This window comes from Leptidea sinapis, chromosome 34 (genome assembly GCF_905404315.1).
Source record: "Leptidea sinapis chromosome 34, ilLepSina1.1, whole genome shotgun sequence".
Classification (NCBI taxonomy): domain Eukaryota; kingdom Metazoa; phylum Arthropoda; class Insecta; order Lepidoptera; family Pieridae; genus Leptidea; species Leptidea sinapis.
Genome location: NC_066298.1, coordinates 1,537,880 through 1,660,461, shown reverse-complemented (window position 1 = coordinate 1,660,461; position 122,582 = coordinate 1,537,880). Strand labels below are relative to the sequence as shown.

Genomic DNA, 122,582 nt, shown 5'->3' with positions numbered 1-122,582 from the left:
TAGCTCCCAACTCCCAAGGGAGTTCCAGAGATTCCCATAAAATTCCAAATCATAGGATCTTTTTATATTAACTGTAGTCATTCTTCTTGTCGACCAGAGTGAACTCATCCAAATATTGCGTTAAAACAAAATATTTATTATAATTAAGTAACTTCGATATTTTAGTAAAATCTTCCTTTTTATTTCAATAAGAAACATTAATCAGTCTTTAACAATAACTTATTTGGGACAACTATTCTTACGATGCCAACTAACGTCATGCATACATGAACGCTCACATACATCTTCAGCTCAGCTTACATGACGCTGCAAACTAGATCAAGTCGGCAGAAAGAAATTCTATAGTCGCTTCAAGTAGACTTGTCATCCAAACACCGTCAAGGTTACTGGATCAAGTCAAAAGTTACACAAGTAGTCAATTACGTGATAATCTCTTTAAGCCCATGATATATTATATACATAGATTGTTGATTTTTCTATGTAATGATATTAGAAAAATATTTCACAATACGTACCTATTAACATAACGCCGACCCATAATTATTTTGTTATGGGTCGGCAATTTTACTTTTATTGATTAATGTGCCAACCCAAGTATCTAACAATTAAGTCAGTAATGCCCATGTTAGGTTAGAAACCTACCTAACGTTTTAAAAGAACAAGTTATCCATTCTGCAGCAGCTCCGATTTTTGTTCTATTCGGTTCAGTAATCAGTATACAGCCGGACCTTTTTTGAGTCCCATCGGGTAATTCTCTGATACTGTGAGCAGTCTTATAAATTTTGTTTCCCTTGAGTGTGAAATATATTATGTTTTTTGCGGCATAAGCGGTCTTTTCTTTTTTTACGATGACTTAGAACTTTGATTTTTTTTTCACACCTTCAAGAGCCTGCAGCAGTAGGTATATTGTTTTAATTTAACTCGATACCTCCACGCGTTCCCGAGGTACAGGGTCTTGAGAGACAGGCAGATACAACGGACGGACGCACAACAAAGTGATCCTATAAGGGTTACGTTTTTTCCTTGTAAGGTACAGACATAAAACCTATTCAAAACCAAAAGAGTATAGGTACTTAACAAATAAAAAAATTATCTGTTCTTAAAACAATTTAATTACATTTTTTAGTGTTTTACAATAATATCAAAAATACATGCTTAAATATAGTTGGTTCTTGATAATCTAACACCAGATAAATCGTAATGCTGTTGACACAATAATAATGTAAATCACAAGACTAAAATAAAAGATTCATAGCATTTTACAGAATACCTATCCCTGTTACTTGTGTACAATAATTATTGCTTTGCTCATACAAATATGGTCTTGCTGCAGGTCTGCACACATGTCGCACATAATAGCAACATTAACAGTACAGGAAACTATTTCATCTGCAGTCCCGCTGAAAACGAAATCTGGAAAGGTCTTTACATGTTGGGTTAACTAAAATAATATTAAAAAATTTAACTTACGCAAAATATAAAACAGTTACAATGACACACATTTTAATCCATTAAAAAGTGTTTTATTTAAAGGAAACTATTATATTATTTTTTAAATTAAAGTTTAAAGTAAGTTAACAACTATTGCACATCGGACTGTATCATGAGTGATCTCATACCTGCAGAGATTTGTATTGTTCAGAGAAACTTTTATGTTTCGCAAAAATTTAAACCACATGAGGATAAAACATGCCAGGTTGCCCCAGAAATTAAAAGTTGTTGTTATTGTCCTAGACTAATTAATCTACTGTGCATAACTGTCTTTTAGGCTTTTGGGAGAGCTAAAAATTTGATTAGACAGCTTAGCAACTATTGTGGGGTATATACAGTTATAGGAAAATCATATCCTTCTTTAGGTAATTCTAAAAAAATATAGTATAGACAGAGACCATGCTTTTATAGTTTCAAATTCAATGGCAAAGTTGGAATAAACTGATTAAAAAAAATAGGAGCTTCTCTTTAGAATAAAGCTATCAATATTTGTTTCTTATTTTATAAGTAGCAGCTTGATAGTTTTTAATATCAAAAAATATTTGTAAGATTAAATTATATAGGTGTTACTAAATTAAAAATACCTATCCATTATCCATCTTGTTTTTGTATTCTTTCTATACATTTTCAGTTTACCAGAGGTATATTTATTAATTGTATCAGTTTTGCTTTGCGAATGCCATTCATTTTTGTGAGTTGTATAAGGTTGCACTGGTCCAATTCTACTCCCCATTTTTGGCTAGATTCATGGGTTTAGCTTCTTTGCCTAGCAAATAGCACAATAAATATAGGTACCTAATTAATATTTTCTGTGCATTTGGACTATGTATTTGTTTTAAAATATTAGGCTTTTTCAAATCCAAATATATACAAATCTCACACTGGTGTTAAGATTATCAAGATAATCCTACAATCATATTGTATAATTCTGTTTTCAACAAAATATAACTCATTTAAGGACATTAATGATAACCCCCCCTCTCTCTGGTTCATCATCATGAACCTCTTTATCACTTCCTTCAGGATCCGAGTCTGTTTCTGAATCATCACTCACAAACCTCTCAATAGTTCTATATTCTCCAAATATAGCAGTATCTTTTGGTAGCTCTGGCATTTTAAGTCCAACTTTTTCCAGCAATTTCTCAGCAGCATGTTTGGTTTCAATTTCTTTCAAGTGTATATTATGGTTCTTTTGTAAATTTAAGGACTCATTTATGCTTAAAATCTTTGCAGGTCCATGGACAATTGGAGGGGGTGTTGCAGCTGTAATTTCCCAATGTTTATTCTTCTTTCTTAACATTTCTTTGTCAGGATCATGTGCATTAGATTTGGTTGTCTTGTATGGCTTAAAATTTTCTTTGGCCTTAATATTGCTTTCAGTTTTTTGAACTATATATCTAACATGTGGAATTTCATCAATATTTAAAAGATCTTCAGGAGTTATTGACGATTTTTCAGGTTTAATGATCTTGACTTTCTTCTTATCATCGGTGTGTTGAGTTAATATTTGTAGCACATCTTCAGGGTCACTATCATCATCAGAATCAAGACATGTGTGTTTATGATACTCAATTTTACCTTTCCATTCCATGTCTTCTACAGATTCCTTATCCAGGGGCGTTAAGTTCATATTGCTGAAAAGTTTACTAGTAATTTCTTCTTCTTGTTTTGATTTTATTTCAAGTTCAATTTTATCATAAAGAGCCTGAATTTTGGCTCCTTTATCAGGTAATTTACTTATGAAATTTCTATTATTTAATAATTTCCTTTGCCGATCCCGGAGCTCTATAAGCTCGGGTATCATTTTAGAACCTAAATCAGAAAGTTTGCCATCAATTTCACTCTTTGGAGGTGGTGGCAATAGACCTGGAACTTTTTTATTTATTCTCCTTGTTTCCTTGACAGCCATTTCACATATTTATCGAAAATCGTAAATAATACCTATTACCTACATTACATACAATGTTTGTGAGTAAACAGAATTAACAGATCAAACAGATGGTAAACATTCTTTTTTTTTTTGGGATTTTCTGATCTGGTAACTGGTAAACATTCATGACAGGGCCAGAGACTAGAGTATAAATTATTTTTGACAGGGCCTATGATCTAAGACGAGAAAGATCAAAGACCAAAGAGTATTTTTTTATTTCGCCCATTATGGGCAAGCCTATAGACCATAAAAGTCTATAGATCATACCGCCTAGTCTTTCGTTTAACTAAACCAATGAGTAAAATAATACTTACCAAAATAACAAAGAGGATGTAAATACAGAAACACATTCTGATAGTTTATGCCAATTCCTTTCTTCCTACTGTAGCTGGTATGGAAGGTATACCACAATCGATCAAAGTAGACATGCAAGCTTAGATTTTAATGGTTGTGATCTGTGCTACAGATTGAAACAAGATGTTTTTATTATTTTTAAATCACCTGATTCCTGCCGCCGAATTCCACCTTCGCACGACACGCCATAAATTAGAATATCATCCCCACCATCTGCATGTGTGGCGGTCCCCCACAGTGCGGTTTTCAAGGAACTTTACTTATCACTTAACAACAGGTGACCCGTACGCGCTTTTGTCCTCTTATTCCATAAAAAACAAAAACTTTCTTCCACGTACTACAAAGCTGTGGAATGAGCTTCCTTGTGCGGTGTTTCCGGGACAATAGGACATGGGTACCTTCAAAAAAAGCACTTACACTTTCTTCATGGGCCGGAAGCGCTCCTGTGATTCCTCTGGTGTGGCAAGAAGCAAGTTCTAAGTAAATTGTTGTGTTGCGTAAATTGGCTAACTATAATAGGTTGGAGTTGCCAAAATCCAATAACTTATATGGCAAAAGAAAATGGAACTATATATTGCCAAAAATCATAAATATTTCATCATAAATAAATAAAAAAAGATAATGTGGGAGGCGGTGATCACTTAACACCAGGTATGCTCCTCTTTGGGGGCGTCCATAAATTACGTGAAGTGTTTTTTTGAATTTGCTGTGAATTTGAATTAGGGCTCTCTTAAGTTGGAAATTAATTTTAATATTAATATTTTTGGCTAATTCAATTGTTCCTTAACTGTTCCTCAATGTTTGATCAAAATTTTTTTTTGTTCGTTTTTGTTTTAATTTTCAAAAATTAAATTTCAAGTTAGCGCCAACTATATGTTTTTTATTGTTTTTTTTTTTTATTTTTTTATACTTTGAAACTATCTCTTATAAATAAAAAAAAACATCTGTTCAGCCTTAATTACCATTTAATTTAATTATAAACTTTTTTTATCCCACGATAATAAAATTTTCCGCGCATGCGCAGTTATCTTCGCCATAAGTCTTGTCTACCACAAGACTCCATCAATATTAAGAATCATCAATATTATTATATACGTATTGAGAGAATTTGTTTTGCGTCAACACCAACAGAACACATGTGTATGTAAGGTGGCGTTTTAACTGATATCCTTTGTAGGAAATTAATTCAGCTTTCAATTATAACTGAATGATGTAAATTCTGTACATGATCGCGTCTAAGGTTTGAAGAATATAAGATCAGGGAAAACCGGTGATTAATACAAAAGTTAGTTGCTTTAATTATTTAGTTACATAAGAAAAAAATCAAATTGATACTTTTGATATATATTGATTTTTCAACGCAAACCTAAGTTTAAATTTAATGTAATTGGGCCTTATGAGAAAGAGTTCGTGTAAACAAACTTTTTTAATTGTCCTTTAATCACAAGTCTTGTGGTGGACAAGTCTTATGGCGAAGATTAAGATTATTGATTAGACTTAAGAGAGCCTTATATTAGTGGTTAATTCTCTTTGATTACATAGGTGAAGACTAAAGAATATTCCAAAGAGTATAACAATATATAGGAAATAGAGAGAGCTCAAGAAAGTTAGCCCCCCAGATATTTTTTTTATTTTTTAATTTTTTTTTATTACATCGTTAGTTCGCCATTTGTTCTTGATTGTTCTCTATAAACATTTGTTTGTTCTCGATTTATTTATTTAAAAAAAATTGCAATTCATTAAAATTGTAGAACAAATAGTAGGCGGGGGCTAACTTAAGGGTATGTTTTTAATTAATTGTTTTTAAATAAACAACAAAAGAACAAACAATTATTTATAGCGAACAATTAAGAACAAACTACGAACTGACGATATGCGATATTGAAAATTCAAAAATAGAAAAAAAATTTTGTTTTGGGGGGCTATGTTTGATGAGCCAACAGAGAGCTCTCTCTACGCATTATGAGCTGTCTATTTGAAAACTAGCGCCATCTGGAGATTGGCCCCGAAAATAACTATATATAAACTCGAAATTATACAATTAATTTTTAATGTTGTGACGCAATTAAATAACTAACTACTTTTTCATGTTGGTATTGCAATTTTTTACCATGTTGAAATTGTGCGTAGAGTTAGTTATTTAATTTTGTCACAACATAGAACTTAGAGGATAGATTTAGTAGTGTAAATATGCAAAATGGAACACGAGAGCTTTAAATATACGCAAACGCTAGGAGTAGCCGCCATTTTATGACCAGTGGGCATGACGCAAAAAGCTTTCATTTTCGGGCCAACTAACAGATGGCACTACAGTCTTCTGAAAACGTCACTCTAAGGCGTCTGGAATTATTAACTTATGATCTAAGCTCATGACCCAAGACTTAGATTGGCTGAATGCGCATACAGTGCAGTGCCAATAAAAAGACTTACGTTAACTCAAGAATATTCTCTTTGCTCTGCTCAAGAAGTATACTGATGGAAGTAAAGGGAGTGATTATGTACATTCTACTCTATACGATCCACAAACTAAATTTTGTAAAAATTTGGTTCTACACCAATCATGCTCAATTTTTACAGCAGAATCATATGCAGTCTATCAGGCATTAAAAAGAATACGCGAAATTCACAACTCTAAGAACTTTTTAATAGTAACAGATTTTTTAAGCTTAATAAAAGGTTTAACTAATCTTACAGTTAATTTTAAATCTAACTATATCCTCTTTTTTATAGAAGAAATAATATATAAATACCACCTTGAGCATATTCAAGTGGCCTTCTATGGGTGCCATCACATAATGGCTGATAAGACTGCATATGAAGGTATAAATTTAGTTGATGTTAAAAATGTTATAAAGATTCCTATGACTGATTGTCTCCAATATATTGACCAAGAAATTCAAAAGTTATGGTTAGACATGTGGAAGAAAGACCAAGATAATAAAGGAAAATGGTATGGTACCTGTCAGACCCTGGTACAATCAATTGAAGGTTTGTAAGAGAGATTTTACTACCACGATAAATAGATTGCGTTTTGGCCATAATACTGCACCGTCACACCTTGCAAGATTGGGTATAGTTGAGAATAAAATTTGCCCACATTGCAATTCAAATGGAGGAACAATGGACCACCTTATTTTTGACTGCCAAACATTTCTGATTGACAGACTCGTGCTGGCTAGTGAAATCAGTGACTCCAAAATTTTATGTGATTCTTCATCCCGCCCGCCTCCACTTGATCAATTATTAAGAGACAAAAGAAGTTATAAACCATTATATAAATATATTAACTATACAATTCTAACAATATAAAATAAAGTGAAGTGATAAGTGAACTGTGAAATGAAAAGTATACATATTTACCTTTCCGCATCGGCCGTGCCCGCGGGCACTGGTAATTCAAAAAACAATGAGAGCGGCTGTGCCGCGGGGCACTCTTTTACCTCATCCAGTTTTCACCCTTATTAGGTGTACAAGATGGTTTATTTGCCTACGCAGTTATGAACGAGTGAATTCCCAAACACATTTCGATCCGTTACGATTCAAGGCCACCAATATTCGACGTCATAGCTTTACGGACAAAGCACTTATGTGTCCACTTGTTCCCGGCCGGCGCAGCGAGCGGTCGTTATCAAGACTTTACACGAAGATCGTTCTTTGTGGAGATTTAAGCTTTATTTTATAATTAACATATACTATTCATTACAAAAACATAAAAGGAAATAAATAAAACAAGTAATTAACAATAATAACAATATTTATTTTAAAATATACCTATTTCTACACTTTTTTTCGAATGAAAAGTCTGTGTGAAATAAAAAAGAAAGACAATATGAATAATTTATACATGGTCTTATAGCTTGTTTCAATAGCTTTCAGTGACAGTCACTCAAATCACCCTGGTTATAAGCATTTTATAACTACACGTAAAATAATACACACGGGGAAAATGCCGTGAAAATGCCGGAAGCTTGCCGATCTACAGTGTACAGCGAGATCCGGAGCGCGCCGATCCGGAAAGGTTTAGATAATAAAAAAAGACTTGACTTAAAGGTCTTAGTTACCAGGTCATAAAATCCCAAAAAAAAAAAAAATTTTTACATAGTTAGACGGGGGATTTTTAGATAGTTAGGTATTAATAAAATGTAAAAAGCTGATGAATGCTGATTGCTGTATCCTAATTACCTGCTACTTCAAGATAAATTATTAGTTTTACCTTTGACGGGTTTAAAAGGTTTTAGTTTCTATTAAACTACAATAATTAGTAAAATCAGCTTGCAACAATAGGTAGTTTGTGTGTAAAAAATTATTTCTTCTTTCGTGTTGTGCTATTAATATGGACAAAGATACAATGGTAAGTTACTGTAGTTAATAGGTAGATACTTTATTACTAATTAATTAAATGTTAGAATGATTGTAAATATTTAGGTTGCTATTCTGAAATATTCCTACTGTAACATAGGACGTGTGCTCATACTTTTTATCTTAATATAGTGGATCTTGATACACAAACAATTATGAATCAAACAGCATTACGTACATTTATGATAATTCCACAGGGGTTGGTCTCTGTTGGAACAGAGGAGGAACCTAGCTATATTAATTTTAGAATTGCGACATATTTTGTGTGAATGTGTTTTCCTGGACCTGCTATCATTAAGATATCTATCTGGCCCATGTAAAACAGACAGGGGTTAAAAGAATACAAATACTTTTCAGATGCCTTTACACCTAGAGCCACTGCATCCCACTGACCTATGTGAGAAAAGACTGTGGATTGGAAATTTGGACACCAGAGTTAATGAGTATGTGTTTATTAATTTATTGGAATATATTAGTAATTTATACCTTTTTTAAATACCTTGCCAAAATGTTGAATATTTTATAGTCCATACATGTTTGGATATTAAAAGCTTGTTTTAATGAATTATTATTAAAATGTAGGGTTATTTTGCTTTGATCAGAGTTGAAACTATTTGGACCATATGTGTGTTGCCTTGACTATTACTGTCTCACAATTTTATAAATTTAATGTTGGAAATCAACATGCTGAAATCCAATTCTTCAACAACTTGAGATAATATGTCAGCTCATTGCAGAAGATGTAATTAGAATCATGAGAAAATCAATCTTAGCAGTAAGCTAAGTTAACAGTAGCCACCAATCACAATAGATCACATTGGTCATAGTGAAACAGGGCTGCACTGAACTGTACTAAAGCCGCTTTACAAACCATAACCATACACACTGTAATAACTTTGTGTAAGCAAATTTGAATTATTTTTAATTGAGGACAGTATCTACCAAAATGGTTTTCTTAGTCTTGTTAGGCTGTTAAGGTATATAAATAAAGTGATATTTTTGTTAGGGATGCCACATTGTGATCTAAGAGAGAACTGATATGGGCTGTAACACTTGGGGAAGTACATTCTCACCCTCATAACTGATGCGACATAGAGGATAGCCTAAACCTTGCACAGACCAATGGTGACTTCGTCTTAGCATATAGTCTGACAGGACTGGTTACAGTGGCAAGGCAAATAGATTTGCAAGATTATACACCTGTCCTGTGGACCTTAATCTGTAGACCTCACTCCATATTGTGACCTGTTTTGAACACTCCTGGATCACCTGCCCACTCCCTTATCCTGGGCACCATGCTGATCACATGATTAACACAATCTGCTCATTAGATTGCCCCATGTGTGGTACTACGGGTCTGCAGATTGAGCTGAGATTCTGTGCTTTTTGCATCTTATCATGACTAAATATTAAATTGAATTCAACACTGCAAAATATATTTCGCTCAAGTAAAGTTGGAATCACAATGTTTACTGTTCCACCAATCAAATCAAGTAAACTGAATATTTTTGAAAAAATTATAAAGCATCCACTGCTTGTAAACATATAACATAATACATCTGACTTGTCTTTGCGCCTTCTCACCTTTGCAATGTTATTTAATTATGTACTACTGCCATTGTCATAATTATTAAAAAACATATTTTTTTCAATTACCGGTATCAACTACTAAAACTGGTCCGTGTCTATGGTAACATTGAAAAGTTCGACATGTTGTTTCATCGTACTGGACCCAATGCTGGACAACCTCGTGGTTTTGCATTTGTCACCTATAAGATGAGAAAAGATGCAATACAAGCTATGAACTCGCTGAATGGTCAAATGCTGGGATGTAAGAGAATATGTGTTAAATTTGCCAAACAAGTATCGGTAAGTAAAGGGAACCACATGCTCAAGATTATATATATAAGTATGAAATAAAATTTTGGTTGCACTGTAGTGAAACCATGGTTAAATGAATTACTTCAGCACTCTATTTAGGATAGAGGTTGTCTGATTGTTAGTTATTGGCATCCATCACAAGATGTTGCCAGCATTTTATTTAAGTATAAACTTCTTTAGGCGGCTGAGCATTTCATTTTAAAGGTCTTGAATGAGAAATAGCTGTAATGTCAGTGGGAGGCTACTTTACACAGGATGCTGGCTAGATTATGGGTACCATAACGGCACCTATTTCTGCTATGAAGCAGTTATGTGTAAGTATAATTGTGATTCGGCGTATAGGATGCCGTAGCTAGTGAAATTACTGGGCAAATGAGACTTAACATATGTCACAAGCTCATGTATATGTCAACCTCACATTGATAAATTTATCTTGGCACCAATAATTACCGTAAACACTTGTAAATTTGTTAACATTGACCAAATATGTACTCAAAGCTTGGCGGTCTACTTCTGGATAAATTGTGGTGCCCCTTCCATAGAAGCTACACACACACAGGTAGATGTGTAATTATGAAGTTGCTGGTTTGGCTACTTGGTATGGTATGGTATAGGGGCTCCTGTTTCCGCAATTAAACCACTAGCACGGGTCCATTTTGCGTGCAGTAATGGCTAGTTACTCCAACCAGCTCCTTCCAGAAGCTCAGAACAATCCTGGGGTGTTCGCAGACTTCTTGAAGCGACCTCGTATTGGTTAAGGTTTTTGCCCGTTGGTTGGCCACCCCCGCACATTCCAGGATTTCGTGAGCGACTGTTTCGTCCTCGGCCAGACAGCCTCTGCACTTAGGACTGTCCGTTACGCCGATTGTGAAAAGGTGTTTGTTTAGTGATGTGTGACCCGTTAGGGTGCCCACCATTATACGGATGTCATGTCTGAGGCTGATAAGTCTACGTGCCAGTTTGGGCGACAGTGCAGGTCCCGCCTCTTTTGACTGTCTACAGCTTGAGACATTCATCCATCGCGTGTTGTGTAGGTTGTTGGTGAGAAATACTGGTTTGGCTATTTTGGATTACAATAAATTCTTGTCGGGGGGAGAGTCGAGATGCCAGAAATGAAGAGAAAATAAGAGTAAATTCTTCTTTTAATCTTCTATAAGTACAAAACTCAAAAAGTATAAATTCAAGTAATGCAGAAGAACACTCTTATTTGTATTCCAGTTTATGAGGATGTATTATCAATTTTATTTTTGCTTCTAAATAAAAAGTTAATAATGCATCTCTAAAAATTCTTCTTTGTCCAATTTTTGTAATCCCTACACAACTCATATTTCAGGAAGACCAAGACAAACCCAAACCAGAATTAGGTATACCTGCATTAACAGCAGCTAAGCCAGAATTTAAGCTAAGCAAGAAAACTGCAATCCAATCTATAGAAGCTAAACTAAAGATGATGGAGAGTATGAAAGCTGGTGATGACTTCGTTATTAACAAACTTGCAGCTCATGAAACACCTGTGATAACACAGTACCAAACAAAACAACAACTGCACAACAAAACCGTAAGCTCGTTTAGACGCAGGCATCCATATCACAAGAAAAGATAATTTGGATTACATTAGTAATAATTATTAGCCAATAATGAAGGATACATACTGCAATTGGACGTAGTTCCTGAAAACAGTTTCCAAACCACAAACATCACATTTTAAGAAATTCGTGTTTAAAGTTTAATAAATATTGGTGTATTCCATACATGTGGGTTGGGCTATTAAGTCATGATGTAAGAGTGACAGTAGGGCTGCCATTTTTTGTCAGTCTGTTAATATGAATCACATGACCAGTTTTGTGTTCTTAATTCAATTCGACATAATTGTGGTTTGGAACGTTTTTCTGGAATTACATCCAATTGTTTTAATTAGGGTTTTGCTGTTTCAAATCTTAACAGAATAGTTCAATTAAGATTTTAATTAACAGACATTATAATGGGTAATGATGTGTGTCATGCAGTTAGGGGCCACACTTTCTGTCCAACCTACGAGTAGATCGCAGTGTGTGTAAACTAATTTATCAATTTGGTATAAATCCTACGCAGCGTTTGAATCTGCAGAGAATAGACCGACAATAGAAACTTATTATGAAGTCCGCGTCAACCAATTTTGGCAGGGCTATGGGCGTGGCGTCCGTGACGCAATCAAAATTAACCAATCACATGGGTTGTCGCCGAAAGCTGATAGAACTTTATATTATAAACGACTAAGTGCTATGATAATTGTGTTGTGTAATTGCCCAGAAGCAGAATTATACGCAATAACGTACGTTTAGTATTTTCTTTGATTAACGCGAGTGTTACACATTTAAATAAAACACTTTTTTAAGGATTAAAACGCGTGTATTTATAACTGTGCTTTTACACTAGAATTTACCGTCGTTTTTTTCAACTGCATTAACCCTGAAAACGTGATCTGGAAAGGTTTCGAAACGTCGGGTTATCAAAAGCAATAATAAAATGTAACTTTTTCGCAAAATCTAATGTTAATTAATCCTTTAAAAAGGGTTTTATTTGAACGTACGTACGTTATTATATAAACCTTTGTTATTAGAGGTCGCTTGACCGCTGCGCGGTTCATGGAGAAAGTTTAGACGTCAAGTTGTTGTTGGTCTATTATCTATGTATTTGATGTTATGGTTCAAAACGGTTACAAATCTGTCGGTACTATACCTACACTCGAGGTGAAAGAGGTGCTTCGCGATGTCGAGGATGTTAGAGGTGCGTAGTTAATCTGACCTTGTCATAGATTAATATTAAAAAAACTAGATACATAAGTTGCACTAACATCTGAATAGGTTTATGCACTCCCGATTTTATATTTTCCTAATTTATTGTTCTTTTGATCTGATTTAGTTTTATTAAGCAGGTACTTATATTGAATGAGTTTTATTTGCATATTAGTAATAACTAGTAATACAAATAAATAATCGTTGGCTGTCTTATATTTTTAATTATCAATTTAGATATTGTGTTCATTAGATGTTAACATTACACGTTAAGAATGTATCTTTTAATAGTAAAATATTTTAAATGCTTACCTTTGAAATCATAATATCTTAGATTTCAATATTAGTTTTTGCTTTTCAAAAATAACGCTTTAATAAAGATATTGTGTTTCAATTACCTACTTTGTTATATTTTTATGTACTCATTGTAACTTAAGACTTAATATTATGTGTGTAATAAACTCAAATGTTGGATTAACTTTAAATGTTTTTTATTTATCTGGGAATCCATTGGACGGCACAACGGCATATGAATCACTTTTTGTAAATCAAAAACCACCCATTTGTTGCACACACCTGAGAAGTACGGGCGCATGAAACTCTTAATAAAATTTCTTTACAATAAAATTTTTTATTTTAAAAGTATAAAGGCGGTCGCTCCATTCCCAATCTATGGTATCATTAAGATAGGCATTTATGTTATAGGTTATATATACCTTTACCACACAAACTTCTGTTAACAAATTCATAAAATTTTTTTTTGAACATTTTCTGGGATCATGCTCTAAAAGTATATACATCGTCTCGCAAAATACTTTTTTACTGGTCCTAACCGAGTAGTAGGTATAAAAAATAGTAGACTAGAAAATTCACTTTATGTGCCTATGTACATATATAACATTATCAAGAATATATTGAGAGGCAACAGTTAGGTAAAAATAGCGCGAATAGCTTTCTGCAGCACAAATATGCTATTAATATCGGCTGCATTGCCGCATAGCAATATACTAAAAGATAATATAAAAATAAAGTAAACTAGTCGCGCTGTCTCTGTGTCAGATAAATTGTCTAAACTTTTTTAACGCGTATGCTGCAGAACTAGGTCTATTGGCCAATCCTGCAAAATGGGGGCCCCATTGTAATTTGGAATTCAGAATAATGCCAAGAAATATAGCAGATTCAACAGGTTTTTATCCCCTTTCCGTATAACAAAACACTTGCATCTACATTTTTGACATTTGGCACTATTTTATATATTTAGTTTCTTGCTATTTAACATTAGGTAAGTAACGCTAAACCAGTACACGATGTCATATAGAATATCGTTTACCATTATGGCACCCCCGTACTGTGAGGAGTCCCAGGTCTGCCATTCACATCGCAGAGCGCGAGTTCCTTTTATGCCCTAGTGACACAACTTCCTGAGGCCTGATCAGCGTTGAATGGGCAACCCAATTAAATCTGTTAAAATTCTGGATTAGCTCAATAACTACATCTGTTGTTGAACGTCCCCTAGTAAAGCCAAATTGATTCATATGAAGTAACTTTTGTGAGTTAAGGTAGGTAGGTAAGCATTTGGCTTAAAATCCTTTTTTTTTCAGGTCGGCAACACCGACACAGGATGAGTTATTCGTTCGGGTCAGAAGTGCATCCCAACTTAAATATTAGCGTAGAAGGTCAAGAAACGCCATGTTTAAATTATTTATTAAGAAACCATTGCAAGAAATGGTGCTGTGACATTAATTATTGAACTTATTATTTTAATAGAAATGATTTATTTATCAGCAGTTTTCTCATGTGTAGAGATCTAAAAGTTTAAGTTATTTCCACAGGGCTTACAAAACTGAAATTGAAAATTAGTTAAAACATTCTCTTACCTCTTATTTACCAGAAGAAGTAACGCTGGTGGAGGGGACAAGAGTGTTTGTGATAGAAACTGGAATATCATTTAGAAATATCTATTAATAGTCATTTTACGTTAAATTATGAAAAATTACGTATGGCATTGTCATCTATATTAGCAAACACATGACGAATATGGCAAGACTGCTGCGTTTGTGTCACTTTGGAGGTTTACTGGTGCGTAAAATGTACTTAAAATTAAAATGCATACCTAATAGTTGGAACTATGGGCCTTATTTCGAGACGCGTTTTATAACACGGATTAATTAACACATACTCCCATCTTAAAGCCATCAACGCGTTTTTTTACTTCTGGTTTTGCAGATGTCTATGGGCGGTTGTCTCATGACGTAAGTCTCTTGCCCGTTTGCCCCCTCTTATACATAAAAAAAACCCATCTAATGGACTCCCGCGATTGATTTTTTTTAAATAATACGTCTTCGAAATGTTTTTCATACATATCTGTAGTGGGTTGCCAGGATTACATTTCCAACAGTTCTAATAAATTGTAGTTCCCTAAAGAATTAATTAACCCTTTCCAATAAGCTTTCAACTACAGAATACCGTGATTTGAAAGTAAATTCAACAGCTTCATTTTGTTGGTAGGTTTTTATAGAATCTTGGGTACTTTCTTGACAACTAACAAACAAAAACTCCGATGTCTTATGTTTGCAGTTCGAATTTAAAATCCCTTAATTGCTTTGAACAGAAAATTTTGTTAACATAATTATGCAAAGGACTTCTATACACCTTACTCAGTAAAAAAAAATACATATGGATGTGTTCATTTTTATTAAATACTAACGTATCAAATAACAATATTCATCTTCTTATATATAAATCTATGCTTATTTTCAAATAGATAAACAGATAACTACTTAAGTCACTAGTAGTATTAAACTTAAAGTAACTAATATATCCCCGCGCTATAATATGGGGTCAAATCGCCATCTTAGTGACGTCATGGCATACAACAACTGTTAGTTGACGGATCGCAGATGTTTATATTATGACAAGGTTCCGACGCGCGGGTTTATGACACATTCACTGCTAGCTTTGAAAAGTCAAGTGACATAATATAACTCTGTGGTCCGTCAACCCATGATAAAAATCAGCATGTTTTACAATCACTGGTTTTATATAATAAATAATGTATCCTAGAATACTTAACACACAATTTTTGTGTATAACACACTGGGCTTGAAGTAAAAACACATTTTAGTGAAAAATTTGTTTAAAAGAAATTAAATTTAATAAATAGTTTCTATACTTCTCATTCAAATTAGAAACACCATATATAATATAAATAATATATATATTACAGATAAGAAAATAACATAAATTTCTTCTCAATCACTTTAAAATTAATTTTTGTACAAAAACTTTAAATGAATGAAAAAATTGTTTAAATTTAGTTAAGGTACAGTCAAAACCATTCACATGACCAACCATGACAATTATTTGGTTCGTTCCCAATATACTATCTACAGATAGAGATAAATTGCGACCTTCTACTGTCAGTAATTTGCTGTCAATAATCTGAAGCTGTCCCAATATACCCGATAAGTCATTCTTATCGCCTTATATTGGGACACGTGAATTGCAATTTCTGTCTCACCTGATTCCTGCCGCCGAATCCCACCTTCGCACGACACGCCACAAGTTGCGTAGACACGTCGCTTCATTGTGTGTCTTCTACCACATTTATCACGGGGAGTGTTCCGAAGAGCTGTTTAACCTGATTCCTGCCGCTTAATTCCACCTTCGCACGACACGCCACAAGTAAGGATATCATCCCCACCATCTAGATGCGTGGCGGTCCTCCACAGTGCCAGGTTTTGATGGAGCTTTCTTCCACGTACTACAAAGCTGTGGAGTGAACTTCCTGGTGCAGTGTTTCCGGGACGATACGACATGGGTACCTTCAAAATAGCGCGTACACCTTCCTTACAACGCTCCTGTGATTCCTCTGGTGTTGCAAGATAATGTGGGCGGCGGTGATCACTTAACACCAGGTGACGCGGACGCTCTTTTTTCCATAAAAAAAGTGATAGTATTCCTATTGTTTCCTCTTCGGAATATTTGACAATAACATGTTAATTAATAAAATCGTATGTGCATCAAGAATAAAAAACTGCAGCAGGAAAATATAATTATAATCAGTCATATGATTATCACTTTCAGTTTGTTTAACCAATAGTTAATATGTTTGATGCTTTTGTAATAGATTTTGACTGTAATCATTTTAAAATAATGCCACTCAAACAAGACAGAGCTATAACATTTAAAATCTTACATGCTTACGTGTATAAAGTTTGTACAAACGTTAAATAAATATTCCAAGACTCACATATGTGATAGAAGGTAATCTTCTAAAAGAAATAATAAAATAAAATCACAGAAAAGATGAGTTACAAGGCGATAATCCAAGGATATATTATACAGATCAATCTTAGGATAGTATAGTCTCACTAGTTTTAAATCCCGGCATGCTGCAATTGGACAAAGAATTATGGAGCTTCTGTGAGGAATATGTGATTAAGTAGTCATCATCCTCTGCATCCAGTTTCCTTTTCAGACTAGTATACTGGGTCTCATCATCACCTTCCTTCAGCCAGTCTTTATATTCTACACATAGAGGCCATATTGTTTTTCCTGATCTGGAAAATAAAAAATAGTAAATTCACACTATTTTTATAAATAAAAATAATTTTATTGTGACTATAATTTATCTTAAGAGTTTGGCGTTTATTAGGGGCTCCATAGATTTTGTTACTCGTATTTTACTGTTTTTAGCCCCCCTTCCCGCACTTGTCACAGGTGGTCACATTTGTAAAACTCTTCCCCCAAGTGGTGATGTCACATTTGTAAAATTTTATTTTTATAAGTAATTAACTGAATCTAGCTATTAGTAAAATTTTTCTATAGAATGAACAGCTTTGTGTCTTATTAAGCCTAATAAAAAAGGATATGAGTCAGTAATATTTCTTAAAATTTTGCTTTACCTACTATAACTTACGAGTTTAAATATTGTAAATATTAGCATGAGACTTCACAAAGCTTTTCAGCTCTCTGTCCCTTGTCACACAAATCACAATGTCATATTTGTCCCCCCCCCCCTCTATTAAAGTGTGACGTAAGTTCCCATAGGGGAATTAATGTTGCCGAGGATATTTTTACAAATTGTGTAATGTTCCGATTTGAGTACAGAAATGGATACTTCTCAAAAGCTTAAGACAATTCTACAGCTGTATCAGATATTTTTTTGGGAGGCGACGAAATACTTGAATCGCCAATTAACATCCCGACCCTCCTTATCGATATATTCGATACGTGTTTCGCTACTACAAGAGGCCTCGTCAGGGGCTGTTGACTTGCCGAACTCTGAAACGAAAATCTTCTCTCGTTCTAAAGCCCAGCAAGTCAACGGGCGCGTGGTGCATTCTATATATAATATTAATAATAATATTGACACACTTTTTACACAAATTATCTTGCCCAAGTTAAGCACATATAGCCTGTGTTATAGGTTACAAGACAATAATATATTTAATACAATATACTTACTTAAACATACATAAATTCATATAAACATACATAAATACATTTAAACATATATAGACTAACAAAACTTATCAGAGTAGCATGTAACATTTATAACATTTAAATAATTTTATAATGGATTCAATAAAAAGTCTTCACAAAAGCGCGAAAGCCCTTAGAGCGCTTTCGAACTACGTCTGATCAAAGTCCGAACGAACAATTTCTATGGTAGATTACGCACTAGATCCGGCTTCCGTCATCCGATTTCTTTCCGTCAAACGCGAAGTAAAGTTATTCCGAAATTGAAAACTTTTCGTCCTTATCGTCTCTTTGTCACTACAGAATTACATGACAGGGAGAAGTAATTTTAAACTTGGAGTAACTTTTCATTGTGTTTATAATTTTTTTATATTTGTCTGAACTAAGTAAAAGTATGTGTGAAATAAATGCAATTGGAAATACTTACAGTGGCAAGGTGTATGGATCATATGGAAACCACTCGTCATATTCCACAGTGTTTGTTAATGATAACCTCGTGTTCTTCTCTATAATAGCCTGGCAGTACACAACCTGGTGTGATCTTGTTACAGATGAAAAGGCTCTGGTGACTTGTGGAGGACAGGTTCTCAGTGGGTTTAAGGGGCAGCTTACAAGACGTGGCAGGTTCAATGATTCCACAAAATTTAAACCTGGAAATTATTAATATTTCAAATCAAATCAAAATCACTTTTTTCATGTAGGTCACGGAAATGACACTTATATAGTTATATAGTCAAAAAGAATATTATTAAAATATAAAATAAATAAATGAAAATAGAGATCACACTAAAATAATGTTAATAATTTATACACTGAATTTAATTCATAGTTTCCCTACCATAGTTTCATGGTCTAAATATCGACCCCTATTAATTATAACAAAATGATCTCAGGTTGAATGAAACTTTTAAGATGACTAAGACACTGTTTACGTTGTGTTACGTGTACCATCTTATTATAAGAATAACTATAATTTTAGGAGGAAGTATCATTTTTCAATAATGATAAAAAAAACAAGATGATAAGTGTGCTCAAGACGAAAAACTCAGCAGAGATAGGATTTTTAAATTAATTTACCTGTGGGCGTCTTAGGTATCGGTTCAGAAAATAGTTTGGGAATATCTGATTTAAAAGATCTTAATTTTATTTCATTAGGGTTTAAATAAGATTAAGCGGAACAGAGAAGCACCACGGCTTCTAAGAATGTAACGAAATTATTAAGTTTCATCTTAGAATTTTTTTTCAGGCAACTGGGGCTGTATATCAATATGAACATGTGAAATGTTGACTTCCAAATAGTACAACATTCCAAGAATGCCCTCAATAAATTGTCATGTCAATTCAATTCAACCCAGGGACGCAAAATCAGTAATCATGTTTCTGTGGCACTCTCAATTGACGGTAACATTCTGACCGGCATCATCTTTTTTTTTATGGAAGAGCAGAACAAACGAACTTCCTCTGTCAAGGTGGTCACCTGGTGTATAGTGATCACTGCTGCCCACATTCTCTTGCAAAACCAGAAGAATCACAGGAGCGTTGCCGGCCTTTAAGGAATATATACGCGCTTTTTTGAAGGTATGTCGTGTCATCCCGGAAACAAGGAAGCTCATTGCACAACTTTGTGGTATTTAGAAGAAAGATCTTTGATAACCGCTTTCTGCAGAAACACCACAAATCCAGACGGTGGGAATCATATTCTAATTTGTGAGCCTATGACGGGCATAATAGTCACACGGTTTCAGGCTTTACATAAGCTAGATCACTTAAGCCGTGATTTATCTTTAGTATCATCACAGTTCCTAAAATTAAAGTTCACAATAGCTAATCAACTCATTTGGGTTATCAACAGTAAGCTCCACAGTAGCAATAATTTCTGTGTGCATCCACTAGTATGAGTTGTGCGAAATAACATGATACGAAGAACTTACTGTTAACCGTTAAATGGACGTAGCACACAATAAGTTTGGCTAACAGAACCATAATTTTCATAATAAATTTGTTGTTCTGCCATCAGTCCTTTTTGGTAAACCGAACTGATTTATGAATCAACTGTATAATCTATTTCAATGTATAATGCATTGCATTTAAAACATTTTAGGATATTATCTTAATTCAATTTAATTACTTACTACTTTTACTCCTAAAGAGGTGATGATTCTTGAATGCAACAAGATAAAATATTGCATGACATATGGCATGGAAGGCACCATGGACCTTTGTACTGTCATTTGCTGATGTTTCCTGTGTCGCTGTTATGTAACCGTGACACCAGTCAGCCATTGTCTTTAAATAATGCACTAATCTGGTCCTAGTTACTCTGACACATCTCGCTAACAATCCTGCTAAGTGACTGGCTGCTGTCCGTCTTGTTGTCAATGCTCCTGGTCCTATGCCATGCAGTCCTGCTGCGATCATCCACAGATTTTTGAATATCCTATCTGCACATTGCTGGTTTATGGATATAGCATAGAGAAGCAGGAACTGCACATGTCTGTTAAGATAAATTCAAATTTAAATATTTGTTCAACTATAATTTAGTGAGCGGTACTCAAAGAGGAATCAGAAGTGGCACAAAATGGCTTGTTCATCAAATGCTTAAGAAACTTTTTCTTATAGCAGTGAGAGTTGAAATTTTGAATTGAAAACCTCTTTAGCCGCATTGGGCACTTTTTGGTAGGGGAAAATTTTATGGGTTCGCGTCACCGACGTGCTCATGACAGGAGTTTAGTAACGAAAGAACTAAATAATATAAATTTAATTCGGTATATTATATAATTAAAATAAATAATAATAACACTTTTAGGATGTGTGTAATCTCGTGAGTTTGCATCACCGAAATGCTTACAGCAGTATATCTGTAGCTATACAGGTGACATATTAAAATAACTAAATTTAAATGAAATTAAAAATTTAATAGATGATATTTATATATAGATATGATATTTCAAATTTTGTCAAAGATTTACCACTATGGAGAAGTTGAGCTTTTATGAGAAGAAATAGCATCATCATTAACACTCTTTTTAATTTATATTTACACTTCAATGATTCAGTTTAAGGATGACAGTTATTTAAAGCTATTTGATGGGGATAGCAGTAAATATGTTAATAAAAACAAGATTCCATACCTAATTCCATATGTGGGTAGTATGACTCTCTCAAAAACATTACAGAGACTGTATAGGATATGTTCCCTCTCATCTTGCATCCACTGCAGCATCTCAAACATGCAACAATCCAGTATGTGACTGACTTTATCCTTTTCATCCACTTCCATTTTGTATATTGATTCTTGTTCCAACATTTTGTTTCCCTCAACAACATTTACATCCATTTCTATCATTCTGTAATAATAAATGGTAATATTTATAATTTTTAATGAATTACTTTTGGGTAAAGGTTGGGAAAGTATTTTCGATGTTGGAAATGGAAATATTAGCTTATATGACAGATGTTGTTCTGTACATAATAAATAGAATACAGTTTTTTATGAATTCATAAAAAACATTTCATAACATCAAGAATTATTTCGTTGAATATGCTCCGCTCCATCTTATAATGTGTGTGTCAATAAATTCTCTCATAGAAAATATGTCTATACAAAACAAATATTGGATATAAAAATAATTATAGGTCACAAATTGAAATAAAAACTATCCCATCTCTCAAGTGGGACTAAACTGCACTCCATGAATTAATCCCCATTAAAATCCATTCATTAGTTTAAAAGTTCACTCGAAACAAACATCGGGACACTGGATTTATATTAAGAAGATAAATGATGAGTCTTACTTTATAATAATGGTGGTCAAAATCTGTTCCCTTAGTGATGTTATGTATTTACTAATCCATATTAAATTGTACACATATGATCTATTGACTCGTCCAGCTTTATAGTAAGGGAAATTTTCCACAATTGTCTGCATCAGAATGTTACTGCTCCTATAAACAATATATTAATATTAAATTATTTAGATGTCTCTATAAAGCAAACTACCACTAGAGAGGTATATAAAACACTATCAAGACAATAATAAGAGCCCAGGATTTGACCAAATTACCAAAGAAGTCCTAATAGAACTGCCAAAAAAAGGGATAGTCTTTCTTACAATACTCATCAAATGCATTATGAGAGTTGGTTATTATCCAAGCATATGGAAAATTTTACAAATAATAATGATCTACAAAGATGGAAAACCAATCAATGAAGTTGGCTCATATAGACCGATTAGCCTCTAACCTGTAATGTCTAAGCTCTTTGAGAAAATTGTATTGTCAAGGATGATAACAATCTTAAAAGAAAGATCCATAATCCCACATTACCAATTTGGGTTCAGACAAGAGCATGGGACTATCAAGCAAGTACATAGAGTTATTTACCAAATTAGGAAATCATTAGAGAAAAGAGAATACTGCTCGGCAGCCTTTTTAGATATACAGCAGGCATTTCATAAAGTATGGCACAAGGGCTTACTGTATAAAATCAAAACCCTATTGCCATATCCCTTCTTTGGATTGCTTAAAATACATCTCAGAAAGAATATTCCAAGTCAAAGAAGGTATTCTGTAATAATGAGTTTTTCATCATAAAGAGAGGGTGGGAGCCTGCCTTTATACTGATATGTGCAAACATTTTTCAAGATCTTATTGACCTGTAAACACACTGCCTTGCAGTTCATCCCACAGTTAGGTGAAGAGTGCAGGTGCCACAATTACAAAGGCTTAAAGCCTGCAAGTTGACTGAACAGACACCTGTCTCCCACAATTGTATTATTCATTGGTGGTGCAAGTACAACATGGTTACACTGGGGAGGTACACAAGAAGATGCAGATGTTATTTAATTTTACCATGTGGTGTGATTTTGAAATAAAAAAATAAAATTAAAATAGAAGAGACAATGAATGATACCTTTATGGAACAGCAACCATTTTAAGTAGTGTTGTATAGTAAAATGGTTCTAGTTTATATACTGGGGTGCACGAGACCAGAGAAACACTTACACCTTCGCACGACATGCCACAAGTTAGAATATCATCCCCACCACCTGGATGTGTGGCGGTCCTCCACAGTGCGGTTTTCAAGGAGCTTTCTTCCACGTACTACAAAGCTGTGGAATTAGCTTCCTTGTGCGGTGTTTCCGGGACGATACAACATTTATATTGTGGGTGGTGGTGATTACTTAACAACAGGTGACCCGTACGCTCATTTGTCCTCCTATTCCATAAAAAAAGGTCACAAATTAAGACCTGCATGAGCTTAATCAACATCTACAGTCTAACTGGGCTACTTATATGTAAAACACATAAGTTTTATTTTATCAACAACAGTATCATATTATTAAGAACTTTTTATGATTTGTGTAACTACTCACATTGGCATAACTGCAACAATATGTGCAATTAATGAATGAATATTTGACCACCTTGCTACTTGCTCTTTTGAAGGTTGATCATCCCATTCATCACATTCAACTAAAAGAAAAAAAGATTTTAATGTCAAGAACAATAAAATAATTGCAAATGTTATAAATAGCAATAATATAGTAATTAAATTCAATTTCTATGTACAATATTAATATTTATTTCTATTTTTCTATTATAGTAAATGGACATAGTTCCTGAAAAACGTTCCAAGCCACAAACATCACATTTTAAGGAATATTTAAAGTTTAATAAATATTAGTGTATTCCATACATGTGGGTTGGGCTACTAAGTCATGATGTCATTTAAAGAGTGACAGTAGGGCTGCCATTGTTTGTCAGTCTGTTAATATGAATAATGTGACTAGTTTTATGTTCTTAGCTCAATTTTCATCATTGTGGTTTCAAAAGTTTTTCTGGAATTAAGTCCAAATACAGTAAAATATTTTCTCAGTAATTAGTCAGTAGTAACAGTAAATCATATGTTTTATCCCTGGTATCAGGAGAACACATTCTTATACACATAAAAACACCCATGACAAATCCCTACTCATAAATATAACTAAGGTAAAATGTAATAGCAATGGATTATACAGTCTATAGAATATAGCATATAACACTTGTCCCCTCAAAACAAATTTTTACACGCTGCAGCCAGGAAAAAGCCAAGGAGTTAAAGTACTCGTTTGTTTGGATTAGGAATGGAAAAATTTGTGTTAGGAAATCTTCTGACTCAAAATACATTTTGATCAGAAATGAAAAAAGTCTTGAATTAATGAGTTAAAACATCTTATTCCTAATGGTACACTTTTTGCAAACGATTGATGTGGTATAATGCTTTTTTGTGTAATAATTTTGAGTGAAACGTGGTTAAATGTAAATATCAACTCTTCTGAATTGTTCGATGATCGGTATTTTGTAATGCGCAGAGATCGAAGTGAAAATTTCCTTAAACATTTTAAAAAAAAACTTGGTGGAGGTGTACTTATGGCAATATCTAAAAAGGTTGAATATGTCCTGAGATGCGATTGGCAATCCAACTTGGTGGAGGATTTATGGATTCAAATAAAAGTAGATCCTGTTACTACTATCAATTTATGTACAGTATATTTACCGGATTACCTACCCACCATATGTAGAATTTCTTAATAAATGTCAAAATATTATGAGCAGCCATCCAAACCATAAAATCTGCATTATTGCTGACTTTAACTTGGGTAGTATGATGTGGTCGAACCAAACAGGATTTCCTCTAAGCCACGTGTGCGAAAAATCTAGAGCATTGTTTGAGTTTTTCCAGCTGACTTTATCAAAACTTAACTACATTCCTAACCACTTAAATAGAATCTTGGACTTGGCGATAACGGATTCACCTGATACTATCTCACTAAGTCATACCATTGCTGTTTGCCGCTTAGACTCACACCTCCCTTTGAGCTTACCCTACTTAGTAGTCGAGCCCCGTTGCTTGAACTCAACAACTCTATAACTGAGAAACTCTGTTTTCATAAGACCAATTACGAGAGCTGTAATAGGGAAATTCAAGACTTTGATTGGGAGCAGTCGGCTTTGCAACTTGATTGTGATGAGTTCGTTCATTGTTTTTATAACACTTTGTATGAAATAATTGAAAAGTACACACCCAAAACCAAAGTACGCAAAAAATCTTATCCCGTTTGATTTTCTACTGGGCTAGTAAAGTTGCTAAAATCTAAATTTAAATTTCATGTCAAATTTAAAACTTACGGTAATCCAAGAGATTATGATACTTTTGCAATGTTAAGATGTAGAGCTAAGGTAGTTTTTGATCAATGTTTTCGCACATATATAAATCGCATAGAGTCTGATCTGGCTATAAATTTAAAAGCGTTTTGGCGTTACACTAAAGACAGATGAGTTACAATAACCGATACGCTAATGATGGCCCTGGCATTGTGAACTTGTTTGCTGATCATTTCTCGTCGGTTTACTCTATGAACGCTAATAGTAATGTGAACTATATTCCTGACTTTCCTCCTTTGGCTTTTTCAATCTGCCAATTTTCAGTGTCTCTAGAAAATGTTATTCAACAGCTTAAATCCATTGATTTATCCAAAAATTCTGGACCAGATGGTATACCACCCATTTTAATTCGTATGTGCGCTGTGAGTCTTGCCAAACCCCTCGTTCTTATTTACAACATATCACTACAAAATGGAATCTTTCCTGCTTTATGGAAGATTGCTAAAGTAACACCAATATATAAGACTGGGGACAAAACAAATGTCGCAAACTACCGCCCGATAACCATTCTAAGTTGGTTCGCCAAAATCTTTGAAAGTGGTTAAAGACATGTGACATTAAGATGGCTTAAGCTCAAGTCAGCACGGTTTCTTTGCGGGTCGTTCAACTGTTTCTAACTTACTGGTATATACTTCATTCTTATGTGAGACAATTAACATTAAGTTTGATAAACTTTAAAGTTCCAACACGATCTGTGCGTATTCCATGTTTATTTTCGATCAATTCCTCAAATAATAATGTATCACATAACAACCCGATTATGAGAATTTTAGAGAATTTAACGAAGTGTGTGCTGATTTTGATATATTCTTTACAAATGTAGACATTTTTAAAAATACTCTTTATAAAACTTTCTAGTTTACATAAAATAATTTAATGTTTAACTATATTTCGTTATACTGTAATTTACTATTGTGTCCACTTATTAATTTTTTATTTTTTTTTTACTGTATTTGGTGAATGATGTGTACAATTTTAATTGGATCTCGGGATCATAAAAATATGCTATACTTGTTATTAGATGATAGTTTTATCTTGTTATCTGTTATTGTACCTACTTGTAAATAAATATATATACCTCTAAATAGTTTCACCAGCTCTGTCATCACTCTTGGACAGTGATAAGTGTGTGCTGTCAATAGACTTACAATAAATGTACCAAATACATCAACAATTTCTTGATCTCTGGTCACCCATTCAATATTACAAAGTACCTGAATAAAACTTTTTAATTCTCTCTCCATATAAATAACACATGATAGACAATCTTCAAATAACACTTTAAAGTTGCTGTCACTAAGTTGCCCATCATTTAATATTTTAAGCAATTCATTGTAGGATACACTATTTCCATCTTTGATGAAATTCACTAAAATTCGCTCTATTTGTTTACTTTTAAAACATACTTTCATTCGTGTCACAGCTGCTTGGCGATCTAGTGTCTTTCTCATCAATGCAGCTACGCTCTTTTGCGCTGTTACTGCCATGTTTATTGAGTTTTTAAATCTGAAGATAAATTCTTTAGAAAGGCTATAACTTCAGGCTGCCGTAGCAGTTCAGCCTTCTTATGGTTAAGTATTTCTCGTAACACGTTGCTACTGTCTTCTATTGATGGCACTGATAATGGACTTTGCTCGAAACTTGTACTCGGTTTGCAATAAAGAGGACTACCTTCCGTCAGTTCACTGCTTCTCTTATCTTTTAGATACAATTGTAATCTTTCCAAAACCACTTTACTGTCACCTTCTTTCTTCTCGGCAGTATAACCTTCTTTAGACATTTCAATTTATTATTCACATTTTTAACAAGACCAGTTGCAAACCAGTCGACAGATTTACATTCAAAAATTTATTAATACACTAATGACTTGTAACGGAAGCTATTTATGTGAAAAAGTGTTATTTTAATAATAAAAGCACGTGTGTGCAGTACTTACAATTTTTACGCACAATTTCATATAATAATAACCAAAGAGGATGTAAATTCTTAATACTAAGTATAATATTTCAAATTCACATTCAGACCACAGACTCTTATCAAAATCAATGTCATCGGACATGCACAAAAGTCAAAAATATCTATCTATAAAAATATAGATATCGTATCCCACGTTATCGAGGGTTCAGCGCACGGCCACGAAAACGTAGAACATCTTCCCCACTAGCTTTGTATTGTGCAGGTTTAACGCGCGGATGCGAGTAAGTAAGTAGAACAACTACACTCCTAGCGTTGTATCGTGCAGGTTTAGCACGCGGCCGCGAATAAGTAGAACATATTCCCTACTACCGTTATATCGTGCCGGTTTAGCACGTGGCCGCGAGTAAGTAGAACATAATAATAATTATTAACATAGACAAAAAAAAATTGGTTTAGAGAACAGTTTAGGATAATTAATATAAACGAGATTTAAAAATTGGTTTTCCAAAGAAGTTTCACTTCAGACGTGTATTTGTACCCACAACATTTTTTATTTTATTACACATACTTATCATGCTCCTTATTTAATAATCAATTATAGGAAACGTACAAATGTCGTAAATAAATAATTATTGTATGCTAATTTAATAACATTGATAAACTAACACATGATGTTAACTTTTAAGGAATACCTATATCGCACCAAATATGTTTGAAAACAATTTAATCACAAAAATTATATTCGCAACCTAATCGCCAACCGATGACATGACAGTTCTTTGTTTGTTTGTCCCAAAGTAGACATCGAGACAAATAATACAATAGGTTATGAGATACAAGAGCAATAGCTTTGTCCCGATCTATCTCAAACTAAGTTGTTTAATGCTTGTTCTTTCTATAGATATTCTAAGGATCTAACTACATAATAATTATTTTAAATCATTACTAAACCTTTATAATGGCAAAAATAGATAGAGAAAAAGTATTGTATTAAAAGCTGTGACATGTCAGTCTTCAGCAATCACTCAGTCTCACAAAACACGTCTTTCTGTTAGTTGTTTTATACTCTTGGCTTCCGTTTCACTGTTGTCAATATTTAGTTTTGAGTTTTGACTTTAGTGGTTTTATTTTTCTCAATGAGTTTGGGAGGGGTGTATAGTGCGTGTTTTTGTCTTCCTGCATGTTCAAATTTTTTTTTAAAAGGAATTAATGTTGTTTGCTTTTCAATAGTACACTTATAAAATATGTTTACATCATTATCAGATATAAAGTGTATTTCTAGTGTTTTTTATGCGAATTTAATAATTAATTGAATGTGAGTGTCGAGAATCATGCAAAATGGCCAACGATTTCTGGTGTTGTACCTGTTGTTCGGAAGCTTTGACTTGTTGGCTACGCCTCAAGTTGTCCCCAGAGGAGATAGAGCAGAGATATAGAAGTAAGGAGATAGACAGAATACTAGAAAAGGACAAGCAGGCACTTCGTCGGCAAGTTAAACTATTGCTTCTCGGTGCGGGTGAAAGCGGAAAATCAACATTCCTCAAACAGATGAGGATAATACACAAAGTGAAGTTCGAGCCGGAACTTGTGCGCGAGTATCAGCATGTGATATACCAAAACATTGTCAAAGGTATACAAGTGTTAGTGGATGCTAGAGACAAACTTGCTATACCCTGGGAAAACCCAAGGAATCTGGACATTGGTCAGCAAGCATTGCATTTCGATAGTTCAGCATCACTTCATAGCGGATTGTTTATGCATTATGCACCTCATATTCATTCCTTGTGGTTAGATAGGGCCATAAAGAGGGCTTATGACAGGAGGAGGGAATTTCAACTGGTAAGTGTCATGTACTGTTTTAAAAAACGAAAACATTTGATTCTATTGAAGTCTTGTGTGGTGGAAAATAGGTACATTAAGAAATATATTTCAATTTAGCAGTAAAATTTAGTAGATATTATATATATTAATTAGAACTATGCATTACCAAAGATTTTTTGCATTCTGCTGTTGATTAATCAGAAGAACTTCAGCCCTTTTTGTTAGTACAAAAACTATTATTACATTACAAATATTGAAATCCATAAAAATAATTACTTGAAATAGCTTGTAAATATTAAATATTAAGATGATTTCTCACTTCTTCATTATGATGACTACTATTTTATTGTTGGTCCTTATTCTCCTCATAATTAATTAGGTTGGTCGGGAATAAGTTTTCAGTGACACTTACTGTCATTTTTTGCCTGTAAATGATCAAATTAGTCTAAAATTTAATCTCTATTTGTATATTCTAAATAGTTAGTTAAATTGAATTGTCTGTTTGCATTATCAAAGTAACAGCTTTAAAAACAATGCATAAATGAATGTATCAGGAAACTTATTTTCAAATTATTTCTCATTTATATAATAGGTAATAAAAGCCTATCTTTTTTATGTAATAGTTAATATTTTTTTGGATGATATATGGAAAAGGAGGACAAATGAGGACCCCATTCTATGGTGTTAAGTGATCACTGCCACTCACATTATCTTGCAATACCAGAGGAATCACAGGAGCACTACCAGCCTTTAAGGAAACTGCACATTATATTTTTGGATGTACCCATGGCTTATCGTCCCGGAAACACAAGGAAGCTCATTCCAAAGCTTTAGTATAGTATCTGGAAGAAAGCCTCCCTTGAAAACCACACTGTGGAGGACACATCCCAGATGGTGGGGATGATATTCTAATTTGTGGTGTGTCATGCGAAGGTGGAATTGGGAGGTGAATTAATTAATTAGATTTTTAGCCAAAGGTAGGTTTATAGGTATTCATGGGCTATTTTCCATAATATGATACATAAAAGTAAGTTTTGACTTAATTCAATGTTCTGTCTATATGAATGGAAGAAATGACTTAAACTAAATATTAGAAGCTATAACAATTTGGCCGGCAACACTTGTGATTCCTCAGGTGTTGTAAGATAATGTGGGAGGCGGTGATCACTTAACACCAGGTGACCTGTACGCTCTTTTGTCCTCCTATACCATAAAAAAAAACAGCTGTGTTGTATATAATTCAGTATATTGTACAATGCATGAATTAAAACTTAAGTTGGTATATATATTTATGGCATATATATTTTATCTCCCTAATGGCTTAAGCACATTAACCATTAAAGATCTAGTTTTTAGATAACATAAAAAACAATTTGTATGTAATTAATATATTAATTATGAATGTTTTATTTCATAAACATTCAAGGGAAAATTACTTTATTCAATTAACAAAAACTACAAAGCTTTGCATTATTTCCTTTACTTTGGGTTTAAATATACAAATTTAATTTAGACCAAAATATAATACTTTTCTATTCACTTATAATCCAAGTTTAGTATACTAAGCTATATAGTCAAAGTCAAAAGTCAAAAAAATCTTTATTCACTGTAAAACTTTATAACTTATTTAGACCTGACTTGCAGTCAGGATGAAGTACAAAAGTTACAATAGCATTCAAATGAGTATAACAATATTCATTAACAAAATTTAGAACATTAATTCCAACTATCTTTATCATTCAAATAATCTTTCACATTATAATAGGCCTTAGATGTTGATTTATTTTTATCAATACATAATAATAAAATATAACACAATCCACTTTAAAAGATTTAGCAATTTTACGGAGCCTAGTAGATGGAATTGCGAGTTTATGTTTGTTTCGAGTATTACTGCAGATAGCCTGTGTAATCTTAATATTTGCATATGAGAAGTAAACATTAGATGTCACTTTTTCAATAAACTATATGTTATTTTTCCATTGAGTGCAATCTATCACATAAAAGGGTATTAAATATAGAAAAACATCCTATGTAAAGGGTGACTGAAGTAGAAGAAGCTAGGGCAATTGGTTGGAACACCACTAACTCACAAAGTACCCATGTGGGACTCGGGTGTGATAATATCTATAAATGTATTTATTGTGTTCATTGGTTCTAGACTATGTAAGTGTTCTCGTTGTGGCATTTGTGACCACACTTACTACTGAGCTGTCAGTATTTCTTTGGTTGACATCATGATGGTCCTACAACATGATCCCTGAATATGTATAGTGGTCTATCGGATGATATGTTTAAGATATAAGAAATATTTGTACCTGCTCGAAAGGGATTTTATGAATTGATGGAGCCTTGTAAAATGGAGATCCGATATCTATGCTTATGTCTGTGGGGTTTTTTGTTACTTTTGTTTTTTTAATATCACACAGTCTGAGGTCCATATTCCAGATGGCGCCTCAATATGTATTATAAAAATATATGTGCTAAGACCATGTGACAGATGTGAAATCTTAAAGACAAGGTGAATAATATGAAATGCAACAATATTTATTGTTATAAATTCATAAGGTAACATTTACAAGATATCTGACTGACTTTACCCAAGCAGGTGTTACTTAGCTGGTAGTGAGAGCTCAGCCTTATTCAATACCCACAAAATAGATTGCTCAGCGGTGCTAAAGAAGTTTTCATTTCAAAAATAAGACAATAAATTGGTGGCAGGTTATCAGCATGTCAACTAACTTGTTACAAAATCAAATAATATAATATAATAGCTACACAAAACAAACGTAATAATTGTTAATTGAGTTTCTTATCTCATTTGATTAGTCATGGAGATGTGTTGCGTCATGCGTTACGCTCGCCAGCCACCGCGGAACAGATGATTGATGCGCACTTGTTTTGATGAATATTAGAAAGTAATCGCAATCGACTGTGAAAAAACGTGATGGGAATATATGACGCGACAACCGGGAAATTCCGGATCTGAAGCCCAGGCAAATAACCGACTAAAATATACCTAATATATGCCTAGAGATGATAGATGATGTCCAGATAGCCGGAAGACGTCCACTGCTGGATAATGGCCTCCCTCAAAGATTTCCAATAAACCAACTATTAACAAATTAATAACGCAGAGCTTAATATTATTTTTGTAAATTCCGAACCTTATTTTGTTTCGCCTTTGAAAAACTGTACAAATAAAAAATATTAATTGTTAAAAGAAAATTATTACCTTGTTACACAGTAAATGCCTATTCGCGCTTCCTTTAATCGCGTTTATATTTTCGCGCATATAATCGGTAAATATATTTTAATAAAAAGGATTCCAATAGGTATCGCTCCTTTGTAAATGCGTTGTCAAATGGACCAATAAAAAAGTAAAATAGACCTAACTACAACCATTTGAAGGAGCTTTAAAAAGCTGCCAAGCAAGAAACAATCACAACAATCTACAAACCATTTGAAGGAGCTTATCCTGAAGATAATAAGTAACCAGTATGGTCAAAAACTTCAAGTAAATGGATTTTTTATAAGTATTTACGGAACAAATAACACCGCGAATAAAGATATTTATTATACGCTTTATATTAGCTTCACCTGTATGTTTGTATGTATGTTTGCAACCGACTTCTTTGGGCGCGATTTTGACCCACTTTAAACGTCTAGATTTCGTTCAAAGTTTGTAGATTTATCGAGGACCGATGACATTACACTAATTTGACTAAAAAATGAAAAAAAAATAATAGCTAAAAAAAACTAAATAGCACGCTTTATATAAAATTCAACTAAAAAATAGGAAATAAATTTAAATTGAAAATAGTGTAAAAAAATATATTTCATTGTAAAAAAAGCGTGGGGTGCTTTTTAAGATATTATTAAAATAATAATTCTTCTACACCCCACAATTTTTATACAATAAAATATATTTTTTTACACTATTTTCAATTTAAATTTATTTTCTATTATTTAGTTGAATTTTATATAAAGCGTGCTTTTTAGTTTTTTTTACCAATATTTTTTTTTACTGTACATACTGTATATCGTAATTAGTAACAATTAGAAATTTATCAATGAACGTCGATCAGGACCATTATACCAGTAGGAGGCATGTTGGTACAGTACGCCGGCTAGGAAGAGGTTTGACAAAATTGAATTATGACCCACTTTGCTGATAACTCTTTTAAAATTATAAAAAACAGTTAGGTTTATAATTGCATGAAAAAGATTGTATGACAATTGGTGGACCTTCACTGTCTTATAAAGTGATAACAGTTAATTAGTAAATGTATGTTCAAGCTAATTTCGACCTACTTGATTATTATGACTGTAGGAAAAAGACATTAAAGGTGGGTCTCGATTCAATTTTGCCATGTGGCATGATTTATTAAGTATTTTTAAAGTAACCTTTACATTGCAAAGGTATCTAATAATTCTTGTTAATTTTGGAACTAATGTATTTTGTACATTTTCTGTAGAGCATTATTTTGTTCTTACCAACTCATGTAATGTGAGTAGTTATTAATAAGCTTATAATTTGTAGCAGATGTTGTAATTACCACAAATTCTGGATAATTCAAAACGGCTATGTTGCGTCTTAACAACATTGCTATCCATAGTAAGATATAACCACAAACATGTCTGTAATTAATCACAATGTATTATTAAAAAAAACGCCAATTGAGCACATGTTTAATGTTTCGGGGACTGTTTTGCAAATTCCATAGGTAGTACAAACATTAATAAAAATACATAATCCTTATAGCGTGATTGTCTGGGAGAATTGTCTATGAACATGTAAATTGTGGTCCTATTTTTAAGATTTTCTTGCAATTCACTTTAATCTATTTAGAGTGCTGGTTTATGTTTGATAGTAGAGAATTATTAAGTCTAAATATTAAGTAACTACCGCCCTAAAGTAAGAAAAAACATAATATATGATAGTAGAGAATTATTAAGTCTAAATATTAAGTAACTACCGCCCTAAAGTAAGAAAAAACATAATATATGATAGTAGAGAATTATTAAGTCTAAATATTAAGTAACTACCGCCCTAAAGTAAGAAAAAACATAATATATGATAGTAGAGAATTATTAAGTCTAAATATTAAGTAACTACCGCCCTAAAGTAAGAAAAAACATAATATATGATAGTAGAGAATTATTAAGTCTAAATATTAAGTAACTACCGCCCTAAAGTAAGAAAAAACATAATATATGATAGTAGAGAATTATTAAGTCTAAATATTAAGTAACTACCGCCCTAAAGTAAGAAAAAACATAATATATGATAGTAGAGAATTATTAAGTCTAAATATTAAGTAACTACCGCCCTAAAGTAAGAAAAAACATAATATATGATAGTAGAGAATTATTAAGTCTAAATATTAAGTAACTACCGCCCTAAAGTAAGAAAAAACATAATATATGATACTAGAGAATTATTAAGTCTAAATATTAAGTAACTACCGCCCTAAAGTAAGAAAAAACATAATATATGATAGTAGAGAATTATTAAGTCTAAATATTAAGTAACTACCGCCCTAAAGTAAGAAAAAACATAATATATGATAGTAGAGAATTATTAAGTCTAAATATTAAGTAACTACCGCCCTAAAGTAAGAAAAAACATAATATATGATAGTAGAGAATTATTAAGTCTAAATATTAAGTAACTACCGCCCTAAAGTAAGAAAAAACATAATATATGATAGTAGAGAATTATTAAGTCTAAATATTAAGTAACTACCGCCCTAAAGTAAGAAAAAACATAATATATGATAGTAGAGAATTATTAAGTCTAAATATTAAGTAACTACCGCCCTAAAGTAAGAAAAAACATAATATATGATAGTAGAGAATTATTAAGTCTAAATATTAAGTAACTACCGCCCTAAAGTAAGAAAAAACATAATATATGATAGTAGAGAATTATTAAGTCTAAATATTAAGTAACTACCGCCCTAAAGTAAGAAAAAACATAATATATGATAGTAGAGAATTATTAAGTCTAAATATTAAGTAACTACCGCCCTAAAGTAAGAAAAAACATAATATATGCTAGTAGAGAATTATTAAGTCTAAATATTAAGTAACTACCGCCCTAAAGTAAGAAAAAACATAATATATGCTAGTAGAGAATTATTAAGTCTAAATATTCAGTAACTACCGCCCTAAAGTAAGAAAAAACATAATATATGATAGTAGAGAATTATTAAGTCTAAATATTAAGTAACTACCGCCCTAAAGTAAGAAAAAACATAATATATGATAGTAGAGAATTATTAAGTCTAAATATTAAGTAACTACCGCCCTAAAGTAAGAAAAAACATAATATATGATAGTAGAGAATTATTAAGTCTAAATATTAAGTAACTACCGCCCTAAAGTAAGAAAAAACATAATATATGATAGTAGAGAATTATTAAGTCTAAATATTAAGTAACTACCGCCCTAAAGTAAGGAAAAACATAATATATGTATTGAATGTAACAAAGAAAGTATTTTTTACCAGTGGAAGGCTCCTTTGCACAGGATGCCACCTAGATTATGGGTATCACAATGGTGCCTATTTCTGCCGTGAAGCAGTAATGTGTACACATTATTGTGTTTCGGTCTGAAGGGCGACGTAGCTAGTGAAATTAATGGGCCAATGAGATTTAACATCTTATGTCTCAAGGTGACGAGTGCAGTTGTAGTGTCGTTAAGAATTTTTGGATTTCTCAAGAATCCTGTGTGTATCAATTACCATCAGCTGAACGTCCTGCTCGTCTCGTCCCTTACTATCATAAATAAAATCTTTTTGCTTGCCACAAATTGCTTAACCCGGTTAACCTACTTAATATAAATACTATATACAACTAGCTGACCCGACAGACGTTGTTCTGTACATAATAAAATAATTCTTGATGCTATGTAATGTGCTCCCTGTTGTTATAATGAAATTGTTTCACAGCAGAACTATCAAACCGTGCGTCAATAAATTCTCTCATAGAAAATATGTCCATACAAAACAAATATTGGAATTAAAAATAATTATGTGTCTCAAATCGAAATAAAAACTATCCTATCTCTCAAGTTGGACTAAACTGCACTCCATGAAGTAATCCCTATTTAAATCCGTGCATTAGTTTAGCAGTCCATCGTGAACAAACATGTGTCACGTAATTTATATATATTATTAAGATTTTAGGTGGCCTGCGCAGAATCAGACAGGAATATAATCCGCTATATAGTAAACGCTCCTTATTCGCGCTTCCTTTATTCGCGTTTTCACGATTCGCGGATTAAAAAAATGCGACCCTATTTGTATATTCGCGGCCAGAAATTCTTTATTCGCGTATCTAACATATTAATAAAAAGTATTCACATAGGTATTCATCCGAATATGGCCGTATATGTGTCGTCAAATAGACTATGAATAAAGCACAATAGACCATATTTACAACCAGTTGAAGGAGCTGTAAAAACTGCCAAGCAAGTTTAAATTACAAAATTCTTTAATCCATTACCCTGCCCGGGGTTAATAATTAATAAATACGGTAAAAATCTTCAATAAAATAGATTTAGTTTGTCACTTAAGAACGTATCCCTATAATCCTATATAAATTACCATTCCATATTGACGGTTTCTTTATTCGCGGCATATTTACAGAACATATACCCCGCCGATAAAGAGCTTTTACTGTACTAAAGTATGCATGCATATTAAAGCTTCTTTATTCAAGGAATCTTTAATATGGTCCTTGTCTACTGGCACTGGATTGTTGTTTTCATTTTATACTCCCTTCCACAATAGCAGTGATGCAGAGATCTAATCTAAATACTACGCCAGGTTATTACAGTTTAAACCAACACTTCCTGAATGCCACTGAGATCTAGAGATCGGGAGCGTACTAAGACTATGTTAAGACTTTTCTTACAAAAAACTTAGCTGAGTGTAAGCTCAGCATAATCTTTGATTCCGTAGCCAAATGACAAAAAGCGGAATCCTAACAGATTCGTCATGTCTGTCTGTCTGTCCGTCCGTATGTCACAGCCACATTTTTCCAAAACTATAAGAACTATACTATTGAAACTTGGTAAGTAGATGTATTCTGTGAACCGCATTAATATTTTCACATAAAAATAGAAAAGTTATTTCACATAAAACTAAAAAAAATATATGATGTACATTACCATGCAAACTTCCACCGAAAATTGGTTTAAACATCGCTCAAAGTTACAACGAACTACAAGAACTTTGATAGTATGTTACTTGCTGCTACGGAACCCTTCATGGGCGAGTCCGACTTGTACTTGGCCGCTTTTAATAGTTATTTGAAAGCTCAAAATCACGCTTAGTACGCTTTATATATCTCTTTTTTTTTAAACAAAAGGAGGACAAACGAGCGTACGGGTCACCTGGTGTTAAGTGATCACCGCCGCCCACATTCTCTTCCAACACCAGAGGAATCACAAGAGCGTTGCCGGCCTTTAAGGAAGGTGTACGCGCTTTTTTTGAAGGTACCCATGTCGAATCGTCCTGGAAACACCAACAAGGAAGTTCATTCCACAGCTTTGTACTACGTGGAAGAAAGCTACTTGAAAACCGCACTGTGGAGGACCGCCACACATCCAGATGGTGGGGATGTTATCCTAACTTGTGGCGTGTCGTGCGAAGGTGGAATTCGGCGGCAGGAATCAGGTGAAACAGCTCTTCGGAACACTCCCAGTGATAAATGCGATAGACACACAATGAAGCGATGTCAAGGAGTTAGACTTGAAATGGATTAGGAAAGACACGCTTCTATAAAACATTTAGAATCTTCAAGATTAATGCTCAATCATTATCTCTTCGTATTAATTTATTCGACTTTGAAGGCTTTTGAATTAACTGCTAACAATCGCGTACGTGTACCTCGTTAATTGAAGGAATTTAGAATTAATAATACGATACTTGTAGTCGCCACGGACCGGCGTCGACGTAAAAACTAACACGCCGTTCTTATCTGCAGTCATATGGCAAGGTGAGTCTTGCTAGCGTTATAGCGGCCGTCGCTGTTGGAATCTTTCTTGGAATGTTTATCCTTATTGCGAGTTTATCTTCTGTTTTATCAACAAAGCAGTTGTAGTTTGAATAATTGAAAATACAATCAGATCAACAGGTGGATCGCAATCGTGTTGAAAAATAAATTTGGATGAAATTTTTGTTTAGATCAACTGAGAATGATTTGTTAATGAATATTGACTCTTAACACGGATTTGATTGAGTTCTCGTGGCAGGCGTCATCATGCTTGCTTAAATATCACTGCTTGTGGCGTCAGCGTGGGACGGGTCGTTCCCTTCCCTAAAAAATAGCTGAGGTGATGTCGCTCGCCCTTGCGTCATGATCCTGTAACCAGAAAATCCGTTTTATGTTTTTAAAATTAAAGTTATTAAGTTAATCGCGAATAAAATTCTCGCAAAATAGGTACCTTTATTTATTTACGGTGTGTGTGGATTGATACATCTACTGTACTCAATAACTATTGTTTTTACGTATTTACTTGTATATCGTGGCTTTAAATATTTGAAGTTTGAAATATTTTTATTGCATCATTCAGATATATTGTAACTGAAATGGTTTGTAAAAAGATGAAGCTGTAATGTTTGTAATAAGTTTCTTTCCACTACTTCTTATTAAAGCTCAACCCTTTCCGTGGCGGTAAATATAAAAAGAAATCTTTTGGACATAAGTGTCATAGTAATTCCTACCTATATGAATAAAATGATTTTGATTTGATTTGTAGGGGTGTTTATTATTAAAAAGGATTTTTTTTAAATAGAAGCGAAGTTCAGATATATAACTATGTGTGCAGGGTTGAGGTATCCTACGGGTATATATCCTGTAAATGGAATTTTTTGATTTTAACTTGATAGATTTGTAGGCTTTGTATTTTGCACCTTTTCTAAATACTTCCTCCGTACAATTATGCAACTAAACAACCTAATGATCTTAATAAGGATTTTCTTGAGGTTGTAGTTATTCGAACAGTTCAAAAAAGGTATTTGGACGTTGTTAACGTCAGATGAGGCCGTCAGTCTGCAACTAACGGCCTATTGTTATATCAAGTTTTCATGGATCAGTATTTAAATATAGCAATCTTATCTTCCAATAAGAGGCAACAATATTCATACAAATATCTACCAAACTAAAAATTCGCTCCCATAGAAAGATCGGTACAACGATCCATAGGTCGGTTATTGAAATGCTAAAAGCAGAAAATGCATTAATTATTAACTTCATCGTAATAGTAACTTCTTCAATTAAGGCGAAAACATAATGTTTAAAATGAGCACTAACAATTATACGCGTTTTAATCCCTTAAAAAGTATTCTTTTTGAATTTGTAACATTATATCGCACGGAATTCTTGAAAAACCCAATAATTCTGGGCGGCACTACAATAATTGTGCTCGTCACCTTGAGACATAAGGTGTTAAGTCTCATTTGCCCAGTAATTTCACTAGCTACGGCGCCCTTCAGACCGAACAGACACAGACACAGTAATGTTTACACATTACTGCTTAACGGCAGAAATAGGCGCCGTTGTAGTACTTCCTTTCATCTCAAAAAATCATTTCATTTCATTGATATATTAATACCGGATGATTCAAAAATCCAGTAGTTATTATTTAAAATAACAACTAGAATTATAGTTGCAATATAAAATTACAATATCATTAATTATCATCACCGCACTACACTATCCAGGTATATTATTGCATGTGTTTTCAAACGTGGCAGGCGCTTAGTAACTTGCTGCGGTGGAGTATTCAAATCGATACGACATGGATATCTTCAAACAGAGCGCTTAGTGCTTACCCTCCCTCAAAGAAAGGCATTCTCGTGTTTCAAGAAAGGCAACTCATATTATTCTTTTCGAATAAAAATTTCAATCAGAATGTTTGGTGCTTTAGGTAGCTTAGTTTAAATCCGTGGAAATAAATATTATAATAGGAAAATATACGAAAATTTGCCCGCTGAGTTTCTCGCGCCCATTCTTCTCAGGTCTGAGGCAGTCTTTTGAATGGGTGGTAGTTTTCGACGTTCAATAAGTGATTTTGAATCCTATTTTGAAAAGCTGATGTTGTGCTAAACTTTATGCTTTATAATTGGAAGAAAGAGGAAAATAATGATCCCGCGGAATGGGGTGAAGTTTTTAGATTATTTGACGATATATTGACCACACATAAACTTATCATGCCTACTATTCGTCTAAGTCGGGTTAGTAATTATTTTGAGGGCAATGTAGGTATATGCTTTTACAACATGATCCCAGAAAATGTTCAAAACAAATGTATTACGAAATTGTTGATAATTTGGTAAAGGTAACTATAACATAAATGACTTTCATAATGATACCACAGATTGGGAATGGAGTGACCGCCGTCAGGCTATTTAAATAAATTATGATTATATCGAAATTTTATTAAAAGAAAGAATCCCGCTGGGTTTCTTGCGGCCGTTTTTCTCAGATTTGAGGCATTAATTTCCGAATAGGTGGTAATATTTGACTGTTAATAAGTGATTCCATATCCTATTTTGAATTAAAATATTTTAATTTGAATATGCGAATAGTTAAATAAGAAATATTTTTAACCTGTACTGTTCGTAATATCAGGGTCAGATTTAAATTATGAATGTACTCAAACAAAAATTTTATCAACATCCGCTTGCGGTTTAAGAGGAATTTAGTGCTTTTAGCACACATGTTAAAGAATATAATGTTTATTAGTATCATCATCATCATCAGCCGGAAGACGTCTACTGCTGGACAAAGGCCTCCCCCAAAGATTTCCACGACGATCGGTCCTGCGCTGCCCTCATCCAACGTATTCCGGCGATCTTGACCAAATCGTCGGTCCATCTTGTGGGGGCCTACCTACCTACGTGGTCGCCATTCGAGGACTACTGCCCCAACGGCCACCTGTCCGTCGAACTATGTGCCCTGCCCACTGCCACTTCAGTTTCGCAATCGTTTGGACTATGTCGGTAACTTTGGTTCTCCTACGGATCTCCTCATTTTTGATTCAATCTCGAAGGGAAACCCTTAGCTTAGCCCTCTCCATTGCCCTCTGAGCGACCATGAGCTTACTCATAAGACCCATAGTTAGCGACCACGTCTGCGTACCGTGAGTCATCACTAGCAACACACACTGCTTGAAAACCTTCGTTTTCAGACACTGTGGTTACTAATTATGTATTAATGATATAATAATTATTTTTGTTTATTAGTATAAATGTACAATGCTGTATATTATTATAATATAGAGTCGAATAAATCGTTTGCATGATTATCCGCAGCAAACATTATCATAGCGTTGGCAACATTAATGAATGTTGAATCATTACAACAAACAAACGCTGTAGCGAAATAGCTCATAACAGGTCATGCACGGAAAGCCATAATTACACACATAACGTTATAGTTTCCAAGGTCCCCGTGAATACCGTGATTACTGGCCGATATTTCTAAGGCCGTGTCATTTTTGTTTTATTATAAATCGTACTTTCTTGGCTTGAAAGTTGGATACCTTAGTTGATGACTATGATTTTTGCGAGACTCATCGTATTTAGTTTCATCCTCAAAGACTCGAGATACTTTTTAATTATCCTTACATTCTACCTTCAACATGCAGCAGACTCCAATAAGTTTATATGTCTCTCCAATGACCTTAGTTTGAATAGGAGGTGAGTTTTCTTTCGTAAAAATAATATAACAATAAAAATTGGTATTTCCTTTCATTTTTAGTATAACATATCTTTGTAAAGTTTGATCCTTATCAACAACAGATTCTATTGATTCAATAATACACGATGTATTTTTTTTTGAAAATTCATTCGGGTCGTTTTCCCTCAAAAGTTCAAGAAATTTAAAAAAACTAAATATGCAGTTTTTGGTTTCATAAATCGAGAGCATGGCTCCTGCCACGACTTTTCTCTAAGTCTCGTAGTTTCCGACTTGGACATCACCGCCCTTATCAAAAACCACCGTGTAAAACTATTATTTACAATACTATGATTACATTAAAAATACACTATTATTACGGGGAAACGTACTAAGAATACTGGCAGCAGTTCCACGTTGGATAGCTAGGCTGATCTGTTGACCGAAATGGCTGCCAGCGCTTGGGTTGCCAGTCCTGCCCTATTGAGGCGAGACGATAGTACTTTGTACATTCTCCGCGCCTCTGCGCCTCACGGGCCACATTTCACTTTTTTAAAGATACCATATCTATATACTAACTCAACAAGTATGATGAACCTATGAACTGCGGAGTAGGTTATATGTTGTTTTAGCAATCAAAAGTAAATTTACGTGCAAACCAAATTCTGGGAAAATTTTCATATTTCAAGTGTAATATGATTTACCTATGAAATAAAAATATTTTTAATTTGATTTGATTTATTAAACATTGTCATTCTTTTTTCAGTTCTGTACGCTAAAATTTATTCATTTTGAAAATATTTCCTATCTAAAAATACGGGAGCGAAAAAAATTTATTGTCTTTTCACTGCCACTTTTTATATCTGTCTATTAGCAAAATTCGGTTTTGAAAAGCCGAAGTTTCGGTCCGAAACGAATGAACCACGAACTTCGAATTAAATCCTATTACCAAAGTACTTCGGATCCGAATAGTGCGGATGGATTTCGTTTCGGAATCATAAAAAGTAAATATAAAGTGAATTTGGGAATAACATAAACGAAAGACAAAATGTCTAATCGCGAACTTCGTATCGATCTTCGGATCCGAAACACATTCGTAATAGGAAAATGTACGATCCGTCAACAGAAACTACGTATTTCGATTTTAGTAATAAGGCTCCTGTCGCCAATTGGTAATCGTAGTGTATCAAGTCTGAAATACAGTAAGCTTAATATAAGTATGACAAATTGTTACATAAACGGTAATTCTCCATTGCCAAAGAGAAACAAGTCGATAAGTGAATACAGTTAAGTTTTTACTTCCAAATCATCTTCATAAGTCTAGGATATTTTCGTTTCATACAGAAACAGCTCGATTTTTTTTTAATTTTGTTTGAGAACCCTATTCTGAATTTTTACTCTTTGGAACTGTGGCACCGCATTGATTGTTTAATACTTTACTTACTGGAGACATTCTAATAAAAGGCGTAAAAGGCATAAAGTCATTTATTTTCTCAAAATTGATTCCTTTTGGAATTCTTTTTGATGTCATTTCTAATAACTACTAGATACTACTACTACTACCGCTTCGGAAACAAATGGCGCTCTGAGAGAGAAGAAGCGGCGCAAGAAACTCTCCAATACAATACTTAGGTACTAAAGTGGAAAAGTCCAAATCGCACTTTACCTTTTTGTGGTAGTTGGTTCGTTTCCCTCTTCTACACCTGGGCTTATACTCTTTACACATACAAAGCGTAGAAAATAAACTCGCTGCTTAGTAGACAGACCCAAACAAGGCTCCATGCGAAATTTCAAGTTTCTTAACCCCAGATTAGTAGTAGCTCAGTAATTTCATTCACAATGTTTGTATTGTGCAAGTCCGAAAACATTGCCATCTGCAGAACCGTCGAGTGTCTTTGTTTTCGAATCGCGTGAATCATCACGTAATTAACCAATAGTACTAATATAGACACGTAATATTATATATGGAACATTGTCGTCAGTACTATTGCGTTACCTATCCACATTTAACGTGAAGTTATTACAAAATATCGAAATAATATTGCATTTTGTAACACGAAAATTGATGGAACTGCAACTTTCTTGTTTATTATTTTTTGGAATTTTCAAATTGCCATTGTCTAAGCAGCTTTTAGAATTTATACTTCTAATATTTGAACAAAAATTCTACGTTTCCTACAAAATTTAAATGTTTTTAACACTTAGTGGGTCAATTATGAATACCCTATAATTTAATATTTTTTGCATATTTGATCACAGGTCAAAGAACTACAAGAGGGACAGTGTCCGCTGAGTATTTAACCTGGGAAACGATAAAAGTTTCGAAGTACCAAATATTGTATGGCAATTGTTTGTAAATGAATTATTATGTATTCTGTTAAAGTGGCTTTTAAATAAATCAAATAATACAATTATAATTAGGTTTCTTATTAACCTAATTTCCTTCTCTTACTGTACAATTTTAGTTTCCGGTGTAATGCACGACAAAATAGCGTTAAATTGGCAAAATAATTTGGCTTGTTAATTTTTACATTGCGCCAAAATCAGAGTTTTTTTTACAATTATGTAGAATTCGGTACTTTCCGGGAAATTTGTGATCTCTACCATTTTAAAGAATGCATTTATAAGTCGTCTTACGTCTAATTAAAAAAATGTGCCGTCGGATCAAAAGATAACAAGGTTATCCTATTACAGTTTTATCTTCTTCCAGAAATAACAATCCGTCATTATGAGTGTAACACACCTTTAATTTTATTATCAAATCCGTTGTCTTTTTGTAGCAGCTTCTTGAAGCTCAATCTAGATTTTAAATATTTGCTGCATTTAGTAGTTTTATGCCTTATAGCCTTAAAATGTGTCTTTTTTCATTAGAGCAGGTGTGCGTTAGGTCTATAGACTATTATGCCCGATAATGTGTTACTTATAAATACTAAGAAGCTAACTCTCTGCGTGGCTGACTGCTTCCGACTTGTCAATCAGTATCGGTTGCGTATATATAATATAATAATAATAATATTGACACACTTTTTACACAAATTATCTTGCCCCAAGTTAAGCATATATAGCCTGTGTTATGGTGTTACAAGACAATAATATATTTAATACAATATACTTACTTAAACATACATAAATTCATATAAACATACATAAATACATTTAAACATCCATGACTCGGAAACAAACATCCATATTCATCATATAAATGCTTGCACCTACCGGGATTCGAACCCGGGACCTCTAGCTTTGTAGGTAGGATCGCTAACCATTAGGCTATTCAGGTCGTCATATATATCTTACATACTATCTTCCTGTATCTCCGTTAAAAATGGTTTTATCTCTCGCCCGATTTATTCCTCTATAACCTAGTACATTGTAAGTTATGTGTATTCGAGTCCGTTGCATGTTTGTTCTACATTGATTAGTGCACAAGAATCGGTACTATTTGGATCCAATTAACCTTCATTAGCATTATCTTCTGCTTCACTATACTCTTCAGTTTCGTAACAATGACATTGCTTGTGTTTAACCCTTAAATTGTTTTGCAATGCCATTATTGTAGAGGCAGCTAGAATGTATACATTCCCGTATATTATCTGACGTAATCTGAATTGGATTCGCGTTCAGATAATTAGTATGATTATGCGAGTCGATCGGGATACTTAAATTGGGTCCGATGTTTTGTGGGCGTTTATTGTGTTCACCTTGAAACCATTAAACCCATTGATTTGGTGGTTTTATTGGGAATTTAATGAAATAACCACGGCCGTGGGTTGAAACGCCTGTTTCGTTCGAATTGTCAGTTTCACTTGTCTCGCGAATTAAATTGAGTTATTCAATGCTTGGAAGTCAAACAGGAAAGCATTATACACTCGCAGATAAGGCACATGTATTTGAGGTGCTTGACTTTTATCACTTTCCATTCAGTAATAAAGCCTTTGTGTCAGCTCATTTGCAGTATCTTAATTAATACATCGCTCGTTTTATAACCTGTTCGATTTGAATAAAATTACTGATGGGGAGTTGTGTGTGGTTTATTATGTCATGGATTTGTTGAGCGACTGCCAATAATGTGGATGTTGTGTGAATTATAAGTGGTGTGCGCTACAACGCTTTATTTATCCACACATGCATAACAATTTCACAATTGGACCCGATATTTCGCACGATATATCTGTGTTACGTTTGTTGATCGATTCGTCTCAACTTTCTAGAACTTGGTTAAGAGTAATATAGTTTTAAGACTATTAAATTTATTAGTCGTAATTTTTTTTATTCGATAATTTTTCGCTTGTTACGTAGGTGTATTTGTACCTATTTGAAATATTAAGTTTTGTCAAATTTACAGCTTCTTCTCCGCTTACAAAATTTTGTAGCGTAACAACATGAGGTCTTACTTCGTTTCGTTTTTTTTTTAATTGAGTTTTTGAGGTCAACTGTTGCAATTAGTAAGTTATCACCACTTATGAGCCTTTGCACCACATAAAATCTTCAAGATGATTTCTATTATTCATATAATAGTAGCACACGATTTGTAATAATTTCAATATATCTATTTTGTAAGTTCATTGTGCAAATTGCTTTTTATTACACTTTTAACGTGGCAAATTGTACATTTTGATGTATCTTGTATCAAATATTATCTTGACTTAATTTTTAGACAGTCCAGTTATCTGCTACTTTGATACAAAGAGATTCAATTAGAGACTTTTTGCCATGCTCCTCGAGTACAAAGATACCCGGATCAAGAGAGCGAAGCCTAATCTAATTTTGCTGCATCCTGTTCTATTAATATCTTAAAGTTAGTGACGCAAAGATGAATTAAATTTTCTGGTGTTACAGTTGCTATTCTGTTAGCATTGTGATATGAAATGTTTTAAGAGCGCATGCAGAGTTCATAGCACCGTGTCGTATGAGGTTCGGTGTCGGTTTTCATTGTGGGTATACAGTTAAGTTTAATACGGATAGTGGGTGTGAACTCATGCCAACCTCACATATCCTTTATTGCCTTTGATCTCGGCATTCTATTCTATCAACTCGTATGTGTGAATTGATCGCGTTCAGTACTAGGGACGGTTCGCTTAGATTCTGATTTGCTTATGAATCGTGTCAATCAAAGTAAACAGTTAATTATACGGAGGTGAAATTCGCGAAATTTATGTTGCGAGGGTGAACGTTACAAAGAAAACCTTTTAACAATGTTTGGTGTGGAAACACGAAACTCAGAACGATATGACGTCGACGATTTTTATGCGAACATTAAGCTTGTCAGAGTGAAGGATTTGTTAAGAATTTTAATTTGAACCTCATGTAAACTCGACTATCCTGCGACGGATATAAAGATGAGACTCGCATAATATACACCTTATTGATCATTTTATCGCTATGATATGATACGTACGAAAACGTCCTCCTTGCGTTGCTTTCCTCATTACTGAGGGTCGTGACTCCCCCGCTGCATCAGTTTCCCCCGTACGATTTCCCTCCATCTTCTGCGATACTTAGCCTGTGGAAGTTGATGTTCAGAGAAGATCGTATTTGGTCCAACCATTTCGTGGGACTGCATCCTCTGGGACGTTTGCCATCCACCTCGCCTGTCACCATCAGCTGTTCAAGATTATGACCCCCTTTACGAGATATATGTCCGAAGAGTTCCGCATTGTGTTTTCTCGTTAGCTGTAATAATAATTCTTCTTTCTTCCTGGCGACGCACACTTCGTTGATCTGTAGTATACTACAGATCAACGAAGTGTGCGTCGCCTTTTGTATTGAAAAAACTTAAGTCTTAACCCGTCATTTTGTGAGCTTTGCAGGAGCTGATACTCAGGTTTACAATTACACGCCTTTTAATCCTATAAAAAGTATTTTATTTAAATGTGTAACACTCGCGTCATTTAAAGAATATACCTTGTATATTGTAGTCATACTAAGTATACTAGTAATGGCTAGGGATTGTAATCCTGGAATGTGCTGGGGTTGCCAACCAACGGGCAAAAACCTTAGTAAATACAAGGTCGCTCCAGGAAGTCTGGGGTGTTCTGGACTTTTGGAAGGAGCTGGGCTGGTTGGAATGACTGGCCAACCCAACTAAGCGGTCTAATTGCGGAAACAGGAGCCTCTTACCAATACCAAGAGCTAGGGACGTTTACTGTCATAGTATCAATGCACTTTGTGATTAACTATATACATTTAGTATTAGTTGTACACTCCTGTTCCTTTTTTATAAGTTTTATTGAATTAACTAGTGGACCTGAAACCAAATAAATAAATAATAAATTCCATCGTAATCGCATTCATCGGATAAAGGAAACGACAAAATAAACTACAGCAACTATGACATCGTGAACATTAAAGGTGAAAGAGTAATTTTGCATTTTATCAAAATGTCAATAAAGGTCTCCAAAGCAGTAGCCCTTGAGTTTCTGTAGCGATACAATATTATGTTTATAAATCTATATATATAAAAATGAATTGCTGTTCGTTAGTCTCGCTAAAACTCGAGAACGGCTGGACCGATTTGGCTAATTTTGGTCTTGAATTATTTGTGGAAGTCCAGAGAAGGTTTAAAAGGTCAATAAATAATAATAATGTTTTTTCTTTGATGTGTCCCCCGTTGTTCAGAAATCAAATTGAAAGAATTGTTTAAAATGAAAAACATTGTTATTCTAAGATTCTAACTGTAGAATCTTTATATCTTTCTTTCTCAGGAGGTAAGAAATAAACTTACTTTTAGCTAACTATTTAGTTGGTAGATGAACTACAGCTGTTGTTAACAATCTATCAGATTATTTTTATGTAGATGGATAAATCTTAAGTTTTAATTTACAGTCGTCATCTATTTCTCATATACCCGAAAATTTTTAAATATTGTTTTTTTTTCTTATTACTTTATATGGCAATACATCGTTTGCTGGGTCAGCTAGTATTTTATAAATGGCGCGGTTTGCGAGTTGCTTGTGATTGCTGAAGCCTTTGTCTATTCTAGTACCAATGATACGGCTTGTTGCAGCATTTGGTGGCTTTTGCCAGGGATATTGTTGACAGGGTGGTAATTGTAACGGACAACAAGAACATACGTAAAACAGTAAACGCTGTCAGCATTATTTTGTATATAAACCACCAGTCGGAGGCTCCTTTGCACCGGTTTTCGGCTAGATTATGGGTTATTAACGGCGCGTATTTCTGCCGTGGAGCACTAATGTGTAAGCATTACTATGTTTCTGTTTGAAGGGCGCCGTAGCTAGTGAAATTACTGGGCAAATGAGACTTAACATCTTATGTCACAAGCTGACGAGCGCAGTTGTAGTGCCGCTCAGAATTTTTGGGGTTTTTCAATAATCCTGAGCGGCACTGCATTGTAATGGGCAGGACGTATCAATTATTATCAGCCGTCCTGCTCGTCTCTTCCCTTATTTTCATAAAAAACATAGAAGCAATGCAATAATTTAAAATAGTTTTATAATAAGTACAGTAATGTGATGGTTATTGTGTTTTAGTTTGAAGGGCGCCGTAGCCAATGAACTTATTGGGCTAATGAAACTCAAAATTTTATGTCTTAACTAGCTGATACCCGCGACTTCGTCCGCGTACACACTGGCTCAGCACAAGGTGCTTATAAAATCGATGTTTCTTAAATCTTAATATTAAATGAAGATATCTTCAATAATTATTTTTAGATAACGGAATGGAAATGTATGAATTTTGAAAGACTGAATTGAAATCTATTCAGTAGCTTTTCTGAGGTGCGCGCATAAATGAAAACCTCTATCATTTTATTTATATAGAAGTGACGTATATAATGTTAGGTTCAATCAAGAATTCTGGGCAGCGCTGCATTGTAATGGACAGGGTAATGGTAAATACATCTGTTCGGTATCTTTCAATTTAATCGCTTAAAAATTCTATTTCGTAGGCATTATCAGCATGTCAATAAATGACACACCCACAATAAGCGAATTTGGAAAAATAATGAGTTATACAGCTTGAAATGGAACCAATCGCAAACCGAAGCGTTCTTTTAATAAACGCAGTGTAAGTTACACCAAGTTTAAAATTACTTCTCCCTGTCATGTAATTCTGTACTGACAAAGGTAACATAAAGACCCACGGCCTTACAATCTTGTTATAAATTTATACTTGAGTACAAACCAAGAATATACAAAATGTTTACAAATACACATTTTGCTTATCATTGGTTTATTCGGACGTCTAAAGTTTCCCGCGTCAATTTTCAAGGCTGCCTGACATTCGGAAAACTTTAGAATAACATTGTATTGACAGTGTTGTCAGCGATATAGTCAAAATTTTGCATATTCTTGGGCTATTCTCAATCATTATTAAAAAGAGGAAAGATTTGATTGTTTGTTTGCATTGAATAGGCTCCGAAACTAATGAACCGATTTAAAAAATTTTTCACAGTTGGGAAGCTACACTACCCCCGGGTGATATAGGCTATATTCATAGCTATTTATTTCAAAATAATTAGGAATCCTTACTAAAACTCCAATAATGTTACCAGAGGTGTAAAGAAAATACCTAAGATATTCTTTACATCGCGTGCGCTGCGAAAAGTATTGATGATAGAATAAAATAATGTACTACGACTTTGTAGAACACATAATTATTTACACAAAGTGTCGCAACAGCACATGTTATGTTTTTTTATTTAAGAAATTTAATTGTAGAGTCGAGCTACTACGTACACGGTCCTGTGACTCAGTGTACGCGGACGAATTCGCGGGGCATCAGCTAGTTAGTTATTATATGTTATGTTTTTAAAGTGATAACCCTCACTTCTAGGATTAATACACAAATTAAATTTGAAATACAAAATTTTATGAACGATGCGGGACTCGAACCGACGACCTCCGGCGTTCCGTGCCGGTGCTCTAAACAACTGAGCTAACCGTTTGAGTAACGCCTCGTTATAAAACCTTGTTTGCTTTGTTCAAGTCTCAGGTTGTGGCTTCATTGACAGGATCTACTTTACAGTTGATAACCTGCTCAACCCCAATATTTGCATATTAGGAAATTGACTTGAGATGTCGCTTCTTGTAAATCTAAACAATATGTTATGTTTTTGAAGTGATAACCCTCACTTCTAGGATTAATACACAAATAAAATTTGAAAATTCGTGGGTTCGATTCCCGCATCGTTCATAATTTTTTTTTTCAAATTTTATTTGTGTAGTTAGTTATAACTTTATATTAAGTTTATTTGTAAGACCGAAAAAGTTTTACACTTAAAATAACTTTACGTCGCGTGCATCAATAATATAATATTTACACACTTTTTACACAAATTATCTTGCCCCAAGTTAAGCATATATAGCCTGTGTTATGGGTTACAAGACAATGATATATTTAATACAATATACTTACTTAAACATACATAAATACACATAAATACATTGAAACATCCATGACTCGGAAACTATCGGAAAATAAATGCTTGCACCTACTGGGATTCGAACCCGGGACCTCTAGCTTAGTAGGTAGGATCGCTAACCACTGGGCTATACAGATCGTCGTCAATCGCCAACCGTACATGTTTAACATGCTGTAGACCGCCTGGCATTTAGCTCTGTTACTTCACACTTGCAAATGTATTCACAATTTGTCGAGCGAGATCCTGTTTACGCTCGAGACGGCGTAACGTATTACGGTTTTATGTATTTGCTAATAAATTTTGTTCGTGCCGCTTACATTTGCACTTTGGCGTGATTACTACTAGTACATTGATTTATGTTACAACTTCATTTGGGATCTACTTAATGTGGATGGGGCATTAATTGATTGTGATTTTATGGCTCAGTTGGCAAATCGTATAGAGCGGAATGTGTAGTTTGTTTTTACTTTGCCAATTCTTAAATTGAATACGTAATGGGTTCTGCGTGGTCGTGAAAATGAATTAGGTGCTCTAGCAGATTTATTTTTTTATGAGAAAAAGCGACAAGACAAGCAATACGTTCATCTAATGGTTAGGGATACGCCGTGCCCTTAAGATGCAGTGCCGCTCAGGATTCTTAAAAAAAAAACAAAAATTCAAAGCGGCCTCGTAATTGCAGTTATCACTTTTTAAGTTGAGATCTATAGAGCGTACTTAGACTTTGCTAAGACTTAACTTATGTAAAACAAAGCTGATTGTAAGCTTAGCGTACTCCTTAATTTCGTTTTTATAGTCATTTGATGATGTAATTATGCTGAGCTTAAGCTAAGACAGACTAATGCAAAAAGCAGGTTCACGTTTTATCACAATCAGCTAAGTTTTACGTTAGTAAAGTCTGAGCAAACTCTAAGTACACTCTATAGATCTCAGCCTGACACGTAAGATGCTAAGTCTCTATCATATTCAAATGTTTTTATTCCAAATCACTTATTGAACATCAAAACCACCCATTCGAATAGAGTACCTCTTGACGATAATATTTTACTATTAGTAATTGGGGAGCGAAATTAAATATTATTTTAGTATTATTATATTTATTTTTTGGGGATATTTCGGTCATCACGTGGCTTATACGAAAGTTTTCGATATTGACACAACCAGTTATTGTTAATCAGTTCAGCTGAAAGTTAAATTTGATTGTTTTTCATTACAGAGCGATTCCGTCAGTTACTTCTTCGGTGAGCTGGAGCGCATAGCGCGGACCGACTATATCCCCTCGCACCAAGACATCCTGCACTGCCGGAAGGCCACCAAAGGCATCACGGAGTGCACGATCGACATCAACAATGTGCCCTTCGTGTTCGTCGACGTCGGAGGCCAGCGGACGCAGCGCCAGAAGTGGACGCAGTGCTTCGAGTCGGTCACCTCGATACTGTTTCTGGTCTCCTCGTCGGAGTTCGATCAAGTGTTGTCGGAAGATAGGTAAGCCGTCACATAGTAGTATTAAAATGATAAAGGTGTGCGTAAATATAGAACAGTGCGGTGTGAACACAACCAACAATGGAATGAGCTTCCTTGTGCTAGGTTCCAGGATTATACGACACGTGGGTATTTTCAAAAAAAGCTCGCTATGTCAAATTCCGGCAACGCTCTTGTGATTCCTCTGGTGGTCCAAGAGAGTAAAAGCGGGGGTGATCACTTAACATAAGGTCATCCGTACGCTCGTTTTTTCTCATAATCATTAAAGTCTGGTGGAATGTTTAACTATTCTACCAACTCGTCATCACTCCTGTCTCAGGTGAAATCACCTCCACCTGGAGGTGAATAATCTCTTCCTACCTGCAGGTGCAGGTGTCCTGGCGTAATTCACTAGCTACTTCCGCTCCACCGTGACCATTCTTACATCTACCCTTTCACAAACATCTTCTTGGTACTCTTGAACTGGCCAGCTCAGCCGTATAATTTTTGTACGTAATATAATCCAGATACATTTTTTTATGAAAAAAGGGAGGAAGATCAGTTGATGGTGATTGAAACGCCTTGCCAATTACAATGCAGTGCCGCTCAGGATTCTTGAAAACTCCAAAAATTCTTAGCGGCACTAAAATTGCACTCGTCACCTTGAGACATAAGATGTTAAGTCTCATTTGCCCAGTAATTTCACTAGCAACGGCGCCCTTCAGACCGAAACACAGTATTTTTTACACATAACTGCTTCATGGCAGCAATAAGCGCCGTTGTGGTACCCATAATCTAGTCAGCATCCTGTGCAGAAGAGCCTTCCACTGGTAAGACAACAACCAAATCTATTTAAATTCAGTATTTTACAATTGCAAATAATATGTACCTAGTGCGTGTGTATTGCGTAATTTGTATTGAGAACGACTTGATAGATTTTAACTAAACGATGCGGCCTGACGCATATCTCGACCAATATGGGAAATAATTAGGATATAACCTATTTTGTATGTACGTGTAATATTATTAGATTTAAGTCGGTACTAAAAACGAAACGGCGCGTTTATACGACTTTTATGGCGTTGAAAGAGTTATGTGATAGTAATTAATGTAATATTGCGTCGTTATTGCTGGACGTATTAGCCTACGGAGTGTTATAGCTTGCGTGGAATACATAAAAACCGGTCGAGCGCGAATTATCTACCAGTGGGAGGCTCCTTTGCACAGGAAGCCGGCTAGATGTGGGTACCACAACGGAATCTATTTCTGCCGTGAAGCAGAGTGTTTCGGTCTGAAGGGCGCCGTGGCAAGTGAAATTACTGGGCAAATGAGACTTAACATCTTCTGTCTCAAGGTGACGAGCACAATTGTAGTGCCGCTCAGAACTTTTGGGTTTTTCAAGAACCCTGAGCGACACTGCATTGCAATGGGTAGGGCGTATGAATTACCATAAGCTGAACGTCTTGCTCGTCTCGTCTCTTATTTTCATAAAAAATAAATATATATTTGTGCCCATTAACTTTTTCAGGCACGTTTCTTAATTTTAGGGACAAAAGAAAAAAATTATTTCACGCTCTTGAAGCAAATTATAAAACCAGTATCCGGACGACCGAGCCTTGCTCGGATTTTTAAGAATGTACAAAACTTGAACAAAAAAAGGACTAATTGGACATCTGTATTCGAATCCGGGGTTTTCTGCTTTCCGGATCACCGGATGTCCCATCTGAGCTATTGTAGTCTTGTAAATAGTGGCGAAATTTACCTTTGTATTCTAATGTTATTGTAACTGTTTCTCACTAAAAGACGGATAAAACTACATTTTTTCTTAAATTGAAACTTAGCTAAATCGATTTATCGCCTCCGAAATCCCCTGTATACTAAATTTTATGAAAATTGTTGGAGCCGTTTCCGAGATTAAGATTATATATACAAGAATTTCTTTTTTAAAGATATAAGATATTAGTTCCAAACCACTATTACTCCAATAATGTGGAACCAATATAGTTTCAATGTTAAACTTTCTTTTTTTAATTTTATACCTAAATGTAGTGAAACTTGTTTTCGCAAAACTGCAGCAATATATCAAAATTGATTGCCAGTCAATTATAATGGAGTATAATTGGATTGGTGTTGCCATATATATTTAGACTCCAAATACAATGTTTAATAATAAATTCCAGTTAAAAATGGGTTAATAATCGCTTAACAGAATTATATTTTGATGCCAATTAAATCAGCAAATCTTTACTAATTGCGACTCTCCCAAAGTCTCCTCTCTCTTTCAAATGACTTTGTTTTATACTATTTTTTTTATGAAAATAACGGATGAGACGAGCAGGACGTTCAGCTGATGGTAATTGAAACACCCTACCCATTACAATGCAGAACCGCTCAGGATTCTTGATAAACCCAAAAGTTCTGAGCGGCACTACAATTGTGCTCGTCACCTTGAGACATAAGATGTTGAGTCTCATTTGCCCAGTAAGTTCTATGCTCAACGAAATCGCTATCATTCTTCCCGTAATAAACAAAAGTCCTTCCGCTGCCTCGGCTATATGTGACCGCGATAGTGTGATAATATATTTATTTGCTTAACACGTCAATGGTATCTTAGCGCATTTTGCTTTGTAAATAATGTATATCTCTGCAACTATGTTAATGGCGGATGTTGGATCTATATCAAGACTTCCGGCGGCAGGCTCGGTACTGGTCGAATTAAAATATTCACACAATTTGTTTATTTATTTAAATTCCGATAGTTTTGTACGAATAAAATTTTTGCTGTGATAAATAATTAACTCTTGTTTGTATAAGGGGTTTTAAATAATATTAGTTAGTTGAAGGTTCCGACATGAGTTGCATACATTAATAATTTCGTTTAATTTCTTGGGACATGGGCTTTGGTAGGAGATCGATCGATTATGGGATTTGCTTTTGTAATCAGTTTAGGAATTGGACGTGATTCCAGAAAAAACCACAATCGTGGTATAATACAATATAAGAACACAAAACTGGTCACGCGATTCATATTAACAGACTGAAAAAAAAATGGCAGCCCTACTGTAACTATTTAAATGACATCATGACTTAGTAGCCCAACCCACATGTATGGAATACACTAATATTTATTAGACTTTAAACATGAATTCCTTAAAATGTTAATGGTTTGAAACGTTTTTAAGGAACTATGTCTAATTATAGGAAATGAAAATGTTTGTAGCCTTTTATAATAATGCACGGGCGTGCATTTGTTTTTCAGCAAGGTAGGCATGAAGATCAAACTAGTCGAGTTGAGCTTTAGTCCGACACCGCTAGCTTTTGAGGTCAAAAAATTTAAGTTGTTTGTGTTTCGCGGTTTTGTGTAGAAGTAATAAAAAGAAGATGATTGCATTGAAGAGAAGATAATTTATAATTGCATGAATATCAAGTAACATATTTATGAACAGAAATGTGCGGTATGTTTTTTTTCAGACTTGTCACTGAGTACTGAAAAATATCAAAATCTTTTATAGACGCGGAAAATAGATTGACCTATAATACCGCAAATTGCAATCAATGTGTCGATTTTTCATGCATTTAAGATGTTGAATAAATTTAACATCGATTTCACGATCAATAATAATATAACGTGTTGTATTGTGTACTTTCTTAAGTCACCAGTAGATGTCACTCTTCCATAAATTTTAATTGTAATATTTATTTGATTGTAATGAGGATATGTACTGTCGGTGTCTCGAGAATTGTTGTCTATTCTCTATATATCTTCTATGGTGGAGAAGTATGGTTGTTATCGAGCAGGACGTTAAGCTGGTGGAAATTTATACGTCTTGCCCATTACATCTTGCCAGTCAGGATTCTTGAAAAACCCTAAAATTCTGAGCGGCACTACAATTGCGCTCGTCACTTTTAGACATTAGATGTTAAGTATCATTTGCCCAGTAATTTCACTAGCTACGGCGCCCTTCAGACCGAAACACAGTAATGCTTACACTTAGACACAGGTAGAAATAGGCGCCGTTGTGGTACCCATAAACTAGCCGGCATCCTGTGTAAAAGAGCCTCCCAGTGGTAAACCTTAAAAGTATTTCATTTAAATAAATTAAAACAAATACATAAGTTACACTTGAGTTAAACTTAGAAACAAAAATCATAAAACAGTAAAGAACTGGTCAAGTTGATAACTTATTCGTTGAAACAATAATTGCGTATTAATTTGCTTCGAAATTGAGTAATAATTGTTACTGTTGTCGAGAATGCACAGTACGTTTGCTATCAATTAATTCATATCTCTGGATTGAGCAACTCAACGTAATCCCTTATCAGCCGGACTTGTTTAAAGGTTAACTTTGGTCATTGTTTCTGGTTACGGTCGCTTGTTTGGCTCTGGATCTTGCGCAAGGAAATCACGTCGTATGAAAACATGGCCGAATTATGGAACATGCCACAAATTACACCGTAATAAGTTTTGACTGATATATCTATACATTGCGACATTAACTCCAGTTGTTTAAAATATTCTTGGTCAATAAGCAGCAATGTAAAACATTTATTCAGTTCAGGTTACATATTATGTTGAATTGAGAACCCGACTCGGAGAGTGACAGTTTGACGACCAAGGAGAAAAGTGTGTTAACATTGTCTTAAAGCACACATGCCGTTCCACTTTCTCAAATATCACATTTACTTCTGGTATTTAGTTCAATTCAGACAAATTCAGAAAAGTTCCATCAATGTAATCAACTATCCAAATAGTATTTGGATTATTATTGAAACTCAAGTATCGACGAAAAACGGGACCAAAAAATCTATATCTTAAATATACGCTTCTATATAGAAACTAACCATAAATCGTGTTCGCCCTGAAATTGGAATTGGTCTGCATTGCGCCATTGCATGCGATGAACCCATTTCAGTTCTCTGCGTCTTGAGTTGACATTTTGCTGTCGTGAAATCTGGGCTCACCACAATCGCACGACATTTTGTACAAAGTAATAGTTTCGTTACATTTTAGGGGCAACCTCCGCAGATTTATAGCCACAATATCACGTTTACGTCTTTTTACAAGTATGTCATTGATTTTAGTGATCACTTAATGGCTGCTTTGCGCTTGTGTTGCTCCTAAATAATTGTATGTAGTAAGAAGTAGTGTGTAAAATGTTGCATCTACCATCACTGAGAGTCAACTTGAAATATATTATATGTCTATCTCTCTATTTTTCATAGCCTTACTGCTTTTCAGTTTTGATCCATTTCTCGGTTCCTTTGATGTGTTTCCCACTTGTTTTCTTTCCACCTGCATGTATTCTTTTGAAGTGTATATGACGTTGGAATTTTTCCCCCTGATTTTTGAATTTGACGATCAGCAATCTTCTTTCCATTGATTTTTGAAGTTAACTTATGGTTGAGAATATCAAAGGACAGGGCCTTTGTCTATTCAAAAGAAACGGACGTTTAGGTATTAAATTATTAGTACATAGTATAATTTAAACTAGATTTAGAAAATCCTGTAAATACCTCGAATAAAGTCTTTATTTTTCTTACTGATACTTAAAATTAAGTGACGCTTATATGAAATAAAATAATATATGATAGGAAAACGAAACGGTGGGTCTCTCTTCAATATATATGCAGCATTATTGTAGAGTAGATAAGACTTGAATGATTTTAGTAAAAAATAATGTTTTGAGAGATGGTCAAGTAGCTTGTATCGGTACAAAATTGAATTTGACGGTCCTGCACATATTGCTGGTCTGGGTATTAAATTTTTACCCAAAATTTTCGCAGGGGAGACAGTAGTGTTCCCAAGTGAGAGCCATACAAATTGTATGCTAACGAAGTCGTGGGCAGGAGCTAGTTGGTAATATGTTTAGGGTTGTAGCAATAGCATATAAATTTTTCTCATTCAAAAACTACATTGGCACAGAGAAACTCGATCGAATACTGCATTAATATGATGTGAAATTGTAATCTACCATTACATAATCGAATGACACGTTTGAAATTAGCATTGCCAACCCTTAAGGTGACACAGTGTCATATATTGCATCTGGAAACTTTTTCCTGACGGTATCCAGGCAGTTTATCGAATTTCATATGAATAATAGCGAGACTTATGAATTGCTAATAAGTATCTGCAGTGAAGCCGGGTGCGCTACTGCAATCAATATACATGAACATTCATCGTTGTAATGAATCGCTGTCCGCCTTCGCAATCTTTCATTAACACCTCCGACAATTTTGCCGTGATGAAGTATCGTAATTAAGTAACTGTGTGGAGCTTTGGGGACTCGTTACTTATTGCGAGTGATAGAAAGCGATTTGCGACAACGGGTCTACTAAATCTAAATGTAGTGTTTATCCTGGGCAGTACCATACTACACCATTATTATAACCAATCAACGTCTAGTAGGGATCAAATACTCAGATATCACATTCATATCACAGGAGCACAGGACGGTGCCGCTGTAATGGCACATGGGGTATTCCAGGCTATGTCTAATGGGGCAGTTTCGAATATCATTAAGTCGGTTTTTCGCAGTGAAACTTTTTCCGCATACATAAGTCTATGTGCGCATGTTAATACGCGTACAGTTCAGCTTCTGTATCGCATCTTCATATACAACTCAGAAAATGTATGTAAATATATGGCTATCTTGTGGAAATTATTAAATGTTATCAAAATGGACTAGTCTACATTTTAAGAAAACAATTCCGCGAGATTTTTTTTAAATAGTATATAAACATCTTAATGCAATTAATACCTAATTGTAGAGAGAGAGCCAAACAGATAGATATAGCCTAATAAAAATTTATATTTCTCTTAATAGCGTCGTATAAAACTGCTGGCTCCAAAAGTATCCAATAGGGCCTATCCCTTTGCGATATCGTAAACATGGTAATAAAATATTTTAGTGAATGTTTACTCAGTGATAACCGCCTGACGTCGAATAGAGGCGTTTGAGGTGTCTGATTAATGTGGGCACATTCGGTTACGACACCCGCGGGCAACTCGCTGCGTGACTAATCGGGCAATGTGGACGAGAGGAATTTCGAAAAATATTTTCAATGTACCGTACATATACGGTTTCCGGTTGCATAAGAGAAACCTATGTGTGAACACGGTCAAAATAAAGACTTTATACACTGCGATTGCAACGTCACTTCACTGGATGGAGACTTAATAGGTCCCACAGCGCGTCAAATGTTTCTGCCAAGCGCTAATGTGCAAGAACTTTGTGTTTGGGTTATAAAGGGATATAACAGGACTATTGAGACTCGACATCTTATATCTCAATGTAACGATCAAAATCGCGTTGTTGTTCGATTTTATTTATGAATTTTAAGCGGCATTGTAGAGTAAGGCGTTTCATTTGCTGATCTCGCTACTTGTAATAATAAAAAAGTCGAACTGCCGGAGTGGAGTAATAGTACTTACGTTATATAGACTCCTAATGCCCTTCTCTGTATTCGAAATTCAAAAATAATTCAGCCAATCAGATGAAATGAGCAAGCGCGGGTTATTGAATGCCCGTTGGTCAGTAAAGGATCACAACATATCGTAGTCTGTAGATGTACTGTCGAAAATTCCACCCGCAGCACGTTGACGTCTGGCATTCTACAACCCCGCAATTTGCGAGAAGCTTCTTGCCTAACAGTAATCAGCTGTAGTTTTCCCGAACCTAAACGACTTACGAGTCTTCAAGCTTAGAGCATACGCCCTACCCTAAAACTGGCAACGCATCTTTTACCCCAGATTTCTTGGATGTCCATAGCAGGGACGTGCATTAGTTTTATAGAAAGACTAGCTGACCCGGCAAAAGTTGTTTTGCCATATGAAGTATAATTCACGCGATAGTTTTATAAGTAATAAAATATTGCCTATATTATAGCCTGTACATCATTTTGTTCTATTGTCAATAGATTTGCAGCGCACGCAAAAATAGGTTTTCGATTTTACACCCTGTGTTACAAAATAGCAATTTTATTACGGATCCCTAATTTTGAAAAAAAAAAACATACAAGCCTATAGCCTTCCTCGATAAATGGACTACCCAACACTGAAAGAATCATTCAAATCGGACCAGCAGTACCAGAGATTAGCGCGTTCAAACAAACAAACAAACACTGCAGCTTTATAATATTAGTATAGATAGGCACTGTATATCTAACTGCTTAACTTAGGTATTTAGTATCTAGCGTAAGGATAATTTTTTTTAGGTTGTTTAATTTTAGTCTATAAAATAACGGAACCAAATTAAACTAAATTAATTTGAACACTATATTTATTCATGTTGATTGCGAGGTAGGCACTGCCTAATTGCCTATGTGATATGCATGCCCCTGTACCATAGTTGCCTCAGCACCTCCCATCACGTGAGCCCCTTGCCCGTTTATCCCCTTTTATATTAAAAAAAAATTACAGATTTAGAAATATAAATGTGCGATGAGGTCAGACTAGTTTCAAAACCTTAAAGCACCTTGAACACACAAGATAGTAAAATAGCTAGAACAGTTCATGCATGCGAAGGCATTCGATACGTTTCCAGTTTGTTCGATTGGCCTAATTATTCAGAGTGTATTGAAATTGAATAAACTATTCTCCGTATGCCTGCTTGACCTCTATGGCCAACACAGCTATAAGTTTAAATTATTACCATTTTGATATGATGTAACTTATAATTATGGTACCTACTACCATGGACATGAAACTATTATGGTTTTTTTTTATCTGAGGATTATTTAGCCCGATGAAAATTTATTTTTTTCCATTCACAATATTATCGGAGTATCGTAATAACAAAAAAAAAACTTTAAAAAGCTAACAATTCCTTATTACAAATAGTAAATATCATTTAGCAACGCTACCTCTTGGTAAAGCCAAGCCAAGTTATTTTTTACCAGTGGGAGACTCCTTTTGCACAGAATGCCGGCTAGATTATGGGTACCACAACGGCGACTATTTCTGCCGCGAAGCAGTAATGTGTAATTACTGTGTTTCGGTCTTAAGGGCGCTGTAGCTAGTGAAATTACTGGGCAAATGAGACTTAACATCTTATGTCTCAAGGTGACGAGCGCAATTTTAGTGCCGCTCAGAATTTTTGGATTTATCGAGAATCCTGAGGAGCACTGCATTGCTGATGTTACATCAGCTGAACGTCCTGCTCGTTTCGTCTCTTATTTTCTTTAAAACAAACCTCTGTTGAGACATAAGTGGCAACATACCAGACCTTGGGTCACCTGTCAAATCGGTAAGGCGCCCGCACAACTCTGTCATGAGTTTTGTGCTGATGAGCCCTAACGACCCATCGTCTCCATACCATAGGGAAGAAATAATCATCCATCACCGAGTCATGCATATTCCCCACTGCCTTAGGTTTCCGGCTGTATCTGACGCTGCACCTGTGTTTTCTATATGGGAGGGCCCTAATAATATCCTAAAGGATACCTAGTAATACATAAAATAGTAGTAGATATATTCCATTTTGATGCTCCCCAGAGTGGTCTTAATGAGACAATTATTAGATTTTCACGCCCGATGATTTCAAAGTGCATTTAATTGGGGGTCAACGTGAGCGGGCATCTCTTTAATCGATTACAAATTGATTTGGTCTTTAACAACTAAATTATATAATCTATTAGTCGTGTAGTGTGCATGACTTCTTTTATAAGGAACACAATAAATAAACTTTCTAATTTCCCTCAATGGTACAAACACAATATGATGCAAGCACTTGTGCGTCGATCACGCGGGTTCCAAAGACCTATTTCAACTGATCGCACTATGCGTCGCAAACTCAAAATCATTACTATAATAGGGTGTGGTGTATAATACATTGGGCAACCAATGAGGTCTGCAGCCGCGGGCTACTGTATATAAACTAGGTAGAAGATATAGATTTTTATAACATATTTTCCTTACGTTGAAAGGTGTGGTATTTTTAAGTAGTACTAAATAATATCAAAATCCAAATAATATTAATTATCGATGTTTTTTAATTGAATTGTATTATACAGGTGTAGGTATTTTTAAAAGGAGAGTGAACAACTTTTCTCATTCTAAACAATATGTTATGTTTTTAAAGTGATCACCCTCACTTCCAGGATTAATACACAAATAAAATTTGAAAAAAAATGAAGCCACAACCTGAGAGTTGAACAAAGCAAACAGAATTTTATAACGAGGCGGTACTCGGAACGGTTAGCTCAGTTGGTTAGAGCACCGGCACGGAACGCCGGAGGTCGTGGGTTCGAGTCCCGTATCGTTCATAAAATTTTGTTTTTCAAGTTTTATTTTTCTTATTCTTGTTATTTTTGTGATGGACAATACTCTCCATCCAGGCCATACGGCCTCATGCTAGGAGCAGGGTCAACGGAAAGTTATTGAAATTATTTTTTTTCTGCAGTTCCTTTTAGTTCCTTAAGGCCTGTATTGACTCTGAATACCGAAAATTCACTCTAGATATAACCGTTTGTTCTAAATAAATTTATTATATCCTCAAAAAAATATTAAGTGTAGTGTATGTTATAATAATGTAATTAAAATGTTATATAAATTTTTTCAAATCAAATGTTGTAACTTAAAAATCATAAACTGTCCTCGGTATATTCAGATTAAACCTAAACGTTTGGTTATTATTACTCCAAATAACAAAATTATGCTTCCAAAAGTGAAGAAAAGAAAAATACATCGGGTGGTATTTTTCTAATTAAGGCGACACTAACTGCCAGCGACCTTGAGCGATATGAGTTCACGGCTGCCGGCCCGCCATCTATGTAACAAAGCCAATATTTTCAAAATTCTTGTGTGGAAAACAGTTTATATGCTTACAATCCTCGTTATTCACAACGGCTTTAATCACGGTTTGTCGTAGTTGGTACCGAAAAGTTTATAATGTCTCACATAAGTTTTAATAATTTAATAAGTTTTTTAGATTATATAATATATATATATGCATGCAAAATTATATAATATATATACGCATGATTGCATATATATATATACTAGCTGACCCAGCAAACGTTGTATTGCCTATATTAAAATCGCGATACAAAAGTATCTGTTGATCGGAGATGGGTGAAAATTTGAAGTTGTACGTATTTTTTAATGCTGACTCATAATCAAACAAATTTAAAAAAAATTTCAAAAATATTAAAAAAATTTTTTCGTGTGGACCACCCTTAACATTTAGGGCTATGATAAATAGATGTTGGCCGATTCTCAGACCTACTCAATATGCTCACAAAATTTCATGAGAATCGGTCAAGCCGTTTCGGAGGAGTACGGGAACGAACATTGTGACACGAGAATTTTATATATAAGATATATATGTGCAATCATGCGTCATGAACAAGTTTAAATTAAAAATACGCATTTGGAAAAAGCTCTAAATGTGAGATTAGGGATGGGGAAGATGGTTGAGCTCAATCTCACGACATCCCATCAAGAGGACAGGGAGGGTAATTGCCAAAATCGTCTCACGTTCTTTATGGATGCCCCAAAGGGGAATTCATTCGAATAATGTTCGACTCGATACGAGATACTGTCTCTATCAACCTATATAAAGCGTCCTTTCCAGTTAAGTCTTAACCTTTTGAAATGGTCAATTAACAGTAACTGGTACAGTGAATAGGTTACTGCCACTTCCTTAGTATTCATTGTCCTATGACGTCGATGAATTTGTAACCAATTCTTGGGACAATATGTTATGTACTATAAAGAGTAAAGATTTACATCTTTTTTTTAATTATTAAAAAAGTTGTTAACTTTGTTGATATTAAATAATTAAATTATATCACAAAATTTATGGCAAACAGATACTTTAGTAATAATAATAATAATAACCAACTAGCCAGGATTATCCATCAGCAACTTGCTCTTCGATACAATCTTGTGCATTTTGAAGTCCCCCTATAAGTATACTCCGGAGCCAGTTCTGGAAAACAGCCGTGCCAAGCTCTACTGGGACCGATCTATCATCACGGACAGAACTATCATTGCTAATAAGCTTGATATTGTGTTGGTGGATCGGTTAGAGCGTCGGGCATTTATTGTTGATATCACCGTTCTGTGTGATGATAACCTTGTGAAAGCTGAAATAGACAAATTGTCGAAGTACCTAGACTTAGCACACGAGGTTACTGACATGTGGGATGTTTATTCATCAATAATTGTCCCAATAGTCGTTTCTGTTAACGGTCTTATAGCAAAGAGCCTCGACCATCATCTCAAGAGGCTCATTTAATAACTGGATAAAGGGTCAGTTACAGAAAGCAGCTGTTTTGGGCCACCGGCGGAATTGTCGTGAACTAACGCCGGCGGGACTCTATTTTTTATATTTATATTTGTAATATTGTTTTTTATAAATATGTTATATATGTATATAAATGTAGAAAATAAGATTAAATTGTAATAAAGAGAATAATAATCATAAATTAACAGTTTTTACTATGTAAGGTATATCTGAAATATTATTTTTTAAAGAACATTGCTGTGTTTTTTACAAACAATACCGAAGTAGTTCATAGAATTTTTGTCTGTTTGTCCGTGTGTATCATGTCCGAGAAAAACACAAAACTACCGACACATAGAGTAAATTATAATTTTGCATTAATGTTAACAAGAGGTTGGGACAACATATAGATGCAGACATAGTATTTTTATTAATTATATGGTCCAAACGGATGACGTCGCGGGCAACAGCTACTAGAAAATAAATTAGATATAATGCAGATTTGCAACACTGACTGGACTACTACTATATCAATACATGAATATTTTTTTTAATAGATTTGAATTATTATTCTATTTGATTATAATCTTCACACTGTATTGGTTTCAGGAAAACGAATCGCCTCGAAGAAGCGCTCAACATATTCGACACGATAGTGAACAACATCAACTTCAAAGGCATCTCTATTATCCTGTTCCTCAACAAATCGGACTTGCTGGCGAGGAAGGTCGCAAGCAAGGAGACTGATATCCGCTGGTACTTTCCACACTTCGTGGGCGATCCCCACAACCTTCGCGACGTCCAAATGTACATCCTTAACATGTTCGCGAACGTTCGCAGAGAACCAAAGACAACGCTCTACCATCACTTTACAACGGCCATCGACACGCACAATATCGAGGTCGTGTTTAATTCCGTCAAAGACACTATCTTTAATCGTAATTTAGAATCATTGATGCTGCAGTGACGTAGACGATCTAAAATATAATTGACTCAAATGTGATAGTTCAAGATTGAGTGATGGCGGGTGAATAGTTATATAATATAATCTGTTGTATAATCTGCATAATAAGTAGCATAAAAGACAAAGATATGTGATTTGTTAATGCGCCTTTAAATGGCCTCAATTCGTCGACATAAAATACAAGTTAAATGCGACAGTCTTTTAGGTATGTAATGAAGGATAATATAACCTGAGACAAAAGAGAAAATGGCGCCATAAATCAATCATTCTCTCTCACACCCTATGGGTGTAGCACAGCGTGCAACAAAAATCAGTAATGAATAAACGACGATTTTAGACCATTCGAGATACGAAGTGGAAGTGAAAGTTGTAATAACTTTTTTGTTAACTGTACTGCTGTAATTGGTTGCTTGACTGTTTTTCAAAAAGTGTCTTAAAATTTACAATTATTAATATCATCACATCAATTTAAAATGTTGCGCGCAAACAGTCAGTCACATGACATTTTGATTGATGACGTCACATTACAGCAAACAAGAAAATGCTCTTCTATACGGTACTAAGAAAAGATGAAGAGTAGATATTTGATATAATGTGACGTCACGCACAACTGACAACATGGCCGCCGCGTTTAGGTCTATATTAAGTATTTTCACAATTATTACATTTAAAATATTTTCAATTTACAGTTTTTTAAAAGAAATGTTTTAAAATTATTGTTCAGTTATAATGTATCATATTATATATTTCATATTTTACTGTAACATTTGTGAAATAACCGGTTGCAAGTTCCGCCATTTTAAATTATTGTCTAAAGGCTATATGAAGTTGACCATTTTTACTTATCACAACATATTGTGCTTATAACTTTCAAATAACTAATTGATTGTCTTGACGTGTATTTTATGTTGCTTAATCGATATTTGTAAACGTATACTTATAATAATAAGTACTTACTTATATCACTTATTCTTACGATAAACTTTGTATATCAGTATATTATATTGTATGACCAAATATGTAGATTTTGCACTTGATAAATGTCGTTACTGTTCACTTTTGGATAAATTTACGATTCTATACGCTTTGTACAAGATTCATTTGGAGCTTGGGCAGTGCAAGATTTTTTTTTAAATACTAACTGATTTTGAAAAAAATATACTTCAACAGTTCTTTGGAAATGGGCATTTATAGCTTTTGTATTTTGTATTTTTATACAAATTTCTATCAAATTTTTTGGAGTACCCTCAAAATTATGATAAATACGTGCCAACTAGTAAGATTTTATCGTTAGTAGAATAGAAGTTTATATTAATTTATAGGTACAATTTAAAGCTCTTAATACAATTCATATTGTATCAATACCTAATTATTTAGGTACTGTAAGAGTGTTTATTTTTGGCGATAGGAGTCTTATTTTAGTCCAAAATTGGAAGCGATATATCTTGCATAAATTTTTATGTTAGTAGCACAGTTTGCTAACTTTAATAGTCTGAAAAGTATGTCGCTAACATGTGTTGATATTTGGAGAAAGGGCAGTAAATATATCGTTTTTAGTTTTGGGCTAAAGTTACCCCCAGGGCCAAGTAAAGTAAGTAGACCACTATTACTATTCTCTTCTTTTCGAATAATTAAACGTATGATTGGTTTAAGTACAGCATACAAAATAATAGTTTACAAGCAGTTTAAACAATTCATGATCGAGACGTCTGTACCGCGGTAGATATGGATTAAGACTGACAATTGTGTACAGTTCAAAACATCAATGTAATCTTGTCTTGCAAGTTTTTTTCAGCACTCTCACATTTCACAGAAGCAAAATACAAATTGAATGAAAAAATCAAACCACTCTTTTTTTTTATAAATGGTATTGTTATTGATGTTAACAGTCATAATATGAATTTGGATTGTCATAGAGTGTACCTGTAGTACATATTAGTAGTTATTATATAGGTAACACATGTACTTGTTCGTTTTTTATTTTGTTTGCACAACATGTATGTATAAATAATCCATAATGAGCACATCTAGATTTCCAAGGGATAATAATTATCATAAGGTGTTATGTAACATCAGAAGAAGCAGTTAACGGAACAGCAATAAGGGCCAACAATAAATTACGTCACACGAATTAAATGATTATTGACCCCTCCTTCGTCTTTGTCACAAGTGTGTCACACTTACCTGGTGGGATGCATATTTGATATTTTTTTTAAATAAAACTGTTCTTAAGTTAGGTTTATTTCCATCTAAATTCAGTTAAAATCATAAAACAGCAGAACTTAGATAAGAACGATATTTAAAAATTTGTCAACAAAACACATTAACCTTCATATTCTTTCAGACAGACTATTTTATTAGGTATGCATTTCAAAATTTAATGTTGTAATGTAAATAATATACTAAAATATGTTGTCACAAAATTTGTGACCCCTCCCCATGTCACACAATGTCACGCTTAGTCGACTTAAGACGTGTGACGTATTTTATGGATGACCCCTAACTTGCTGGTCATTATTAAAATCGTGTTTAACATTTCGTATACAATACATGTGCGCAAATATTAAATAAGATTGATGTACTCGTGTGTACTGAACATAGCATGGCTTTATTGCACAATTTAATGAACTATATAGAAGACTTATATATCCTGTAGTGGGAGTAAAACGGTAGTTATGCGTAGGCTGTAAACAGCGAGAGCACTTTAACACCCGTATTCACAAATGCCTGTCTACTAAATATATTGCATATAATGACAAGATTTTGATTTAAGAATTGAATTTGAATACTGCGCCATGATTGGTCAGTGTTTAAACTGATCCTCAATTAGTTGACAGATGTCATTCAGCCTTTGTTGGCGGGTAATAAAAGTAATGTATCAATGAGAGCCTAATTATTATAATGTCTGAAGTGTTTTTTCTTTAATTTTTCTTGTGTTATGCGTTGCAAGTATGCCTTTACTTTAAAAATTCGTAGTATTGTTCGTGAATACGGGTTTATTACTCTTTTCTTATAGCAGAGCCGAGACGAAACATACTTTGATTTATTTTTGTGAATATTTTAAACATCCTCTCAATATTTTTAGTGATGTTACATTTAAACGATACTTTTACAGGTTTAATACGAAAATAAGAACCTATACGGCAATTGATTTTTTGCACAACTATCTTTAGTTGTATAACAATTATTATGAGGTAACGGTACATACAAACTTTCCGACTCCCTTATATATGTTGACTTTTAATTGTTTACTCATCCTTTGTCTCGTTTTCACGAGATGGTGTGTGAACAAGAGGGGCGCCGACGCCATTTTGAATCCATTTTGAGTTATGGATGTTTATATGTACTTATTTATGTTTATACAGTTTGGGGCCATCCATAAAATAGGTACGTCACACGATATTCGTGATTTTTTGTAAACAAATCAAATTAAATTAAACTTCGATAACAACGATTTTAATTCTATACCGTGTCTGAACCCAGCAGGGGAGCACGAAAATATGTCGATGTCAAGACAACAATTTTTGTGCGATTTACAGACCTATGTAATGGCGCGAGAAACCCAATTTTTGTTTTTGGGGGGCGATAGTTTAAAAGTACGGCATGAGCGGAGAAACCTGGCCGGGACGTGAAAGCCTACGAGACTGAGGAGCTCAGAAGATGTCAGCTCACCAGTACATATCTTCTTTAATATTACACAGTCTCTTATAGTGCGGTGCTGACATAGCTGAAGAAAGTTATATGGAAGCAACAAACCATTGTAGTGAGCTCGGTTTCCTTTTACACGATAATATAATGTGCGTAAGAACTTTTTTTGAACAGTCTCTACTCTTTTTTCGTGGATCGAGTCGAAAGGATTCCATATTGGGCTTGCGTATTCTAAGCTTTCCCGACTCTTAACGTGTGACTATGACGTGTAATTTATGGATGGCCCCTTTAGGGCAAGATATTTGTATGAGGTTCTGTCAATATTATTATTTATAAGGATGTTTTGAAAACAGAAATAGATTGAAGTAGTTTTTACTCGGCTCCTAAGTGGTTCGAGCGAGAAGAATGTTACGAAGTTACTACGTAGAATGCGTGTGCCTCATATATAGGGTCGAGCTATTAGATGTAGTATTTTGATACATTTAATGTTTGTAGATTCGCTACTAACGAATGATTCGTTTCACAAAATTATAGATTTCGATTAGGTAATGTCATAATAAGTAAATATAGAGTTGAATGAAGAGGTTTTTAGGCATCCGTAGTTAACATTGGACACATGGTAGACTTAGTGTATACTGGCGTAGAGACTACCTTACAGCCCGATATTTCGTGACTTTGATCTGTCTATGTGTGCGTTAGCTAGTTAAATATTTAAAATACTAAGGAGCTAAATTGCCAAGCATGGCTGACTGTTTACGACTTGTCACTCAAAATAGGTTACAGTAACTACTGTTGTTAGATTAGATTCGATTTCCTTTTCTATCTTGCTCTCCGAATCTCCGTTAGAGATATTCTGCTCTCTCGCAAGGTTTGTTTGTCTATACGTTAGTATATTGTAAGTCTATGGATACACACCCTTATTGATTAATGAAAAGGAGTTTTGTTTAAGATCATTTTAATGAGACAGCTCAGAATTATTGTGGAACGCTATCTCTCTATTTTTATATCAACAATTAATGCTATGGCAATATTTAAAATAGGAGAATGATGATTTTTTAAAATCTATTTACTCTACAATAAAGGTTTCATTTACACAATAATAAACGCAATAACAAGTAACTCTTAAGTTTAAAATTACTTCTCCGTGTCATGTAATTCTGTAGTGATAAAGGTAAGATAAAGACAAAAAGATTCAAATTTGTAATAATTTTACTTCGCGTTTATTAATAACACAGCAACTATTTAGTTTTCCCCCTTCTTAAATGCTCAAACGTTATTGAAATATGTCATTTATTCTCATCATCATCATCAAATAAATTCCGTCCATTGGAAAATAGAAATGGTTTCATACAAATCAAAGTCTTGAATATTTCGATATTTTAGTTTTTTGATTCTCCTCGTTCGAAGCGGTCACAACAGTGTAACATCAGTTCGGTCAGTGTTTCCCAAACATTATTCTGCCATGTCGCGTTAATTTTCACCTTGCCCCTTCCCGACGCACTTAATACTTTTAAACCCAAGCTAGGTTCCATTATGTAAATAAAAAGTGTGTGTGTACTTATGTATGCACGCAAGAAGTTATACTTCTTTGGCCTAACAAACCAAAAATGATTAAAATTATTTATTCCTCATGCTATTCTACATTTGTAGAAAGAACAATATTGTAAAAATCTTGCAACGATGGCTTTGACAATTAATTATTAAATAACGAATACGGCTGAACGGGCTTGAACCCTTTGCCTATCCTAATAATGGACGAAGAAACCAAAAAAAAAAAAAATAACGAATGTCGCAAACGTCTGAAAATGTATTGGAACCAACTTCAACCTGTTACTTTTGTATTATAGTGATGCGCGCGCATCTTAAAATATCACTCTCAATTTATTCATAACGCGCCTAAAGAATTTAAATCATAAAAAAAATTCAATAATACCTACACGATTATTAATAGTAAAAAGGTTATACACATAGTAAAAAACGGTGATCTCACCGCTTATAATATATAATAGAATATTTGGGAAACGCTGAGTTAGGTTATTGATACAGTGATCTGTGGGCCTTTTTTTCTTAAATATTTATTAAACAATTCAAAACCAATCAACAAAATCACTGCTGCAACAGTTGGAGGTAAAAAGCTATAGGCCGACCGTTTATCTGAGTCCTCGCCTGCGGGGTCCAGGGGCACGGGGGTATGTCGACAAAGGGGACTGAGACAGGTGCGGGCGGCGGGGGCGCTTAGCGAAATGAGCGATTACAAAAATTCGCCCGCCGCCCGCACCTGTCTCAGTCCCCTTTGTCGTCATACCCCCGCGCCCCTGTACCCTGCAGGCAAGGACTCAGATAAACGGTCGGCCTATAAAGGTCACCTTTAGCGATGTACACTTATGATCATAATAATTATACTCATTTAGTGTTTAAGTTTAATAAGCTTTAGTATATTTATTTAGTTTTAGATTGGGTACAATATTCTGAGGATGTATTATAGTGTTTCTATTTATTGTGTAAATTTATATAGATTGTTTATTCGAGGCTATTATGTAAATACCTCTTTTTATAACAGTTTTGCGGCCCAATGGGATCTGTGTGTGGGTGGGGATGGTTCGAAGTGATAATCTTGCATTTAATGTGCCATTGTATGATGGCTTGTCGGACACCGGTGGGATTATGTTCTGTGAGCATTTGATTGGAATTCTGAACACGTCAAGGCACGTAAGGCAGCCAGGGTATCTGAAGATAGGGAAATAAATTGATTTTCTTGTCTGTCTGTTTACATGCGAGCAAACATTCTTCATTTTTTTTTAAATCTTGCCAAGTTACGTGCCGTCAACTTTATAATTCTTTTAAATTATATACATGTACATGATTACAAAAAATGTAAAATTTTGTGATACTTTTTATTTATTAATACATTTTGGAGAACCTTACAAATCCCATTAATATATTTTCTAAATTAATCTCACCAAGTAAGATTCCAAAAAAAAAATTATCAAACTTAAGTCAACGTACCAGTTGTTGTTGATTATAAAAAACTTGAATTTTGCGTAAAATGCTCACAGACAGCTTAATTTAGCAATAAATAATCAGTTTTAATTGAGCAGAAATCTAATAGCATAATAATTATTGTTGATGAAATGTATTCGTTATAATTCCAAATATGTTTTTGATTTCGTGAATAATAATGGTTAGTGCTCTGTGATTGGTCGATTATGTAGAGCCAATCGAAAATATGAAGCGTTTATACGAAGCCTTTGCTCAAAACAGCATAGAACTTAGTTCCGATTTGATGAATGAATCTGAAATAGTTGTCATCAGTAGGTATAATAATTGTGTAACAGATGGCTTTTGTATTAATTTAAGTGGTTATGAGTTTAGACCGACTTGAAGCAGTCTCACTTATTTGAATATCTGATAAAATAGATCAAACAATATGTAATGTGTAAGAGTAATATAATGGCGTGGATAATATTGAATTATTCTTTATGATATAAGGTTATTTTAATATTTTTTTTTAAATATTTATTATATAATTGATCTATTTATTTTACAGTGATTATTTTGTGAAGAATCAGAGCAATCAATAATAAAAGAATGCAGGTGTTAACATCTTTGTTTACATCTGATTTGCGTTGCGAATTTAAAGTATTTATCTATGTAGGTGTTGTTTACGTGCAAATGTATTGCTAGTGTTGACAATATATTTTGGAGTTTCTCTATTTTTTGTATACAGCCCAATATTTATTGTACAGTGTAATAAAATATCCTGCATGAGTATGTTTTGTTTTATTGTCATATATATATATATACTATCTACAGATAGAAATTACTACCTTTTCCTGTCAGTAATTAGCTGTCAATAATCTGAAGCTGTCCCAATATACCCAATAAGTTATGGTTATCGCCTCATATTGGGGCGCGTGAATTCCAATTTCCATACAAACTTCTATCGCTGGTAAGCTATACGTCTTCCCATTGACAGACAGCGTGTACGGATAAGGTGAGTTACCGTCGAAAAGATTATTGGGACAGAAATAGACTGAATATTGGGAACGGCCGTAAGAGAACTGGTCACGAGTTTGAGGCTGTATGGCTTTTGAGTTACGAGGTGCAGCTTTGTTTTGCGCTAAAGTGCGGATTGTACATTCTGCATTTAGTTTCAAAATCCATGAAAATAAAAAAGGGCGAGGGTTAATAAAATAAATAAGTATGTAAGACACATTATTTGTGAATGTGGCATGAAATGTGAAAGGCCTTTGATCGTGCACGGCACATGGCCCTTCTCTCAAAATTTTCATAATTTGGGCTTCCCGAGAGTTTATGCAAGTGGACCTCCAGCTTCCTCACTTTTTTTTTTTTTTTTTATGGAATAGGAGGACAAACGAGCGTACGGGTCACCTGGTGTTAAGTGATCACCGCCGCCCACACTCTCCTGCAACACCAGAGGAATCACAAGAGCGTTGCCGGCCTTTAAGGAAGGTGTACGCGCTTTTCTTGAAGGTACCCATGTCGTATCGTCCCGGAAACACCGCACACGGAAGCTCATTCCACAGCTTCGTGGTACGAGGAAGAAAGCTCCTTGAAAACCGCACTGTGGAGGACCGCCACACATCCAGATGGTGGGGATGAAATCCTAACTTGTGGCGTGTCGTGCGAAGGTTGAATTCGGCGGCAGGAATCAGGTTGAACAGCTCTTCGGAACACTCCCCGTGATAGATGCGGTAGAAAACACACAATGAAGCGACGTCTCTACGCAACGCCAAATGATCCAGCCGTTCACAGAGTACTGGGTTCCCGACAATTCGAGCTGCTCTGCGTTGCACGCGGTCAAATGGATCGAGCTGATACTGGGGTGCGCCAGACCAGAGATGACAGCAATACTCCATGTGAGGCCGGATCTGCGCTTTGTAGAGCGCTAGAATGTGGGCCGGCTTGAAGTATTGCCGTGCTCTATTTATGACGCCCAGTTTCTTTGAAGCCAGTTTGGCTTTGCCCTCCAGATGGCCACGGAATTGGCAATTGCTCGAGATTTCGAGACCCAGTATTCCGATACTAGGCGAGGCTTTAAGGGAAGTGTTCTCGAAGAGCGGTGATACGGCAAATGGGGTTTTTTTAGTGGTAAACGCGCAAACTTGAGTCTTCTGGGGGTTAAATTGGACAAGGTTCAACTTACCCCATTCCGCGACCTTCTCGAGAGAGGACTCGATAGAAGACACAAGTTTCTCCCCGCACTGGTCGACGTTTTCCCGAGAGAGACCTGCATGGCCCGTGTATACGGCATCACCAGTGCTGTCGTCTGCATAGCAATGCATGTTGGCGGTGTCCAACATATCATTGATATGCAGAAGAAACAGCGTGGGAGATAGCACACAGCCTTGGGGAACTCCAGCGTTCACGGGCTTGGGATTCGAGCAATAACCGTCGATAACGACCTGTATGCTGCGCCCAGTGAGGAAGTTGGAGGTCCACTTGCATAAGCTCTCGGGAAGCCCAAATGATGGAAGTTTTGCGAGGAGCGCCTTGTGCCATACACGATCAAAGGTCTTCGCTATATCCAGACCAACTGCCAGGCCTTCCCCCTTGCTTTCAATAGCCGCCGCCCATCTATGTGTTAGGTATACCAGAAGATCGCCAGTCGACCGACCATTGCGAAAGCCGTACTGCCGGTCGTTGATCAACTGGTGACCCTCAAGGTATACCAAGAGCTGGCGGTTAATTATGCTCTCCATGATTTTGGAGAGTAGGGAGGTAATCGCAATAGGCCTGTAGTTTGCCGGATCCGAACTGTCTCCTTTTTTTGGGATCGGATGGACAAGGGCTGACTTCCATGAATCAGGGACTACGCCTTTTGAATAAGAGTGCCGGAATAAACGCGTTAGCACCGGCGTCAACTCAGGGGCACACGTTCTAAGCACGATTGGAGAAATGCCATCCGGCCCGCTCGACTTCCTGACGTCCAACGAAAACAGAGCTCGCCTAACAGTTTTCTGTCGGAACTGTACTTCAGGCATGGACCTCTGACACCGCGGGATGGTCGGTGGTGTTTTTCCGTTGTCGTCAAGAGTCGAGTTGGAGGCAAAAAGAGTGCACAGGAGATCGGCTTTCTCTTTTGCCGTATGGGCCAGGGTGTCATTCCTCATGTGCAACGGCGGCATGGACGGCTGGTTGAAGTTACCAAGAGCAGCTTTCGACAACGACCAGAACTTGCGTGTTCCGGTCGGGTAACTGGAAAGCTGCTCGCCAATTTTGACGACTTGCTTCGATTTCGCATGGGCGATTTGCCGCTTAAAAAAAATCTGGAGGCACGGTTATATTTCCTCTTCAGAACTTTGCAGTTCGGATCCTTTGAGCCCAGCGCCGCAACGCAAGTTCGATACGCCTGTTTTTTGCAGACAGATGCTGCTTTAACTGACGCATCGAACCAGGGCTGTGATCTGCCACCGATCGGTACTACAGAGCTTGGTATAAAAATATCCATGCCCTGCAGTATCACATCGGCTACTGCAACGGCGCAGGCACTAGGATCATCCGAAGGGAAACAAACCCTGCCCCAAGGGTAGGATGCAAAAAAGGAACGCATCCTATCCCAATCTGCTGACTTGTAGTGCCAAACGCGGCGGGTCGCTGGTGGTCTGCGACGTTGGCGTCGGATAGGCACTATACTCCTGACCAGGCAATGGTCGGACGTTCCGAGAGGGGCGTCGACAGAGACCTGGTAACCATCGGGATGTGTAGTCAGCAGAAGATCTAATAAGGACGGCATGTGGCTATCCACATCCGGGAGCCGCGTCGGCGACTCAACCAATTGGGACAGACCATACGCCAATGCAAAATTATGCACAGATCGCCCTGCGTAGTCTGTGGTACGTGATCCAAGCCATTCACTGGGCGCAGCATACAGATCGTTGTCGACGGATATTGCTCGAACTAGAAACACGTTGGTGTTCCGCACGGCTGTGTGCTATCTCCCACACTTTTACTTCTGCATAACAATGATATGTCGGACGCCTCCAATATAAATTGCTATGCAGACGACAGTATGTACCCGAGGTGCCGTCTCACCATCACGGGCCATGCAGGTCTCTCGGGAAATCGTCGACGAATGCCGGAAGAAACTTGTTCTATGGACCGCTCTTGAGAAGGTAGCGGAATGGGGTAAAATTGAAATTTGTCAAATTTTAATTTTAGAAGGCTTAAGTTTGTGCGTTTACCACTAAAAAAATTGCGTGCGTACAAAGTACACAAATGTTAGAAATGAAACTTCTAAACTAATTTTTATATTTCGCCAACAAGGCTGAAGACCCAAGAGCCAAATTATCCCGACACTATACCGATGATATCCCAGACGTCAGCCTGTACGAGATTAGTATGGCCCTAAAACAGCTTAAAAACAACAAGGCGCCGGGTATGATGGAATTACAGCAGAGCTTCTGAGAGCTTGTGGTACCCCTGTACTTAAGACCCTCCAGAAACTATTCACTTTCGTCATCCTCGAGGGCAAAAAAGTGGTGCTGTGCTTCAAAAACGGCGATAAAATGCTTTTGAAGAACTATAGGCCCATAATATCACCATGTATATAAGCTGTTTTCTAGGGTTATCATAAATCGTCTCGTGCGCAGGCTCAACGACTTCCAGCCTCCAGAACAAGCCGGATTCCAAAAAGGCTTTAGCGTCATAGACCACATACAAACGCTGCGGCAGGTTAAACAGAAGACAGAGGAGTATAACCAGCCACTATGCTTGGCGTTCGTGGACTATGAGAAAGCCTTTGATTCGATCGAGACCTGGGCGGTGCATCAGTCTCTCCAGAGGTGCCACATTGATTAGCGATATATCGAAGCGTTGAAGTGTTTGTATAGAAACGCCACCATGTCAGTCCGTCTCCAGGATCAGATCTCGAAGCCTATCCGACTGCAGCGGGGAGTCAGACAAGGCGATGTCATATCGCCCAAGCTGTTCACCGCTGCGTTGGAAGATGTCTTTAAGCTTCTGGACTGGAACGGACTGGGCATCAACATCAACGGCGAATACATCACTCACCTTCGATTCGCAGACGATATCGTAATCATGGCAGAGAACATGGAAGACTTAAGCCATATGCTCGATGGCCTCAATACATCTTCCTAAGGAGTAGGGCTCAAAATGAACATGGATAAGACGAAGATCATGTCAAATGTCCATGTCGCACCTACTCTCATAACAATTGGGAACTGTACTCTCGAAATTGTTGACGATGTCTAATTTCCAGAAGGAGGTCATTCGTCGAATCCAACTCGGATGGGCAGCGTTCGGGAAGCTCCGTAAAATCTTCTCGTCCCAAATACCGCAGTGTCTGAAGACGAAGTTTTTCAACCTGTGCCAGTGATGACTTACGGTACACAGACGTGGTCGCTAAATATGGGCCTTATAAGAAAGCTCATGGTTGCTCAGAGGGCTATGCTCGGAGTTTCCCTGCGAGATCGAATCAGAAATGAGGAGATCCGTAGGAGAACCAACGTAACCGACATAGTCCCAACGATTGCGAAACTGAAGTGGCAGTGGGCAGGGCATATAGTTCGACGGATAGATGGCCGTTGGGGCAGTAAAGTCCTCGAATGGCGACCACGTACCAGAAGACGCAGTGTTGGCAGGCCCCCCACAAGATGGACCGACGATCTGGTCAAGATCGCCGGAATACGTTGGATGAGGGCAGCGCAGGACCGATTGTCGTGGAAATTTTTGGGGGAGGCCTTTGTCCAGCAGTGGACGTCTTCCGGCTGATGATGAAATCTGTTCTCTAAATCTAATGTTTTTTGTCAGTATTAGAATTTTTTTCTTAATTAAAATTTTGTTGTTGTAATTAAGTTACGCTAGAAGGGAAGGTGCCGAGCGCTAAACCTGCAGCGTTATGTGCTTCATGCTACGATCGCATTTTTATAGTCTCTCTCAATCGGTTCCAATAGCTCTTTCTCTCTTGGAAAAAAACGTCCCACATTTTCATGTCACTATTGCGTTTCATTCGGTAAAAAATATCTCTCAGGCGCTCAAAGTAGTTTTACTTCAAAAATCCCATTTGTTTTATCACTGCTCTTTGCCAACACTTCCTTTACAGCCTCGCCTAGTATCCTCGCATAGTACTGGGTCTTGAGGGATTGCCATTTCCGCGGTCATCTGTTAGGCAAAGCCAAATTGGCTTCGAAGAAGTTGGGCGTCATAAAAAGAGCACTGAATATTTCAAGCCCGCCCACATTCTAGCGCTCGACAAAGCGCAGGAGTAATGCTTTCATCTCTGATCTGGCACACCCCAGTATCAGCTCAAACCATAAGATCGCGTGCAACGCAGAGCTGCTCGGGGACTTAATGCTTTGTGAACGGCTGGATCGCTTGGCGTTGTGTAGAGACGTCGCTTTATTATGTGTGTCTTCTACCGCATATATCACGGATAGTGTTCCAAAGAGCTGTTTGACCAGATTACTGTCGCCGAATATAATCTCCGCACGACACGCCACAAATTACGATATCATTACCACCATCAACAACCTGTACACCTTCTCTGTGTACCTTCAGTATACCAGTGGGAGGCTCCTTTGTACAGGATGCCGACTAGATTAAGGGTACTAACGGCGACTATTTCAGCCGTGAAGCAGTAATGTGTAAACATTACTGTGTTTCGGTTTTAAAGGTGTCGTAGATAGTGAAAATACTGGGCAAATGAGACTTAACATTTTACGTCTTGAGCGCAATTGTAGTGCCGCTCCGAATTATAAAGTTTTTAAAGAATTCTGAGCGGCACTGCATTGTAATGGGCAGGGCGTATCAATTACCATCACCTAAAAGCCTGCTCGTCCCGTCCCTTATTTTCATAAAAAAAAGAGAATGTGAGCGGCGGTGATGACTTAACATCAGGTGACTCTATAAAAAAACAGCTGCTGCAGTTGCACTTGCGATGAGACCATGAACATTTTTTACTATAAAAAATATATTTTGTCAAAATTTTTCACATAGGTATGAAGAAAAAATGTTGAAAACGTGAAGGTTTGAATAAAATATGAAATTAAAAACAAGTCTTAGCACGTACTCGTCTGTGCTCCGCAGAATGTTGGACACGAGTCTGAGAATTTTCGTAAAATTGATGAATGAAACGTGCCACGTTCATGTTTCGTCGACTGGATTTTGGTTACATTTCCAGATTAATTTTATAAAACGTATCTCTGTTTTAAGTTTATGTAGATTCAGTCGCGTATTTTTAAAGCCAATATAATATCTGAATACTTCTTTGGACAAAATAAACCAATACTTATTTTTTTTGCAGAATAAATTTTTTGTTTATATATATTTTGTTTATATATTTATATATATATATATATATATTGTAACGAATCCACCCGAAGAGTACTGTTTTGCTTAAGCTTGCAGGTTTATTATACCTGAAGGTACTTACCTACCTACAACGCCTTGCTTAACGTAAATGGATGTATGAAAAAGGGCAAAACTCTTATACCAAATAAATACATAGTACAGTCAGTAATGGATTGAAAAAAAAAAACTTTGTTTCATACCAACATGTAGATATAGCGTGGAGATGAAATGGCCCCATTAGGGAGTTGTAGTGCATTCGCTGTCATTAATTACTCGTATTGTTGAGGAAGCAATACAAATTGTACACTGGCGTACGAAATTATGATTAACGGCTCACCAAATAGCTTCTTATTCATTGATGGTTAAAAAAAGAAGAACAGAAGTAAAATACATAAAAATTTTAACTCATCTTTCTTTAATCAAACTTAATAAAAATAAAAATCAGGCAGTACTTCTATAAGCAACCGCCTGCAACTTTTCAAGGCGCAAAATTGGACTTATATGGATAACTATTCTCACCTCTGGCCGGGCTCTCCCCAGTACTAGTTTCTTCTATTTGACTATATACAACCAAGAGGGGCTCGAATCATCGACGATCAAGTCATCTCTGATCGGCTATGTAGTTGCGTATTGCGGATGTCCATGGGTGGTTGCCTCACCCCCTATACCTTATATCACGGGTGCCTCTTGCCCGTTTGTCCCCTCTTACATAAACAAATAAAAGTATGAAATATTGCAACCGGCCGTAGCTATAGTATTGAAACGTAAAATACGACACGCTTCGATTACCACCACTGCGTCGCTTGAAAAATTGGTTGTTAAATTACGCTTATCAATGATTCTGAGGCGTTATATTACGTCAAATCACGTGCGTTTTCGCAATTCAAAGTAGATTTCTAAAAATACATTAATTTCTAGTAACAATTATTATCTTTACTCTTAAAATCCCGATAAAACAACTCCGGTTAATCCGGATTTATCAATATCAAATTGGGTAGGTACTTTCAATTAAATTGCTTTTACCATTTAATCGGAAGAGTTAGTGAAGCATGTAATTAGGTATATTAATGGACAAACAGTAAAGATTTGAGAAACACACACTCACTACCGTTCGAAACTGTTTCTATCGACAAAAAAATTCGTACAATATTCGGGATAACTTGAATCTATGGACACGTATCAAGCTTTGTGAGAGTCTCGTTCTTTCGAAATTCAATTATGCCGATGCATTTATTAGTCACAGGCTCTTAGAACGAATTAAAAATCTTTTTCAGCGGCACAAATATTAATATTATATTCATGTTTAGATTTTATACATAAGTTTTTCACTTTATTTATTGTTCTATTATGTATATGTTTTCCTGTTTTTATAGTGTTTGTCCTTTCCCATCACTTCATTTCATTCGAACGAATAAATATACTATATAGATAGATATCTACATACAACACATAGATCAGTTTAGACTGACTTTCACAATTAACATATTATACTGACAGGCCATAAATATTCTTTTAGCGCACAAATATTAAAAAAAGGTAAATTCATATTTGTAACGTTTTCATAATGTTGAATCTTCGATCATTTCATATTTTTTCAATGATAATATTAAATCACAATACTGGAATAAATTGTTAAAGAAAACAGTGGTAAAAGCGCCCGCGTTTCATTTTCAAGACACTCCAAAGGTATTAGTCGTATTAAATTTGTAATCAAAGTTTATGAAGTATGCGGGACTTGAACCCTACTAAGTCAACCGTTCGTGTGCCGTATCATTCGTTAATCTTGGTACGATGTTGTGTGGCTGAAACATGTTGTGGCTCCATCTACAGGATCTTCTTTACATTTGATAACCTGCTCACCACCAAGAGCTTACACAATTTTTTTCTGTAAATCTTAATATTTTCTTTGATATTCGCGCGTGCGCTCCTTTCTAACCTTACATAGGCGCTCATTCTTATTCTGCTAAAACGAAAATATGAAAAAAAATTAAAAGAACGCTTCGAAGTTCGGTGTAACAAAAGACGATTGATGTCAACAGTTAGCGTATGAATACAACTGCGAGGGAAAGTCATAGAAACTACTTTAGAAAATTGGTTGAAATCGAAAATGTGATTGTGTTGAGTGATTTGCGAACAGTATTGTGTTATATTTGATGCTGTTAGAGATGAATGGTTTTCTTTCTGTTCAATTGACTGTGCTTAGTTTGTGATGAAAAGGTTTCGATCAATGATTTAGATCACAAATCGCGACCTTGTTGCCTTAAATGACTTGATATCCTTAGAATATAGTAGATTTTTTTTTCATAATGCTATCTAAGAACAATTCTTTTAAAGTATTTTATTAAAAGGTTGTACTAGAAGTGCTAGTGGCGATACATTGCGATGATCACCTGCGGCTCACGCACCACTTGTGTTTTTTTTCACAATAGGTACAATAATTTTTACGACTAAGTAATTCTATGTGTTTTACAAATATTTTAAGTAGGTACAATCTATGGTAAACGTAGGAATAAAACACTTATTTTTTTTTATTATAATTATTTATTGCAATCTATTAATCTTGCAGATATTCAGTCCATCCAGTGACTGCTTCGTTTATTCTTGTTGTGCCTCTCAGATAAGGTCTTGAGGGATCTTTCTTTTTAGTCTACGAGTAACTGTTTGGGTGTTCATAAAATTGACTGCCGGCATATATGGATGCAAAACACTTAAATATTTATAAAAATATTTAAAATAAACGAAATTGTAAGTGAAAATGGGTTTTAAATAACATAAGAACTCAATTTATTAGGTTTTCGCCTGTGAAAGAAGTTAAGCCGTGTCGGGAGTTAGTGTCAGAAATAGATAGACAAAAACAGAAAATATAAGCCTTTTTTGGTGTATAAGCAAACCGTGAAAATATTCATTATATTCATATTAAATAATATAACTTAATCACAAAGCAGAAAGGTGAAAAAGGAATGTGAATTGTAAAAGAAAAGTTGCATTTTGTAACTCTATTTTATGCTTCACGGAGAGCAGAAATTTTGTGACATTACGGACGCTTATTGTACCCGCATGAACAATTCCAGAACGAAATGTAGAATACCAGGGTTATTCTCAAACTAAAAATATTTTATGTTAAAATATAGACATTATTTGATGACATAATGCGCGGTAACGTTAATTGATAAATATAATTTTGATAATCCTTTCAACCCCCTTGTTTTGTATCGTTACGAAGACTACGTCGTTATAGCATTTGATATGTACTGGCGTAAAGGAATATCGACCTAGACGACCTATCATCATCATCACCTGAAAGACCTCCCCCAAAGATTTCCACGACGATCGGTCCTGAGTTGCCCTCATCCAACGTATTCGGGCGATCTTGACAAGATCGTTGGTCCATCTTGTGGGGGGCCTACCAACACAGCGTCTCCCGGTTACACTGCATTATCATCTGTTGAACGTCCTGCTCGCCTCGTCCCTTATTTTCATAAAAAATATAAATATTTTCATACGACGCAGCAGTCAATAGTATACTACTTACTAGGTACCAATAACTTATTACTATTACACACCATTACTATCACGAAAAACACACTAGCACTTGTACAACTTGTTATAGTTAAAGGTATCGCCCTAAATGTTCACTTTTTCGCTCAGTTGAATGAACCAAGGGTGTTTATACAATTAAGTATAAATCTCGAATGTTCTCCAACAGTCTAAGTTAGTTACAAGAAAGAATAACAACATGTTTTGTAAACAAACTCAATTAAAAAAAACAGCTAGGTATGTCTAGCGCAGTGTTAAATGGTGTTAAGTGATCACCGCGGCCCACATTTTCTTGCAACACCAGAGGATTCACAGGAGCGTTGCTAGCCTTTAAGGAAGGTGAAGGTTCTTTTGGAAGGGTACCTTGCATCGTCCCGAAAACACCGCACAAGGAAGCTAATTCCAAAGCTTTGTGGTACGTGAAAGAAAGTTCCTTGAAAACTACGCACGCTATAACTACTACTAACGCACTAACGGACTACGCCACTGGGTACATAACCCTGGTGAAGACAAATTAGATTACTCATGAAAATTGGACACAATATTCTAAAAAATCGGAATATTTATTAATAATAATAAAAAAATTAAACAGTTAAATATAAAAAAAAAACCGCTGTTCAAAACAACCACAGTGGGTATTTATTTGTAAACTCGTATATATAAATATATAAATATTTAAATTAAATACAACTTTGTATAATGCGACATTCCACAACAATGAAAATTTAATTTTATTTGACACAAATGAATTCATTAATTATAAAATGAAAATAACCAATGGTAACCTATACCTACCATTTAGAGTTAAGCGACAGCTGGCTACTTTAGTAGCTTATAGTCTTAGTCAACAAACTACTTCCTCTGTAGTATTATTTAATAAACATGCCTCTATTGGGCAAAATTGTAAAATAATCGACATACAAGCCCCTATTGGGGAATGTATTAGTACTAATGTACAAAAATATAACAATGAAGATTTTTCTTCAATTAATTTAAATTAAGTTATTTGACAAGGGAGGACAACTCTTGCAATATCATACAAAATAGGCAACATTCACCAAATATAAATGTTACTGCTATAGATAATCATAATATAAAGCTCATAAATATTGTTCACCAGAATATACAAGGTATCTCAAGTAAGGAATTAGAAATTGAACTGTTTTTGAGCTGCTGTAATATAGATATATTATGTATTACAGAACATTGGCGTAAGAGTCATCAGCTCCAGTTTAGTTTTAGAGAACATAAAGTAGTCAGTTCGTTTTGTAGAAGTAGGGCAATACATGGAGGTTCCCTAATTATTATTAATAATAGATTAAAATGTAAAAATAGAAGAGATATTGTTAATCTCTCTATAGAACAACTAATTGAGATAGCTTGTATAGAACTAGAGCAATTTATTATTGTAAGTGTATACCGCCCCCCCACTGCATCATATGAACAATTCCAACATAGAATGGAGGAGGTACTATCAAAATTTAGCAAAACTAGCAAGTCAATTATAGTGTGTGGAGATTTTAATATAAACTTGCTTGAACCTTCGGCCAATTGTACTAGCCTTAAAAATTTATTTCAAAGTTTTAATTTGTTCAATGTATTTTGGGAACCTACTAGAATCACTTCTACAACAGCAACCTATTTAGATAATATTTTTACAGATGTTACTATTACTAGTAAACTCATAATTAATAATCTTCAGTCCGACCATAGTGGGCAACTTATAAAAGTAAATACAAGATTGGACAATGTCAGACCAAAAAAGGTGACGATTATACCAGTTACGGGTAGCCGTCTTGAGAGGTTTAGAAATACTTTGGTAAATACGATACCATTTTTACACTGTGGTGAAACTGCTAATTTTCACTATAACTTAGTCTTCAATTCCTTCTGTGAGGAATTTGACAGGATTTTTACTCCAGTAACGGTGACAGTAAACAACAAACATAGTTTTAATGATTGGGCAACAATGGGTATCCACAAAAGTCGTAAACGCTTATATGACCTTTATTATGAGAAACATTACAATAATAGTGAAGAATTTAAAATATATGTAAAAAAATACTCCAAGCTTTTTAAAATAGTTTGTCATGAAGCGAAAACACGTTTCATTGCAGATAAAATTAAAAACAGTAATAATAAAGTAAAAGCGACTTGGAGTGTAATTAACAATGAAACTGGTAGATCGAATTGCCGTAACACCTCTATCTGTTTAAATATTAATAATCGCGTTATAAATTCGGAAATAGAAATTGCAAATGAATTTGATAAATACTTCTCCGAAATCCCGATTGTCACGACCAAATACCTTAAGGCTTCGCCAAAAGCAGCATATGATATGCTTAAATTACACGTACCAGTATCTTCTACTGACTTGAAATTTAAGTATGTTACAGGTAGCGATATAATAAAAATCTTCAAATTAATTAACCTAAAAAATACAAAAGACCTATGGGGCCATTCGACTAATATTGTTAAATACATACTTGACATTATAGCACCTGAATTAGCAATAATATTTAATGAATGCATAGATGAGGGTGTGTTCCCTGACCTCATGAAATACAGCAAAGTTATACCTTTGTTTAAATCGGGCAGTTCTTTTGACCCTGCTAATTTCAGACCTATTTCAGTGCTGCCTGTTTTTAGTAAAATTTTTGAAAAACTTTTGCTTCAACAGCTACAAATGCATTTTTGTAAATTAATGAACAAAAATCAGTTTGGTTTCACTAGGGGTTTATCAACAATTAATGCGGGTACTAGACTCATTGAGCACATCTTTGACGCCTGGGAAGAGTCACAGGATGCATTGGGCATTTTTTGTGATTTGTCAAAAGCATTTGACTGCGTCCACCATGAAACTTTACTCCTAAAACTAAAGCATTATGGAGTGAAAAATAGAGCCCTAAATCTGTTAAAATCATATTTAAGCGAAAGAGTTCAGATAGTCGATGTAAATGGCAAACGGTCTTCGGGTAAACCTGTGCGAATAGGTGTTCCACAGGGTTCTATTCTCGGTCCTTTCTTGTTTCTTATATATATTAACGATCTACCGTTTGTGGTAGATGATAGCCATGAGATTGTATTGTTTGCTGATGATACTTCACTTATTTTTAAAGTGAAGCGACGTGCGGATATTGATGACGAGGTAAGCAATGCACTCTCAAAGATAGTGCGTTGGTTTGAGACGAATAATCTGCACTTAAACAGTAAAAAAACAAAGTGTTTACGGTTCATTACACCAAACACAGCGGAGGTACAAACCAACGTACTTATAAATGACCAGAGATTGGAACTTGTGGACACTACGGTCTTCCTGGGTATCACGTTAGATAAAAAGCTTCAGTGGGGTCCACATATTACCCATCTAGCAGATAGACTCAGCTCTGCGGCATATGCAGTTAGAAAGATTAGAGAGTACACGAATGTTGCGACCGCTAGATTAGTGTACTTTAGTTATTTTCACAGCATCATGACGTACGGTATATTACTATGGGGTCATGCTGCTGACATTGATATAGTGTTTGCTCTGCAAAAGAGAGCTGTTCGTGCTATATATCAGCTTGGTTATAGACAGTCTCTCAAAGAAAAATTTAAAGAAATAAATATTATGACTGTTTATTGTCAGTACATTTATGAAAATTTAATATATGTTCACAAAAATCGTCACCTTTTTGCTCTTAATAGTGATTTTCATTATCATAACACTAGAAATAAGGGATTGCTTGTAACTAATTCTAGTAGGCTTCATAAGATACATAATAGCTTTAAGGGTAAATGTATACACTTCTACAATAAAGTCCCAGCCACTGTTCAGGCATTGTATATAAATAAATTTAAATATTTTATAAAAAAATGGCTCTGTCGTAAATCCTATTACTCCACTGCTGAATATCTAAATGATCGGACAGCCTGGGACTAGATTGTGATTATTTTATAGCAACTGTACAATATTGTATATTTTTATTGAAAAGAGCGCAAAAAAAAAGAATGCTGGGAGAGTTTCTTGCGCCGCTTCTTCTCTCTCAGAGCGCCATTTGTTTCCGAAGCGGTAGTAGTATCTAGTAGTATAAGAAGAGACATCAAAAAGAATTCTAAAGGAATCAATTTTGAGAAAATAAATGCCTTTTATGCCTTTTATAACTGGGTCGGATCCAGTATTATACACGACAAATTATAGATCGTAAAAATGTTTTATTGCATGTGTTAATTGTGACAATTTTATATTTCTTGTATATTTTGAAGCACGTTCAATTCTAAACAAGTTAAATGGCTGTTGTTTATCAAGACCTGACGGATTTAAATCGCCGAATGGCAGGAGTTTTGTGTGTGAAAATGTCCATAAATTCAGGATTGTTAATTCGTTCGTTTTCATTTTAATTTCAAATTTATATGTTGATCTCGGAGCTTTTGTACGTTGCTATTGGCAAATTTTACACTTTGTATTTTGGTTATAGTATGAATAATCAAAATTGGTTCCTTATTTATTTATTTATTTATTTTAAGCAAACTTTACAGCATTTGTATTCTACAGAATAATACTATAAACTATATACATGTATTGCCTTTAACAAAGTTTGGCAAATTAAATTATAATGAAGTAATAACGCTGGCAAATAGTGGTAATTATATAAAATAAAGAAGAAGAAGTCCTGAATAATGTGTGCTTGTGATACATGATTATTAAATAGATATGTGTGTATGAATATGTGAGAGTGTTATGAGTTGTGAGTAGTGTGTAGTGTTCAGTCTTATGGGCATCGTTCTCAGCTTGGGACATGTGCTCGATCACTGAGTTAATAAATTTATTACTTGTTATATTATAATGTATTTATATTTATATACTAGCGAAAAGTACTTAAAGGATTCTTGGGTTCGATTATGTTACCGCAACCTTCAGAACTTTTAAAATTATACAAATAAAATTTGAAAACTTGAGTTGAACAAAGCATACAAGATTTTATGACGATACGTCACTCGGATGGTTAGCTCAGTTGGTTAGAGCACCGCCACGGAACGCCGGGGGTCATCACATATTCACATAATTGTAACATTTGTGAGTATGTAATTATATAGAGCAACAATGTTATGGACTCTAGTACCCACTACCACTTAAACAGAGTGATATTTTAAAGTTACACAATAATGCCGACGTAATGGTTGCAAGTTTTATTAGCTTTCTTCACTTGAAGAATCCAATTTCGCACGTCGTGACCATTTACCGATTTAATAATATTCCGGAAAACTTGCGAGTTCACGTTGCTGACAGACCATATCACCCTTCACGAAGATAATTATTGTTGGCGATAATTTTCCAAATTACATAATGATACATGCTTCTGTGTTTGATATATATTATTATGTAAACTTATTGTGAAATTATGCATTACCTTGTCAAGCCAGGACAGCGCGTAGCAGTCAGTATACAAACTGTACTTTTGATTGATGATTTTTGAAGACTTGGACTTGAAGGAACTATGACGTCATTAATATGGCTGCCTGTCCCCATCTTAACGAGCGGCGATCATATTTTTACACAAATCGGTAAAGTGCGAGTCAGACTCGTGTTCTAAATATTCGTATTCACTTGTTATACGGTTTTCGTATGTTTCCCAAAAACAGCAGAGGTACAAACTAACATTCTGATAAACGACGAGAGATTGGAACCTGTGGAAACTTTGATCTTCTTAGGTATCATCCTAGAAGAAAAGCTCCAGACATATTGCTTAACTAGGATATATACGTAGTTCTGCATACGTTATTAAGATATAAGAGAATATTTTCGCTTGTAACAGCGGTTCAGCTCTATACGCAACAACCGGATGTTAATGGCCTTCAGCTAATCTTATGCCGGTGTTGTGGTGGAGATGGAGCTGGGTCCCGGATATCATAGGTTCATCTTTCTTTGTTATGCATCGTATTTGGACCGCAACCTGTATTTGTGAGTTGTCGACGTTGAAGACTTCAAGCACGTCGGCGTCAACTGACATCACTTTTTTTTAAATAATACTGACACACTTTTACACAAATTCTCTTGCCTCAAACTAGGCATAGCCTGTACTATGGGTAGAAGACAACAGTATATTTAATACAATATACTTACTTAAACAAACATAAATACATATAAACATCCATGACTCGGAAACAAACATCCATATTCATCATATAAATGATTGCACCTACCGGGATTCGAACCCGGAACCTCTAGCTTAGTAGTCAGGGTCACTAACCATTCAGCTATATGGGTCGTTAAATTGTTTATCTACACCCATGCTTTAAATCCTCTATTAAAGATTCAGAAGCAGTTAGCTTATTGCCATCATTAAAACACCCAAAGTCCTAATAACCATCAGGTACATCATCCAAACGAGTGTTGTAATGTTGTACTGAATTTCATAACAACACTCCTTTGTTTTTTTGATCCCTTCATGCGCTAAGAGTTTCAACATATTCTTATTGCTCGACGCGTGGTATCTGTATGAATTTCAAAAAAGAATATTTTCTGTTAGGCGCGTTCCACACAACCAGAACGTCGCGCGCCGTAAAAAAATTAGGTAATTCAAATCCCCACCATTTTTCTTCGATATTTTTATTGTTTTGTTTCGAAAAATGAGCGATTCAAGTTTTGACAGCACACCACCAGATATTTTAAATGCTGCAATGTAATTTACTCCTAAAATAAATAATTCTTTAATTAATACTTAGTTTATTTGTAGATAAACAGTAATGGCAGATATTAGGTTACTACTAGGACTGGCTGTTTTAATGTTAGCAGTTAGCTAACTGTTTCGGAATCTTTTTAGAGAATATTATGGGAGATAAAGTCTTGTATGCAACTGTCGATAAGTAGGTATCCACAATCACAAGGTAACAAAATCCACATTCGTGTTTTAATACCCGTTACTCATAACATTTGCTTATACAATTATTCACCACGTTTTGTTGTGGACTGAAAATGAAGTTTTGGTGGCGGCGGCGGCGACAACGTTCTTTTGGACTTTAGTGCTACCGTACTCGCGTTTTGATTGAAGGCTTTTACTCTGAAGTGCCGGAAAGGTCTGTTGTTTGCCGGGTGGGGGCGCCTGCAGTTCGCGCAGATGGCAGGCTCCTTAGCAGTGCGCTCACATCGTACGCACACTAGCCATCGGAAGCGGCTGTGTAAAAAGTGTCGGTGGCCTTGGCCGTTTTTTGACCGCTTTTGCTTAAATTCAAATCCCGGTAGACTGAGTAGGCTGTTTAGTCATAAATTGCGGGGCTGAGCCCGGGTGATCTCTGACGGGCAGCAAAGATTTTTCAGGTCAGGCATTCTATTCTTGTTTATATTCAAAGTCAAAGGCAAATAAACTTTATTCAATCAGGCTTAAATTAAGCGCTTTTGTATCATCACTATAAATATTTCTTTTAAATTACTGAATCTACCATAGGTTTGGAAAAAAACGTGAGCTCGTGAGAAGAACATACAACAAACTCAATGGCCACATTTTTCAATCAAATAGAGTATTTTACAATGGCTGCAATATACAAAACAAATTAGTTTGTAAGGTAATATATGAATCGTGTTTAAATAATATTAATTATTTCATAAAAAGTAATAAAGAATAAACTGTATAAATATAAGTTATAGTCTTCTATAGAGCTTGAATTCATTGTTTGTGTAAGGATGCTTCGTGAACATAATGATGTTATTACTGTCATAATTAGTAATTGGATCCAACAAATACAATGATTTATTAACTATAACAGGTCGTATTGTACAGGTATCATTTGCAGGCATTATTCGTGGCTATCTGTATCCCAGCGAGCTCAATGCTACTATTTTTTTATTTGTTTTGATTCAGTTGCTACCGGCAGTCTCCGAATCGCGACGTTAAAGGTCGGCAATGCTTAAAAAGAGCATGATAGGTTCTCTATCTTCTCCACATGAGGGAGAGCCCTGTGTACACCCCAGTACTCGGAATCGTCTGCTGCTTCGTCTTAGGACACCCTTACCGAAAGGTCGGATATTCGGGAGCCTGCCCAGCCTCGCAACGTAGACAAAACAATGCTTTCTATAGTATTCGGCAAACGTCTAAATTTTCTTTAGATCAACTCGATAGATAAAAGTATGAATTTCTAAATTTGTATGATGAAATTAATTGATTTAATGTAGGTGTTAGGTCAAAATGATATTCATGTATTAAAATATATTGCAGAAGGTGCAATTTAAAATGTAAAATTATTAATTTATATAGGTTTTCCTATGTAATATTAACACATAAATACATATGAAGTGTGGTGGGTTTGTACACTATAAAAGTTGAAAAAGTTTATATAAAAATGTATATTTTCGAAAGCATTACTTTGCTTTCGAAAATATACATTTTTATGCAACAATTAAAAGGGTTGTAGAACGAACAATTTATTATAATGGTAATAAATTATTCTTTGAATTGATGTAGTCATGTACTGACTTGTACTCCGCTGCGCTCCAACTAGATACCGTACTACTAAACTACTACCTAAGAACAATAGCTTTTTTATTACGGCAACTTTATGTTGTCGTGTGTATTGGCTATCTGTAAATATGCTTGTTTGCGTGGCATCTTGACACTCAATGGTATCTTTCAATGTTTGTATTTTTATATATACGCTTGGTGTTATTTTTCATTCAAATTAAAAAAATACAAAATACTTACTGATGATATGTGATCCCAGTGTCTTTATTATTTCTTGTTGTATTATTTTTACAAAGTTTTACTACGCAACCCGGCATTTCAATTATTAACAAAGTTTAACAGAACATGTGGCACGTCAACATCACATATTGTTCGAGACTGGCTCGAGTAAGCCCACTTGGGCGTAGTATTAGTTTTGCACTTTGGGACAACGGCTGCGGTATCTAGTTGGAGCGCAGCTGAGACCAATTCTTAATGTAAGCTTATACTGTTGAATTGTCTTATCTATTTTTCCAATTATTTTATCATCTATCCTAACAAATTTCTTCGAATAGGTATAAACACATTGTGGCGGTAGTTTTTCAAGTATTTTCTGTGAAGCTATATATACTGTTTAATTAAACTATTGAAACAGATAAACAATCTATCATTCACTAATGTAAGGACAGTGAGGAGTATATTGTAACTTTGGCCGCAGTTTATGAATACTGTATTTGATTAAATAAATAGTCACTCCAATAAGACAACTGAGCAATCCTTGGCATAAGGCATCCTTTAAGGGCTGTTCCTAATATCAAATAAATTACTTACTTCTACTGTCAGTTATTAATTAATCAATTAGCTGTCAATAATCTGAAGCTGTCCTAATATACCCGATAAGTCATTCTTATCGCTTTATATTGGGACGCGTCAATTGCAATTTCCATACAAACTTTATATCGCTGGTAAGCTATACGTCGTCCCATTGACAGAGCGTGCACGGATAAGATGAGTTACCGTCGATAAGTTTATTGGGACAGAAAAGTCAACGATAACGAAGTAAATTTTTTTATCTCAAGTAAGAGATAGACTGAATATTGAGAACGGCCGTTAAAGAACACGGACATGTCATGTTATTTCACAGCAACCTCAAGTTATAAAGTGGATATGAAATGGCTCCATTAGCCAGCAGTTATAACTGAAAACATGATTCGCTGATAACGTATGCCATCACTTAGATTAACGGCTCATCAAACAGCCATATTGCGTACATTAACACACATTTACTTGTATTCGTATAAAAATATTGTGTTATCTGTAATATTAGCAGAGCTTTTTGCTCTTGTAAATATGTCAGGGATTTTGTGGATCAAGTAAATTCATGAAACTGAAATCGCGTTCGTTTCCGTTCTAAGTTACGACTGATCTTGCAACATTTTATTTATATTTGGGAAAACTCCATTTACAAATTTTCCGATAATTGTTATTTCTAGATTTGCAAGAGCGACATTTCAAGTCAATTTCCTAATATGCAAAATATTGGGGTTTAGCAGGTTATCAACTGTATAGTATATCCTGTAGATGAAGCCAGAAAATGAGAGTTGAACAAAGCATACAAGATTTTGTAACGATGCGTCACTCGAACGGTTAGCTCAGTTGGTTAGAGCACCGGCACGGAACGCCGGAGGTCGTGGGTTCGAGTCCCGTATCGTTAATAAAATTTTGTTTTCCTGTTTTGCAAATTTATTTGTGAATTCTTATCTCATAAAAATCCGTAATGTAAAATTCAAAGCCCTCATCTATTCATAGTTCTGGTAGGAAATTAAACAGATTAAGACGGTCAAATTACCACTGGACACACTTCACCCCTCTATCCTGTCAAAAACGTTATGAATATCATGATAAGAAACCATCATAATATTATTTTTCTTTGAACAAGTACTAAAATTGAAAATAGATTAATAAAATATATTATTTTATCAGCATCACATTAAATACTGATGAACCAGGGTCTTCTGGTTTCCGGACCACCAAATGTTCCATCTGAGCTATTATAGTCCTGTATATAGTGGTGAAATTTACCTTTGCATTCTAATGTTATTGTAGCTGTTTCTCATAAAAACACGGATATAACTACATGTTTTAAATTGAAACCTAGCTACATCGATTTATCGCCCCCGAAATCCGCAGTATACTAAATTTTATAAAAATCGTTGGAGCCGTTTCCGAGATTCTGATTATATATACAAGAATTGATTGTTAAAAGATATAAGAATGAAAATCTTTGGAGCCGTTCACGAGATTCAGATTATATATATTATATTAATTTAAACTGTTTATTTTTTAACACATAATTTATTACAATCATTGTAGACTCACACCCAAAGTTGATTTTACTGATACTCTCTCATCTAGTTTTCATGATCCGCGTGAACGAAGTCTCAAATAAGACACAAAGATCTGAACTCAGCGCAATGAGCAAGCTGTCTTATAAAAAGAATAAACGTTACAACTTTATACGCTAAAAACTTTCAAAAGTCGCACAAAGCTTCGTTTTGTGTTCTTTCGTTGTGTGATCCACCATGTCTGATAGGCAACGAAGATTTTTATAGATTGTTTTTGTCTTGAATAAAAGCAATGTATCTTTTGATGCGATGTGTTCATTTTCGATATATATAAACTGTATTGAAAATATTTTTACTTTATAAATATAGAACAAATCGTTTCATCTCGTATTGTTAAGCTCGCATTGATAATTTTCGCTTTGATTTCACTCCTGTCGTGTGGTCGGAAGTGAATGGTTTTAAGGAAAACAGAGCAACTAATAAAAGATGTACTGCCATATTCTTCTTAAAATATTTCTTATTAAAATTATTACAAAAGATTATGTATGAGTTGTAGTAAATTCCGCCTCAAGCTAACTTTAATATTATATAGTAGAACTTATAATATATTTTTTTTTTATTTAAATATTTTTATAGGCTTAGAATTTTTGAGACAATCAGTTCTAGTGGTGGTGATGGTGAAATTGATCCCATGCTGCAAAATAATTTACATATTATATCATCAGTCTATATGGTGCATAAACTGTATGTACAGGATATATCGTTAAGAGTGGCCAGGCGATTATTCCGTAACAATTACAGATATATAAAAAAATTAAACTGATATCGAAAGATCGTTATCTAATCAGTAAAATGACATCAATAAAATTTTAAAAATCAAACGAGAAGTATCATATTTTGATATTAAACACTTCAATAGATTTTGTACTTAACCAATAAAACAGGATATTCTCAAGTTCAACAATAACGCTGACGTAATGGTTGTAAGTTCTATTAGCTTTCTTCGCATGAAGGATCCAATTTCGCGCAACGTGATCAGATATCATTTCATGCTCCGATGCGGCGCTCTCTCAGCGCGCGGTTTGCCTCAGATTGGCGATTTTGGCGCTCGCGCAGCGTTATGTCAATACGGCTACATTTTAACGGGAAACCACGTTGGCTCAAGCAGCCTTGCCACCGTGGTGTTCGTAAGCTACCAAACTAGACACCAGAGTCATGGCGCGTCCGAGCTGGTCGCGCCGCCACATTGGTTGCGCAACCAAATGGACACCAGATGAGTAACTCTCTATAGAACTGTATATATACAGCTCGAATTATCGGGGACCCAGTGCTTTGCGAACGGCTGGATCACTTGGCGTTGCGTAGAGACGTCGCTTCATTGTGTGTCTTCTACCGCATTTATCACGGGGAGTGTTCCGAAGAGCTGTTTAACCTGATTCCTGCCGTCGAATTCCACCTTCGCACGACTCGCCACAAGTTAAGATATCATCCCCACCATCTGGATGTGTGGCGGTCCTCCACAGTGCGGTTTTCAAGGAGCTTTCTTCCGCGTACTACAACGCTGTGGAATGAGCTTCCTTGTGCGGTGTGTCCGGGACGATACGACATGGGTACCTTCAAAAAATCGCGTACACCTTCCTTAAAGGCCGGCAACGCTCATGTGATTCCTCTGGTGTTGCAGGAGAATGGGGGCGGCGGTGATCACTTAACACCAGGTGACCCGTACGCTCGTTTGTCCTCCTATTCCATAAAAAAAAATATATATTATGTTGGTAGTGGCGTTTGGTTTTGCCACCATGGTGTCCGTAAGGTATCAAACTAAACACCAGAGTCATGACGCGTCCAAGCTGGTCGCACCACCACATTGGTTGCGCAACCAAACGGACACCATGTGAGTAACTCTCTATAATACTGTATATATTATATTGTTAACACGCTTGAAGAACAGCTTATCAAAAAGTTTCCACATAAGGGGTACTAAGGAAATTGGTATGTAAGACGTCACCTCTTGTGGTGAATTTTCAGGATTAATCAGCATAATAACCTCAGCTACTTTCCACATATTTTCAGGAACATGCTATAATCGGCACAATATTCCGAAATGTTTATGTTATAACGGATTAAAGTAATATAAAGGGTGGTCCAACCAATACGCACGATGTTTATTGTAAATAAAACAAAAAGTTTTCAGAGAATTTTCTTAATATTTTAATGATGATAGAAGGATCTATGACAATTAAGGGTGAAACAAAATATCGGCCAAATACTCGCCACGGCATCAGTGGCATACCTGTATTCGATGGTCCATATTTTTAATGACTCTGAGACATAACTGAGGTACATATCGTTAATATGCCCAATTATCTCATCCTTTCGCTAGCACATCAATAAGCCAAGAAAAATTCTTTAATTGTTCTTTTGAATATCCCCAAAGAAAGAAATCCAAGGGTGTCAAATCACATGATTGTGGCGGCCAATAAACAGCGCCACTACATGAGATAACACGGCCATTGAATTTCTCACGTAAAAGAGCCATTGTTACGTTTGCTGTCTGGCAAGTGGCACCATCATGTTTGAACCACAGAACAGGTAAAATTAAACTGTTCTGTGGTTGGAACCACATATTATCCAGGTCCTGTACTTGGCCACAAAGTCTGTTATCATCTCACGATAGCGAACGTCATTCACGGCAACTGCTTGGCCGACCTCATTTCCGAAGAAGTACGGCCCAATGACGCCTTCTGCCAAATAAACCGCACCAAACAGTCACTTTTGTTGCAAAGGTGTTTCAAAATTTCCTACCGACCGGATTTGCTGAAATTTGCGAACAATCCTGCCGATTGTATACACATTTGGCCTCCATGGTCGAATTTGTCAAACAATGAAACAAATAAATGTCAACTGAAGTTGAGCAAAAAACTTGACGTTAAGGTGTGACTCATAATGAACATCCTGCATTATGGTTCGACCACCTATTATATACACAGCAACATTTACGATAACGAGTGTTTCTTTTCTTTTGTATTAAAATATTAATGCATGCTTTAATTCCAAACTCTCATCAAAAGTTTTAATTGTTGAAGTAAAACTTCTTTGGGCACGTTATATAATAAATAATAATAATAATAATAATAATATTGACACACTTTTCACACAAAATATTATCTTACCCCAAGTTAAGCATATAATATAGCCTGTGTTATGGGTTACAATATAATATATTTAATACAATATACTTACTTAAACATACATAAATTCATATAAACATACACATAAACATACATAAATACATTTAAACATCCATGACTCGGAAACAAACATCCATATTCATAATAAAAATGCTTGCACCTACCGGGATTCGAACCCGGGACCTCTAGCTTAATAGGTAAGATCGCTAACCACTCGGCTATACAGGTCGTCGTATAATGTTGCGAGTACATAGTATACTCACAGGTATCGGGGTTTTCCCCCGAAGTATATATTATTTATAATATGTGCCCTTTGACTTAACATGCTTTCTTTAAAAAAGACGAGCGCAATTGCGATTCCATCCGAATTTTTGGTTCAATCGAAAGTCCCGAGCGGCACTGCATTGTAACGGGAGAGGTATACCATCATATGAACTTTTTGCTGGTCTTGTAAAATCATAAGATTGATGAGGATTCTATTTTCATGACACAAAATAAATCTTCAATATTTCACAATCCATAATTTTCAGAACATTCACAAAGGGAAGGTGAAAATGAGATTTCCTTTGAAAATATTTTTATTTCTGAATGTTTTCTACGTAAGAAATACCATAAAGCTGTAGGTACATAGCATCAATGTTTTTAATGTTCCGAGTATCAAAGTGTATTGTCTCTCGCTGAGAATAATACCACATTATTAAGGTTCAAATTATTTCTGATCTTGAATGAATCTTATAGACGTCTCAATTATTATAAGAGAATTCGGCCTCAATGTATGTCGGAAACGTTTGTCACATGTTGTGTTTTAAGGCATTGATCACGATCAGTAATTTTTGTACAGTACAAGCTGACCCGACACAAGTTGTTCTTTTAAAAAAAAACTCTTGTGGGGAGAATTTCGTAAAGTCCATTCTTGGCTGACCATTTCTCGGTGAAAGGAATATTCCTACCAAATTTCAAGTCTTATGTTTCCGGAGATATCGTAATGAGTCATAGGTGAAAGTCTCTTAAATATATATAGATAGAAAAAAAAGATGATTATTAGAAGATATATATATATATTATAAAGTTCTCAGAGGTGATATAGATGCGCCGAGTTTGCATGATGAGCTATGTAGAATCTTTGTGCCGGACAATTACTGTTCGAGGCACAGGCATAGATTGTTCGCGAGCCCGACACATCGTACTGTGGCTCGCACCAACTCACCTATACCGAGGTCTCTCTCTGCTCTCAACGCTCTTCTCGAAGCCAACCCTGCTTGTCATTTATTTGCGAATGGATGGCAGACGATTTTAACAGAGTGTTTGCGTTTTTGTGAGAGGAATGGATGAACGGTATTTGGATGTAAATTAATTGTTAGTTATTTACAGTAAACTTTGTATTTGCTAACAATTTAATTTGTGTAATATTTTTAGTTTGTAATTAATTATTAACTTTAATATTGTAATTGGCTTACGCCGTTTTATTAAAGTATAAATAAATAAAATATAAAATAAAACTAAAAAATAAATCGCTACACTTATAACAGTGCCAACTATAAACGTAACCAATTCGTAGTAATCCTTATCACGATGCTACGCGCTACGAACGATTTTTATTTAAAGAAAACAAACTGTTCTCTCTTAGCCAACCACAGGTCCATATGTACCAATTGCATATTTTATTAAAAAGAGCGCAAAAAAGTATACTGGGAGAGCTCTCAGAGTGCGATTTGTTTCCGAAGCGGTAGTTGTATGAGTATTAGAAATGACATCAAAAAGAATTCTAAAGGAATCAATTTTGAGAAAATAAATGCCTTTTATGCCTTAATTCGAGGAACGTAACATGACACCGCTGGTACATATGGCCCAACGAAGAAATCCACGCGACCTCATGAGATTGGAAATCTTATTTCTATATCTTTTTTGTCATGTACAAACGATCTCGCTTCTTCTTAGTCTTTCGGAATGAATATCTCAAATTATTGCTTATACAATAAACATAAACATATAAATATAATGTATAATAATAAATTTATTAATTTATTCACATTTTTTAAACTTTGTGTCGTGTGTGTAAAATAAAATAAAACACAATATGAATAATGCATACATGCATAGACTAGTAGCTTGTTAGGATAGCTTTCAGACAAAAGTCATTGAAACTTAAACCTAACTATAAGCATTATTTTGCTATACTTACTCACTCTTTAGCGAGCGGTAATCAACGGATTTAAAGCTTAGAAGGATCTGATCGCGAAGGGTTAAATATTTTAGCAATAATAAAAGATTGGCTCAATTCAATAGAACATGAATCATAAGCTAGTAATCTCGACTGTAGTTTTTGACGTTCAATAAGTGATTTTAAATCCTATTTTGAATAAAAATATTGGAATTTGAATTTGAATTTGTTACAAAACCTTGATATGAACTAAAAATATTTGATAAAAGTTACACATATAGAAATATGTCGTAGTAAATAGCGTATCTAAACAAGCGATTGAGTTATTTTATAAGATCACAATCACTAATCGTTACGAGGACAGCAATTTTCCGCTTCGTCGCTCGCCTGTTGATAAGAACCATGTCGGACACTATCGAGAAAAAGCTATTCAACCTTACTTTGTTATGACAGCTTCAATAAACACAAGTATCTAATATAACAGGCGCTTATGCGGTCGGACTGTTGCGTCATGAACTGTAGAAATAACTCGATATCGAATCTGAACTTGTACATCTTTACAATTTTCATTAGTATATTTAATTACTAGAGCAATAAATTATATGAACAAATATGTAAACAAAACAAAAATAAATAGTAGTTAGTTAAATTACAATTTATCACTCCATACCTACGTTTTAAGACAGTTTTAAAACAGTTGAGAGTTTAAACATTGTAAAAAAATTACAATTGAAAAATTAAAATTTACAAGTTCTAGAGAAAAAAAAATATTCAAACAAAACTAATCTTATAACTATATTTACAATACTGTGATTGGATTAAATTAAAACTATCACTACGGGCAAGTGTACCAAGAATACTGGCAGCATTTCTGTTGACGAAAGAAGCCATGTTAAAGTAATTTATTTATTTTATTCATTTATTATTTTACTGACATGGAAGTGCAAGACGATGGCTGTGTTATTACAAAAATGTTGAACATGTGTTGAATACTTGTTTTAAAAGATCTACTACAAATCTGTGTCTTTCTGTTGTTTACCGTTCAACAATCTTTAGACATTGCTAATATTAAAACACGAGTCGAGGCTAGTTTAAGGTGTGTTTTACAGATAGATCAAATTTGGAATAGATTATACTATGATGGCAGATAGATGACTGCTGAAAAAAATGCGTTCATTAACAACGTTTTAGTTAAACACAAGCTAAATACTGTTTTCTAATAGAAAAAGATAAACTCTTCTAAACGTGTCTAAAGCCACCGTAGCTTTTTCATTATCATTTAATCGGGCTATTCTTTTTTAATCATATTTTTCTCGTTGATTTTACACCCCCTTTTTTGGTTTTTAGCATTGTCCGACTAAATTTATTGCTTTATTTAGTTTTTTTTTACAATCTTAATGTATCACAATATTGTCATTCGAGCAACTCTGTAATAGTAACGGAGTACTCATTATGCACATTTAATTTCACTGTCACGATGTCCACTTGTCCTCCCTAATTAATTCGTCTCAACGAAATGGATGCTCGTAGACCTTTTCTAGATTAATACCATCGTCTTGTAAATAATCTCCAATTTCTTCAAAGTACGTGTTTACTTTCTATTTCACATGTTACTAGTAACTGTTTTTCTCGGTTCGAATAATTTGTAAGGAAAGGTTCAAATAAGTTGAATTTGAATTTAGTTCGTAAGCCTGCTCCTACAGAAATGCTAAGAAACTATAAGTTTTATTCCGCTACATGAATTGAGATTAGGGTATGTTTTTAAAGTTACTATGAAATTATGCAAATATACTCACTTAATAACTTAAATAGATAGTTATAGTTATTTATGCAACTGTTGTGTAATAAGGGGTATTAAAACACGAATGTACGTTGGGTGATAATAGTATCACATGAGTGTTTTAATACCTAATTATCAACAGTTGCATGCAAGACTTTATCTACACCCATAATAATGAATCCTCTATAAAAGATTCTGAAACAGTTAGCTTATTGCTACATTAAAAAAGCCAGTCCTAGTAACCATAGCATCATCTGAACGAGTGTTGTGATGTTGTACTAAATTTCATTATAACACTCGTTTGAATGGGTTATTAGGACATTGTGTGTTTTAATGTTGGCAATAAGCTATCTTTAATAGAGGATTTAAAGCATGGGTGTAGATAAAACAATAAACTAAATACTATTGCTTAACTGTTTTTGTATACACACGGGATGATTTTATTAACCTTTGGGCTGTCAATATCACGATATTTAGTTCTACCAGTGCGGATGAATATTGCAGCGTGACTCTGCAGGTTTGAGATCTAAAGAGCGTACTTAGACTTACCTTAGACTTAACTTACGTAAAACATAACTGAGTGTTACTTAGCATAATCTTTGATTTCATTTTTATAGTAATTTGACAGCTGAAATTATGCTGAGCTTAATCTGAGACAGCCCAATGCAAAAGTCAAGTTCGCATTTTTTCACAATCAGCTGAGTTTTAAGTAAATAATCTCAGCCTGAGTCTTGTAATCTTCTAACAACAATTAGCTTTGCTCTTAGTTGAGCTGTATCACTGCACGTCTGATCTTCAGGAGATTCAATGTTTGAGCGCATTAATGTGCAGCTACAGTTCATTAAGGAGCGAGCATCATGAAGGGCTGACTAGACTTTTACTTTTTCTGGTCTTGCAAAGCACGGTAGCGGTAGTGATTGCATGGCAAAACTCGGTAGCGTGTTCTTCCTGTTCAAATAATACTTAAAATTTCTATTTTCTGGCATTCCAACATTGCAAATTCAAGTGGCGTAAAAAGACAGGATGTTTTTCAAAAGCGACCCGCAACACCTATTAAGCACATCTGACATAAAAGATAGATCGTCGGTTTCACAAGCACAGACTTAACACGTCAAATACTATCACAAAATTTTGACTTATTTACTCTGATTTTATTTTTTAGTTATCCAAAAGGGTGATTGTTTAATTCTTAGCTGCAAATAGACGTGTTTGCTAATGCTGTTGCAGCTAGTTGAATCTCAGAATTAGCTCATCTCCTGAATGCTTGCCTAATATAATATTTTATTTTCATCAATCAAAACTTATTGTTTCCAGAAATATTTGTAGCCACTCAAAGTCCAGTGCCAAATGAATAGTTTGAAAATTAAAACATTATTAAGTAATTATTTTTAAGGTATAGTTGTGTAAAAATTTAAATATTGCACAAGAAAGTTAATGTTCATTAATTAATATTGAAGGCTCAATTTTGTTCGTAATTAGAATGTGAAACTGCCGAAATATGTTTAAAAAATATAAGTTTATTGATATTTTTTTTAGTTGATGGTAAACATTACTTGCTCTCAAATAAGATGTTCTCCAACTTGTGTCGATAGTTACTGTAATGTGAGTTTAAACTTAAGTCGTTTCAAGTTTTAATAAGTCGTGACTTACCAACAACCTCATTAACCTCACATTATTAACTGTGATTGTGTCTACAGAGATTGGTGGATTATTCCTTAGATTTAGTAATTTAGATTAAAACCCATAAATAGATGGATTCTAGTCAAATCAATTAAATGACTCTCCCTCGCTTCCTTGTCTTTGAATGTATGAGTTGTCCTGGTGATCCAATTTTTTGTTTTTTTTTTTTTTACTTATACTAATTGAGTTCGGTAGGCACATTTGGAATTATCTAAGGCTTTTGTGTTTCTATTTCGTCTCGCCAAAGTAATGTTAATCATTAACGCAAGAAAAATAACAATATAATTTCTTATCACAAATAGTACAGCTGATGTTGTTCAAATTTAAATGACGCTGCATGTTGAAGATATTACAATACTAATGTAGTGCAACGCTGTGGAACTTGATTTTTAAGTAACACTAAGCTGACCGCATCGTTGAAGGATAGCATAGACATCCAAATCTCGATATTCTAGTTTATGACGTGTGGAGAGATTTTGGAATTTGGTGGCAGGGATCAGGGCCAAAATGTTTAATTTAGTTATTTTTTTGTATATTTATATCTTTGTTTATAATAGTTTAATTCAGGCGAAGTTCAAAGGGTACAAACCAGCAAAGTACTCAAAGAACCCAAAATCGGCAACTGCCCAGGGCACTAGATTTTTCAGATTCAACAAAATCGAAAGTGCCGTACGGCACACTTTTACCTCACCAAATTCTGACCGTTAATTTGTTTATAGGATGGTTTATTTTGCATGGCTATATAGCTTGTTTCAATGGCTTTCAGATACATTCACTCAAATCATCCTAATAATAAGCAATCTATTAATACACGTAAAATAATACATTGCATTGACAGAACGCTGCGCGAGCGACAAAATTACGCCGATCTGAGACATACCACGCGCGATCATAGTTTCCCGTAACGCAATGGAAAGTGACAAGTCAGCAAAAAGAAAGGACATCCGCAATACCCAAAGATGTATTCGTTGTTATTGGATAACGTAGGTAAACACGATTCACGCAAAAAATTTGAATAAAATGCCATTCAAAGATTTGATAAATTAATTTGATTTGACGAGACGAGCAGGACGTTCAGCTGATGGTTATTAACACGCCCTGCCCATTACAACGCAGTGCCGCTCAGAATTATTTCTGAGCAGCACTACAACTGCGCTCGCCACCTTGAGACATAAGTTGTCAAGTCTCATTTGCCCAGTAATTTCACTAGCTACGGCACCCTTTAGATCGAAACACAGTAATGCTTACACATTACGGCTTCATGGCTGAAACAGGCGCCGTTGTGGTACTCATAATCTAGCCGGCCTCCGGTGCCTTCCACTGGTAAGTGAACGATTCGTACATTCCACAAACTTACAACATTTGTTATACTCATAATACAATTATTGTACATTTTAATTTTAAATGAGGCCGACAATATTCTCTTATGTTTTTCTCACGTACTTTTTATGAAAATAATAATATAAAAGAATCAGTATATTAAATTTATAATGAAATGTTGATTCAAAGCGCTTAATTTAAACCTGCTTGAATAATGATTATTTGAATTTGAATTTGAGAGCGAAATGGAAATTTGAGGATCCATCTTACATCTGAAGATTTTCGTCTTTAATTCAGATCAAAGATAAGAAAAATACTAAGAATTATTATGCTTAAAAATCAGTTTTTATTTGTAAAAGCGACCCGCATCACATAACACATTGAGAAGACCTGACCTAGAAGATGGATCGCCGGCATTGTTCAACCGCAGAATTGATACATAAAAGTGTTTGTTTCACAATGACCGATTACTTACCAAGAGGCATTTTTTTTTGTTTTTTTGATGGATTAATGATAATAATAAAGCCTTTTATTAATTTTCCATTTAATTTTTTACTTTTCTTTATACCATTTTTTCTTCTAACATCGATAAGACAGGAATTGATGTTCATTTTAAATTTCACCCATTATCTTTTCAACCAAAGCGTGTAATTTAGTTTTTTAAAATATTTTTATTACAAGTTATGTTTTTGATATATATAACATTGCTCTTGAAAACAAGCTCTTGAATTTTCTCATATATGTACAGTCACGTGCTCATATCTTACAGGAAAATTGTAGGGGTATTACAAAAATGAGTCGGGGCAAAATAAAAACGATTGAGCGCACTCTGAAATTAATGGTTCAGAAGTATCTCAGCTTATACCCCGTTTGGATGCGGGTTACTCTGACTGAATTATTACTCGTTCGATGTAACAGTTCAACAAGAAAAATAAATTGAGTGATAAAATCATGTTCTTCTCGAGAAATGTTTGTCATGTTTTTAAGTTGTTACTATATTTATAACCAGCTAGTTACTAAGATACTGTACGTTTCGGAATTCTCATTAATAATGCTACAAAACATATTTTACTCCTTCACTATTTTCCATTGACTATAAACAATTACACTCACAATCACTTATTAAAAGGTCGACAAAAAATATCTGAGCAGCGTTGTATATACTCATATATCTATGGGAGTGTTTAATATGAAAATTTGGTATACTTCTCGTTGTTATTTTACTGATTAGGTAACGTTCTTTCGACATCAGTTTAAAGTTTTTTGAGTTCCGTAGCTTAATGGCAAAAAACGGAACCCTTATACATTCGTCAAGTCTGCCTGCCTGTCCGACTACATGTCACATCCACTTTTCTATAAGTACTATACTGTTGGAACGTGGTAAGTAGATGTATTCTTTGAATCACATTAAGATTTTCACACAAAAATAGAAAAAAAATTTTGGGCGTTCCCCATACTTAGAACTGAAACTATCATTTTTACTAAATCTCAAACTAAAATCATTTTTTTCTAAACTCAATAGTTTGCACGAGAGACACTTCCAAAGTGGTAAAATGTGTCCCCCCTGTAACTTCTAAAATAAATAAAACCAGTGGGAGGCTCCTTTGCACAAGAAGCCGGCTAGATTATGGGTACCATAACGGTGCCTATTTCTGCGTGAAGCAGTAATGTGTAAACATTAATGTGTTTCGGTCCGAAGGGCGCCTGAGCTAGTGAAATTACTGGGCAAATAAGACTTAACTTAAAATCTTATGTCTCAAGGTGACGAGCGCTCAGAATTTTTGGGTTTGTCAAGAATCCTTAACGGCACTGCATTGTAATGGGTAGGGCGTATCAATTAACATCAGCTGAACGTCCTGCTTGTCTCGTCCTTTATTTTCATAAAAAAAAACTTCTAAAATAAGAGAATGATAAAACTGAAAAATATATATGATATACATTACCATGCAAACTTCCACTGAAAATTGGTTTGAACGAGATCTAGTAAGTAGTTTTTTTTAATACGGCATAAACCGTAATATCAATAACTTAATGTAAAAAAAATACACTTTTATTAAAACATCGATCAAAGTAACAACGAACTACAAGAACTTTTATATTCTGTTATTTGCTGCTACGGAACCCTTCATGGGCGAGTCCGACTAGCACTTGGCACCGCTTTTTCTTGTTTGATATAATATCTGTAATGGTTACGGAATAATCGCCTGGTCACACTTAACGATACATCCTGTATAGGCTAGTCAATATGTTAAATGCTATCCCTTTTCATCTTAACTTGATAACAATTTCATTATTTTATGTGCCAGTACATACTTCTGATACATTTTTCTAAACGTGATTCCAAATCGAATTAGTTTTTGAACTTGTTAGCTATTCTAATGCAGCTGTATATACCTTACCATACCAACAATGTACACGGTACGATAGCCCTGATTACTTCATCAATCACTTGGCCAGCTGTCTCATCCCATCTCCCGCATGAGTTATGCCTGATTGTAGTAAGCCGGGACTACAACTAAATTAGAACGATCTTTGCTAATAGGCGCCTGATATCTGACGTAAGGATTAAGTTAGCTTAAATATTCATTAAACTGTAAATAAAGACTGAAAAGGTGAATTGACTCTTGATTTTCACGTAAATTAATTGGTATTCAACTTATTTAAGAAGTAGTGACCCACGCGCATATAGTTTATAAAAAAATATGATACATGTATCATCAAAAGTTTCCACAACGCACGCTCACTTATGACTTGCATATACATGTAATATATGAATGGTATACTCGCAACATATCATCGTGCAAGGTATAGTACTGCCAAATATGGCAGTACTTAATTCATATATTAATGTCAACAACGTCTGAGTACGGTATGAACGAGAGGAGAGCCCACTTCTGCCCGCGTCGTCTGTGGTCGTACCGGTTCGCTCAGTTGCGTATCGGTACTCACAAGCGTGTCACGCACACGAAATCGTTGCATGTTTGGTGTTCTCAGGCCACAACACGCTTTCGCTACTTATTTAGTGATATTGTTTATCAAATTAGAGCTTACAATTTTCACCTACAATACGTATCACGCTCTCTCAGAATCACCAAATTATGGGATGAAATGTACATTATATCAATCTCTGTACCTCTGCTTTTATAAGTTGAGTAGTTAAGGCATGAATACGCAAAAAGAAAACAAAGAAATAAACAAAAACACACTCACCTTCGATTTTACAATATTAGTAGAGGAAATAGATAATTTTAAATGAAAAATATTTTTCTAGCATGTAAAACTGAAAGCAAAACGTCATAGGATATAATAAAACTCCACTTTTGTAGTTCCAACCCGCTTTTTCATTTTATAGATCAAAATATGCATTCCAAAAAAAATATATAAAATTTTAGTTTAGCGTGCGTTTCCGTTCCGCTCTTTGTTTGAACACAATAGATAAGTGTGCTATCGACTGCTGTCATGTCACTCTTACTTCGTTTTATCACATCAGCCGTAATAGTTGTGGACTTTTGTTAGAATACATCCCTATTCGACATTATATCGACTGCTATGTTACGGTAGTCTATCTATGATACATTGTTAACCAGTTAAGAAGTTAAAAGCGTCACATTATTGGTTAAATAGGAGTTATTTATGAGCTTTATAGCTTGGATTATATGTGAACAAAAGGTCACTTCTCATAGTTCATACGCCAGCTCTCGATTAATTATTACCTCGCATAGGATAGATAATTATGTGTTTACCTGAATAAAGTTCAAAGCTTTTAATTAAAATAACTTACCTTATCCATTGTCACCTAACAATTATAACAAAGTCTGACTGCTAATAACAGGTTAGTAATATATTTTTAGTATGACTCTAAGGTGTCTTACACAGACAGAACGCTGCGCGCACGCCAAAATCACGCCGATCTGAGGCAGTAAAAAGGACATCTGCAATACCTGAGGTCCAGACGTATACGTTGTTATTGGATAACGAAGGTATTCACGCAACAAATTTGATGAAAATGCGGTTCAAAGATTTCTTAAATTAAATCTACGCAGCTGAAGTCGTAGAAAAAGTAGCTTAAGCATTTTATAAACAAATATTCAAAGTGAATGCTCCCCATTAACGGTTTAATAGGAGCGATTTATGAGCTTGGATTATATGTAAAGTAAATCACGAACAAAAGGTCACCGCGCATAGTTCATACGCAAGCTCTCGATTAATTATTATCAGAGTTCTCATAGGAGAGATAATTAATTATGAGTAAAGTGAATAGAGTTCAAAGGTATTAATTATAATAATTTGGTTTATCCACTGTCACCTAACAACTATATTCAATATTAAACTGCCAGTAAGACATAACGTCTGTACAATAGTCTCAAAAAGGTCTCCTCTGTTGGTGAATGGTGTGTATGAATACTATTTTTTATTTATTATTTATATATATTATAATTAAATACATTGTTCTACATGCCTAATATAAATTTACAGTCTGAATCTCAAAAACAAACAAAGAGGCACCTTTAGATTAAATTCCTCTGGATGGCTCACCGAAGCTCTGCTCAGGAAACCCTGTGCAGAGCCAACCAGTGATTACCGTCTGCTATGTAATTTTATATAATGTTAATAATTAATGAAATAGAACTAAGACTGACACTTAAACAATATTTATCTAACTTTAAAGCATACCTATCTTATAATAAGAACTGTATAAAATTAATAATAATAGATAAAGCAAAATTATAAACAAATATTCATAATTAAATACATAAAGTTATATTAATTTTGAGTTAATAATTTTCTCGGTTTCATCATATGATCATAGCTTAACTGTAAAAGCCACTCTCGTACTGTAGATCTTACTTTGTAAGAGGAGAGAGGTCCGCAATTTATATTTTATTAATTACTTGGCTATATATTGAAGGACCTAGATAGTTTGCATTATCGTCAGCCGAATCAAACCAAAACCATACAAAGTATTAAAGAAAATCCATCGACTTACTATCACGAGTATATGACATGTAACACAGCGAAAGATTTTTTTTAAAGTTCGAAATGGGTTTTACAATGCAGTGCTGCTCGAGATAATTGAAAAACCAATATTTCCTAGCGCTTGTACCTTGAGACATAAAATAGATGGTAAGTCGCAATAGTTCAATAGCTACCAGTGGGAGGCTCCTTTGCACAGGATGCCGGTTAGATTATGGGTACCACAATTATGTCTGCCGCCTATTTATGAAATAGGCTCATTTGCCCAGTAATGTCACTAGCTACGGCACCCTTCAGACCGAAACGCATTAACGTTTACACATTACTGCTTCACGGCAGAAATAGGCGCCGTACCCGTATCCATAATCTAGCCGGCATCCCGTGCAAAAGAGCCTCCCACTGGTCTTCGGTATCATTCAAATTAAGCTGTAATACACACAGAACATGTAAAAGACACAATACAAACATTAAACACAAATAATAAAATTGCTCAATCCTTGTTAGAAATAGTACTTATTACATAGCATGATGATGATATGACGAAAATATATAAACTTTGTACTATAAGTTTGATACCATTATAATTTAACTCCAAGATAAATTTTAGAATGTAACGATGTAGCGAGTAACACAGCTGCTCGAGGCAAATGTTCTTCAGTTCACAATTTATGCACACTTCGTACCCACTTAGTACTCACTCACTTCACACTAAACTATCGAGTATGTTGTTATGTTGATGTTACTTTGTGATTCTTATGTGCTACGTATATGTCAGCGTTAAGCCAGGGTTTTCTCGACCAGGGTCATTCACGTTGAAATAACACACTAATAATTTCTCAGTTTATTCACTCACATTTGCTAGTATAGAAGTGTATTTGAACTGAACAGTCTTTTCATAAAACATCCGCTTATATAGCTTCCTTACAATAGGCAGCGGTGATCACTTAACATCAAGTGACCCTTATTTATTAATTTGGCCTTACTCACAATTTATCGGTGTAGGTACCGACTAGTTTCGGACCATTCGGAGGGCCTTCATAAGGGTGAGTGTAGTGGGTTCGCGATAACGTCCCGTCTCTTACTGCGGACTTGTGCTCGTAGTGCGCGGCTGGACAGGGCGGTGGGCTCTGGGTGCACGGTATCTCTGTCACTATTTCACTATTGGTGTACACCACGTGTACACTTACGCTCATGAAGGACCTCCGAATGGTCCGAAACTAGTCAGTACTTACACCGATAAATTGTGAGTAAAGCCATATTAATAAATAAGGGTCACTTGATGTTAAGAGATCACCACCGCCCACATTTTCTTGCAAAACCAGAAAAGTGTACGTGTATTTTTTTGTCTAATCGTCCTGGAAATATCGCACAAGGAAGCTCATTCCATAGCTTGGTTGTACGTGGAAGAAAGTTACTTGAAAACCGCTCCAGATCCAGATGGTGGGGGTGCTGATCAGATCCTAATTTGTGACGTGTCGTGCAGGTCGTTGAAGTTGGAATTCAGCGGCAGAAATCAGGCTAAACAGCTCTTCGGAACACTCCCCGTGATAGACGCGGTAGAATAAACACATTAATACGACGTCTCTACGCAACTCAAAGTCACCTAGCCGTTTACAGAGCATTCGATCCCTGACAATATTTTACACTATAGTATGCTCGTTTGTATATCTTCCATAAAAAAGAAACTCGTAATAGATTCGTATAAGATTACAAATCATGGTACTTTATACTTTGCCAAGCTTAAAACTAACCAGACACAACTCCCAAGATTCTAGATACCGTTATGTAGGTATGTAGCTGTGAGCGTTGGTATTAAGAATCGCAAAGTAACGCCACTTGACAAGTTTGTTTCGTGTAAAGTGAGTTCTAAGTGAACACGAGGAGCGCATAAATTATGAACAGCTTAACATCTGCTAGCAACAGCTGTTACTTCATTACTTTGCGATGTTGGTCTTGAATTAAAAAAATGGGATAGTTCGTCTTAATTTTAAGGCAGGATCAACGGGATATCTTTTACTCGGCTGTTTTTATCTTATAAACCACCAATGTTAGCTAAAATTGTAACAAAATGGCGAATTCTACAGTTGTAACAAGGCAATCGTTTTACAAAAGTATTTAAAAAAATTATATTTTGAACGATGGTAGGTACGGCTCGTTATTGACCGTTTTTTTTTATTTTTTTAGATGTCTCAATGGTTGGTTACTTTACTAGCCTTTCCACAGGCAAGGGGCATTGAGAGTACAACTTGACCCGGCCCAGGCGTAGGCAATCGAACTGGTTAAAAAAAGATATGTGCTCAACACCACATGACATAAAACTTCATCAATTCAAGCTTAATAATAGCTAGTACAACATTTTTTTGTGCTATATTCATAAAGTAATACTTACTTTATATTGTACAATTATATTAAAACTGTAAATTAATCACCCTGGCGAAATTTATACTAAGCGCGATCAAAGAAATTTTCATTACAAAAATCTAATAATCGACAGTCTGACACTAATTGGGATCTCGTACTTACTGTTGAGTGCAGTGTGAGGTAGTGTTGTGATATGAATGTGTGAGTATTGAGCATATAGGAGGCAGTGACGTATGCAAGATGTAGGTTTGATCATCGGAATGTGATAGCGTCAGCTGATGGTGCAGATAAGTTGAACGTGAGCTGGCGAATACCTCCACTATTAAGCCGATCGGCAGCGCATAATTAGTGTAGTGCGCAAGAGTTCACCAAGTGGGTTAACCAGAGGGTCTGTTCAAGATTCACACAAAAATGAATCTAGATATTTTGTTAATGTCATAAAGGATATCGAGCAAACTGCGCCTTTGCATTTCAAAGGTAAAAGTTTATTAAGTAGGAACAATTATGATGTAAGTACTATTGAGATAAGTAACGATTATTACAGTCAGTACAAAAGCAAAAATGAAGATTCACGTACACACTCACTTCGAGATTTGATATAAAATTATATAATTTATATCGTCAGTAAAAACCCCTCGGAATAATTGAAATATTAAAATCTACGATTTCTGGAAAATGTTTTCGAAGGAATTAGTATTCATAGCAGCTTATACATCGGACGCCTACGGAGACCTCCCACCACACTAATTCACTCGCTTTTCAACATTTCTATTTGTAAACCAATATCATAAGATCCCTGAACTCACCTGTTATTCTCAAAACTCATGAAATTCTAGAGAGTCCTTCAATAATGGTTGGTGGCAGCACGAATATTGAGAATGGTGCTTTCAAATTTGAGCGTGATATCACTGCGAATTTTGAGAACCTTATTTATAGTACAAGATCTTACTGCTCGATTCTTCAAGTACTTGTTTTTTTGGTAAAACTAATTATAAATGTACGTTTAGGGAGTATACAATATGTATATTAGCGATAGGCTTCCTATAAAAATATTGGCAGCAAGTACCTGTAATTTATTTTAGTATAATTAATTAACTGATGTAAATTGCACCCAGACTTTTTTTTTAATAAATAGTAATTTTAAAGGAAATTATGTAAAGAATTAAAAAAAATATGGTTGCCAGCTCTCAGTCAGCCTCAACATAAAGGTTGCCAGGTGTAAACAGGTACATTTTTAATGATAATTTGTAGTCAACTGTTTAAGGTTACTAATAAGTATGTTATGTTTACTATTTACCATAGACCATGATTGACAGTTAAAAAAGATCTGCAAGAAGAGGTTGCCTTGATTTCAACTTAAAATTTGTTTTATCAAAAGTGGTGGGATTTTATTCTAAATAAATAGATTAAACTAAATTAGAAAATTATTACATATTAAAGTAATTGGTAAGTTGTAAATTATCTAGGATGCAGCAAGAGTAAAAAAACATAGCTAGAAAATCTTATAAGGTTATTCTTTTGTAATCTTAAACGTCACAGTAAATGGGAATCTCGTATGTAAAGAGGTAACATATTATGTTGAATGTACAAATGTGACGAGAGTTGAACAAAGCAAACAGAATTTTGTAACGAGGCGGTACTCGAACGGTTAGCTCAGTTGGTTAAAGCACCGGCACGGAACTAATCTATATATCGAATCCAGATAAATTTGCAAAAAAAGATTCTCAAATATCGTATATGTAAGGGCTGCAGTCGGATCTATGTTCTAACTTTACGTAGTAATACTGTAAATAATGACACAACTTTATACGATGAAAACTCGTAGGATACTTTCACAGGATCACACTGTCGTTCGAGTGTTACGGCTGTCTCCAACTCTCTAATGAGTATCTTACAAGTTTCTACAAAAGCGAATCATTTTTAAAATGAAAACTTTGCAGACTTTAAGTGTTGCATTGGGACTTACATTCATATTTTCGATCATTGTTTCCAATGACTTGCATATACATGTAATATATGAATGGTATACTCGCAACATATCATCGTGCAAGGTATAGTACTGCCAAATATGGCAGTACTTAATTCATATATTAATGTCAACAACGTCTGAGTACGGTATGAACGAGAGGAGAGCCCACTTCTGCCCGCGTCGTCTGTGGTCATACCGGTTCGCTCAGTTGCGTATCGGTACTCACAAGCGTGTCACGCACACGAAATCGTTGCATGTTTGGTGTTCTCAGGCCACAAAACGCTTTCGCTACTTATTTAGTGATATTGTTTATCAAATTAGAGCTTACAATTTTCACCTACAATACGTATCACGCTCTCTCAGAATCACCAAATTTTGGGATGAAATGTACATTATATCAATCTCTGTACCTCTGCTTTTATAAGTTGAGTAGTTAAGGCGTGAATACGCAAAAAAAAAACAAAGAAATAAACAAAAACACACTCACCTTCGATTTTACAATATTAGTAGAGGAAATAGATAATTTTAAATGAAAAATATTTTTCTAGCATGTAAAACTGAAAGCAAAACGTCATAGGATATAATAAAACTCCACTTTTGTAGTTCCAACCCGCTTTTTCATTTTATAGATCAAAATATGCATTCCAAAAAAAATATATAAAATTTTAGTTTAGCGTGCGTTTCCGTTCCGCTCTTTGTTTGAACACAATAGATAAGTGTGCTATCGACTGCTGTCATGTCACTCTTACTTCGTTTTATCACATCAGCCGTAATAGTTGTGGACTTTTGTTAGAATACATCCCTATTCGACATTATATCGACTGCTATGTTACGGTAGTCTATCTATGATACATTGTTAACCAGTTAAGAAGTTAAAAGCGTCACATTATTGGTTAAATAGGAGTTATTTATGAGCTTTATAGCTTGGATTATATGTGAACAAAAGGTCACTTCTCATAGTTCATACGCCAGCTCTCGATTAATTATTACCTCGCATAGGATAGATAATTATGTGTTTACCTGAATAAAGTTCAAAGCTTTTAATTAAAATAACTTACCTTATCCATTGTCACCTAACAATTATAACAAAGTCTGACTGCTAATAACAGGTTAGTAATATATTTTTAGTATGACTCTAAGGTGTCTTACACAGACAGAACGCTGCGCGCACGCCAAAATCACGCCGATCTGAGGCAGTAAAAAGGACATCTGCAATACCTGAGGTCCAGACGTATACGTTGTTATTGGATAACGAAGGTATTCACGCAACAAATTTGATGAAAATGCGGTTCAAAGATTTCTTAAATTAAATCTACGCAGCTGAAGTCGTAGAAAAAGTAGCTTAAGCATTTTATAAACAAATATTCAAAGTGAATGCTCCCCATTAACGGTTTAATAGGAGCGATTTATGAGCTTGGATTATATGTAAAGTAAATCACGAACAAAAGGTCACCGCGCATAGTTCATACGCAAGCTCTCGATTAATTATTATCAGAGTTCTCATAGGAGAGATAATTAATTATGAGTAAAGTGAATAGAGTTCAAAGGTATTAATTATAATAATTTGGTTTATCCACTGTCACCTAACAACTATATTCAATATTAAACTGCCAGTAAGACATAACGTCTGTACAATAGTCTCAAAAAGGTCTCCTCTGTTGGTGAATGGTGTGTATGAATACTATTTTTTATTTATTATTTATATATATTATAATTAAATACATTGTTCTACATGCCTAATATAAATTTACAGTCTGAATCTCAAAAACAAACAAAGAGGCACCTTTAGATTAAATTCCTCTGGATGGCTCACCGAAGCTCTGCTCAGGAAACCCTGTGCAGAGCCAACCAGTGATTACCGTCTGCTATGTAATTTTATATAATGTTAATAATTAATGAAATAGAACTAAGACTGACACTTAAACAATATTTATCTAACTTTAAAGCATACCTATCTTATAATAAGAACTGTATAAAATTAATAATAATAGATAAAGCAAAATTATAAACAAATATTCATAATTAAATACATAAAGTTATATTAATTTTGAGTTAATAATTTTCTCGGTTTCATCATATGATCATAGCTTAACTGTAAAAGCCACTCTCGTACTGTAGATCTTACTTTGTAAGAGGAGAGAGGTCCGCAATTTATATTTTATTAATTACTTGGCTATATATTGAAGGACCTAGATAGTTTGCATTATCGTCAGCCGAATCAAACCAAAACCATACAAAGTATTAAAGAAAATCCATCGACTTACTATCACGAGTATATGACATGTAACACAGCGAAAGATTTTTTTTAAAGTTCGAAATGGGTTTTACAATGCAGTGCTGCTCGAGATAATTGAAAAACCAATATTTCCTAGCGCTTGTACCTTGAGACATAAAATAGATGGTAAGTCGCAATAGTTCAATAGCTACCAGTGGGAGGCTCCTTTGCACAGGATGCCGGTTAGATTATGGGTACCACAATTATGTCTGCCGCCTATTTATGAAATAGGCTCATTTGCCCAGTAATGTCACTAGCTACGGCACCCTTCAGACCGAAACGCATTAACGTTTACACATTACTGCTTCACGGCAGAAATAGGCGCCGTACCCGTATCCATAATCTAGCCGGCATCCCGTGCAAAAGAGCCTCCCACTGGTCTTCGGTATCATTCAAATTAAGCTGTAATACACACAGAACATGTAAAAGACACAATACAAACATTAAACACAAATAATAAAATTGCTCAATCCTTGTTAGAAATAGTACTTATTAGATAGCATGATGATGATATGACGAAAATATATAAACTTTGTACTATAAGTTTGATACCATTATAATTTAACTCCAAGATAAATTTTAGAATGTAACGATGTAGCGAGTAACACAGCTGCTCGAGGCAAATGTTCTTCAGTTCACAATTTATGCACACTTCGTACCCACTTAGTACTCACTCACTTCACACTAAACTATCGAGTATGTTATGTTGATGTTACTTTGTGATTCTTATGTGCTACGTATATGTCAGCGTTAAGCCAGGGTTTTCTCGACCAGGGTCATTCACGTTGAAATAACACACTAATAATTTCTCAGTTTATTCACTCACATTTGCTAGTATAGAAGTGTATTTGAACTGAACAGTCTTTTCATAAAACATCCGCTTATATAGCTTCCTTACAATAGGCAGCGGTGATCACTTAACATCAAGTGACCCTTATTTATTAATTTGGCCTTACTCACAATTTATCGGTGTAGGTACCGACTAGTTTCGGACCATTCGGAGGGCCTTCATAAGGGTGAGTGTAGTGGGTTCGCGATAACGTCCCGTCTCTTACTGCGGACTTGTGCTCGTAGTGCGCGGCTGGACAGGGCGGTGGGCTCTGGGTGCACGGTATCTCTGTCACTATTTCACTATTGGTGTACACCACGTGTACACTTACGCTCATGAAGGACCTCCGAATGGTCCGAAACTAGTCAGTACTTACACCGATAAATTGTGAGTAAAGCCATATTAATAAATAAGGGTCACTTGATGTTAAGAGATCACCACCGCCCACATTTTCTTGCAAAACCAGAAAAGTGTACGTGTATTTTTTTGTCTAATCGTCCTGGAAATATCGCACAAGGAAGCTCATTCCATAGCTTGGTTGTACGTGGAAGAAAGTTACTTGAAAACCGCTCCAGATCCAGATGGTGGGGGTGCTGATCAGATCCTAATTTGTGACGTGTCGTGCAGGTCGTTGAAGTTGGAATTCAGCGGCAGAAATCAGGCTAAACAGCTCTTCGGAACACTCCCCGTGATAGACGCGGTAGAATAAACACATTAATACGACGTCTCTACGCAACTCAAAGTCACCTAGCCGTTTACAGAGCATTCGATCCCTGACAATATTTTACACTATAGTATGCTCGTTTGTATATCTTCCATAAAAAAGAAACTCGTAATAGATTCGTATAAGATTACAAATCATGGTACTTTATACTTTGCCAAGCTTAAAACTAACCAGACACAACTCCCAAGATTCTAGATACCGTTATGTAGGTATGTAGCTGTGAGCGTTGGTATTAAGAATCGCAAAGTAACGCCACTTGACAAGTTTGTTTCGTGTAAAGTGAGTTCTAAGTGAACACGAGGAGCGCATAAATTATGAACAGCTTAACATCTGCTAGCAACAGCTGTTACTTCATTACTTTGCGATGTTGGTCTTGAATTAAAAAAATGGGATAGTTCGTCTTAATTTTAAGGCAGGATCAACGGGATATCTTTTACTCGGCTGTTTTTATCTTATAAACCACCAATGTTAGCTAAAATTGTAACAAAATGGCGAATTCTACAGTTGTAACAAGGCAATCGTTTTACAAAAGTATTTAAAAAAATTATATTTTGAACGATGGTAGGTACGGCTCGTTATTGACCGTTTTTTTTTATTTTTTTAGATGTCTCAATGGTTGGTTACTTTACTAGCCTTTCCACAGGCAAGGGGCATTGAGAGTACAACTTGACCCGGCCCAGGCGTAGGCAATCGAACTGGTTAAAAAAAGATATGTGCTCAACACCACATGACATAAAACTTCATCAATTCAAGCTTAATAATAGCTAGTACAACATTTTTTTGTGCTATATTCATAAAGTAATACTTACTTTATATTGTACAATTATATTAAAACTGTAAATTAATCACCCTGGCGAAATTTATACTAAGCGCGATCAAAGAAATTTTCATTACAAAAATCTAATAATCGACAGTCTGACACTAATTGGGATCTCGTACTTACTGTTGAGTGCAGTGTGAGGTAGTGTTGTGATATGAATGTGTGAGTATTGAGCATATAGGAGGCAGTGACGTATGCAAGATGTAGGTTTGATCATCGGAATGTGATAGCGTCAGCTGATGGTGCAGATAAGTTGAACGTGAGCTGGCGAATACCTCCACTATTAAGCCGATCGGCAGCGCATAATTAGTGTAGTGCGCAAGAGTTCACCAAGTGGGCTAACCAGAGGGTCTGTTCAAGATTCACACAAAAATGAATCTAGATATTTTGTTAATGTCATAAAGGATATCCAGCAAACTGCGCCTTTGCATTTCAAAGGTAAAAGTTTATTAAGTAGGAACAATTATGATGTAAGTACTATTGAGATAAGTAACGATTATTACAGTCAGTACAAAAGCAAAAATGAAGATTCACGTACACACTCACTTCGAGATTTGATATAAAATTATATAATTTATATCGTCAGTAAAAACCCCTCGGAATAATTGAAATATTAAAATCTACGATTTCTGGAAAATGTTTTCGAAGGAATTAGTATTCATTGCAGCTTATACATCGGACGCCTACGGAGACCTCCCACCACACTAATTCACTCGCTTTTCAACATTTCTATTTGTAAACCAATATCATAAGATCCCTGAACTCACCTGTTATTCTCAAAACTCATGAAATTCTAGAGAGTCCTTCAATAATGGTTGGTGGCAGCACGAATATTGAGAATGGTGCTTTCAAATTTGAGCGTGATATCACTGCGAATTTTGAGAACCTTATTTATAGTACAAGATCTTACTGCTCGATTCTTCAAGTACTTGTTTTTTTGGTAAAACTAATTATAAATGTACGTTTAGGGAGTATACAATATGTATATTAGCGATAGGTTTCCTATAAAAATATTGGCAGCAAGTACCTGTAATTTATTTTAGTATAATTAATTAACTGATGTAAATTGCACCCAGACTTTTTTTTTAATAAATTGTAATTTTAAAGGAAATTATGTAAAGAATTAAAAAAAATATGGTTGCCAGCTCTCAGTCAGCCTCAACATAAAGGTTGGCAGGTGTAAACAGGTACATTTTTAATGATAATTTGTAGTCAACTGTTTAAGGTTACTAATAAGTATGTTATGTTTACTATTTACCATAGACCATGATTGACAGTTAAAAAAGATCTGCAAGAAGAGGTTGCCTTGATTTCAACTTAAAATTTGTTTTATCAAAAGTGGTGGGATTTTATGCTAAATAAATAGATTAAACTAAATTAGAAAATTATTACCTATTAAAGTAATTGGTAAGTTGTAAATTATCTAGGATGCAGCAAGAGTAAAAAAACATAGCTAGAAAATCTTATAAGGTTATTCTTTTGTAATCTTAAACGTCACAGTAAATGGGAATCTCGTATGTAAAGAGGTAACATATTATGTTGAATGTACAAATGTGACGAGAGTTGAACAAAGCAAACAGAATTTTGTAACGAGGCGGTACTCGAACGGTTAGCTCAGTTGGTTAGAGCACCGGCACGGAACGCCGGAGGTCGTGGGTTCGAATCGCGCATCGTTCATAAAATTTTGTTTTTCTAATTTTATATATTTGTGTATTAATCCTAGAAGTGAGGGTTATCACTTTAAAAACATAACATAATGTTCAAATGTATTATGTGCGTATTTATTTTATTATTCGTGACCACGAAGGACTACATGGAACTGAATAATGTTGTGAAATGTGTTAGCCAGCAAATTGGTCTCACAGACCGATTTCCTTACAAACAATCAATGCAATCCACAATGCAATCTAATTGAAAGCTTTTGTGTATTTCTCTTTGACACTTCAACCGTTTGGCCCTTCACAGACGATTCCGGAAGAGAAATTCTCGTTTCTCTAAATTCTATATTGTGATTGATTTGATCTATTAAGTTGAATAGAATTAGAATAATCTTGAATTATTCTTTATCTATTTATAATTATAGAAGTAGAATAATCTTGAAGTAATAACGGTGATACCCAAATATCATGTAGTATGATATTTACCAATGAGACTGCAATAGTAACCTACAGTCTTAGATTAAGGATTGGTCTCCGCTGCGCTCCACCTAGATATCACACTACCTAAGAACAATAGCTTTTTTATTAAGGCAACTATTAGATGCTTGAGGTCGTGGCATCTTGACACTCAATGCTATCTTTCAAATTTTGTAACATACACTTCGTGTTATTTTACATTGAAATTAATTAATTAGAAAATACTTACTGATGATATGTGATCCCAGTGTATTTCTTATTTCTAGTAGTATTATTTTAACAAAATTTTACTACGCAACCCGGCATTTTAGTTTCAATTATGTATAAGCATATTTAACAGAACATGTGGCACGTCAAGGTCACTATTTTTCGATACAGGCTCGAGTACGCACACTTGGGCGTAGTATTAGTTGTTGCCGTTTGCGACTACGCCTGCGGCATCAAGTTGGAGCGCAGCAGAGACCAATCATTAATCTAAGCCTACAGGTAACTAATGTTATTTTATAAATTTTCTTTCTTTATGAATCTCTTGATATCATCTTCAAAAACATTTATTTAACCTAATAAGTAGAAATATATATCAGCGTATTTAAACAAACAAACAAAAAACTATCCAGCTACATAGTATTTTAAAATAGTAATATTAAAGATATGATACATATGTTACTATTAAGGTATTTCGAATAAAAAGGCATAAAAAGGCATAAAAGGCATTTATTTTCTCAAATCTCGAATCTAGATAAATTTGCAAAAAAAGATTCTCAAATATCGTATATGTAAGGGCTGCAGTCGGATCTATGTTCTAACTTTACGTAGTAATACTGTAAATAATGACACAACTTTATACGATGAAAACTCGTAGGATACTTTCACAGGATCACACTGTCGTTCGAGTGTTACGGCTGTCTCCAACTCTCTTATGAGTATCTTACAAGTTTCTACAAAAGTGAATCATTTTTAAAATGAAAACTTTGCAGACTTTAAGTGTTGCATTGGGACTTACATTCATATTTTCGATCATTGTTTCCAATAATATATACTATATTATGATAAAATTTTTTTAGTGAAACCCTTATTAAATCGCCTCAATGTTTTTCGTCCATCTATCGCATGTCGAATATCGCACGGGTTGAAGTTGAATCATTTGTTTCAACAACTGCTTTCAATACAGGTGGGCTGAGTTCTCTAAGGCGCTACGGTCTAATTAAATTTTTATTAAATGGACAAGTAAAGCATAATATACATAATTTTTTTTCTTTCGATTACTATGCTGATATAAATATTTTATTTATTTATTTACTAGGATTATTTACTATCACTCAATAATACACATAAATATAAAAAGTAGAACTAAGAACAAGGAACTAAATGTTGTGATTACTTACAAATAAACACACCGTGAACAAATATTTTTTTAAAGTAATATTCAGAATAATTTAAGAAAGTAAACAGTTTTATTTAATTAATAAATGAGTAGGTACGAAGTTAAATCAATTTACCTATTGAAACATTATTACGATTATGTTAGTACAAATGGTCTTGCGGAATTTGGAGAATATATTATTTAGTGAAAATAGTTTCACTAATTGCATCATTGTTACATAAAACCACACTATAGTTTTTTGAAGTGATCACTTCTTAAGCCGCGTTCTGTACTTTTTGGTAACTTATGGGATCGCGTTACCGACTTGCTCATGACTGGCGCACGCGATAAAACAATTATTAAAAATATATATTTAAATACTAGTTCACTAACATACACATGAGCAGGAGAATTATATTATATGGACGGAATTGAGAATGTAAGCCAATCTCAAATTCACTGGACCACACAAAAAAATCATCAAAACCAGTCCAGCCGTTTAGGAGGTATTTCAATTGTGAATCTTAATCATTCTCAAATCCAACTGCAGACATAGAGAATGTTTCATTAAAATCGGTCCAGCCGTTTAGGAGGAGTTCAGTTACAACAGACGCACAAAAGAAATATATATATATTAAGATATATGATCAGACACTTGTTGTATGGGTGTAATCTCGTGAGTTCGCGTCACCAAAATGCTTATAGCAGTATATCTGTAGTTATACAGCTGACGTATTATGCAACATTAGTGCTGTGTTATATCTTATAAGAAAAAAAACAC

General features: G+C 34.9%; 4 protein-coding genes across 5 annotated transcripts; 2 read left to right on the top strand and 2 right to left on the bottom strand.

The window, feature by feature from the left end:
* Positions 1 to 1,089: 1,089 nt before the first annotated feature.
* LOC126975031 (DNA-directed RNA polymerase II subunit GRINL1A) lies at positions 1,090 to 3,521 on the bottom strand. The gene has a single exon (XM_050822805.1). The coding sequence runs from the start codon at positions 3,398 to 3,400 to the stop codon at positions 2,441 to 2,443; it is 960 nt and encodes a 319-aa protein (XP_050678762.1). The 5' UTR covers positions 3,401 to 3,521; the 3' UTR covers positions 1,090 to 2,440.
* A 4,368-nt stretch (positions 3,522 to 7,889) lies between these two features.
* LOC126975030 (probable RNA-binding protein 18) lies at positions 7,890 to 13,268 on the top strand. Of its 2 annotated transcripts, none has more exons than XM_050822804.1 (4): positions 7,890 to 8,059; positions 8,492 to 8,581; positions 9,797 to 10,003; positions 11,349 to 13,268. In XM_050822804.1, the coding sequence occupies exons 2-4, from the start codon at positions 8,492 to 8,494 to the stop codon at positions 11,616 to 11,618; spliced, it is 567 nt and encodes a 188-aa protein (XP_050678761.1). In that variant the 5' UTR covers positions 7,890 to 8,059; the 3' UTR covers positions 11,619 to 13,268. The 2 variants fall into 2 exon arrangements, with proteins under 2 accessions (XP_050678761.1, XP_050678759.1); XM_050822802.1 differs by having other exon boundaries at positions 7,890 to 8,126.
* A 2,200-nt stretch (positions 13,269 to 15,468) lies between these two features.
* LOC126975028 (RNA polymerase I-specific transcription initiation factor RRN3) lies at positions 15,469 to 27,440 on the bottom strand. The gene is made up of 7 exons (XM_050822801.1): positions 26,558 to 27,440; positions 23,649 to 23,748; positions 22,069 to 22,218; positions 21,405 to 21,620; positions 20,406 to 20,767; positions 18,701 to 18,923; positions 15,469 to 17,351 (listed from the first exon to the last, which is right to left on the bottom strand). The coding sequence occupies exons 1-7, from the start codon at positions 26,964 to 26,966 to the stop codon at positions 17,144 to 17,146; spliced, it is 1,668 nt and encodes a 555-aa protein (XP_050678758.1). The 5' UTR covers positions 26,967 to 27,440; the 3' UTR covers positions 15,469 to 17,143.
* Positions 27,441 to 28,439: 999 nt separating this feature from the next.
* Positions 28,440 to 71,816, top strand: LOC126974870 (guanine nucleotide-binding protein subunit alpha homolog). Its single transcript, XM_050822564.1, has 3 exons — positions 28,440 to 29,235; positions 52,508 to 52,776; positions 65,592 to 71,816. Exons 1-3 carry the CDS (start codon positions 28,735 to 28,737, stop codon positions 65,947 to 65,949), a joined length of 1,128 nt encoding a protein of 375 aa, XP_050678521.1. The 5' UTR covers positions 28,440 to 28,734; the 3' UTR covers positions 65,950 to 71,816.
* Positions 71,817 to 122,582: the final 50,766 nt, after the last annotated feature.

What these genes read in the sequence shown, in the direction of transcription:
- LOC126975031 (XM_050822805.1), bottom strand. Translation starts at nt 3,400, where the DNA reads ATGGCTGTCAAGGAAACAAGGAGAATAAATAAAAAAGTTCCAGGTCTA.
- LOC126975030 (XM_050822802.1), top strand. An exon ending in ACACCAGAGTTAATGAGTAT is followed by an intron (nt 8,582 to 9,796) that starts GTGTTTATTAAT and finishes AATTACCGGTAT; the next exon opens with CAACTACTAAAACTGGTCCG. An exon ending in AATTTGCCAAACAAGTATCG is followed by an intron (nt 10,004 to 11,348) that starts GTAAGTAAAGGG and finishes CTCATATTTCAG; the next exon opens with GAAGACCAAGACAAACCCAA.
- LOC126975028 (XM_050822801.1), bottom strand. Translation starts at nt 26,966, where the DNA reads ATGGCAGTAACAGCGCAAAAGAGCGTAGCTGCATTGATGAGAAAGACA. An exon ending in CTACCCACATATGGAATTAG is followed by an intron (nt 20,768 to 21,404) that starts GTATGGAATCTT and finishes TTATCTTAACAG; the next exon opens with ACATGTGCAGTTCCTGCTTC. An exon ending in CCTCTTTAGGAGTAAAAGTA is followed by an intron (nt 18,924 to 20,405) that starts GTAAGTAATTAA and finishes AATAATTTCCAG; the next exon opens with GTTTAAATTTTGTGGAATCA.
- LOC126974870 (XM_050822564.1), top strand. Translation starts at nt 28,735, where the DNA reads ATGGCCAACGATTTCTGGTGTTGTACCTGTTGTTCGGAAGCTTTGACT. An exon ending in GGAGGAGGGAATTTCAACTG is followed by an intron (nt 29,236 to 52,507) that starts GTAAGTGTCATG and finishes TTTTCATTACAG; the next exon opens with AGCGATTCCGTCAGTTACTT. An exon ending in CAAGTGTTGTCGGAAGATAG is followed by an intron (nt 52,777 to 65,591) that starts GTAAGCCGTCAC and finishes TATTGGTTTCAG; the next exon opens with GAAAACGAATCGCCTCGAAG.